A 144,179-nucleotide genomic window follows, 5' to 3' on the forward strand; every position below is an offset into this window, starting at 1 on the left:
AAAGAAGGATCTCAACATCATACAGCCATTGTAGGAAAGGGGTCAAATATGCAGAAGATGCTGGAAAACCAAAGAATGTGCAGGACCTGGAGGATTCTGCTGAAGAACAGTGGGCAGATTAACTGCTCAGGACAAACAAGGGACTCGTGAACAAATATCACAAAACATAAAAAATGTCGTTGATCATCCGGGTAACAACACACAGTAATAAGAGTCAAGTGTATGTACTTGTACAACTTTTGAACTGGTTCATTTGTGTAAATTCAGTTATTATTTTGTCTTGTGGACTATATTTAAACATCTGCTGTGTGAAATAGCTTATTCAGGGCAGTACTAAATAAAAAACAAAATATAATTTTTATGATCCCTCTTATTTTTTAAAATTATTAACATTACGCAGATTCCGCAAGGTGTATTCAAACTTACGACCCCAACTGTATGTTTCTATCAACAGGAAACAAAACAATACAGCAGTGAGTTGCAGTCAATCGCATGTCAAAGGAGTGTAGGAGGAGTGATTGATTTAATGCTCTCATTCAGGCAAGTAGAAATCTATACATAGATTTGCATGATATAATGTTGTTGTTATTTTTCCCTATTCTTCACTGCATAATGTAATATAAAATTGTGGCACAAATTGTGTCTGTCACAAATAATATCACAAATTGTGTCTGTCCATTTACAGGGTGATCTTACTCTTAGGATGAGCCAATACAGTGGACAGTTGAGGTCTAGGGAAGAGGAAAGATTGATGGGTTTCAACACTGGTGTCATCAAGGAGAAACAGTAGGCCTCCTGTTTTATGAGATGGCCATGCAAAAAATTGCAAGTTCAGGACATCAAAACATTTAAAAGCATTATAGATTAAAACATCTACACACTGAGCAGAACAAGGTATTGTACCTGTAGAATTGGCATTGTGTTTAGATATCTTGATAAAGAAAAAATATTTCTCTCTTGAAGAGCTCAACAAAATCAAACATTTCCCATATAAGTGGAAAGACAAAGAAGAGGAAAAGGCATGGCAGTTGTTGATGACACTCAAAGATGTTGAGCTGGTTATGTCAACTACTCACACAGATGAAAGCACTGGTCACCTAGGTAGCCTGATTGCTGAGCATAGGCATAGATTTAGCAGTGTTTTCCCAGAAGGGAAATTGATTCCAAAACACCATTTTGTAGCACACAACCAGTAGCTCGTTAAAGCATTTGGCCAACTAGTGTCCTTATAGACAATAAGGTTTGAAGCTAAGCACTTCAAGAAGATAGTGAGACAAACTAGCTGCTTCCATATTATTTTGAAGTGTATGGCAAAAAAACACCAGTCCATGATCACATACCATCTCCATGGTTCAAATGTCAAAAAACCTGCTGTCTCTGTCAAAGATATCAAGAGTTCTTATTTATTCCAGATTTAAACTTGGCTTCAAAAATATTTATTATATACTTTTTCTGATCTGTCTAGAGCATTCATTAATCATAGGCTTTTGTGGGGAAATATATTATTTGAACACTATAGAACAACTTTATTGTTAGACCAGCGTATTTCGGCTTGTGGCCTTTATCAGGGCCGTCATGAAACACATTACAACCAACATTTATATAGGGTAGGTGAATCAGAAAAATACATACATACATACATACATATATATTTATATATATATATATATATATATATATATATATATATATATATATATATATATATATATATTACCTTTTTGAATTTTTTTTCTGCTTCATACCTACCCTAATCAAATGTTGGTTGTAATGTGTTTAATGATGACCATGATGAAGGCCACAAGTCAAAAGCATTAGTCTAACAATAAAGTTGTTCTATGTACTACAAGTGTTGCTGGAGTTTTGACCTCTTTAGACTTTTTTCCCTTCTCCATGCACGTTGGATGTTGGTGAAGGTGTATCTGAAACCCCTACTCTGCTTCTGAAATATTATTTGCTCTTGTCTTATCGAATCATGTCTTTGTTTTTTGTTTTGCAGTTCTGCTTGCCCAAGGCTGTGATGATGTCTTCCCCCACTCAACTACGTGTTACTATTGAAGAGACTAAAGTTCATAAGTTAACACTACCAGATGGAATCACTAGCACTGTAGATGAACTTTTGGCAGCTGCACAGGATCATTTTCAACTCCAAGGGAGTTTACTTTTATATACATGGACAAACATTTTGATAACCAATTCTTCACTCTAACGTCAACAGATGTGGTTAAGACACAGTCAAATTAGTTAAAACAGAACCTTCTATTATTCTCACATGGACTCCCTTCAATGAGGCTGCTGCTTCCTCCCCTCCAGTGTCACTGGATCAGTCTTTCCAGGATGACAGTTCCTCAGTTAGTTCATCTGACACCATAAGTTTACCACAGCCCCAGAATATCGATCAGAACCTTGGCCAACTAATTTTGTGACACCCACCTTTTTATATAATGTCGAAATGCCCCTTCAAGAAGGAAATAAGGCTTATGAAAGTGATGGCTCACTACTTCAGAATCCAAGCATGAATTCTGACATACTTGAGAAACTTGCTGAAACAATATTCCACTACACTGCCTGTCCCACTGGTCTTCGAATACAAGCAGTTGTAGAAGCTCTGATAAAAAAAAAAAAACAATCAATGCCTAAGAGAGCCTGGAACCTCATTTTCAGACATGAATGGTTGGCAGCATTCCTCCACATCCAAGTGGAGAAACTAGCAACAGTCTGGAGATGGAGAGACAGGAGCTTCTTAACAAGGTAAAGGGGGCACTCGTGGCCTAATGGATAGAGAGTCGAACTTGCAACCCGAAGGTGAACCTGAAGGTTGGGGGTTCGAGTCTCGGGTCCGGCAGGGATTGTAGGTGGGGGGAGTGACTAGGAGGAGGGTTGTAGGAGGGTGGCGCTCTCTCCCACCCTCAATACCACGACTGAGGTGAGACCCTTGAGCAAGGCACCGAACCCCCAACTGCTGCCCGGGCGCCGCAGCAAAAAAGGCTGCCCACTGCTCCGTGTGTGCACTTAAATGCAGAGCACAAATTCCTAGTATGGGTCACCATACTTGGCCACAAGTCACTTCACTTCACTTAAAGAAGGAGAACAACATTAAGAAAAAATGGCCTAAGCATTCTCCTATTGAAGGCTTGAGGCTTGAGGTCATGAGTGGTAGTCTAACTGCTGATGACTTGAAAAAGAGATGGCCTGCTTTGTTTTGTGAAGCTGAGATGAATGAATCTATAAACCCTTAAAAACATTACCTGCTCCATTGGGCAGTAAGAATAAATTGATTTTACTAAACTTAATGGATATTTGAATAAATGGATATTTATTCAAATTAAGTGCAATCACAAAAATTAAATGTGCTCTGGGATTACAAAAACATAGGATTTCCTGGCACTGTAAAGGTGCATAGGCACACAATTTATGGCTGAGAGCAACATTCAAGCAGCATTCATTCGGAGGCTACAATCTGCTACAATCTCAACCATCTTGTGTCATGGTATACAAATGTTTTACTAATGCTGGCCTACTTTAAAATAAATTTGACTCAACCTGAACTATGTTTAATGATGGTCGTTTTTAGCATGTATGTGTACATTCTGCCCTGATAATGAAGTCACTTTGAATGATTCAAGCAATTCAATAGAATTGTCTTAATTTTTCTTGTAAATTTTATGCAGGAGGACAGCCGCAGTGATGTCACTCAACACATCCTCACAAGGGAATGTTGCCAGGATGTGGCAGTGCTGCTAAAGCTTGCATGCTGCTTATGGGGCTGATTTATGCCCTCAACCTTGTATACCTTCAAACAATACTCTACACTTTTGAGGTGTTTCAAAAACTTTTCCTAGAACTGGATGGGATTAAGCTGACCCCAAAACTACAAGCTTTAAATTTGATTTTGCTGTCTTAAATGCTATTGACATGGCAAGTACTGTACAGTCTTGGCTGCTGGTACAACCCACCTCAGTTTTCCATCTTGCAAATGACTGTAAAAACTTGCAAAAACCACTGGTCCCTCCGCTCACATACAGCAACCTGTCTTATATGGACATTCCACTGACCTGGATACAGACTTACAGTGGCCTTCTTCAGTTTTGTCTCTCCAAAAGACTGTGTTGGATGGGGTCAAATATAGCCAGGACTTGTTGACTTTGAAAACTATTTTGCGGTTTGTAAGATGGTTTAATGCAAAAATAATGCATAGAAGCAAACATAATCGCAATGGAATGATAATGTATTTTGTGCCAGTGTGAATATCAGTGTCCTTTTCATTATAAACACTTGGCCCTAACAGTATGTAAGGCACTTGACAAAAATAGTAATGCGGGGCTTTAGTGATGATGTCCTGCTCGCATGCTTGTGGTGAATTAGAACCTGGTTTTATTGTCATTGATGTATATTACGGATAAAAGGTAAAGAAAAGTTAACATTTTATTCTTTATCTAGAACTGTTAACACCTTTAGCTGTTGATCAAAATGTTTTAATGCATTAAAGTTTTAATAGCATACTTAAAGTGCACTAGTCCAGAGTGCTGGTTTGAATGTTGCAATTGTAACATTTCAGAGGGCTGTAAGGTTTTAATTGAATATTTGTATAAAGCACCTTTCCAGATCTGTGTTGGATGCGGTAAATTTCTCTTTTAAGACCAAGGTAATATTGACACAAACAAAACTTTGCAGTATTTACTGACAAATCAATGACTGTTTTAACTTTGATACAGTATAATACTTGGAGACAAGAACATTGGGAAGGGGTGGGAGTGGGTGGGTGAGGATACTGATATGGATTTGACCATGCAGTTAAGAGGCATTGGTTGTTAATGTTGCTAATTCTAAAAATATTTCTATTTAGAATTTTGGTTAAAACCTCATCTCCTGTTGTTTTTGTTATATGATATACCTTTCTATATTTTATGACTCCTGGGGTCAAAACAAAAACATTTTGAAATGCACTGTATACTGTAGGATCAAATAATTAGCAGTGATATGTTTATTTTACATTTTTGATAAATTCATTTTGGTGAATGGAAAATTGTTTTACAGAACAGCAGACACTTGAATGAGCATTCAGTCATACTTTACTTTTCCAATAGAGCAAAAATGACTATTCCATATTAGTGGGGGTATGTTTTGTTGATTAATGCCAGTCATACCACTGTTACATTTATGGCTGCTGAGATTTCACTTGTTTAAAATAAGGGCTCCAGTCCCCAGGGACACAACTGTCATTAAAAACGATCAGAGGTTACAACTTTAAAACTTGTTTCCAGACTTTACCAGGTCATGTGAAGCTGACTGATTCATTGTTGTTTAATGTTGACAAAATTATCTGTTTAATTGTAATGTATATTAGTTGTGTGGTTTGTGATACAAGTATATTGAATGCATAGAGAAAATGATAATATTTATTTGGTAACATTTATCAAAAGAAAATTAGCAACATTTATATAATTATTGTGAGTAATATAACTTCATACAACTAAGTAAGTGAAAATGTCAAACAGAAAAAAAATATAATAAACTCAACTTATTTACTTCATAACGGTAAATAGTAAATAATTAATATTTTGATGACAGTGACATTCCTGTTTATGAAAATTTTAAATTGATGTTACTTAATTACTTTAAATAAATATAACCTAAATATAATTAAGTAACATTTACTTAATACCTTATTGAATGTTAAGTTTAGTGGTAAGTAGATTTTCACTCAAACTCACCTTCAGTAGCTGCTTAATCCTGTCAGGGTTGTGTAGATCCAGAGTCTATCCCAGGGACAGTGGGTGACACAGACAGTACTCGAACCTGGGCCCCTGGAGTTGTGAGGTGACAACACTACCTGCTGCATCACTGCACCTCATTCTGACATCTGCAAATCAAAACACTGCAGATTTTTTTTAGCAAATCAACTATGTCGTAACTACTATTGGATGAAAACTGAGCAAACAGATTTATTTCTATCAAATGAAGGCTTCTTTTAGACCTGTGAATACTTTTTATGTGCAGTCTGATATAATTAGTTGGCTTTTGCAAAACAGAATTGCAGAAGGACTATGCCCACACTCATGCATGTGAACACTACCGTCTGTGTAATTATAGCTGAAAAGTTTACATTTGAGTACACTGGTGCAGGACATTGAACAAGCCGTTATACGATCAGTCTTCCCCTTTGTTGTTTCGAGGCTGTGTGCAAATCTTGTGAGAAACATGACTGAGCACTGCACTCTAGTGGACACTCTTACAGCAGAAATACTTGAAGTGTATAGTGTGTGATATCATCATCACATTTGCTGTTGTGGTGTCCTGCGATGCGTCCCATCCAGGGTGTGTATTCCTGCCTCGCACCCAGTGTTCCTGGGATAGGCTCTGGATCCAGTGCTATGACAAGACAAAGTGACATTACTGATGAATAAATGAATGAATGATTTGCTGCTGTGAATACCATTACAGTATGAAATAATGTAATATCTGATGGCAGATTTACACCAATTGAAAAAGCCACCAGAATAAGTATTTCAGAGCTAAATACTCTAATGCCTCATCTAGACCACAGTACAGGTCCAAAGATCATTTGGAAGAAAGAGGCTGCATTCCCACAGAAAAGGAAGCAGTCTTTTTCAGTGTCCTTGTCCAGTTATAGTCTTGTGTTTTTGCACATTAAAGCATATGAATCACACAACTGAGAAGCACTTTAATAATGTTTACTCATTTCCATACACATGAGCTGTCAAATGTGACTCATGAAAGAGAACAATGCACTTGATTACAATTTAAATAGTAGCATGATTCCTACGCTTTATTACAAGAGATTATTATTCATGACAAGAGACAGGGGACAAAATTGAATGATATGGGGGAAAGGTAGAATCATTATGCATATGTGGGAGGCAAATAATAAACAACCTGATATTCTAACCCTTAAAAAATCTCATGACTGACGTCAAGAACAACATTCAAATAAGTGAATGAATCAGTCTAGCAGCAGAAGCAGTTGACATTATTGGTTGAGTCACACCAGTTATCTGTGGTATATTCTAATTTCCCATAGACTTTTTAGTAGTTACATTACATTTACATTATTTACCTGACACCTTTATCCAGAGCAACTGTGAAGTAGATTTACTCTCCTTTTTTGCTTTGTAATTTAGCAGAAGTTGTCAGCTCCCATGCTGGGCTTCACAACCTGACACTGGGACCTGAACACAATCAAATCTGTTGAGACTTCTGCAATCGACCCACCCACCTTTGTCAATCAATGTGAGCACTGTTGTGTCTTTTAGATTATTATATTACTAATAATAGTTCCACTATTACAGACGTCTTCAAGTCTTCTGCAGAATGTTTGCTTCCTCGTTAAAAGAGGCACATCAGAGGGTTATCTCAATACATCTCAGCCAATACTGGTTCCATTACAGTCTGGTTCCCCTCGTCTTCTCCTAATTCAAACAAATCACTGCAATAAATGGCCCTGCTGAGCAAATTATTGGATATCTAATGATGCCATCAGTGAACTGTTCACTGCCAAAGCACGGCCACGTCTGAAAGGACCCAGGCTATGCTGGCAGCCACCTGCCTCATTTCCTCTCACCCCTATCCTAGTACTCTGCCATTTTGTAGACTCTCCACATGCCCTTCTTACTGCTCTCTGTATACTTCTCTATTCTCTAAAAATATAAATATAAATAAATATAAATACAAAATGACATGAAAATTATTTTATTTGGCTACTTTCTAACATTGCCTTGGCTTCCTGCCTGGAAAGATATAAGAAAATATGGAGCCAGTTTAACAAACACAGCAGTAAATGAAGTCAGTCTGCCAAAAGATGTCTAAAATCTTGCTAGCTAATTGAGCTTTTCTCACAGTTTGATCAAGTTGCCATAGCGGAATGGACATAAGCTTAAGAAACAGAACAGAAGCAGAACACAGACACAAGGGAAGAGGGTTAAACAGATTTTCTTGAAAGTTGGAGAGCATAGGGTTAGGGAAAGGAGCATGGCTCTGTGCATCTGTCAGGGGCCAGGATTTGAACTCAGGTCAGCAGCATGAGAGTTGACCAGTCAGTCGGTGAACCACAGGAAAGGCAGAGCAGAGCTGGGCACAGCAGACAAGCCTGCCTGCCTGCTTTCCACGGCAGTGAACCCCCATTGGAAGCCGGAATGATCTGGCAATGAGTGCCTGGAGAAGCTGGGTTTATGTACAGTCTGATGAGGAGTTGGGTATGCCCAGACACAGAGAGACAAACACTGGAAACATGAACAAGGGGGAAAAAGAGGGAACCCAGCGGGACGGGGAAACACAGGGGTAAATACTGAAACTGTATTTTGATAGTTGTGACATTGTACTGTTCTGTACTGCTGACATGTAAAGTTATGTACTGCTGACAAATTTTTATATTTGTATATGAACAATATGAACATCTGTATTGATGCTTGTATGTGCTACTGACAATTGTAATATATTTTGAAATATTCTCAATAAAATATATTTAAAAGTAAACACAGGAGTCTAGCCTGGGCCATAACACTGTGAAGTACATGCACTGTCAGTCATCAACAAAACAGAGCAGAATGCTTAGACACAGTGTACAGTGTGAACAGCAGACAGCAGAAGTTTTTAAAATGTTTAAATGGCCTTAAATAGACAAGAAATTTAGCAGAACAGAACAAAAAAAGGCCAAATTAATCTCCAGTTATTTCAGTACAGATCTATCATGAGTGAAGAAACAGCAACAAAGTTCATGTTAGTCATCACACCTCATAAGCGCAGACTGGGGTGATTTTTCATTTTGTGTTCATCAGTGTTTGTCCACTACCTTGTCTATTTGTTTGTGTGACTCATATGCAAACTTGTGGATCATCAGATCTTCTAATTCAGATAAACTCCATTTCATGTGACATCACTTTCATCACAGTCAACAATCTTGACAGACTGGAGAAGGTAATGGAGGAAGGAAGGCAGGGGAAAATAGACATCAGCATAAGCAGCACAAAAACTGCTGTGCCTTCTTTGAATACCCGCCTAATCATCATCTCATTCTCTTCATTTATTTTAATGAAAGTGAATTTGAATAAATGAGTAGGTGTTATTGGCAATTGCTGTCATTCTATTAGCAACTGTGATTGCAGTATCATTTATAACATACACATCCTCATTTATGGATCTACGGCATCACAATCTAAAGAAAACGCATTGCTGCACCTCAGCTTAATGTTAGCGTAACTTTGGCTGAAGTTTATGGTGATGGATTCATTTAATTTACGTTTTATGTGAATCAGGTGATTTGATTCAAAATATATGTTTTTTTAAATATGTCCATTAAAAAAATCCATCTTGATGACTGTGATTTACAATTACAATATTGTTACTCACCATCTCAAAAGCAATTACTTTGGTGTATTTCTGCTTAAAGGGCCCTTATCATGGAATGTTTCTTGTCCCTGCATATTTGATAAGGTTTTGAAGAGTTTGATGTGCAATGTAAAGCTTATACAGTTGTGCTTAAATAGCACATTTTGAATTCCTAATGGTTCTGATTTCACTACCATAAACAAATGTGCTCATAGGGACCAAAGCGGCTGAAGTGAGAAAACGGACTCCTGCTGTTTCTGTTAGGAACCAAATATTTCTGCATCTCCTGAAGTACCTAGTCATCAGAATGAAGTGGCTAAAGCTTGTTCTTTGAGCATTTCAGTCCAACTTTAACAGTTTGTTCAGTGCATTTCAGCCTGGACAGCTTATTGAACAAGGCACAATACAGTGCCAGCCGTGCCAAAAATTTAGTGCTGACAGACAAATCAATTCCAATTATACTGGTCTCAACAGCAAATCCACAACCCATAAACACTCAAACTTATTTTAATTTATTCCTCTTAATGACTATTCAAAATAAATATTATAAATATTAGCACAAAGATGCTTTATGTGGGCTATGGATGCTTAGATTGTATTGTGCTGATTCCCATTTTGCTAAAATATTTGTTAGTTTTACATTGTGCCAATCATGCAGAGTTTAAATCACAGAGGGGCTCATGAAAAATTAATATAAAAGTGACAAAATAAAGCTGATAAAATATATGTAAAATAAAAATGCAAATAATTTTACTAAAAGGCCTACTGTTTTCATACTCAGCAGATGATGTTTGGTGGATAATATGCATATAAGCGTGTTAAGAAGGTGTCAAGTTCAGTAAGTGACATTAGATAGCAATACACTCGTTATACAATATCATTGCAGATCATCAGTCCACATATTTGGGAGTGCACTATTGTGTGCAACATCAGTGGCTGGGGTAGGTTCCCTGGCCGGGAATCGAACCCAAGGCGCAGCTGTGAGGGCACTGTGGCCTAACCACTAGTCCTCCAGGGACCTAGATAGCAATACAGTTAAGATTGTCAAAAAGAAAAAATCCTGAAAAAGAAAATTAAACATTTAACTTCTGACATTCAATGTAATTTCATGATGTTAGAAGTCAAATTATCATTGATTTAACTTTGTGGTGCAGTGGGTAGTGTTGTGGTGAAATCCAAAGCCTTTGGTGGGAATACATCACAAAGCTAGAAGCACATAATTGTCTAGAACATCTTTGTATGCTGTAGAATTACAGTTTCCCTTCACTGGAACTAAGAGGCCCAAACCTGTTCCAGCATGACAATGCCCCTGTGCACAAAGCGAGCTCCATGAAGACATGGTGTGTTAAGGTTGGAGTGGAAGAACTCGAGTGTCCAGAGCCTGGAATGCTAACATTAGTGTGATCTCACTAATGCTCTTGTGGCTGAATGGACAAATGCCCTCAATCACACTCCAAAGAAAGCCTCCCCAGAAGAGGTTATTATAACAGCAAAGGGGAACTAAATCTGGAATGGGATGTTCAAAAAGCATATATGGGTGTGGTGTTCAGGTGTTCATTATAGATAGTTAGCCAAAGTTATTTTTAACCAGTTATTAATTAACCAATATAAAATAGTGTATGTTAGCATTCTTTGGTGCTATTTTTATATCGTGTATTAGCTATTAGGTATTGTTATTGTTCACCCAACCATCCCGGGTTCCTGAAAGGTTCCCAAGGGGATCAAATTGTTTAAAAGTTACAAGAAAATCTGCTCTCAAAATGTTTCAGGATCATCATCATCATCATCATAATAATAATAATAATTAAAGGGGGGGTACGGTGGCTTAGTGGTTAGCACGCCTGCCTTGGGTTGGGAGTTCGATTTCCACCTCTGCACTGTGTACACAGAGCTTGCATGCTCTCCCTGGGGGTTTCCTCTGGGTACTCTGGTTTCATCTCCCAGTCCAGAGACATGCATTGTAATTTGGCATTTCCAAATTATCTGTGTGTGTGTGTGTGTGTGTGTGTGTGTGTGTGTGCGTGTGTGTGTGTGCAGACACCCGTCCCCCACCTAGGCTCCAGGCTCCCCTCAACCCTGTGTAAGATAAACAGTACAGAAAATGGATGGAGGGATAATAATAATAATAATAATAATAATAATAATAATAATAATAATAATAATTGTGGAGAACAAACGTGACTGCTAGTCCATTTCTTAATATGTAGATACTGTGTGCAGTTAAAAGCTCAACCTCAACACACGAGTAAACAATAAATTAACCCAGGACAAGATTTACCAAAAAAAAAAAAAAAAAAAAAAAAAAAAACAGTTCACGCGAAGAAACGAGCACGCGCAAAATATTCAACCAATGGGCTTCCTTGGAGATGGTGACGCTCCGGAACAGGAAGACAGTCACTGGCTGCAGCATCAACTGTGCAGTGATACAGAGACCAAGCGGTCTCTTTTACACAGTTAGTTGTTTACAATTTAAAGAAGGCAGCAATATAAAGTCGAGGAAGAAAACCGCAATGTTTGTTTATGTGGATGAAGGCGGTCACTGCTCCGTTACCAAGCGACGGGAGATTAAATAGTGAGTGAGTAAACACTGGTTTGTGAGTGTTTTTTCCCTTCCCCACTACAGTAATTCATTATTCATACCAATAAATCCCGTCACACTACTACAGTCAACTAATTAAATATTGTTTATTTTATCTGTCATTGAATATGAACATGCAGTTCAGTCATATAATGCACTGAATTAATGAAATGTCTAATTAAACACTAATCCCCATTGCTATCATTAAGCTGAGGACTTAGCCAAAATAAACCCTCTGCTTGCGTGTCCAAGATCACGTCCTATTCACTATAATTTGAACTACTTACACATACCTTCGTGTCACGCATTCATTCATTCATTCATTCATCTTCAGTAACTACTTTATCCTTGTCAGGGTCACAGAGCCTATCCCGGGAATACTGGCCCCGGGGTGGAATTACACCCTGAATGGGAAGTCGGTCCATCACAGGTCAGCATGCCACACACATTCACACGTAGGGGTGATTTATTGTCACCTATACACCTACATGCATGTTACTAGGAGGTGCAAGAAAACCAGAGGACACCCACACAGGCAAGAAGAGAACATACGATGCTCCACACAGACGGTAACCAGAGCTCAGTCTCAACACAGGAACCCTGCAGCTATGTTTCCTGCCAGCTATGTTTCACAGACACCACTTTGGTCTCTAGACACCACTTTGAGAACCCTAGACAATGCAGAGCCCCTATAATGCACTTACTGTTTGAAGGGAAACAGCAGTAGGTGACCATTTCAGATACAGAGCTCACGCTTAAGTGGATGTCCACAAAAGCGCATAACAAGACAGAAATAAGTAAGAATATTCTTTGCCAGATGTTTAAATCTAAGGTGTTTTTTTTTTTAATTTACTATCTACAGGAGTAATGGAGTACATCTATTTTCTACGAAGGCGGAGATACAAGGAGCGTGTATATCGCCACTGGAGCTCCTTTCTTGGCTTGACTGACGAGGAATGCCAGGAAAAATTGCACCTCTCCAGTGGTGTGGTTTTAGAGATATGCCGGCTAGTCGCAGACGATGTGGCCAATCCGTCAGGCCCCAGTGCTCTACCTGTGGCTGTGAAAGTCACAGCAGCTCTTGCCTTCTTTGCTAATGGTTCATTCCAGAACACCTTGGGCTTGGTGACGGGTGTAAGCCAGTCAGCTGTCAGTTGTGCTATACATGTTGTTTCTTCCAGTTTAGTCCGTCATGCTGCGGATTATATAGTTTTCCCTACCTCACCCGAGAGCCAGTTCAGAACTAAGCAAGATTTCATGTCTAAATATGGATTACCTGGGGTTTTAGGTGCAATAGACTGCACACACGTGCAGATGCGTGCACCCTCTACTGAACCTCTCAGTTATGTTAATCGATTGGGAGTCTACTCCATTAACATCCAGGTCGTGTGTGATGCAAACTGCTTGATGACACATGTTTATGCCAATTTTCCAGGATCTTCACATGACTCCTTTATCCTGGCCAATTCTGTTATTCCTACAGTGTTTCAGAGGGGCAGCCTGGATGGGTGGTTGATAGGCGATGACGGCTATCCTTTGAAGCCGTGGCTGCTTACACCATACGTTACACCAACTACAAGAAAGCAGCATGTTTTCAACAGTGTTTTGAGCAGGACCAGGTCAGTGATTGAGCAAACTTTTGGAATGTTAAAAATGCGTTTCAGGTGTTTGGACCGCTCAGGTGGTACGTTACAGTACAGCCCCAAGAATGTCAGTGCGTTCTTTGTGGCATGCTGTGTACTTCACAACATTGCCACACGCCATGGATGTCATTTTGACCTCACTGAGGAGGCGTTACAGGAATTAAGAAGAAGAGAAGCAGAGCTTCATGAGCCGTATGAGGAGACTGGAGAGCAGCTAACTGAAGCATGGGAGGGACGGGACAACCTAGCTGCACAGCTGGTTCTACAATTAAATGAGACACCACAAGAGGATTAAACTAATTACAAATTGTAAGTATTACAATTTAGTAAGTAAGTATTAATGTTATGCCCTCATTGCTATTATAGTGGATGACCCGGAAGCAGAAGTACTTGTTTTGGTTATAACGCAGAAGTGTAAGTAGCCCATTTCCTTCATATGTAAGGTGTAGCATAGTACAGCTGTCTGTCCAGATATGGAACCTGCATTGCTATCAGGGAGACCAGCATTTATTAGCATTAGCCAGTCTCCGCAAGATGCCTCATTAAATGCCAGCAGCATTTCTAACGGCCCCCAGCTCACTCAGCAACAAGGCTGTGTGCTGACTCTTCTCTTGCCTTCTTCTCTGTTGAGCATGACCCTCTACACAGCCCATCTCCTCCCTGGCTGCTTCAGGATCAGGACTCTGTGCACCACCTGCTTATGAAGCTTACACCATTGTAATGAAAGGCATTTTTTGTGCTTAATAATTGCCTATTACTGCACGGTGTTACCACAGTTGAAATGTTTTAAAGGATAATTTGGTGGAACAATAGTAACAGTAGTTCACATAACATTTTTATGTATGTGAAGTTTAACTTGCAAACATTGTAGGGATTAAAAACAGTATAAAGATTTGTCAGATTGCTTACCAAATTTAAGCTCATTGTTCTTAGTCAGTCTTCATGTGCATTTTGGCATCTACTGGAGTTTGGTTAATAGATAAGCATGCTGGCTTAACTGTACATTTCCAGAATGCTGCTGGTTCATACTGTAACCATTTCAGAGTAATTGAGTAACTCTTTATTTATTGTAAGCTAACATGCCAAATTTATTGTAAGCTAACATGCCAAATATAACATTAAAACAGAGATTTAATTTTCAACAACTTCTGTATGTTACTTTCCTATTTACTCTCCTGTGTGGAAAGTTTGGTGATTTTCTCCCAAACCTGGTAATTAACTAGTGAGTTGAATTTTCTCTGACCAGTGAAATCAGCAAACTGTGCAGGAAAAAAAGCCTGTAATCAGGCTGTGCGAAATGGCGTTAGATATTGTAGATTGATAGAAATATGTCTATTGATAGATATTTTCCTATATTGTCTACACTCACCGAGCACTTTATTAGGAACACTGTACTAATACTGGGTAGGGCCTCCCTTTGCTCTCACAACAGCCCCAATTCTTCATGGCATGGATTCCACAAGATGTTGGAAACATTCCTTTGAGATTTTGGTCCATGTTGACATGATTGCATCACGCAGTTCCTGCAGATTTTTCAGATGCACTGTCATGCTGTGAATCTCCCGTTCTACCACATCCCAAAGGTGTTCTATTGGATTCAGATCCGGTGACTGGGAAGGTCACTGAAGAACACTGAACTCATTGTCATGTTCATGAAACCAGTTTGAGATGACTTTTGCTTTGTGGCATGGTGCATTATCATGCTGGAAGTAGCCATTAGAAGATGGGTAAATTGTGGCCATGAAGGGATGCACATGGTCAGCAACAATACTCAGAAAGGCAGTGGCATTCAAGCGATGATAGATTGGTATTAACGGGCCCAGTGGTTATCTGAGTTACTGGAGCCATTCTGTCAGCCTGAACCAGTCTGGCCATTCTCTGTTCACCTCTCCCATCAACAAGGTGTTTCCAGCTGCAGAACTACAACTCACTGGATGTTTTTTCTTCATTGCACCATTCTGTGCATGACAATCCCAGGAGACCAGCAGTTACAGAAATACTCAAACCAGCCTATCTGGCACCAACATCATGCCACGGTCAAAATCACTGAGATCACATTTTTTTCCCCATTCTCATGGTTGATGTGAACGTTACCTGATGCTGCTGACCCGTATCTGCATGATTTTATGCATTGCGCTGCTGCCACATGATTAGCTGATTAGATAATTGCATGAATGACTAGATGTACAGGTGTTCCTAATAAAGTGCTGAGTGAGTGTATATCACCAATGATGCAAAAGCCACTTTTGGCAGCCAAATTATGTCACTGAGTTAGGTGCTATGAGCTATTAGGAGTGTGCTGTAACAAAACCAAGCATGGAAGAGCATGATACAGAGCGAAACTCTGTGTCACAGAACACTCCGACACAGAACAGGCATCAGCCTATAAGATAAGGAACTTGTACCTATAAAAAGAGATGTACTTCTGCCTTTTGGATTCCTAAAACTTGAACTTGAATAGCATTTTAATATATACTTTTTATATTTTAGATTCATATTGTTCCCATTGTGACAGTGTTATGTTGTTTTTGTTGTGATAGTGGGTTCAAAGTCACTTCCAAATACAAGCAGAAAAGAAAAAGTGCCTTTCACTGGTGTTTAGTTTACAGAATTACCAAAAAGCAGTCATAAATGCATGCATTTATTTTATATGGATAATTTTTTTCAACAATTTTAGAGAAAATGTAATATATTGCGATATATATCGTTTCAAAATATGGAATTATACATACTGTGATATAAGATTTTGTCCATATCGTCCATATCTATAAGTTCTGACTTGCACAAAATTTAAATTCACCTCACATTAAGTGTTTCTCACCCTCTGGCAACACTGCTTCTAGGCATGATTATCTGGGATTGGATAATTAATCAGATTAAGCATTTGAATTTAATGTTCAGAGCAATAGTTCAATTGTAAAATTGACAAAATTTAATATGCCTTAATATTTACTGTGCAAGTATATGTAGATAAGGTTGATTTCAAGCAATGACAGGTTAATTTAATAGTGAACAACTGTGATTATAACAAATGGTAAATGTCCATGAAAAATATAATGCCATGACCATCATGTTAGTCCTCCTTCAAATCAGAGTTGTTGTCTTCACTGTGGTTTACATGCCAGCACACAATAGAAGTCTGTTGTGAACTCTAACTTAGTGTCAGGTGATGAGACGCCCATTTCCTCTAGAAGCCTGAAACAGAATGGAGGTTGAATGTGTTAATATTTGTATCTATAAACACAATGGATATAAAGTGTCTTTCATAAGAACAGATTTACTGTAGAGCACATCACATTTAACTTATGTATCTGCAATTGTGAACAAGATGATGATACAGTAAGTAAGGAATAAAATACATCAGCACATGCTGTTATAGGAAAATAATCAATAATAGGGTGGTGTGATGGTGTTGCCACTGCAAAGTTGTTTATTAGCCTATAACAGCACATCCCGAAGGTGTTTATTTCCTTTATACTATATGAATTTAATGATTACAATTTCTTTATTTAACACTGAACGACATTTTGTCCTTTTTGTCTGTTTATACTTACATCGTGAAACATCCTCAAGTCAAATTAGTTCATGTTATAGCAACTATACAATACTATATAATGTATTGAATTATTAGTAAACCGATTACCGTGTCCTCATTGACTCTAAAAGAGCAGCTGCAGCTTGGGGGTCTGTTTTAAAGTAGGTCTGACAATAAGAGAAAGACTCCAGAAAGCCAACTGCGGCTGCAACCGTCATCTCCATCTTCAGTGGAATTCTTTCAATCCTTCCCAAGAAGAGACAGGTTAAAGGTTAAGACAAAAATGGTATCAAACAAATGTTAGTAAGTTATTATTCTGATGTAGTGTAGTTTTTAAATCTAGACTACAGTGCTGTTGGCAAAATGCAATGTAAAATATGAACAAAACAATAATAGACCAATAAGCAATCACATCTGTAATCACCCTTGCCTGTGTGAACCGCAAATTATTCTGACTCCAACTATTCACTGACAGTAGCCTAAGTTTGTGTACTGGGCTAAAACTCCTAATAGTCTTTGTTTAGAAAGATTTTGCAGTGGTTGGTCTACTTTTTTGCTGCACAATTATTAAATCTCTTCCTTGAAATTGGTTAATAACACTGGTTTAAATGCACTACTGTTCCCCGATACTGAGCTGAGGGAAACTTTCCTCTGCACCTGAATGAAAAACCTACCCAACGTATCAGTTTTATTCAGATGTGGACTCTTGGAAAATTGATTAATAAGTGAGAAAGTGCCATGAAAGCCCTAAATGCTTGTGTAGAGAGCAGGGGTGTCCAATCCTTTCCACAAAGGATCAGTCTGGCTGCAAGTTTTTTAAAATTTTGATCAAGCAGGAGCAACACCTGATAGTCGAAAGAAGACCAAATTGAACTGATTAAACAGGAAGAATCATGTGTGGCTCCTGCTATGTTGAAATTAAAACTGCAGCCACACCTGCCCTTGGTGGACAAGGTTGAACACCCCTGGTATACGGCTATGCACTAAAGTTCCTGCATGGTACTACAAAAGACTAAACACCTACACAAAGCATTGGATTGATGTTACTGGATAAAATGTGTTTAGAAAAATAAATGACTGTGTTCACACAGGTTGTCATTTGAATGTACCTCTCTTTGTCAGGGAAGGGTATATCTTCAAATAAAACCCGCAGTCTATTGTCAGATGCCGCCAACTGAGGACTAGCATAACGTTTGCTAACCTTCTTCACCTGAAGAAACACAAACAAAAGATACAATTTTATCTTACAAATCAATTTACATTATTATAGAAATAAATACACAAAAAAAATCATCTAGGCTCTCAAATGGCATTAAAGTATATGAAAGTAATAGTACATATTCTTTATTGGTTCAGGTTTCATTTAGTCATATTTGCATAAGAATGCAATAACTGTAAACTAATTTTGTCTTTCAGTGACAAATGCATTAACACGATTCGTTTCTGCCATTTAACTTTGAATGAGATTAAGGTCTGTTTCCAGAAGAAAAGTGATTGTTTGAGAATGACCAGTCATAGCCAGAACATTTGTCTTATTCCTGCCCCCAAAACCTTAAAATTCAACTTGACTCATGAGCAGAGCTTTGCTTCAATGACCTAGTGAAAGCAAAGTGCTTCTTTGCATGCTTTATTCACTACATGTCACACCACCATTCCTATTCTGAATATTCTACTCTGGGAAGTCTGAGGGGATGTTACCTTCTCAAAAGGTGTCCCAGATTTTTTGACAGGCAGTGTCCTTCAGTTCTCACCTCTGCACAGATGTTGTTCAGTTTGTCACCACAGGAGCCGTAATATAGTCTGAACTCATCAGCATAGCCCAGAAGAGCAATACAGCCATGAGGCTTCAATACACGTGCTGCCTCCTTCAGGAAACGCTCAGTATCAAACCAGTGAGCTGCAGATGCTGCAGTCAGTAAATCCACAGAGCCATCAGGAAACGGCAGCTCCTCAGCTGGACCTGACCTGTGATCAGCACAATGGTAGTACCATCAACTCTCCATATCATTCATACTTTGTATTTCTTAATCTACTTGCTTGTGTGATAGCAACTTGAGTATGACATCTGTTCTAACCACTTTGTTAAAGTGTAGTGTAAGAAGCACAGGTCATATTGTCATGACAATTTTAAATGATTCCCAGTGAATAATGTATCATTTCATATTAAACTTTTCACATAAACCCAAGAACAGACAGCAGAAATGTCTTCATGGCAGACCTATAGGTGACATTGGCAAACCCTGGCACTGCCCTCGCTTCCTCCACTTGGCACTCACTGACATCAATGCCCACCACTTTCTGGAAGTGAGGGGCCAGCAGACGAGTGTTCTGTCCTGTCCCACAGCCCAGGTCCACAGCAAGCTCATGAGGAGGTCCTTTCTACCAAACAAACCACATTTATATTTACTCATTTTACAGATCAAATGTGACTTGCAATTGAGCTGAGCAGATGAAGGTTACGTGTCTTTGGTCAGTGGTGTGGCTGAGTAGCACACTGATGCTGCCAGGATATTAAGCCACCATAACTGAATTGCATTAGAGGAGGAAATGTGTGTGAATTAGATCATGTGTAAAGTATTTTAGCAATAAACAATATAGTTCAAATAATTCTGGCAGATTCCTGACGCATAAAAAGAAAGACTATAGACTGTTTAAAGACTAAAGACTGTTGGGTCACAGCTAACCATCCCTGGAATTCAGTTATCTTCAGTAATCAGTTTAGGATCAAACGCTGGAGCTGGGAGGTGGCAGCACCTCCCACTGTGCCACCATGCTGCATCCCTGGAAAAGTTTTATTTGAAATTTTTAAATAAAAATGAATAAATACATAATTTACATGACACTGAATGTGAGAGGTATCCACTCTAAAATATTAATTTAAGGTATTAAAATAAAATCTATAGTATAATATGAATATATGATAGAAAGTTGGAAAGTATATGCTTTGACTTGATTGAGGGTCAAAACCTAAAAAGCACAAGATTGTAAGGAAAAAGAAAAAACGTCTTGCATTTTACATTAAGAAAACAGTCTTAATGTTATTGTTGCATGAAGTTTGGATTTTCTTGGTGGTTTTTATTTTAATTTCTAACCATTCTTGCACTGTTGCAACATGTGTAGTTACAGACATATTAACAGATATTTCCATGAGGTTAGTCTTTGTTTAACTGTCAACATTATGTGAGCAACATTTTAAGCACTTTGTTATAATTACACAATGTTTGCACATGTTTGTAAACAGGAATGTTTGTAGCATTAGAGCATAAACTTCTTATAACCAGTAGAAAATATTCAGTGTTTTGATAATGTTCTCTGTTAGCTGTTGTTTTTTTTTTGTTGTTGTTGTTTGTTTGTTTTTTTGTCGTCCATCAGCCCTGATTCATCTAAAGTACAGTTTGATAAGCTGGGCTGAATGAGGTGTGTTAATGCAGGAAGGAGCCCAAATCCTACAGTGCTGAAAGGGAGATTGGCACATAAAGAATGATCTAGGGCTATACATGAAAGCCATGGTTAGTAGTATAGAAATTAATGACAAATTAATGAACATCTGCCTACTTTAGATATTAAGTAATACCTACCTTTTTGTCAAGGTACTCCAGAATGAGCCTTGTAACTCTATCAGGTGGAATTATGCGATACTTTTGGTAAATTGATGCATGGTATTTCTCCTCAAACAGCCGGTGAGCCATGGCAGTCTCCTCTCACTTGAGTTTCTTCTCAAGTGTGACTCAACAGATATTCAGCTCTTATACTGCTCACTCTCTAGTCAATCATTACTTCACCGTTACTACCCATTTTCCTGGGTAATAAACAAGCTTCTTTACTGATTTCTTCAGACAATCATAGAATAGGATAATAGTTATTGATATTGGAATAGTCCAGGGGTGGCAAACCTGTTCAGCATGATGAGCCAAAAAAAAAACCCGTATCACTGCAAAAAGCCACACAACAGAAATGCAAACAACAGTGTCTTACAAAAACTTATAGGCCTAATTACATAACACATAATAGTTTTCATGGATTTGAACTTTTGTATCTTCCAAAACTCCATGGTTCCTTCCCTCAGAACACAGTTAAGTCCATCATTCATAGTTCAATCATTTCCTTGAGCTCTGGAAAGGCACCATATAAATTAAACATATTATTATTATTATTATTATTAATAATATTATTATTATTTCCAGCTGAGATGCTGCTTCATCTTCCAATAAAGGGCTTTTAAACAGTCTGAGTCAGCAGTGAAAGGGTTGATGAGAAATGTAATCTGTGGCCTTTTTTGCTGAAGGTTGCAGAATCTGTCCTCAACACTCTGCTGGAGATTTTCAAGCAGTGTTGCATACCATGCAGTACTCCGTTTAACAGCCTCTGCTGCTTGTCCACTTGCCTTCGACAAGGACTGAAAACGTCTGAGCTCTATCTTTTGTAGATGTGTCTTTAACAGCTTGAGTTTGTTGACAAATGTGAAAATACTCTGCACCAGGTCAGTCAGCATCTTTAACTTCCCTTGCAGATCCATGTGTAGTCCGTTCAGATAATGCAGCATTTCGACCAAAAAACACCAGATCCAAAATCCACTGGGGGTCATATAGCTCAGGATAGTCCTTATGTTTCTCTGTGAGCAACGGCTTCACTGGATTCTAATGCTTCAAAAAAAAAAAAAAAAATCGGAAAGCATATCTCTTGAAAGCTATCTCACAGTACAGTGAAGAAGCAGATCAGTTGGAAGATCTTCATTAAGTTCAGCTATGAGATTTCTGAACTGTCTGTGATTGAGAGCATATGTACATATAAAACTGACAAATTCCAGCACAGGTTTCATGATGTGGTACAAGATCAGGTTTTTAGACACCAAGTGCCCTTGATGGATAATACAGTGAAATGTCTAAAAATCTGGAAAACTACAGGGCCAGTCACAGATCCCAACATGGCTGGCGCTCTGTCCGTGGCTACTGCTGTTAGTTTTGATAATAGAAAATTGGCTTTCTCAACAACAGTCATCACTGTCTCTTTCAGATCGATGCCACGGGTCCTATCTTTCAATGGTACAATGTCAAGCAGCTCTTCCTTAATTGTGCAGTCTTCTGACAAAGACCAGACAAATACTGCCAACTGTGGCTTATCTTATATGTCGCAAGACTCATCCAAAGCAATGCTGAAATACTGGCACTTCTCAAGATCTAAATATAAATGTGTTTCATTTGAGCTGTTAACGTCCGATATTCTCTGGGGTGCTGTGACAGTTGAAGATCTGTTACTGAAGGTCTCAAATTTTTGTTTTCGGGACAAAGGATAGCAACAACATCACTGAGGCACTTTTTAACAAATTCTCCTTCACTGTATGGCTTTTTAGCATGAGCAATGTTGCATGCCAGCTGATTTGATGCTAATGTGATTGTCTTTGAATGCTTGATAAGTTTTCAAAAAAAGCTGAGTTTGCTTCTCTGACTGACGTTTCAGTGCCTTTGGGAGATTCCCGGCCCACATTAAGATGGAGTGAGGTGAAATGGCCTTAAAATGCGACATTGAAGTCTGGCATATCAAGCAGAATGGTTTTCCATTCCTTTGAACAAAAAATATACTGTAAATCCTCCCAGTCAGACAAAAATGTTCTGTGCTCATCTTCATATTTGTGCTTAGCTGTATCCTTCCCTGACTCTGCCATGATGATTCACACTAACGAACTTCAACCAGGTAGGTTGAACCACAGGTTCGCTACCTCTGGAATAGTCCTTTCAGTCCTGTTTATTTATCATCACACGAATCGAACTGTGTGAGACACACAGTGTGTATTGTATACTACATATCGACTGGTGATTTGTGCTGTTTTTCAAAATAAAGGGTGCTTGTCCTTCAGCTTTTAGCTTGAATGTTGGGGACACATTGTTTGGAGCTTTATTTAAAGTAGTTGTGTCTCTGTAATAGCCACTGGAGGAAATATGGCACAAGAGCCTTAATCTTGCATTACAAATTTAGACATCCCAGACATCGCCCAGCAAAGAGATACTGCATTTGTAATTTAATTTTGGCCACAGGTCATTCCTTGGGCACAGTGGCATTATGTAGTGACTGCAATAATTATTTATAAAGCATTACTGTAATGAAATTTAAAGACCACTTGAATAGTGTACATTGTAGAGATATACACTGAAAAGTGAACTAAACACAACCTAGGATTGGATCAAAGTTCTAGCTACAAAAGCTAAGTAATAAGCATTTATAATTGGCCACAAATGGTTAGCAAATTACAAGTGGGTCAGTCCATCTCAAGTGGTCCAATAATCGTAAAGTTGGTTGTTTGACCGTTTTTAATTTTAATTTTTTTTTTTGAGCGATTACCTCTATGTACTGGGATTGCAAAACCACCATTTTTTTTCACTTGGTTTAATAATGACGGCCATCTTTGTGTCATGGCACACAACAAATTTTGTTTATATAGCTGTTTATGGAAACCTCAATATCTCAGCTCATGATAGTCTTAGCTCCCTGGAACAAAAACTGACACATTTTTGCACATTCTTGCTCCTTACACTTTGAACTGAAGACCTAATGTAATGCTCAAGATTGCTCACAGTTCCACAATTAGGGTCAATTTACAATGAAAAAGGTTCGAGTCTCAGTCTTAATTTTTTAGGGGGCACCTAAGTAAGTACAGTGGGTTTAAGCCAATCAGCTGTCAGTTGTGCTATACATGTTGCTTCTTCAAGTCTAGTCCGTCATGCTGCAGATTATACAGTATCTGAGACACTATAATGTTATGTTATATACACTCGCCGAACACTTAATTTGCTCTCAAAACAGCCTCAATTCTTCATGGCATGGATTCCGCAAGATGTTAGAAATATTCCTTTGAGATTCTGGCCCATGTTGACATGATGCATCACGCAATTCCTGCAGATTTTTCAGGTGCACTTTCATGCTGTGAATCTCCCATAATACCATATCCCAAAGATCCGGTGACCGGGAAGGTCACTGAAGAACATTGAACTCATTGTCATGTTCATGAAACCAGTTCGAGACGACTTTTGTTTTGTGTTCTGGTGCATTATCATGCTGGAAGTAGCCATTAGACCAGTAGCCTGAACTGTTGACACAAGGCAAGTTGGGTCCATGGATTCATGCTGTTGACACCAAATTCTGACCCTACCATCTGTGTGCCTCAGCAGAAATCGAGATTCATCAGACCAGGCTATGTTTTTCCAGTCTTCAACTGTCCAGTTTTGGTGAGCATGTGTCCACTGCAGCCTCAGCTTTCTGTTCTTGGCTGACAGAAGTGGAACCCGACATGGTCTTCTGCTGTTGTAGCCCATCTGCTTCAAGGTTCGACATGTTGCGCATTCTGAGATGCTTTTCTGCTAACCAAGATTGTACAAAGTGGTTATCTGAGCTACTGTAGCCTTTCTGTCAGATACAACCAGTCTGGCCATTCTCTGTTGACCTCTCTCATCAACAAGGCATTTCCATCTACAGAACTGCCACTCACTGGATGTTTTTTCTTCACTGCACCATTCAATAAGTGAACACTAGAGACTGTGGTGCATGAAAATCCCAGGAGATCAGTAGTTACAGAAATACTCAAAGTAGCCCATTGGGCACCAACAATCATGCCATGGGCAAACTTACTGAGTTTACTTAGTAAGTGTATGTCAAGCCTAATTTGCAAACAATCTTTGCTCATTTTCTTGGTCAGTCTTCATGTGCTTCTTGGCATCTAGTGTTCTTTGGTTAATAGATAAGCATGTTGGCTTAATTGTACATTTCCAGAATGCTCCCTGCCCACACCTTAACCTTAACTTTAAAATACTGACATAATACAATGTAAGACTGCATGCTAAATATATCAAAAAAGCCAGACTCTTCATTCTCAACTTCTTCCATGTTTTAGTTTCCTAATTATACTCCTGTGTGGAAAGTTCTGGTAACTAACTTGTGAGTTGAATTGTCTCTGAGCAGTGAAATCAACAAACTGTGTTGGACATTGGCCTTCCGGGACTTGGGAACTGCCTGAAAAAAGTTCTGACTGGCATATAAATTTAAATTCACCACACACCAAGTGTTTCTCACACTCTGGCAACACTGCTTTTATGCATGATTATCTTGGACTAGATAATGTTAAAATGTAAACATTTGTTTGTAATGTTCCTGTTCAGAATGTAATGTTCACAGCAAAAGTACGAAAATTCAAAGAAACTGTTCCAAGTCACAAATGTAAAATTAACGTTTTATTAGCTTTTATAGTTTGACTATACTTCTAGACACAGTTTACTATGTCTTAACATAGTTATTAACATAGTCTACTAATGGCAGATTAATTTAATAGTGCACAAATGTGATAACAAATGGCAAATATGCATGAAATATATAATGCCATGACCGTCATGCAAGTCCTCCTTCAAATCAGAGTGGTTCTCTTCATTGTGGTTTACATGCCAGCACACAGTAGAAGTCTGTTGTGAACTCTAACTTAGTGTCAGGTGATGAGACACCCATTTCCTCTAGAAGCCTGAAACAGAATGGAGGTTGAATGTTAAAATTTGTATCTATAAACACAATGCATACAAAAATGTCTTTCATAAGAATAGATTTACAAACACACCAGGACACGCTGTTATAGGGAAATAATCAACAATGAGGTGGTGTGATGGTTTTTGGTTTATGATCCTAAAACAGCACATACCGAGGTGTTTTATTCCCCTTATATCAAGTTTTTTTTATTATTTAATAAAGAACTATACCTTTTATCTGTTTATACTTACATGTAATGCAGTGAAATGTCCTCAAGAAAAGCTAGTTCCTGTTATCAAATTATAGCAATTATATAATACTACACAATATATTGAATTATTAGTAAACTGATTACCGTGTCATCATTGACTGTAAAAGAGCAGCTGCAGCTTGGGGATCTGTCTTAAAGTAGGTCTGACAATAAGAGAAAGACTCCACAAAGCCTACTGCGCCTGCAACCGTCATCTCCATCTTCAGTGGAATTCTTTCAATCCTTCCCAAGAAGAGACAGGTTGAAGGTTAAGACAAAAATGGTATCACACAAATGTTAGTTATGACTCTGGTGTAATGTAGATTTTAATATACATTACATTATTGTTGACAACATGCAATGTAAAATCTATAATTCGTCAATAGCTGCACCCTAGTCAATCACTTACTGATATTATTAAAATAACTATGCAATCACATCTGTAATCACTCTTGCTCGTGGGAAAGTGACACACCAGTTGTGTGAACCGCAACTTATTCTGACTGCTACTATTAACTGACAGTAGCCTAACTTTGTGTCCTGGGCTTATTACTGTTGCTAATTATTATTGTAATTACATATGCTTGTGGGCAAGTGACATACCAGTTGTGTGAACTGCCTTTGTTTTGTGTCCCAGGCTGAATCTCCAAATAGTTTTTGTTAATAAAAATCAACATCTTCAAGGGTTGTTTTAATCTGCAGCTTAGAATACAGCATGAACTGTGTTACTGCTGAACCTTAATACAGCATCACACAATGTGAACTGTACCTCGTGGATGAATTATGCCTATACAGAGCTCCTTTGTTGCTGCGTAATTTTTAAATATCTATCCTAAAACTGGGTATTAACACAGGCCTAAATGCACTACTGTGCCCTATTACTTCTAGCTCAGAGACAACCCTCCCCACCTGAATGATAAACCCACAATTTAAATCTTATATGTTGTTTGGTGGGAATTAATGCTTCAATAAACTGCACTGATCAAAATTGGTTTTTGGCTCAGACACTGAATAATGGCCACAGTGTCGAACAAGAATGTAAAAGCTTCATGGTTTGGGGAAGTGTTGGTGCAACAGGGAAAGATCAACTCTCACTATAGACATAAACTCTACCCAGTATTACAGACTTTCACATCAGACATGTATGATATGACATCCTTAAGATGTTATCTGGATGTTATGCAATTAGAGATACATGTGCATGTCAGTACTGGTGTAAGAGGCGGCACTACCAGCAGAGGGCAGCAGCAGCACACAGTGAGAGCGGCCATCCGGGAGAACTCAGTTGCCCTGAATCCTCCAGGCTGATTAACCTGAATTGCCTGCACTTACTTAAAGCCAGCCTATGACCTATCCCTTCCTTGCACCTTTGCAGAGGAGTGACCTGTATGGTATGCCAGGCCTATGCCTGAGGTAAGAAGGGGGAAAAAAAGGAAAATAAGAATTGAAAACGGATAAAGAAGAAACTGAAGAAAGAAAGAAAGAAACAAAGAAAGAAAGAACGGATAAAAGAATATTAAAGCACAACCAAGAAAAAGAAAGAATCTTTTTACTGTGTGTGTGTGTGTGTGTCTATATATATATATGTATATATATGTATATATATATATATATATATATATATATATATATATATATATATATATATATACATATACATACACATACACACACACACACATGGTACTGTGCAAAAGGCACATGCAAAGAAATGCAGTAGAGCAAAGATGCCTTTAAAAAAAATGAAATGTTTCTACATTAAAAAAAATACTATCAAGAGCCGTAAACGGTAATAAATAAAACAAAGTCAATATTTGGTGTGACGACCCTTTGCTTTAAAAAAAATTAGTAGTCTCAGGTACAATTTGGTCCGTTTTATAGGGAAATTAGCTGCTAAGTTTTACTGATGATCTAGCAGAACCAGCTGGAGTTCTTCTTGAGACTTTGACTGTTGCATGTGCTTCTTATTTTGCAGCAAATCCAAGCAGGCTTCATTATGTTTTTTTGTCTGAAACATGGTCTCTACATAATATGCTGCTTTCTTTACTGACATAGAAGCATTAAATTTTGTGCTGGAAAACTACTGTTTGAAAATCTAAAATGTTTTTTTACTGACTTGATAATGTATAAGTTATAAAAGAAAAAGCAAAGCATCTCCAAAACGTCAGGTCTTGTGGGGGTGTTCCAGGTATGCAGTGTTTAGTACTTACCAAAAGTGGTCCTAGGAAGGACAATCAGTGAACCAAGCCTTGGGAGCCCATGTCCCTGTCGCCGGGTCACTGATTGTCCTTCCTCGGACATGGGCTCCCAAGACCCATTGGTGCGCAGGGCGAGCAGGTGCACGGGTGCACATTGCATTTTAGTTCAGAAATGGTTTGAGGAACATGACAAAGAGTGCATGGTGTTGACTTGGCCTCCAAATTCCCCAGATCTCAATCTGATCAAGCAAGGATGTGCTGAACAAACAAGTCCAATCCATTGAAATTACAGGACTTAAAGGATCTGCTGCCAACATCTTTGTGCCAGATACCACAGCACACCTTCACAGGTCTTGTTGAGTCCATGCCTTGATGGGTCAGAGCTGTTTTGGTGGCACAAGGGGGACCAACACAATATTAGGCAGGTGGTTTTAATGTTACGGCTGAATGGTGTAGCTCCTTGCATTTAAGCTGGCCCTTGAGGAATGGAGGCATTGGCTGGAGGGGGTTAAGCACCCATTTGTGGACCGATCACAAGAACCTGGCCTATATCCATCAGGTCAGGCACCTTAACCGCCATCTAGAGAGATGGGCTTTGTTTTTTGGTAGGTTTGACTTCATCCTGTCATATAGGCCAGGTTCGAATAACAGTAAGCCTGATGCTCTTTCCCACCAATGGGCTCCCTCAGGTCCAGATTGCGAGCCTGAGCATATTACACTGGCCCTTCAATTTGTGGCTCCTCTCTGCTGGGTTCTCGAGATGGCCCACAGCACGCCAGCAGGTCTAGGAGTGGGGGCATGCCTCCCAGGAGTGACCAGGACCCTTGAATTTCTTAGGTGGTAGGCGAGTATGGAGAAGGAAGTCCATGACTTTATTACGGCATGCCAGTTGTGTGCTCGCAATAAGGGCCCCCCCACTAAACCTGGGGGCCTTCTTCATCCCCTCCCTATCCCCAACCTCCCATGGTCCCACGTGTCTCTGGACTTTGTCATGGGTCTTCCCGCATCCAGGGGAAACACGGTGATCCTGGTTATAGTTGACTGATTCTCCAAGGCCTGCAAATTTGTTGCCCTACCCAAGCTCTCTACCCAGTTCTCAATAAGTAGAGACAACCAGCTCGCTAGCCATTATTGGAAGGCCTTCTGCCAGCTCATGGGGGCCTTTGTAAGCCTTTCCTCTGGCTTCCATCCCCAATCGAATGGCCAGACTGAGAGGGTCAATACTCTGTGCTGCCTTGCCTCCAGCAATCCATTCTCATGGGTGGAGCACTTGCCATATGCAGAATATGCCCATAATACCCTACCTGGCATTCCCTATTTGAGTGCTAGTTCGGGTTCCCTCCACCCATGTGTCCAGAGCAGGAGTGCAAAGTTGAGGTCCCAGCAGCTGAGCAATTTGTTTGGTTTTGCTAGAGAGCATGGCAGAAGGCCTGTACTGAAAAAGATGGGGAAATCACACCTTCTGCCAAGGTCAGCGGGTCTGGTTGTCCACCAAAGACCTCCCACTCAACATGGAATCATGCAAACTCACTCCATGTTACATGGGGCCTTTTAAGAACGTTTGCATAAACCCGGTCACCTATCAGCTGCGCTTGCCTCCATGCGCATCCACCACACATTCCATGTGCTGTGCCTTAAACCGTTTATGTGGTCAGACAGCACCTAATGATGATCACCCGCTCCATATCTTATAGATGGAGCCCCAGCCTATGCAGTCTGGTGACTCCACGACTTCCTCCAGGTCAGAGGCAGGACCCAGCACCTCATGGACTGGGAGGGTTACAGCCAAGAGGAGTGGTCATGGGTTCCAGCTCGCCATATTTTGGATCCATAGCTCATTAGAGAGTTCTGGCGCAAATGTGCTGCTGGCCTAGGGACTTCAGGGGCTGTCCCTAGAAGGGGAGTTACTGTAAGAGGCCGTGCTACGCTGCCGGCAGCCAGCAGAGAGCTGCTGCAGCACTCAGTGAGAGCAGCCATTCGGGAGAACTCATTTGCCCAGAATCCTCCAAGTTGATTAACCTGGATTGCCAGTTACAATGGTGCTTAAAAAAGCAGAATTATATTACTAAATGATCATACTACAGTTATATATTTAGCAATATAACAACACAGTCAAGGCCCAAACATAAACCACAGTGAAAGTTTGTTGCTGAAGCTGAATGCTTGACGTGCAATATTTAGCCTGTTTTATCGAACCCTGAGGTGGTCTCAGTCTGTTCCTGAACCCTAACGTCAAGTCTAACATTGGCCCTCATTTATCAATCTTTTAGTAAAGTTGGGTGTAAATATTTGCGTAAGCAAAACTGAACTAAAATTTTAGGAAACACTGATTTTCTTCGCACTTGTGGGCGTATGTTGATCATCAAGTGCAATGGGTATTCCCATCAAGGCTCTTTTGCATGACACCCACAAAACTCCAAAAGTTCAAGAGCACAGAACTTAAGAGTGACAATAAAGTTAAAGGTTGAAAGGCAAAAATGGAAGTTATTCTGACTAATTTCTATGCCAATAAAAATATTTAATACACACTATATGGCCAAAAGTTTGTGGACACCTGACCGTCACACTCCTATGTGCTTTTTGAACATCCCATTCCAGATGTTCTGGGAAGGCATTCCACTCGATTTTGGAGTGTGGCTGTGGGGATTTGCTCATTCACCCACAAGAGCATTAGTAAGGTCAGACTGATGTTGGGTGAGCTGGCCTTGGCGCAGTCAGCGTTTCAGTTCATCCTAAAGGCGTTCAGTGGGGTTCAGGTCAGGGCTCTGTGCAGACCACTCGAGTTATTCTAGTCCAACAAGCGCTAAATCTTTTGTCAGCTAAGGCAAATGGCTTATGGCTATGCACAGACAGACTGTCCCATCCTTCCTTTATACCCGGCATTTCTTTTGTCATAATTGAATGATTAGTTTTATTTGCCTTAATTTATGGGTTTGTGTTGGCATGCTTTCTTTTATTTTTCTATTATTTTTCACAAAATTTTCTCAGTGGTACTCTTAGTCCTGGTGAACTAGCATGAGTATGTATTTTTGATAGAGATCCCAAAACACTTCTACAAGTGTCTCAATAAGGACTTCTGCCAAATGCTTTAAACGTTATAACAATTTAATGTGCAGTATTTCATGCATATTCTATGATTTGAAGTCAATCGAGGTTTATGCTACTTAGGCTTCTTATGCCTAAATTTGCACTCAGGAGCACTAAGTAGGATACAAACATTTGTCTGAAATTACAGGGTTTCTGTGAGTACTAAATTTCTTGTGTAAACACTTGTATAGGTGATTTACAAATAAATCCTTTTGTATTTAGCTTAATAAATGAGGCTTGTTGTCTCTATTTAGTGAGAACATGATTTTTGATTCTACCCATCTGCTGTATTATGGCTTCTTAACAGTAGTTTTGAGATGCAGACTGATGCACAGAACAGAATTAAATTGTTTCTGCAGTTCATTACTGTAACGAGGAGTCAACAGAATGGGGATCCATTAGCAGCGTTTTAATAAAAGGCAGACACAGTCGTACAGGCGTGGTCGGGCTACAGCGAAACAGGGTAAACAGAGGCAAAACAAAGGCAGAGTGATCAAACAGGCAGAAGGTCAGGGCAGGCAGCAAAGAATCAGAAACGAGAAGGAACAGTCCGAGGTCAGGGCAGGCAGCAAAGAATCAGGAACGCGAAGAAACAGTCCAAGGTCAAACACAGTAATACAACAGAGAAGATATAAACGCTCAGAAATGTTAGCCGGGGCAAAACAAGACTTCGCAATGAGTGAGCGAGAGGCGGAGGCTTAAGTAGTCCCGGTAATAGGCTGCAGGTGAGCTCGTAATCAGTGCTGGGTGCGGGGTGATGGGAAATGTAGTTTCGAGGGGAAAGTCAATACTCGGGTGATGGTGACCTCTGGTGACGATCAGGGGGAACCACAGAGGCCGGATTCGTTACAGAGCCCCCCTCCTGCGAGCGGCTCCTGACGTGAGAAGGCAGACGACGCCGGGGTCTTCCGCGAGGACGAGGGGCCGGTTTATCCGGATGGGTCCTGTGGAAGTCAGTAGTAAGAGACGGGTCAAGAATGTCCTTGGCATCGACCCAGGACCTCTCTTCCGGTCCGTACCCCTCCCAGTCCACGAGATATTGCAGGACTCCTCCCCGGCGCCGAGAGTTTAAGATTTCCTGCACCTGATACGCCTCCTCACCGTCGATGATGAGGGGAGGGGGTCCCTGGTTCCGGGCCTCATCTAGGTCGTCCGCCCTTCTCGGAGCACCAGCGGCCTTGAGCAGGGAGACATGAAAAGTGGGTGAGATACGATATTGTGGAGGTAAAGCCAAACGATAAGAAACAGGGGTTATTTGTTTAATGACTTTGAAAGGACCCACGTACCTGGGACTGAGTTTGCGGCAGGGTAGTCGGAGCCGGAGGTCTCTAGTGGAGAGCCAGACCCATGATCCCGGGACATACTCAGGGTTGGGACGTCGGTGGTGATCTGCCTGTTCCTTCTGTCTCCTGATGGCGCGTTGGAGATGGGTATGGGCCTCGTTCCAGGTGGTTTCACTCCTCCTGAACCAGTCATTAACTGCAGGTAATTCTGTGGGCTCCCCGGACCAGGGAAAGAGAGGTGGTTGGAACCCCAGCACGCATTGGAAGGGTGTAAGCCCGGTGGATTGTTTGCGCAGGGAATTTTGCGCGTATTCTGCCCAAAACAGATATCGGCTCCAATCAGCTTGGTTGCGGTGACAGTAGGATCTTAGGAAGCGGGTGATCTCTTGGTTGAGCCGCTCGGTTTGCCCATTGGATTCAGGATGGTAGCCCGAGGTAAGGCTTATGTTAATGTTGAGACGTTTGAAGAAGGCTGTCCATACGCGAGAAGTGAACTGAGGGCCTCTGTCCGAGACGATATCTTCAGGGAGTCCGTAGAAGCGGAACACATAACTGCACAGAGCCTCTGCTGTTTCTAGGGCTGTGGGTAGTTTGGGTAAGGGTATTAGGCGACAGGACTTAGAGAAGCGGTCAACCACAGTAAGAATGGTGGTATTGCCTCTGGAGTTGGGGAGGTCGGTGACGAAGTCGATGGCGATGTGGGACCAGGGTCTCTGAGGGATGGGTAGAGGCTGGAGCAAACCTGCCGGTAACTGTTTGGAGGATTTGGTGGCGTTGCAAGTTACACAGTTCTTAATGTATGCAATGGTGTCAGTACGGAGTGAGGGCCACCAGAATTTGTTGGTGAGGAGTTGGATGGAAGCCGTTATTCCGGGGTGTCCGGAGCCGGGGAGGTCATGAGCCAGTTGAATAGCTCTGTTCCTCAGGGAAAGAGGTACAAAGGTCCTATTAGGAGGACATGCAGCCGGTATGGGATCGGTGCCCTGTGTCTCCGCAATTTTGGTCATGATGTCCCACTGCACTGGTGCCACGATGAGAGTGGTAGGTAAGATGGGATCGGGAGAAAGGGGTTCGTAAGCGGACTCAAACTGGCGAGAAAGCGCATCTGCTTTGGTGTTCTTGGAACCTGGACGATAAGTTACTGTGAACTGGAAACGTGTGAAGAACAACGCCCACCTAGCCTGTCGGTGATTGAGTCTTTTTGCAGAGCGGAGATATTCCAGATTGCGATGGTCGGTGAGAACTGAGAAGGGAAATTTGGCTCCCTCAAGCCAATGTCGCCACTCCTCCAGCGCCGCCTTCATAGCCAATAGTTCGCGGTTCCCCACATCATAATTCTGTTCCGCTTGGTTAAGCTTGCGAGAGAAGTAGGCACAGGGGAAGAGTTTTTGGTGGACTGCCATGACGCTGCGAAAGAATGGCCCCGACGCCTGTGCTGGAGGCATCTACCTCCACTATGAATTCGCGTTCAGGATCAGGGTGATGGAGTATAGGTGCAGTAGAGAACCGTTCCTTGAGGTGATTAAAGGCTCTGTCGGCTACGGGCGACCAGGTTAAGCGTCCTCCTCTCCTCTTGGTCATTGAAGTCAGGGGGCCTGCGATGGAGCTGAAGTCTCTGATGAATCGTCTGTAGAAGTTGGCGAATCCAAGGAATCTCTGCATCTCCTTAACAGTCGTAGGTTGGGGCCAGTTCAGGACGGCCTGCACTTTACGATCGTCCATCGCCACTCCCTCAGGACTGACCACATATCCCAGGAACGTGGTGGAAGTCTGGTGAAATTCACACTTCTCTGCTTTAGCATATAACTGGTGGGAGATCAAACGTTGTAGTACGGCTCTGACATGGTGAATGTGTGTTTCAAGAGAGGCGGAGTAGATGAGAATGTCATCCATGTAGACGATGACCCATCTATTCAGCATGTCACGGAATACATCGTTTATGAATGCCTGGAAGACTGAGGGACTGTTGACGAGGCCGAACGGCATGACCCGGTACTCATAGTGCCCAGAAGTGGTGGAGAAGGCGGTCTTCCACTCGTCCCCCTCCTTTATGCGAATCAGATTGTAGGCATTGCGCAGATCGAGCTTGGTGAAGTATTTGGCGGAGCGAAGCTGCTCTAGAGCCGGTGGAACTAGAGGTAAGGGATACCGGAACTTGACAGTTACTTCGTTTAAACCTCTATAATCAATACAGGGCCGAAGACCCCCATCTCTCTTTTTGACAAAGAAGAATCCGGCGGAAGCAGGAGACGTAGATGGAACGATGAAGCCCTTAGCCAGTTCTTCCTCAATGTAGGCTTTCATGGCTTCAGTCTCTGGTTGCGAAAGAGGGAAGATTCTACCTCTGGGTGGTGTAGAACCAGGGAGCAGCTCGATGGCGCAGTCGCTAGACCGGTGTGGCGGTAATTGGGCAGCGTTGGACTTGCTGAATGCCTCAGCTAGATCAGCATACTCCGAAGGAAGGTTGGCTGAGGGCGGAGGGTCCTTCTTAACGATGACTGCTTTAAGTGACGTTGGTTCCAGGGTCTGAAGACACTGTACAAAACACTTGGCCGACCAGTGAATGATTTGACCCTCAGTCCATGAGATCTGTGGTTCGTGGAGCTGAAGCCAGGGCAGTCCAAGAATAACTGGGTTATTGGGAGCTTGTATGATGAAGAAACGAATGGTTTCTGAGTGCATGGCGCCAGTAGTCAGGCAGATGTCATTGGTGGTGTGTAGGACCTGACCGGCGCCCAGAGGTCTTCCGTCTAACGCTGCCACTGCCAAAGGAGATTTACAAGGTATGAGAGGGAGGTCATGAGCTTTGGCGAAACCCGCATCAATAAAATTTCCTGCTGCTCCAGAATCGATTAGAGCCATTGTCTCTACCATCCCATTACTAAAGGCTAATTTAACAGGTACCTTAATACACTTTGAAATATGAGATGATTGACTCACCGCAGAGGGAGCGTGTTGCTTGGGTCTTGTGGGGCAGGAAGCTTTCACATGACCGGCTTGGCCGCAGTAGAGGCAGAGGTTTCTACGATAACGGCGCTCTCTTTCCTCAGGGGAGATACGAGCGTGCCCCACCTGCATCGCCTCTTGCTCAGGCATTAGCGGAGGGCTCGGTGAACGAAGCGCCGAACCCCTGCTGGGTCTCCTAGAGCGAATTAGATTGTCAATGCGAATGGCAAGATTAATCAGCTGATCTAAGGTCTTGCCCTCATCTCGACAGGCGAGCTCAGCCTGTAGCTCCAGGTTTAGACCCTTGCGGAAAAGCAGCTTTAAGGGGTCATCAGACCATCCGGTTTGTGCAGCCAGTGTGCGAAATGATAGGGCAAAATCCGCCGCCGTTTTTTCCCCCTGACGCAGCTTGAGAATTTGTTCACCGGCTCCGTCTCCTCCTTCGGGCAGATCAAACACCTCTCGGAATCGCTGCAAAAACGCCTTGAACGAGGAAAAGGCTGGTCGAGTGAAATTCCACACGGCGGTGGCCCAGTCTAACGCCTTGCCAGACAGGAGAGAGCAGACAAAAGCGATGCGACTCTCTTCCGTGGGATATAGCGCTGGCTGCTGCGAGACAAACAAGGAGCATTGGAGCAGAAAGCCCTTACACTTCGCCGGTGTGCCGTCGAACTTTTCCGGGTAAGCTAAGCGAGGGCTAGCCGTAGCATGACTCGGGGGAGGTGCTTGGGGTGCTGGCTCTAACGACGGTGAGGCAGATTCGGAAAGAGGTAGCCGTATCGTGAGACGTGCTAGCTGTTGTTGATGGGCGGCTAGCACGTTAGCCTGGGCAGAGACTTCGGTAGAGAGTCTGTAGACCGCTGCTGGATCGAGAGGAGGCGAAGTCTTCTGTAACGAGGAGTCAACAGAATGGGGATCCATTAGCAGCGTTTTAATAAAAGGCAGACACAGTCGTACAGGCGTGGTCGGGCTACAGCGAAACAGGGTAAACAGAGGCAAAACAAAGGCAGAGTGATCAAACAGGCAGAAGGTCAGGGCAGGCAGCAAAGAATCAGAAACGAGAAGGAACAGTCCGAGGTCAGGGCAGGCAGCAAAGAATCAGGAACGCGAAGAAACAGTCCAAGGTCAAACACAGTAATACAACAGAGAAGATATAAACGCTCAGAAATGTTAGCCGGGGCAAAACAAGACTTCGCAATGAGTGAGCGAGAGGCGGAGGCTTAAGTAGTCCCGGTAATAGGCTGCAGGTGAGCTCGTAATCAGTGCTGGGTGCGGGGTGATGGGAAATGTAGTTTCGAGGGGAAAGTCAATACTCGGGTGATGGTGACCTCTGGTGACGATCAGGGGGAACCACAGAGGCCGGATTCGTTACAATTACATTCTGCATAATTTAATAACTTATTAAATTATAAAATTAATTAGTATCAGCTTTTTCTTGTCCACGCTCAGTTAATTTCCATTATTTATGTGCAGGTTTGCAAAAGGTTTGATTTCACTTGACATATTCCTGAACAATGAATTTTAAAAAAGTTGTACATTTTCAGCCTTGACCCATCCTGTCCCAGATGACCAACATGCATGTTTTGCATTGTTTAATTTTGTGCAGTGTGAAACAAAATCAAACGTATATAGTTAATTCAGAAAATTGAATAATAAGCAAGCAAATGCCCTTAAAGCTGTAAAAGATTTCTATAGAGCAGGGGTATCCAATCCTATCAACAAAGGGTCAGTGTGGCTGTAGGTTTTCATTCTGGCCAAACTACACAAAGCATTGGATTGATGCTACTGCATAAAATATGTGTTAAAAAAATAAGAGACTGTGGTCCACAGGTTGTCATTTGCATGTACCTTTCTTTGTCAGTGAAGGGTATAGCTTCAAATAAAGCCTGCAGTCTACTGTTGGCTACCACCACCGGAGGACTAGCATAAGGTTTGATAACCTTCTTCACCTGAAGAAACACAAACAGAAGATACCCTTGTATCTGATTATTATAGTAATAAATGTACCAAAAAAGTCATCTAGGATTGTGAGTGGCACAAAAGTATCAATACATTTTCTTTTATGGTTAAGGTTTCATTTGTTTATATTTGCATTCAGTTACAAATACATGAACCCATTTTGTCTCTGCCATTTTGATAATTTACATCTGAATGCGATCAACGTCTGTTTCCAGAAGAAAAGGGATTGGTTGAGAGTGACCAATCACAGCCGCTGGAACATAACAATATATGGCCAAAAGTATGTGGACACCTGACCATCACACCCATGTCCTTGCTGAACATTCCATTTCAGATTTAGTCCCACTTTGCTGCTATAATAAGCTCCACTCTTCTGGGAAAGCTTTCCACTAGACTTTGGAGCATGACTGTGGGGATTTGTGTTCATTCAGCCACAAGAACAATAATGAGGTTAGACACTGATGTTGGGTGATGAGACCTGGGGTCAGCATTTCAATTCATCCCAAAAGTGTTCAGTGGGGATGAGGTCAGGGCTCTCTGTGCAGGCCACAGCAGCTGCTCCACTCCAACTTTGGCAGATCACGTCTTCATGGATCTCGCTTTGTGCACAGGGGCATTGTCATGCTGGAACAGGTTTGGGCCTCTTAGTTCCAGTAAAGGGAAATCTTAAAGCTACAGCATACAAAAACGATCTAGACAACTGTGTGCTTTCAACTTTGTGGCAACAGTTTGGGGAAGGAACACATATGGGTGTGATGGTCAGGTGTCCACATACTTTTGGCCATATATTGTACATCTTATTTCTCACCCCTATTTTCATACTATTTTCTTGACTCGTGAGCAGAACTTTGCTTCTATGAGTGAGTGAAAGAGAAGTGAAGCTTCTCTCATGACATCTCATACCAGCAAACTGGAATTGACCATCCTATTCTGGGGATGTCTGAGGGGACGTTACCTTTCCAAAAGGTGTCCCTTCAGTTCTCACCTCTGCACAGATGTTGTTCAGTTTGTCACCACAGGAGCTGTAATGTAGACTGAACTCATCAGTGTAGCCCAGAAGAGCAATACAGCCATGAGGCTTCAATACACGTGCTGCCTCCTTCAGGAAACGCTTAGTATCAAACCAGTGAGCTGCAGATGCTGCAGTCAGTAAATCCACAGAGCCATCAGGAAACGGCAGCTCCTCAGCTGGACCTGACCTGTGATCAGCACAATGGTAGTACCATCAACTCTCCATATCATTCATACTTTGTATTTCTTAATCTACTTGCTTGTGTGATAGCAACTTGAGTATGACATCTGTTCTAACCACTTTGTTAAAGTGTAGTGTAAGAAGCACAGGTCATATTGTCATGACAATTTTAAATGATTCCCAGTGAATAATGTATCATTTCATATTAAACTTTTCACATAAACCCAAGAACAGACAGCAGAAATGTCTTCATGGCAGACCTATAGGTGACATTGGCAAACCCTGGCACTGCCCTCGCTTCCTCCACTTGGCACTCACTGACATCAATGCCCACCACTTTCTGGAAGTGAGGGGCCAGCAGACGAGTGTTCTGTCCTGTCCCACAGCCCAGGTCCACAGCAAGCTCATGAGGAGGTCCTTTCTACCAAACAAACCACATTTATATTTACTCATTTTGCAGACACTGTTATCAAATGTGACTTACAAATGAGCTGAGCAGATGAAGGTTACATGTCTTGCTCAATGGTGTGGATCAGCAGCATACTGATGGTGCCAGGATATGAACTCAAAACCAGGTTTATGGCATAGCCATAATCCGTAAACAAATAGCTCAGTTAACGAAAGATTAAGGTCACCCTTATGAGGGAAAGGAAGATCGGGAGAATTTTTTAAAGACCAGTTTGATTTATTCAGAGGACGAAAGCTGGCTTAAAAATTGCTGCAACACTTCTAGCTGATCGCCTGTACATGATCACCTGTAGATTTTTTCTACTCTGTTTTCATGTCATACCATTTTCTTGTCACCTCACTAAATTCACATCTAGTTCACCTTTTGTCCTTTTCAGGTGCTGTTACACTGCTACATATTTTTATTGGCACAGAAGTGAGACAACGTAACTTCTGCCTTTGTGCCTTTTCCCTCACTGTTCATTTCATGTTCCCAGCCCTCTGTGCACTTGACCTTTTGTGGAGATTTGTGGGCACCAATACATGCAAATGAGCTGTGATAGGAACGCGTTTTGCACTTCATGGGTGATCAAAATATGCACAGAAGTATGAAGAAAATCAAATACTTTTTTTTTTCAAAAACCTTTGTAAATCCAGTGTTAACTTTTAGTTCGGTTTGGCTTATGCAAACATTTGTAACATTAGAGCATAACCTTTTTATAACCTTTTGAAAGTACTCCTAAATGTTTTGATAATGTTCTGTATTAGTAAGGTTTTAGCTAGTGTTTTTCTTCCAACATAAGCTGATGACCTGAGTCAAGTGTGCTGGTGCAAGAAGGAGGCCACACCCTGCATTGCTGGAAGGGAGACTGAGACATATGATGTAAGGCTATATTTTAAAGCCATGGTTAGTAGTATAGAAAATAATGACAGCATGAATGAATATCTATCCTACCTTTTTGTTCAGGTACTCCAGAATGAGCTCTGTAACCCTCTCAGGTGGAATTATGCGATACTTTTGGTAAATTGACGCATGGTGTTTCTCCTCAAACAGCCTGTGAGCCATGGCAGTCTCCTCTCACTCGAGTTTCTTCCCAAGAGTGACTCAGCAGGTGTTTAAGCTCATGTACTGCTCACACTCTGGCTAATCATTACTTCAAAAAAGAGGACAGAGAAAGATTATCTACTGGAAAATCACTTGGGTAAACAGTATGTGTTGAACGTTATCATATATCCTTAATAACAGTGGAGACTGGTGTAACTAGTATTTTCCTGTGTAATAAATAAGTTTCTTTACCGAATTATCACACATTATCACACATGCTTAGAGTAGGTCAGTATTAATTCATACTGGAATAGTCATTTCAGTTCTGTTTGTTTATCAGCAGATACACTCACCAACCACTTTATTAGGAACACCTGTATACCTGCACATTCATGCAGTTATCTAATCAGCCCCCCCCCCCCCCCCCCCCAAAAAAAAAAAAAAAAAAAAAAAAAAAAAGGAAATATGGCAAGAGGCCCATGAATTATAATTTTAGACATATCTCCCAGCAAAGAGAAACTGCATTTGCAGTTTACTTTTGGCCACAGGTAATTTCTTGGGCAATGTTTCTAAGTGGCATTATGCAGTGGCTGCAATAATTATTTATAAAGCATTATTGTGATTATTATTGTTCTAGCTGCAAAAGCTAAATAACTTAGTGGAAAAGGAGTAGCATGGAGGAGCATAGAGTTGGATGTTCTCATCCTAACACCAGGCAGGGACATTGACTGGGACGTTGCGCTTCCACTGACTGGCCACAAATGACTGATTACGAGTCAAATTGATTCTCACATCAAAACACAATGTAATTGTAAATTGTTTACAATGTAATGTAAACGTAAAACGTTCTCATACTTTGGAGGACTGCATTGTACCATCTTTCAATATTTTCCATCAAATGTGTTTTTAATCTAAATGAATTCATGTAGTGCTACAGCATGCTTTATAATAATCAATCGATAATTAAATTCTTTGGCAACTGTTTTTATCAAATTCTATCTACTTAATCGATTAGTTGTTGCACCCGTAGTGTCAATTAATGACCACCAAAGTTTGGCATCTATAATTACCATAGGCTACAGCTTAAAAAAAAAAAAAAAAAAAAGAACATGGAATTATACACCGATCAGCCATAACATTATGACCACTGACAGGTGAAGTGAATAATATTGATTATCTTGTTACAACAGCACCTGTCAAGGGTTGAGATATATTAGGCAGCAAGTGACCAGTCGGTTCTCGAAGTTGATGTGTTGGAAACTTTTACAAGGGCCAAATTGTGATGGCTAGATGACTGGGTCAGAGCATCTTTAAAACGGCAGGCCTTGTGGGGTGTTCCCAGTATGCAGTGGTTAGTACCTACCCAAAGTGGTCCAAGGAAGGACGACCGGTGAACTAGCGACAGGGTCATGGGCGCCCAAGGCTCACTGATGCGCATGGGGAGTGAAGGCTCGTCCGTCTGGTCTGATCCCACAGAAGAGCTATTGTAGCACAAATTGCTGAAAAGTTAAAGCTGGCTATGACAGAAAGGTGTCAGAACACACAGTGCATCACAGCTTGCTGCGTATCGGGCTGTGTAGCCACAGACCTGTCAGAGTGCCCATGCTGACCCCTGTCCACTGCCAAAAGTGCCTACAATGGACAGGTGAGCATCAGAACTGGACCACGGAGCAATGGAAGAAGGTGGCAAGCTGGCGGAGGCAGTGTGATGCTCTGGGCAATGTTCTGCTGGGAAACTTTGTGTCCTGGCATTCATGTGGATGCTATTTTGACACATACCACCTACCTAAACATTGTTGCAGACCAGGTACACCCCTTCATGGCAACGGTATTCCCTATTGGAAGTGACCTCTTTCGGCAGGATAATGAGCCCTGCCACACTGTAAAAATTGTTCAGGAATGGTTCGAGGAACATGACAAAGAGTTCAATGTGTTGACTTGGCCTCCAAATTCCCCAGATCTCAATCCAATCAAACATCTGTGGGGTGTCCTGGCCATCAAGTCCGATCCATGGAGGGCCCACCTCACAACTTACAGGACTTTAAGGATCTGCTGTTAACGTCTTTGTGCCAGATACCACAGCACACCTTCAGGGATCTAGTGGAGTCCATGCCTCAGCGGGTCAGCGCTGCTGGGGGCGGGGTTAATCTATACGCATCTCTACCTTATTGATTTCCTAATTAAGTGTAATACTATAAATACACACTTACAGTCGACAGTCGCCCCTAACGCTTTTAAACAAAATAAACTCACCATCGGCGCGTTGCCAACTGTGTCACGTGATGTAAACTGACAGAAGGACGCTAGAGACTTTTATTTATAGTTAAATTATCATTCACTGAAACTCCTCTTGATAAGAGTTTCGTGCACGCCAAAATGTCTTTCCAAATGGCGCTCTCTGTCTGTGCATGTGTGTGTGTTTGTGTGTGTGTTCAAATCGAGTTGTAACCTCCCACAACGGAAATGTGAAAGCCAAAAGAAAACGACACGCAGCCAATTCTCACGCCCTCTTGCAGTTTTTCTCGCGAGATTTTTCTCATAACCATCTTAAAGAGAACGCGTTTTGCTGCAGACCTCCCTTTTCATTCTACTGTATATTCATTACATGATATTTTGTGATAAAAACGAACTCATAGGTCGTATTTACGAAATAAAAGGTCTAGTTACTTCAGCTGGTTATTAACAGATAACATGCAGTTTTTTTTAACATCATGCTTTAAAATGAAAAATAAAATAAATAAAATAAAAATGTATGTAGGTATGGTAAAAACATTGTGAGACCACACCAGGTACATTTTATGTAGCAATTTCTCCTTAAATGAAACAGATACAATATATATCATTATATTTTACTAGATGACACATTAATAATTTTTCACATCACTAATCCATACAAGGAATGAAGTGCAAACCGGGATAATGTTAGTCAAGCACACCACTTATAAAATTTATTCTCTTGATCAATAGTCATGCTGATTTACAAAGGCCAGTAGTGATATTAAACGTGGCATATTTATTAAGAGTTATGTCGTTTCTACTCAATTTCAGTGACAGTTTCAGACTCAAAACCCTTACAAGAGAATTTTTTCCAGATCTTTGGTGGTTTTGGAGAAATTCCACACAAATATCAACTTTACCATGGAAAAACAAAGTTGTGAGCACAGGGACAAAACTACCATTATAATATTCACTCATGTCTTTCACGCATATATTACTCTATTTATCTTCTCTGGTCGAATTATAGAAAAAGTTGCATTGTTTTTTTTTTATTGTTTATTGTTTATAAGTCATATATATGGTGTACTGGTTCAGACACATCCTTGACACAAAAATGGCACATCCATAATGCCAGTTTGTTCTTTATGATGCATTCCGAAAACAAGAAATATTTTTAAATCTATATTGTTTGTGTTTATTCAGGTCTCTTTCATGTTATACATATGCAGTGTGCAATCTCCCACAAAAGTTCACATAATCACATGCTGATTACTATGTATTGCTGTGTATTAAATTACTATGTATTTGAAGCATATAAATCAGTGCATGAGTTTTTGTGATTTGTCGGTATTGCCCTTGAGAGATTAAATGACAAACAAATGCAAACTGACTCATTAATCCAAAGTTTGCCTTTGCTGTGAGGCATTTTAATGTGAGTGCAAATATCACATGCATAACACTAGAATTGCCCTTTGGGATTTGGATTGGGAATTTTTTTTTATAGACATCCCTTGTTAAGAAAGAAAGAAAGAAAGAAAGAAAGTATGGTCATGGCTTATGATCTCGTGCCCACACATTACTGCATTTTATTTATTTTTTTATTAATGAGTGATATGATTGAAGACCTGCTCTATTGCATAAGCTTTTAAAGCTATCCTCAATCTTGAAAGAGATATGAGCTTATACCACAATGTTTCCTTGCAAGTACAATAAATAGTGTTGGAGCCATTCCTGTGGCATTATTATTATTGGCCTCTGAGTGGCAGCAGACTCAAGGGGAAAAATTAAGAACCTGCCAGACGATTGGGAATGGGGAGAGGCATGCAGTTTTTTGATCGTGTTGTGAGCATGTTCGTGTGGGACTGTGTATTTAAAAAATAAAATAAAAAACTCTGAAAAAAAAGCTTGACCAGTTCTGATGCAAGATTAACTTGTACCAGAATGATGGGAAGAGAAAAGTATGGAGAAGGAAAGGAAGAGCTCATGATCCAAAGCATACCACATCATCTGTCAAACATGGTGTAGGCAGTGTTATGGCATGGGCATATATGGCAGCTTCAGTGAGCCTGTGTCCATGATAGACTCAGATTCCTATTCTTGGCTGACAGGAGTGGAACCCAATGTGCATTTCTGCTGTTGTAGCCCATCCACCTGAATGCTCAATGTTTTGTGCATGCTGAGATGCTTTTCTGCTCATCAGGGTTGTAAAGAGTGATTATATGAGTTACTATATCCTTTCTGGCAGCTTCAACTAATCTGGCCTTTTTCCTAAAAATCCCAGGAGATCAGCAGTTGATGAAATACTCAAACCAGCCCTTCTGGTACCAACATCCATGCCACGGTTAAAGTCACAGAGATCACACTTTTTCCCCATTCTGATGTTTGATGTGAACATTAACTGAAGCTCTTGACCTGTATCTGCATGAGGTAACAGGCTTAACTGCATAAATGAGCAGGTGTACAGGTGAGTGGAAGGTAAGTGTATATCTATGTTCACATTAACTAGATTTCCAATCAGCCTCACCTGCTCACGATCACACACACACACAATCTCATTAATAATCCAGATTTTCACTCACTCATTGTGAAATCTCACTACTGGGGCCTCATTTATAAAGTGTTTACGCACAAAAATGGGTCTAGAAGGTGAAACCGGGATTTTATAAAGAAATACTTGGTGGGAAAGTGGGTGTATATCTCCAGAAGCTCTGACTCATGTGTAGAGCCATCTGCAACATTTTAGAGACAGAGGGAATGCACTGGGGCTCTGTAGGGAATTACAGCTAAATGCATAAATCACCGCTCTCACACTTTACACTCATATCAAATTATGCAACTCCATAATAACATATAGGCTGCTTGGTTATGAGAAGCATTAAAATCTGACAGTATTTTCTAATAGAGTTTATTTGTTTATTTGTGTCTGATCACTTGTCTATGTATTGGCACTTATTGCTCCAAATGTCTATATACAGCCTATAAGTTGTTTCAGTAGTAACTTGGTTGGTATTAATTGTGGCTAATTACATTTGCAGCAATCAGATCAGATCACATCTGTACATGTTCAACTTCTGAAGTCTACACTGATACTGAGGCCTATTTGGGCCTTCAAGAAGTCATCCACATTTCAATAATGTTTTTAGTGTACTGTTGCTGACTTCCCCTCAGCATGTACCTTTGATGGAATCATCATCGCTATCTAAAGTATAATGTGATGTAATAGTACTATAATGTGCATAATGTCTCTTAATGTTGTAATATTCATAATATTAACATTTTTAAATTTTAATATTAATATTATTAATAATTATCAATATAAATATTAAATAAGGGGGTTTCACAAATATTTTTGCCTTTCACTGTTTAAATGCTGTTAAAATTATTATTATTATTATTATTATTATTATTATTATTGGTGGTGGTATTTTAATCACATCCAAACCTCCAGCAATTCCTTCACAACCCACAGTATGATTAAACCTCAGGTTTGAGGATAAGGTGCAATATTTTTGCTGTTTATAAGATTACAATCTTCTGACTGAGATCCAGTTCATCCCACTGGGAATTAGAGCATTCTGTGTCTTGTGTCCTAAACTGGAAGAATTTAATTCTTAAATTAAATAATTATTCTCAGTCCAGAAGAGTGAAATTCATCACTGGATTAATTTGTACCATAAGTAAGTGATATCTGTTGTTTCTTATGTAAATGATGACTGTAACAGGTCATAAAGTGTCTCTCTAACCTCCTCCAATTAAGGAAGTGCTGAGTCTGAGACGAATGCAGTCCTTCCTAAACAGCCTGCAGTGTTTTGCTCTGGTGAGTTTAGTTTTATTCTCCGTTTATGGGTCTAATTGAGTCAAATTGTCAGCACTGTGAAAGGAAGTGATTACTAACTGGAGCTACAAAGTCATCTGTTTAACTTTAAAGAAACCTGAAATCAGGTGTGATTACTTTTTATCAAAGTGAAAGTGAAACTCTGAGCATTCAGACTGAAGAGAAAAACAGCAGCAAAATAAAATGGCTTCTAAGTTTTCAGAGGAGGATTTCTCCTGTGCTGTGTGCTGTGAAATCTTCAAGGATCCTGTTGTTCTGTGCTGCAGTCACAGTGTGTGTAAAGTGTGTTCTGGGAGAACAAAGGATCCAGAGAATGTCCGGTTTGTAGGAGGAAGTCGTCTATGGAGAAACCTCCCATAAACCTGGCCTTAAAGAACCTGTGTGAGACTTTCTTACAGGAGAGAAGTCAGAGATCTTCATCAGCATCTGAAACAGTCTGCAGTCTGCACAGTGAGAAACTCAAACTCTTCTGTCTGGACGATCAAGAGCTGGTGTGTGTGGTGTGTCAGACTTCAAGAAAACACACCAACCACAAATTCTGCCCCATTGTCGAAGCATTAACAGACTGTAAGGTAAATAAAATGTACCTGTGAGGTCATGTGGCACATGTGAGCAAATGCTGTTGTTCATAATTATTAAAATTACTTTGTAATCAATTTAGTTAATCTGAGTTAAAATAATATCTAAAACACAGAGTCTGCATACAGTGTGTTAATTTGTTTCAGGAGGAGCTGAAAACTGCACTGAAGCCCCTACAGGAGAAACTGAATATCTTTAAAGACTGTAAACTGAACTGGAGTCAGACTGCAGAACATATAAAGGTTAGAATCAATAACATGGGTTTGATATTATGATCATATTTTACATCATTGCATAATCAGTGATATTTCATTTAATTTCCTCTTCACTGCAGATTCAGGCCCAACACACAGAGCGGCAGATTAAGGAGGAGTTTGAGAAGCTTCACCAGTTTTTACGAGATGAAGAGGCAGCCAGGATCGCTGCACTGAGAGAGGAAGAGGAGCAGAAGAGTCAGATGATGAAGGAGAAGATTGAGAAGCTGAGCAGAGACATATCATCGCTTTCAGACACAATCAGAGCCATACGAGAGGAGATGAGAGCTGAAGAAGTCTCGTTCTTACAAGTGAGGATCATTTAGTCAGTATTTATACTGTGAGAAAGTATATCAGGTTTCAGTCTTGTAAAAATGTAAATCATATCCACTGATATTTACTTTGTTGTTTTACAGAACTACAAGGCCACAGTTAAAAGGTGAGTGATGTGGTTCCTGTCTCTCTCGTTCTCTGTGTTTCTGAATCCAAACCCACAGCAACACTGACTCCTGAATGTTTTTCCATGTGGCAAAACATCTGTCCAACCTGAAGTTCAGAGTCTGGGAGAAGATGCAGGATGCTGTCCAATACAGTAAGACAATACAATGGATAGACCACTACAATGGATTTGAAATGAAACAATCAAGATATGATTGAAGTGTAGACTTTCTGCTTTAATTCAAGGGGTTTAACAAAAATATTGCGTTAAGACATTCTGACCAAATTTCATCCATTAACTGGTGTGATCATTGAGAGAAACTGGGTGATGTGGAGATACTGGAGCATCTTGATGTTCGGTCAAAATAGATGCTAAGAGTGACAGTTAAACACAAGTGAGAATTATTGTTATAGTCTGATTGTGTATTAGCCATTTTTATATTTAGGCTAATTGTAGAGATTTATGTTTATTTTGTTCTTGTTCTTAAAGAAAACAATATTCCTTTTGAATCAGGTTTAATCTAGTTTTAAGTTCTTATTCCCATTATTATATCTATCAGTAGCCTCATTATGGTCTCATATATAACAGGACTAGTCACACTGGGAGAATATTAAAGGACTTAAACATGGAAATAAAATGCAACAAATATTTTGGCATGCTGGTCATTTTTGCAGTTGAATCTACAGTTCTAAAGAAACAACTTTTCCCCTCAACTTATTGTAATTTCATGTGCAGTGACAATAACCCTATAAAGTGTTATCAAGCGACAAAGTGCTCAGTAAGTGAACAGTGATATCTGCCATTTGGCTCTGTGTTGAGGTTTCCATCATAGATATGAATGCAAGCAAGGCAGTCCACCTACTGGCATGTTTTTGGGATGTAGGAAGAAACCTGAGAACTCGGAGGAAACCCACACAGACATGGGGAGAACATGCACAGAAACTCTGTACAGACATGAACCCGAGCTCAGGAGTCTGCAGTGGGAGGATGTGAGTTAAGAGAAGAGTCAAATGGGAGATGGTTAATGCAGCACACTGTATTTTACATCTGATGCCTTATTTATGTTATATCTCTCAGTAAATGCTGAAGTTGAGCAGCATAAGTGGTAACCAACCTGAAGAACTGCACTTTTGTTTATTTAAGTTTTACGTTACTGCCCACTCTGTTCCAGGGGGCACGAGCACCCATGAATAAAATCTCACAAAACACTGTCATTCTTAAAAGTGGGACACACTCACAAAAAGGTTAAGAACCGCTGATTTAGTGTTAGTTAGTGCTTTGAAATTCCCTGGTTTGCATGATCACAGTTGTGGGTAAGGTTGCCAGCTGTGCTGAATTAGCTGGGAGTGTCCTGTATTTTGATAGAAATGAACACAACTCCCCCCACCATCCACCCCACTCCATCCACCTTGGTACACGGGATTCCTACTGTCAAAGCCAGTAAGGGGAACTCCTACCAAACCCCCCAGGGTTGATCAGTGATATGAAGAAAGATCACAGCCTTGATCAACATGTATTTTGAAACGGACATGCCTAATATACATGTAGATGGTGTAGACTTTTTTTAATGCTGTGTATTGTTGATGATATTGACATTTTTTTCTTGTATTTGTTAACATTAGTTGTAATAATTTGAATGTATAAGAAAAAAATGGACAAAGAATGTACAAAGAACTGGATTTTTTTGCTGAATCAAACTTTTAAACAAATAACGTGTTTAGTAAAGACATACTGTATAACAAAGCTTCTAAGATCATGCAAAATAATTAAAATTAATAATATTTTCGATCAAATTTTCAATTCATCACTGCCCTTGCAGATATGTGCTCCACTGCCACTTCTCATTTCCATCATAACTTCAGTTGTAACTCTAAAGTTGTTCTCTGAAATGCTTTTGTGATGTTGCTGATGTTGTTCATATTGCTTTTCTGTTGACTTTTTACATATTTACATATATGACCTGGAAGTAATCCAAAAGTAATCAAGTTACATTACTTTCATATTGTGATACTTGGATTACGTTACTGATTACATTATTTATGAAGTAATTTGTAATTGTAACACAATACATTTTTAAAGTAATCCTCCCAACCCTGTGTATTACCATTGCACTATTCTAGATCATTTTATTATTGCTTTCAAATACAGTATATTGTCACTCCACATGTGCTTTGTTCAGTAGGATGCTCCCTACCCAGCAAAATGATCATTGTTGAATTTACAGTGTTCCCTACCCTAGAGTTGTGTGGTGTTAATTGGTTAATTGCAGTGGTCATTTATAAAATTTCAACACTTACAGTGTCAAAAACTTCCAGAAGAGGGTGATGTTTTCCACTGTTCCAATTACGAACTTTCCTGGAGAGTTAAATTTGTTTTGTGCCCCGCCCCCAATCGCCCCCAATCGCCCCCTGGAGTATGGAGGTAGTTGTAAGAATATTTCAGTGGTGATGAATATATTACGATAATAGAATATACTCTGTATACATTTGTAATATCCAAGCATTTAAATTGTCAGTTTGCTGTTGGTTACCTAACCGAACTGCCGTTAATCAGCCAACCAAAATCAGTTAGCAGGGGCGGACTAAGTGAAAGGAATGAAAGCAAAGGTAGGCAACCGCTTTGGGCCCCCAGAAGCCAAGGGCCGTCTAAAAATGTAAATTATATATATTTTAAATTATTAACGCTAAATAACATATGCTGAAAATTTAAATATTAATGATAATGGAATATCGAGGGAAATGTATGCAATTGAATAGGGCCCCCAAAACACTAAAACTGTCCTTGTCAGTTAGATAGCTGTTAGCTCATGATGTTGCAATTTTAACATTTAACATTTTTTTGAGTGTAAAAGTGACTTGAACGCACTGGATGTTGTAATTATGACTTCCCAACTCAGAAATACAAACTTCACAGGAGGACCTGAATGCACTGTAAACCCTGAAGGTTTTCAGTAAAGTCCCATTACCTTGACTCATTTTCATGCGCAGTAAAATAAAATCCACTAGAACAGCAGATCTGCTTTCTGCAATCAAACAATGTCTAGCCACATTGTCATTCACTCCTAACAAGAACCGCCCACTGAGTCTAGAAGTAATGACCGACATGTAAACTGGCCATCGATAAGAAATTACATACGATCCAGCCAATGTGGCTTTTGGATTTAATTAGCTCAGTTGCTTCAGACAGATTGTTCGTAGATGTGAAGAGAATCGAAATATTTGAAATGCACATTTAAAATTTTTAAAGAAAAAAAAAAATAAAACAGCATCAGCCACGTTCAACACTTGAATAGAAAGATGTGGCTCCTTCAGGTATCTGTAACCTACAGTTGAACTAACTGATTGTATTGTAATTCGGCTGTAACATCCGATCCCCCCATCTGTTAAATAAGGCTAAATATTTGTTGCTGTCACCATTAAGCCACAAAAAGAGATTTTATCATTATATTATTATTTTTTTTTTTTTTGTATCATTTTTAAATTATGTCTCTGATTTGCATATGTGTGAGTGGAAGAAAAGCTAGCAGTGAAAGTGTCCGACTAGCCATCTCAGAGCCACAGGACAGACAGCTGCAGTGGCTGTATTTTTTATATTAAATTATTAATAAAATATTAATTTTCGGTAAATATTAACACATAATGCACATTGATTTCCTGGGGAGTGATGGAGAAACAGCATTAATCAGTTTTTCTGGGTTTAATTTTGGAGGGAAGGGGGATTTCTCCCATAACATAGAATACATTTACAGGTTGTATGCATTAATATCTTTCTCGTGCTTCCAGGGTCATAATTACTCACTCATTAATGTTATTTTCTGTTAAGACATTCGCATTAGCATGCACAACAAGTGAATATCAATGAATGCAAACTATTGCTCAATTAACCCAAGAAAGAAGTTTGGTCAATAGTGCCAAATAAACAAGGCAACCAACTGCATTCAACAAAACATTTTATTATGTAATATATCCAGGGAGAGGGTAGAAAAGATTTTCCTTGAATGGGTCTTCATAGAAACTCACTTGACCTCCTACAGTGGGAGAAAGATGGCAGAAAAGTACTATATGGTATATAGATAAATAGAGTCTGGTCTTGTACTAAGTGTTGCTAACTTTAACAACAAATCTAATCACTGAAGATAAACTTTGTATGTTAACATACAGATGCCAATAACTGCAATTAATTTGAGGTAAATGTAGGCCAACTGACATCTGGTTATGGTAGCTAGTGAAGTGTTGCTCATTGCAATTAGAATGTAAGAATCTAGCTATTATCTAACGATAAACATTAACTAAAGCTGGCTACATAAAATACCACTATTGACTAGATTAATGAAAGGTCAGCTAATGCGTTAAAATGTTAAAAATGCAGTGATTTCATCAACTTACCAGTGAGTGTGTTTGGGAAACACTGAAATGAATTGGGTTCAGTGCTGGAACTATTCAGTGTTTATAACTATCTGTTGCCCCACGACATGCGTCACTTCCGCATTCTCCAATTACAACCGAAGTCTATGGCAGTGTTGCAACTCTCTATTTCAATGGAGCTGGGTAAAATTAGGTCTCTAACAGTTGGTGAATTCGATATTTGAATGATTCTGCCCATGTTTCTAGAAGCTCCGCCCCCAGGACCTGGAGTAGAGTGTTTATAAAATGACTGACAGGAGGTGCATCCAAACACAAACAAGTATTTCAGACTGGAAGTCAGTTTTCCAAACAGGTTTCTCAGCAAATTAATACGTTTGTGCAAAGGCCATGGCTTAATCTGTTGTTGTTGTTTTTTTTTTAAATCATGTTCTAGATATCTTCCAGGTTATTTGTACAAAAAAGGAATAAAAAATTTGACTGTTGCACCTTTAAGTAAGCATTATCTGCTGTTTCTGATGTAAATGATGACTGTAACAGGTCATAATGTGTCTCTCTAAAACTCCTCCTATTAAGGAAGTGCTGAGTCTGAGACGCCTGCAGTCCTTCATAAACAGCCTGCAGTGTTCTGCTCTGGGGAGTTTAGTTTTATTCTCGGTTTATGGAGAAATCTGAGTCTCATTTTCAGCACCGTGAAAGGAAGTGATTACTAACAAAGTCATCTGTTTAACTTTAAAGAAACCTGAAATCAGGGTGTGATTACTTTTTATCAAAGTGAAAGTGAAACTCTGAGTGTTCAGACTGGAGAGAAAAACAACAGCAGCAAAATAAAATGACTTCTAGGTTTTCAGAGGAGGATTTGTCCTGTCCTGTGTGCTGTGAAATCTTCAAGGATCCTGTTGTTCTGCTCTGCAGTCACAGTGTGTGTAAAGTGTGTTTGCAGCAGTTCTGGGAGACCAAAGGATCCAGAGAATGTCCTGTTTGTAGGAGAAAGTCGTCTCTAGATCTCCCTCCCACAAACCTGGCCTTAAAGAACCTGTGTGAGACTTTCTTACAGGAGAGAAGTCAGAGCTCTTCATCAGCGTCTGAAACAGTCTGCAGTCTGCACAGTGAGAAACTCAAACTCTTCTGTCTGGATGATCAACAGCCGGTGTGTTTGGTGTGTCGGGATTCAAGAAAACACACCAACCACAAATTCTGCCCCATTGACGAGGCAGCAACAGACTGTAAGGTAAATAAAATGTACCTGTGAGATCATGCGTCACTTAAAAAAAAAGAAGTTTATTCTAACTAACAATATTTATAGGTTCAATATTACATTTGCTTTTTGATCAGTTTATTCATATAACTATTAAATGTGAGTCTGCCATTCCATCATATTCGGATTTTCACAATCTGAAGTGTCACTTACATGAACAGGAACAGATCCTATGAGTTTAATCTTTTCATTATTTTCTTCTGCACTTGGTGCATTTTAAAAGCTCTTCTGAATGTTTGTAAAATAGAATATAGCGATTACTGTCTCATGTTCTTAAAAAAAACACATTGAACATTGTACAGTTAAATCCTCTCAGTGAGCAGTGATCTGAGTTAACGATGTGTAAAGTAAGAGCTGAAACACAGAGTCTCCATGCAGTGTGTTGATTTGTTTCAGGAGGAGCTGAAAACTGCACTGAAGCCCCTACAGGAGAAACTGAAGATCTTTAAAGACTGTAAACTGAACTGGAGTCAGACTGCAGAACATATAAAGGTTAGAATCAATGACATGGCTTTAATATTATAATTTTAAATTTTATCATTGCATAATCAGTTATATTTCATTTAATTTCGTCTTCACTGCAGATTCAGGCCCAACACTCAGAGCGGCAGATTAAAGAGGTTTTTGAGAAGCTTCACCAGTTTCTACGAGATGAAGAGGCAGCCAGGATCGCTGCACTGAGAGAGGAAGAGGAGCAGAAGAGTCAGATGATGAAGGAGAAGATTGAGAAGCTGAGCAGAGACATATCATCTCTTTCAGACACAATCAGAGCCATAGAAGAGGAGATGAGAGCTGAAGACGTCTCGTTCTTACAAGTGAGGATCATTTAGTCAGTATTTATACTGTGAGAAAGTAAAACTTCTTGACATCATCAGAAATGTCATGTATCAGTCGTGTAAAAATGTAAATCATATCCACTGATATTTACTTTGTTGTTTTACAGAACTACAAGGACACAGTGAAAAGGTGAGTGATGTGGTTCCTGTCTCTCTCGTTCTCTGTGTTTCTGAATCCAAACCCACAGCAACACTGACTCCTGAATGTTTTTGCAGAGCTCAGTGCACACTGCAGCATCCAGAGGAGCTTTCAGGAGCACTGATCCATGTGGCAAAACATCTGTCCAACCTGAAGTTCAGAGTCTGGGAGAAGATGCAGGATGCTGTGCAATACAGTAAGACTCTTTCTTTCTTTCTTTCTTTCTTTCTTTCTTTGAGTAAGTAAAACATAAAAAACCTTTGTTCTTCTTTCCCCACTGTTTTTCTATTTTATTAATTACACTAAAGTGGTCTTTATAAAGATATGTTTCAGATATGTTGTGTAATGTAAAAACATTTTTATTATTATTATTATTTATTTATTATTATGATTATTTAGAATTATTATTCTATTATTATTATTATTATTATTATTATTATTATTATTATTATTATATTTACACACATGTGTTTACCTTCCATTTGAAACTCATGTAATGTTATGGATCTTTTATTTTGAAATCATTTTTTTTTTCATTTTGAAGCAGTGTGACCTAACAGAACTTTTATTTTGAAATCCTTTTTCATTTTGAAGTAGTGTAACGTAACACAACTTTTAATTTGAAAGGCTTCTCTTGCCGTCACATTGTTCAGAGTTTGAAGCTTTGAGCAGAGGGACTGAGTGAAAACATGGACCGAAAAAAAAAAGAAAACATGGAGTTACAGTTGTTATAAAGATTGTTTACATTTGTAATTTAAACACACCCCGAAAAGGGCACACAGCACGTTATATATGTTTATTAATTAATTTTGTAAATATAGTTTTCATTTCTTTGGTTTAGACAAATGTTAGCTAGTTCCATGCTAATGTAATGTTTAAGTTAGCTTAGCTCCATTGAAACAAAATGTAAAAAGGGAAGCTAATGAAATGGAAAAGCATGTACAGTGACACTGTGTGTGTGTGTGTTTTCAGCACCTGTAACTCTGGACCCCAACACTGTTCATCCTGAACTCATTGTATCTGATGATTTGACCAGTGTGAGACGCAGTGATGAGGAACAGAAACTTCCTGATAATCCAGAGAGATTTGATAAATATTGCTGCATCCTGGGCTCTGAGGGCTTTAACTCAGGGACACACTGCTGGGATGTTGAAGTTGGAGACTGTACACACTGGATTGTGGGTGTGATGACAGAGTCTGCTAAGAGGAAGGGAGAGATATTCTCCAGAAGTGGAATCTGGTATGTGGGGAATTATTGTGGTAAATATAGAGCACGTTCTACACCACAGACTTTCACTCTCCTCTCAGTAGCACAGAAACTCCAGAGGATCAGAGTGCAGCTGGACTGGGACAGAGGAAAGCTGTCATTCTCCGACCCTCTCACTAACACACACATACACACTTTCACACACACATTTACTGACAAATTACTGCCATTCCTATATGTTTATGGTGAAGAATCTCCTCTAAAGATCCTCCCACTTCAGTGCTCTGTAAGAGTGAATCAGATCAGTTAGAGCTGATATTGTTTTATTCCAGTTCATGAATGAAATATTGCAGATTAAAACATTTATATTCTTTGTGAAAGTTTGTGTTTACAGAATCACTGCACAGTTTATTGTGAAATGTTTTTTGAAGAGATATGACATTATTTCGACTCGTCAGTTAAATTAATATAATGTCAAAACTGGAAATATTGATAGAATATCTTATTCTGAGTACTAAAAAATATAATATCTCAAAATACTGATACATCTTGAAATTCCTGTTTATTAAATGACGAACTCCATCTTTTTCCCACAACTTTCAGTTCAGGGCTTCCACAAACAAATAAACCACAGGATGAAATTAAAATTATAAACGTGTGTTTAAATGTAGAATTTGAAATCTGAAATAGATTTAATTTTAAAGATGTATTTTAAATCATTTTTAATAAACTGAGACTTTGAAAGCTCGTGTCTTTACTGTATTTGTGCTTGTTAGTGCTGTGCTGTTAATCCTGGGTGAAATGTTTAGCTGGCTGTGTGTGTTGTGTGTGAAACTGTGCAGTGGAGGAGAATTCAAGCTCTAAGTTTCCCTCCACCAGCAGTTTGTGGTTTTGCAAAGATCAGATGGATTTATTCTTTGCAAATTTCCAAAACATAAGATGGCAGTAATAGGCTCATTAATATTCATGAGCGTATCTCCCTTAGCTACCGAGCTTGTTCATCCATTAACTGGTGTGATCACTGAGAGAAACTGGGTGATGTGGAGATACTGGAGCATCTTGATGTTCGGTCGAAATAGATGCTAAGAGTGACAGTTAAACACGTGAGAATTATTGTTATAGTCTGACTGTGTATTAGCCATTTTTATATTTAGGCTAATTGTAGAGATTTATGTTTATTTTGTTCTCGTTCTTAAACAATATTCACCAAGATTGTGTGTTATTGTCTCCTTCTGAGTCAGGTTTAAGCTAGTTTTAAGCTCTTATTCCCACTATTATATCTATCAGTAGCCTCATTATGGTCTCATATATAACAGGACTAGTCACACTGGGAGAATATTAAAGGACTTAAACATGGAAATAAAACACAACAAATATTTTGGCATGCTGGTCATTTTTGCAGGAGAATCCACTGGAGAAATAAACAACTTTTGTTAACACTTTCTATGAAGCCCATGCTCATAATGAATTATAGCTCATGTATAATCATTTATAAGCAAGTATTACTGTTCTATAATACATTTATAAAGACACATCAAGCCCTATACTTCATTATAATAAGTTATAGTTACATTTATATTATTGTTATAATTACTTATAAGTGATACAATTGCTTTTTCAATGCCCATACTCATAATGCATTATACACTGATTTAGACGTATTAATTAGTCAGTCTTATGGTTCCATGAATGTATTTATAAAGATACAGGCTGCATTATTATAATGTTATTCTATTATAGTTATGTTGCAGGTCCCACCTCCGGAGACCCGTGGACAGATTACTGTAAATACAGGAAACAAAGAAGAGAAACGGGAATCGCGTCTGCTCTCTGCCAGCTCCTCTGTTTGTGTTAGGAGTTGCTATGGAGACGGTACCTATACACGATCTTCCCGTTTTAAAATAAGAGTCTCTGCTCGGATTGTTCATAGAAAAAGGTCTTTTTATAAAATCGTGTACACACTTTCTGTGGGTACCACACTTATAATGATTTATTAGTAATGCAGATTTATTTCAATACCCAATAAGTGAATTATTTTATACTGTTGTTGATAGATGTGTTGTGCTGCCTTAGAAATATTTATTCTGAGTGGTAATACAATTACTGACCTTCATAAATGTGTCACTGATGGCTTTAAGTAAAGTGAAAGCATAGGATACAATTTCCATAATGCAAATGTTAAGAACTCATGAAGATGTGCTCATTATGTGTTATAATCGCCTTTAAAATAGTCTAATGAGACAAGCACTGTTTTAAGTGCCCACATTATACATTACAGCAGTCAACCTGGCATTTTAACGTAGTATCCCAAAGTGGATTCTGGGCCTCCCTGACAGATCTGTGATTAAGCCTGTGCTCTCTGTATATGTGAGACTATAATGTCCTAGCTTTTTGTATGTATGTGGGCAATCAGGCACGCCACAATTAGGAACATTTCTGCACAATTTCATGTGCTGTGCACAATCCAAGATTGTACTGCTCTTGTGCCAACAGACTTTACATACAAACATTTTAGAGCTCTGAGCAGCACATTAGTTTATAAGCAAAAAACACATTCTAAGCTTTGAAGACCTACAATGATTTGAGCAACTTTTATTTCTCATACACACATAAAGTAAAATGTTTTTTAATGAAAAATTGCAAATATCTTGCACATATGTTCACTATGTGCACAAAAGGGCTATCCGCGAATTAGCTAGCTAAAAATCATCTAAGTGGCAGTGTTTCACAAATTAGTTGTTGTTAAATGTCTTTAAGAAAATGTCATTAAACTGTTGGAATTGCTAAAGGAAAATAAATTATATTAAAGCTATCAAGTGCACTAACTGATTTGAAGCCACAACATGCAATAAGATATGATATCTATAGCTTTATCAGTCGCTTAAAAATAAATAGAGAGATTCATACAATCAGTTAAACAGAGCACAACTATAGTGTAAGCAGTTGACAACTTTTTCTGGTGATAACATTACTGTGTTTCTGCAGAGGTTTTAAAATTCAATGCTGTTAAATAATCTCTCTTTTTTTTTTTTAGACCAAAACAGCAGAACAAAACCAAATAAATCCAGGTGTGTGTATATGCCTGCAAAGCCCTGGTCATCATTCACATCAGCCTCTGTGTTTGAAGGGGCTTCACTGGACTGATTTCTGTCTGCACTCACATCAGTGGAGAAATAATCCCTGATTCATTCACAGGTCTGTTGGCTACATCTCTTTTAACCTGATCGTTAAAATCGTGACCTAATCACACCTAGAGAGGATTTAGATGTCTTTACACAGACTGACTGCTTTTACTGCTGCAGTTATTAAGCTGGCTCTTTACCTGATGTGATCGTTGCAGACTCACGCTAATATGTAGTTAGAGAATAACTTTAAAAAATTTGGGGCTGTTTTTTCCAGAATTAAGCTCTAGTGACTCTCGGGACCGAGTCACATACAGATGTGGCCATTGAGAATGTGCGTGAAAGGAAAAGGGATCCTGCGATTTCATGCGGTATCACGCAGGATCACGCGCATGCTGCGGGCGCAGGAAAGACAAGACCAGTAAGGGGCAGTCATGTTTCATTTGAACAAACACGGCTTGCTAGTAGACACAGTAGTTCTGCTAGGACATTTATACTGTATACAGCATATGCTCTTTTTTCCAAACAAACTGTTTCTTGTCCTGAAGCCCATGATCTGCTTGTGCTTGGCCAGCGGATCTCTGAACCTCTCTGAACCGTTTCACAACAAGCAGCACACTGAACAAATGGACTGTGTGGTCGGTAGATTTAAGAAAAAATATTAGGTATGGTTTACATAAAAGTTTTACGTTTCTCATCATTAACGTGATTTCATTACTTATACTAAACCTAATTTAAACAAATTTCTATTTACAAGATTAAATTATGTAACGTGAGCGTGATCAAGTCACACAGTACAGGTACTATAACTATAGGATTTAAATGAACAGAGCTGAAACGTGTGTGGTAGAATATCACAGCGGTGATGTGGGTGAAGAGACTTTATTAAACTATTCTATTATTAAGCTATTATAAAGACGAAGAAACTAATCTAACACAAACACATGCACACACACGTGTAAATATCAATGTCCTCACTAGTAGCGTTGAATGAACTCCATTTTCTCCTTTCTTTCCAATGGAAACTTTTATTTTTTTTCTTAAGTTTAAAGTTTCACGATTGAAAAAACTTAACTGGTTTAAAGCAGTGTTAATTTCTTTGACGAAATATTTTCGTTATAATTTTCGTCAACGACAAGTTTTCACTGACGAAAACGAGACGATAACTAAATAAAAATTAAGTGATGATGACGAAAACTGTGATTAAAATATATTAAAATATATTAACATTTTCGTTAACTCATAAAAACGAGACGAAAATGTGAGTGAGGGACGTTTTTGGGAAAGATCCAGTCAGAATTAATCTTGGTGCGTGGTGCGGTAAGACTCACACGCACATCTGAAAAGTAACGTAGTGATCCACCTGGCGACGCGGGATGCGAGTACAGATATCATCTTGCATACATTGGGTGTCTGTCGGATTTAAACTATAATGAAATGGCAACAGCTGGGAGAAAAAGAAGAGAAGATGTATGGGTCAATTTCACGTTTGATGTCAAGACAAACAAGACCTTGTGTAAACCGTGTGGAGCGGAAATCGCTGGTGAAAACACAACAAATCTAAAGCGACATCTGGGAGGGAATCATCCTGAAATTCACGCAAAGGTAAGCACGACATTTTTGCTAATGCTATTTTGTCCGCTTATCTGAGTCGGTGTGCTTCTGCATAACTGAAACAGTACAGCCTCTCACTGACCTGTACTAACTAGAGAAGTGACTCCGTTAGATCGTACATTAAAAGTGACTGACATGCTAAAGATAATAAATGGTATTTGTTGCTGTCCTCAAACTGAATCGGTTGTGCAACAAAATGAAGAGTGCACGTTTGAAAAAAATGTTCATTTTTATTTAATGTAAGATAGTGATGTTACGTTTGTGAACGAATCTGCCTTTTTAAGTTTTAGGTAGACCTAAACGATCTCGTTCACTTAATGCAATGACTCATATTTGTCGTTCACTGATCTCCCTCTTTGGCATGACAGTACAGCGCCGTATGTGCGCAGGCGCAGCTCTGTCAGTTCGTGGCACGTTCGTAAATCGATCTTGTTTAACAAGGCAATACAAAGAATGCAGCCCCACATTTAACATAATCCCAGATTTATGTGTGTTATTTCTAAATGCAAAAGCTGTGCTCAGTGTTTTTAGGCATAATTTATTATTATTAACCAGCGTTTTGCTTGGCTCTTGGATCCAATTAATGAAAAGTTTTCACCACTTGCAGCAGCTGCCTGTTTTGTCAACCCTACTGTCTGTGAAACTCTAGTTGATGTGGCTGATGACAATATTGAGGAACTTCTTAAACATGCAGAGGAGTATGTGATAAAAAAAATCCACTCTGCTACACACACAAGATGAGGATCAGTCTGAAGATGTTGCAGAAGAGGAAAATCCTGAGGAACCAGATGTACCCTCATCAAAGCTGCCAGTCTTTCGGTTTCTTTCAAAATGCCGCAGAAGTCCTAGACAGAAGACCTCAATGACCAGCATGAGGGAGCAGATCAGAAAGTATAAGGAAGAGCTTTCACAGCAACCCATCACTGAAGAAACAAGAATAGACTTTTGGTTGGCAAAAAGTGACACTTTTTATCACAGGTTGAATCCTTTTGCTTTAGACCTGTTGGCTATGCCAGCAGGGTTTTCAGTGTCACAGGTGACCTCACTAGAGGTTGGCGCAATAAAGCAAGAGTCACATTGGCATGAAGTGCTTTCCTTAAAACTGTAGTATTGACTGCCACTGATAGCACTTCTTATAGCAACAATATGCGCATTCTCATTGTATGTTTATAGGTCTGTTAGTTTAATTTGATATTGACCTCTACTGTCAATGCTGAAAATAAGATGAGTTGGTTTTTAGTTCCATGCATTATTGGCATTGTAGCCTAGCAGTTTTTATTTTAATGTTGAATTAGCACCAAAATAATATTTTGTTCTGTTTTGTTGAGGTGTAAGAAGGAAGGGGCTGTTTCAGTACATTTGCTGTTTAACATATTCCTTATGATATAAATAAACTGTTTATTATTAACAGAGAAGTGTTGATTCAGGTAATTTTTTCAGGTCATACAGTATTTGCAATGGAATTACTGCCAAATACAGTTTTTCGTTTTATTATTTTGGAGTTGCACTTTTGCTATAAAGAATGAAGAATGTCATATGCAAGTTATGAACAATGCATATCTAATTTTTGGTCTTTTATGGAAAGGCTATATTCCATATATTTAATGAGACTTGGTTTTCTTTAATTTTAAATTAGAATATTTTTTATATTACAATAGTTTAACTAAATTGCACTTAAATTAAACCCAAAATATTTTAGTCAACGAAATCTACAGTAGATTTAGTCGACTAAAATCTTATGCTATTTAGTTGACTAAAACTAGACTAAAACTAAAACGAAGCAGATGACTAAAATATTACTAAAACTAAAATTGCATTTTGGTCAACAGACTATGACTAAAACTAAATTACAATCTGCTGTCAAAATTAACACTGCTATTAGGAAATTACACAAAGATCACACACATACCAAACATCACATACATGCAGTTATTGATACACTCATTAACATTATGATACCTGTTAAATGATCAAAAGCATCATAATGACCTGGTGGCTATAGGCATGATACATATAAGGAACAACATTAAAAAAGGTGACAAGTTTTCAAACTATGGTGCATCATCTTAAAAGTCATTGCCCTTTTAGGAGATAAATTAATCTTATGCAGTCTGTTAAAGCTGGGTTCTGTGGAATGTGTGACTTAGCTACCCCCCCTTTTCTTGTCTGTTGGACCCACATGTTTCTTGGTTTGGTTTCAATGGGCCTAGTTGAGGGTCAGCTCGTTGCATCCTTGGCTGGGACAAGAGCTTGTCCATGATCTCATGGGAGTTGGTCCAGTGAGGCAGTTCTGGCATGTCCTCCTGTTCTGTGGAGGATTCATTTCTTTCGAGGAACTCCTTCAGTAGCTGGATCAGTTCTTGTGAGTTAGCTGAGGGTGGAGTGTCTTGCTCTCACGCATACCCAGTGCTGCATCTGTCTGAGTAGTGCCGAGATGGGTTTCTTGAGAAATGACATCTTCCAGAGTTTTGTTCGGTTCTTGGGTTTGGCACTGACATGGGGGTACCATTCTTTATGGAGAAATCTGGTACTGTCATGGCAATGGGTGTCTTCCAGTGCCAGGCTTGGATCTTTGGTAATGGAGACTGTAGATGTTTTGTCACCTTTTCTTGAGGCCATCTTCTCTTTGTTATAGGCCTTCTTGGTTAGGTCCCATAGCTGTTGGATCGTCATCTTGTGAGGGCAGGCCATGACATCTAGGTGATGGCTTACTCCGGGATGCAGATTTCTTAGGAAGAGGGTTTTGAAGTTCATGTCCTCTTCAAGTTCGGGTTCGTTATGTGCCCCAAAGTAGGCTCGTCTGAGCCGGTTGTAGTAGGCTTGGGGATTCTCCTACCGACCCTATTTGGTTTCCAGGGTGGTGGACCATGTTCAGACTATGGGTCTGCAAACTCTTTAATCAGCGCGTGACGGAGTAGCTGATAGTTAGATTTTGTGTTAATGGGCTGTTGGTCTAAGAAGCTTCGCACCTCTGGACTGGATGTTGTACTCAGTAGAAAGAGCCGGTCTCGGTTGGTCACCTGAGGCCTCATTTCCAAGTGGAAGTCAATGTCTTGCAAGGCCTGTACGTCATAGCCTCCGGCAGCATACGGGGTGAACTTGGTTATGTTTCTGGCCAGACGGTCAAGGTCTTTCAGGGACAGGCCATGTAAAGCTTCAACGTCTGCATCGATGGGTCCGTTTCTTCTGTTGGCAGGGACAAGTTCTTCTGTGAGGGCCAGTGAGGCTCTGGGTTGTTCCCTCTCACTTCTTATTTCTTGTGTCGGGATATAAATGGGGGACCCTGCTCTGCTGGGCAGTGGTGATGCTAGCAGGTGTCTTACCCTTCTTGGCTCTGGTTGCAGCTCGTATGCATGCTTCAGCTCTTCTCTGACTGTGTTGACCTCTTCTCTGGTGTGGTCGAGCTGCTGGGACAGAATTTTAAGAATTTCTGTCTTGGATCATGTGTCAGGAGTCTTCTTAGAAGTACAATTATTAGTCGTAATAATAATAATTCAAAGGGTTTGGCTGTGAGGCAGTTCGTCACAATGCTCAGCCAAGCCTCTACGTCTTCCCATTGAGCGATGGGGTCTGTGGTCTGAGGCATGTTGGCGCACTGTGGGAGAGAGAGACTGACACAGATCTTTACAGTGTATTGGGGCCTAGGTGTAGTGGGACAGCTAAGTGTTGTTTCAGTGATTGTGATTGTGAACCTCTAGTGTAGTGGAGTGTGTTGATGACTTGTGGTCTGACTGAGGGAGAATGACCTGTGGGGTGGAGTCTTTCGTTCTTATCAAAGTGGAACTTGCCAAGCAAGGACACAAGGGTTTCAAAATGCTTTAAAGGTTAAACAATTATTGTGTGACTTTAACTTGATGGGGAAGTGTCTACACTCCCATGTGTGTTCAGTTAAATTTAATAGCTTGATTAAATTAAAATTTTACACAATAAGTAGTTGTGGGTAAGTATTTTCCTTCTAGTGGAACAAGGGGGGAAATTAACGTTGCCCAAAACACTAACTGTATTCAATTGCTGCAAGCCACTACATGCTAATCGCTAACCGCTAACCTTTGAGGCTAAGGGTTTTTAGCATAGACCTCAATTTAAACACTACTGCTTCGGGTTAGCTTAGCTACACCTGAGAGTTTGTTTACAATATGGCATTGGCAGACTGCAAATGTTCAGAGTTGAACCGGAAGAGTATCCTAGGACTTCCAGGTCTGATCGTTGCTGTGACAACCAACACAGACAGTAGTGCGCTAGCGCACTGCTTGAAGCACACAGTTTAAGCACTTTTATAAGAAATGTCGGTGTATTCCAACGCTACGCAAATAAACACCACTTGTAGTCCGCTTTAAGGCATGGCGCTTAAAACTCAGTTTGTTAAGTGAGATAAAACTTTAAGAGGCAGGTTCACTGCAACTAATACGCTAACAATAATGCGATCTCGGCGGAGCTGAAATTTCCGTGCCAGCTTCTCTAGACACACAAACACAGCACTGACTGAGATCCAGTTCATCCCACTGGGAATTAGAGCATTCTGGGTCTTGTGTCTTAAACTGTGACTTTAACAGATTCCAGGAATTAAATCATTATTCTCAGTACAGAAGAATGAAATTCATCACTGGATAAATTTGTACCAAAATTACATTTAGTTAATTTATAGTCAGTGCTTAAACATAAGTAAGTGATATCTGCGGTTTCTGCATATAAATGATGACTGTAACAGGTCATAAAGTGTCTCTGTAAAACTCCTCCTACTAAGGAAGTGCTGAGTCTGAGATGACTGCAGTCCTTCATAAACAGCCTGCAGTCTTCTGCTCTGGGGAGTTTAGTTTTATTCTTGGTTTATGGAGAAATCTGACTCTCATTTTCAGCACTGTGAAAGGAGGTGATTACTAACTGGAACTACAAAGTCATCTGTTTAACTTGAAAGAAACCTGAAATCAGGGTGTGATTAGTTTTTATCAGAGTGAAAGTGAACTCTGAACTCTTGGACTAGAGAGAAAAACAACAACAGCAAAATAAAATGGCATCTAAGTTTTCAGAGGAGGATTTCTCCTGTCCTGTGTGCTGTGAAATCTTCAAGGACCCTGTTCTTCTGCGCTGCAGTCACAGTGTGTGTAAAGTGTGTTTGCAGCAGTTCTGGGAGACCAAAGGATCCAGAGAATGTCCTGTTTGTAGGAGGAAGTCGTCTATGGATGAACCTCCCATAAACCTGGCCTTAAAGAACCTGTGTGAGACTTTCTTACAGGAGAGAAGTCAGAGATCTTCATCAGTGTCTGAAACAGTCTGCAGTCTGCACAGTGAGGAACTCAAACTCTTCTGTCTGGACGATCAACAGCCGGTGTGTGTGGTGTGTCAAACTTCAAGAAAACACACCAACCACAAATTCTGTCCCATTGACGAGGCAGTAACAGACTGTAAGGTAAATAAAATGTATCTGTGAGGTCATGTGTCACTTTAAAAAAATAAATAAATAAAAGAAGTTTATTCTACCTAACGGTATCTATAGGTTCAATATTAAATTTGCTTTGTGATCAGTTTATTCATATAACTACTAAATGTAAGTCTGCCATTCCTTCGTATTTGGATTTTCACCAAGTGTCACTTACATAAACAAGAACAGATCTTCCATGTTAGACTAAAGCAGTGTACACCAATAAACCCAGATCCTATAAGTCTAATCTTTTCATTATTTTCTTCTGCACTTGGTCTATTTTAAAAGCTCTTCTGAATGTTTGTGAAAGAGGATTTAGCTATTACTGTCTTGTGTTCTTTAAAAACACATATTGAACATTCTACAGTTAAATCCTCTTAGTGAACAGTGATCTGAGTTAATGGTGTGTAAAGTAAGAGCTGAAACACAGAGTCTCCATGCAGTGTGTTGATCTGTTTCAGGAGGAGCTGAAAACTGCACTGAAGCCCCTACAGGAGAAACTGAAGATCTTTAAAGACTGTAAACTGAACTGGAGTCAGACTGCAGAACATATAAAGGTTAGAATCAATAACATGGGTTTGACATTATAATCATATTTTACATCATTGCATAATCAGGTATATTTCATTTAATTTCGTCTTCACTGCAGATTCAGGCCCAACACACAGAGCGGCAGATTAAGGAGGTGTTTGAGAAGCTTCACCAGTTTCTACGAGATGAAGAGGCAGCCAGGATCGCTGCACTGAGAGAGGAAGAGGAGCAGAAGAGTCAGATGATGAAGGAGAAGATTGAGAAGCTGAGCAGAGACATATCATCTCTTTCAGTCTCAATCAGAGCCATAGAAGAGGAGATGAGAGCTGAAGACGTCTTGTTCTTACAAGTGAGGATCATTTAGTCACTATTTATACTGTGAGAAAGTAAAACTTCTTTCCATCATCAGAAACATCACATTTCAGTCGTGTAAAAATGTAAATCATATCCACTGATATTTTATTTGTTGTTTTACAGAACTACAAGGCCACAGTTAAAAGGTGAGTGATGTGGTTCCTGTCTCTCTCGTTCTCTGTGTTTCTGAATCCAAACCCACAGCAACACTGACTCCTGAATGTTTTTGCAGAGCCCAGTGCACACTGCAGCATCCAGAGGAGCTTTCAGGAGCACTGATCAATGTGGCAAAACATCTGTCCAACCTGAAGTTCAGAGTCTGGGAGAAGATGCAGGACGCTGTCCAATACAGTAAGACTCTTTCTTTCTTTCTTTCTTTCTTTCTTTCCTTCTTTAAGTGTGTGTTTGTGTGTGTTTATTAAACATAAAAAAAACTTATGTTCTTTTTTCCTACTGTTTTTCTATCTTTGTTAATTACACTAAAGTGGTCTTTATAGTGATATGTTTCATTTGTGTAATGTTTTTGAATTATTATTACTATTACTATTATTATTATTATTATTATTATTATTATAGGTGTGTTCACCTTCCATTTGAAACTCATGTAATGTTATGAATCTTCTATTTTGAAATAATTTTTTATTTTGAAGTCATGTAATATAACAGAACTTTTATTTTGAAAGGCTTCTCTTGCCATCAGACTGTTCAGAGTTTGAAGCTTTGAGGGACTGAGTGAAAACTGGATTCACTTTTTTCCAGGGGTATCAGAACAGCGTAATCGAATCAGGCAGGCGTGGCCTATATCTGAGAATCTGCATAGGTCACAGATCATGCGCAGTTTGGGAAAAGCCACTTACTTCAAATACCTCTTCTGATCGCAGGGGTTTCGTGTCAAATTCATTTATATACACAGTAACGTCAGATACCTGTCCTGATCGCAGGGGTTTTATGTCAGATTACATTCATACTGTTATAACTTCAGATACCTGTCCTGATCGCAGGGGTTTCATGTCAGATTACATTCATACTGTTATAACTTCAGATACCTGTCCTGATCATTCCATGTTCACAATATACTATTCAGTTATGGAATACCTATTTCACTTTAATAAGCTTACTGACTTCACATCAATTCTATCATGTGTCCTATCACACAAGTCAAATCTGCAGTTAGACCAGTTTTTTATTAATCTCAGTATATTTTCCACAGCTCTTGTCTGTAAAAAAAACAACCTTATAATTATCCATAATTCCATACTAAATTGAATTTACACAGAAAGAACATGACATGAAGATGTTTGAAGAACTGTTTTATTCAAGGCTTACAGGATCTTCTCATGTATAATCTCCCAAACCATCACTTTCCTGAACAGTGGAATGTCACACTACAGAGAAACAGAGATGACTCAGAGATGAAGAGCATAATAAAATGTTTGAGAATTAATGGTGTTAACATAAATACTGTTGCTTGATCATGTACCTGTCTGAAAGTGAGTGGCTTTCCTTGAGAAAGGAAGTCTGCATATTTACAGGTTTTTGTTGTTGTTGTTGTTGAAAAATCATGGTTAATTTTCGTAAGGAGACTGGCTACAACTTACAGAAAAACGTAATTACGCTATTGAAGGTTACTGCGCATTTCTTCTGGTTGTTTGTTTTTGAAAATCATTTAAATGTAAGATTATAAAACATAAATAACCTGTATGACTGTTTTGTCCTTTATCCATCGCAGGTATGCTTTTCTCCTTCATTATCCATCTGAGCTGATCCTGGGATTGGAAATGCCCACGCAAAAAAACAGTATTCTGCGCATGATCTGTGACCTCGTATTTATTTATTTTTTTTGGAAAGGGGGCGTTTACCCAACACCGACAGAAACGCCCATTTTATGTCGTGGTAATGAAACCACTGGAATTTAGTGAATGCCGAGTGAAAACATGGAGTGTTGGAGCAGCTTACAAAAGTTTTAGAGTTACAATTGTTAAAGATAAAGACTGTTTACATTTCTAATTTAAACACACCCCGAAAAGGGCATACGGCATGTTAAATATGTTTATTAATTAATTTTGTAATTACAGTTATCATTTCTTTGGTTTAGGCAAATGTTAGCTAGTTCCATGCTAATGTAATGTTTAAGTTAGCTTAGCTCCATTGAAATGAAATGTAAAAAGGGAAGCTAATGAAATGGAAAAGCATGTACAGTGACACTGTGCGTGTGTGTGTTTTCAGCACCTGTAACTCTGGACCCCAACACTGTTCCTCCTGAACTCATTGTATCTGATGATCTGACCAGTGTGAGATTCAGTGATGAGGAACAGAAACTTCCTGATAATCCAGAGAGATTTGATGAATATTGGTGCATCCTGGGCTCTGAGGGCTTTAACTCAGGGACACACTGCTGGGATGTTGAAGTTGGAGACTGTACAGTCTGGGATGTGGGTGTGATGACAGAATCTGCTCAGAGGAAGGGAAATGTATTCTCCAGAAGTGGAATCTGGTGTGTGGTGAATTATTGTGGTAAATATAGAGCAGGTTCTACACCACAGCCAGAGACTCTCCTCTCAGTAGCACAGAAACTCCAGAGGATCAGAGTGCAGCTGGACTGGGACAGAGGAAAGCTGTCATTCTCCGACCCTCTCACTAACACACACATACACACTTTCACACACACATTTACTGACAAATTACTGCCATATCTACGTGTTATTGGTAAAGAATCTCCTCTAAAGATCCTCCCACTTCAGTGCTCTGTAAGAGTGAATCAGATCAGTTAGAGCTGATATTGTTTTATTCCAGTTCATTAATGAAATATTGCAGATTAAAAGATTTATATTCTTTGTGAAAGTTTGTTTTTACAGAAGCACTGAACAGTTCATTGTAAAATGATTTTTGAAGAGCTATGACGTTATTTCGACTCGTCAGTTAAATCAATATAATGTGAAAACTGGAAATATTGATAGAATATCTTATTCTGAGTACTAAAAAATATAATATCTCAAAATACTGATACATCTTGAAATTCCTGTTTATTAAATGACTAACTCCATCTTTTTCCCACAACTTTCAGTTCAGGGCTTCTACAAACAAACAAACCACAGGATGAAATTAAAATCATAAACGTGTGTTTAAATGTAGAATTTGAAATCTGAAATAGATTTAATTTTAAAGATGTATTTTAAATCATTTTTAATAAACTGAGACTTTGAAAGCTCGTGTCGTTACTGTATTTGTACTTGTTAGTGCTGTGCTGTTAATCCTGGGTGAAATGTTTAGCTGGCTGTGTGTGTTGTGTGTGAAACTGTGCAGTGGAGGAGAATTCAAGCTCTAAGTTTCCCTCCACCAGCAGTTTGTGGTTTTGCAAAGATCAGATGGATTTATTCTTTACAAATTTCCAAAACATAAGATGGCAGTAATAGGCTCATTAATATTCATGAGCGTATCTCCCTTAGCTACCGAGCTTGTTCATCCATTAACTGGTGTGATCACTGAGAGAAACTGGGTGATGTGGAGATACTGGAGCATCTTGATGTTCGGTCGAAATAGATGCTAAGAGTGACAGTTAAACACAAGTGAGAATTATTGTTATAGTCTGACTGTGTATTAGCCATTTTTATATTTAGGCCAATTGTAGAGATTTATGTTTATTTTGTTCTCGTTCTTAAACAATATTCACCAAGATTGTGTGTTATTGTCTCCTTCTGAGTCAGGTTTAAGCTAGTTTTAAGCTCTTATTCCCACTATTATATCTATCAGTAGCCTCATTATGGTCTCATATATAACAGGACTAGTCACACTGGGAGAATATTAAAGAACTTAAACATGGAAATAAAACACAACAAATATTTTGGCATGCTGGTCATTTTTGCAGGAGAATCCACTGGAGAAATAAACAACTTTTGTTAACACTTTCTATGGAGCCCATGCTCATAATGAATTATAGCCCATGTATAATCATTTATAAGCAAGTATTACTGTTCTATAACTACATTTATAAAGACACATCAAGCCCTATACTTCATTATAATAAGTTATAGTTACATTTATATTATTGTTATAATTACTTAAGTGATACACTTTCTTTTTCAATGCCCATACTCATAATGCATTATACACTGATTTAGACGTATTAATTAGTCAGTCTTATGGTTCCATGAATGTATTTATAAAGATGCAGGCTGCATTATTATAATGTTATTCTATTATAGTTATGTTGCAGGTCCCACCTCCGGAGACCCGTGGACAGATTACTGTAAATACAGGAAACAAAGAAGAGAAACGGGAATCGCGTCTGCTCTCTGCCAGCTCCTCTGTTTGTGTTAGGAGTTGCTATGGAGACGGCCCCTATACACGATCTTCCCATTTTAAAATATGTTTTAAAATCGTGTACACACTTTCTGTGGGTACCACACTCATAATGATTTATTAGTAATGCAGATTTATTTCAATACCCAATAAGTGAATTATTTTATACTGTTGTTGATAGATGTGTTGTGCTGCCTTAGAAATATTTATTCTGAGTGGTAATACAATTACTGACCTTCATAAATGTGTCACTGATGGCTTTAAGTAAAGTGAAAGCATAGGATGTAATTTCCATAATGCAAATGTTAAGAACTCATGAAGATGTGCTCATTATGTGTTATAATCGCCTTTAAAATAGTCTAATGAGACAAGCACTGTTTTAAGTGCCCACATTATACATGACAGCAGTCAACCTGGCATTTTAATGTAGTATCCCAAAGTGGATTCTGGGCCTCCCTGACAGATCTGTGATTAAGCCTGTGCTCTCTGTATATGTGAGACTATAATGTCCTAGCTTTTTGTATGTATGTGGGCAATCAGGCACGCCACAATTAGGAACATTTCCGCACAATTTCATGTGCTGTGCACAATCCAAGATTGTACTGCTCTTGTGCCAACAGACTTTACATACAAACATTTTAGAGCTCTGAGCAGCACATTAGTTTATAAGCAAAAAACACATTCTAAGCTTTGAAGACCTACAATGATTTGAGCAACTTTTATTTCTCATACACACATAAAGTAAAATGTTTTTCAATGAAAAATTGCAAATATCTTGCGATTATGTTCACTATGTGCACAAAAGGGCTATCCGCGAATTAGCTAGCTAAAAATCATCTAAGTGGCAGTGTTTCACAAATTAGTTGTTGTTAAATGTCTTTAAGAAAATGTCATTAAACTGTTGGAATTGCTAAAGGAAAATAAATTATATTAAAGCTATCAAGTGCACTAACTGATTTGAAGCCACAACATGCAATAAGATATGATATCTATAGCTTTATCAGTCGCTTAAAAATAAATAGAGAGATTCATACAATCAGTAAAACAGAGCACAACTATAGTGTAAGCAGTTGACAACTTTTTCTGGTGATAACATTACTGTGTTTCTGCAGAGGTTTTAAAATTCAATGCTGTTAAATAATCTCTCTTTTTTTTTTTTAGACCAAAACAGCAGAACAAAACCAAATAAATCCAGGTGTGTGTATATGCCTGCAAAGCCCTGGTCATCATTCACATCAGCCTCTGTGTTTGAAGGGGCTTCACTGGACTGATTTCTGTCTGCACTCACATCAGTGGAGAAATAATCCCTGATTCATTCACAGGTCTGTTGGCTACATCTCTTTTAACCTGATCGTTAAAATCGTGACCTAATCACACCTAGAGAGGATTTAGATATCTTTACACAGACTGACTGCTTTTACTGCTGCAGTTATTAAGCTGGCTCTTTACCTGATGTGATCGTTGCAGACTCACGCTAATATGTAGTTAGAGAATAACTTTAAAAGGTTTGGGGCTGTTTTTTCCAGAATTAAGCTCTAGTGACTCTCGGGACCGAGTCACATACAGATGTGGCCATTGAGAATGTGCGTGAAAGGAAAAGGGATCCTGCGATTTCATGCGGTATCACGCAGGATCACGCGCATGCTGCGGGCGCAGGAAAGACAAGACCAGTAAGGGGCAGTCATGTTTCATTTGAACAAACACGGCTTGCTAGTAGACACAGTAGTTCTGCTAGGACATTTATACTGTATACAGCATATGCTCTTTTTTCCAAACAAACTGTTTCTTGTCCTGAAGCCCATGATCTGCTTGTGCTTGGCCAGCGGATCTCTGAACCTCTCTGAACCGTTTCACAACAAGCAGCACACTGAACAAATGGACTGTGTGGTCGGTAGATTTAAGAAAAAATATTAGACATAGTTTACATAAAAGTTTTACGTTTCTCATCATAAACGTGATTTCATTACTTATACTAAACCTAATTTAAACAAATTTCTATTTACAAGATTAAATTATGTAACGTGAGCGTGATCAAGTCACACAGTACAGGTACTATAACTATAGGATTTAAATGAACAGAGCTGAAACGTGTGTGGTAGAATATCACAGCGGTGATGTGGGTGAAGAGACTTTATTAAACTATTCTATTATTAAGCTATTATAAAGACAAAGAAACTAATCTAACACAAACACATGCACACACACGTGTAAATATCAATGTCCTCACTAGTAGCGTTGAATGAACTCCATTTTCTCCTTTCTTTCCAATGGAAACTTTTATTTTTTTTCTTAAGTTTAAAGTTTCACGATTGAAAAAACTTAACTGGTTTAAAGCAGTGTTAATTTCTTTGACGAAATATTTTCGTTATAATTTTCGTCAACGACAAGTTTTCACTGACGAAAACGAGACGATAACTAAATAAAAATTAAGTGATGATGACGAAAACTGTGATTAAAATATATTAAAATATATTAACATTTTCGTTAACTCATAAAAACGAGACGAAAATGTGAGTGAGGGACGTTTTTGGGAAAGATCCAGTCAGAATTAATCTTGGTGCGTGGTGCGGTAAGACTCACACGCACATCTGAAAAGTAACGTAGTGATCCACCTGGCGACGCGGGATGCGAGTACAGATATCATCTTGCATACATTGGGTGTCTGTCGGATTTAAACTATAATGAAATGGCAACAGCTGGGAGAAAAAGAAGAGAAGATGTATGGGTCAATTTCACGTTTGATGTCAAGACAAACACGACCTTGTGTAAACCGTGTGGAGCGGAAATCGCTGGTGAAAACACAACAAATCTAAAGCGACATCTGGGAGGGAATCATCCTGAAATTCACGCAAAGGTAAGCATGACATTTTTGCTAATGCTATTTTGTCCGCTTATCTGAGTCGGTGTGCTTCTGCATAACTGAAACAGTACAGCCTCTCACTGACCTGTACTAACTAGAGAAGTGACTCCGTTAGATCGTACATTAAAAGTGACTGACATGCTAAAGATAATAAATGGTATTTGTTGCTGTCCCCAAACTGAATCGGTTGTGTAACAAAATGAAGAGTGCACGTTTGAAAAAAATGTTCATTTTTATTTAATGTAAGATAGTGATGTTACGTTTGTGAACGAATCTGCCTTTTTAAGTTTTAGGTAGACCTAAACGATCTCGTTCACTTAATGCAATGACTCATATTTGTCGTTCACTGATCTCCCTCTTTGGCATGACAGTACAGCGCCGTATGTGCGCAGGCGCAGCTCTGTCAGTTCGTGGCACGTTCGTAAATCAATCTTGTTTAACAAGGCAATACAAAGATCATTGAATGCAGCCCCACATTTAACATAATCCCAGATTTATGTGTGTTATTTCTAAATGCAAAAGCTGTGCTCAGTGTTTTTAGGCATAATTTATTATTATTAACCAGCGTTTTGCTTGGCTCTTGGATCCAATTAATGAAAAGTTTTCACCACTTGCAGCAGCTGCCTGTTTTGTCAACCCTACTGTCTGTGAAACTCTAGTTGATGTGGCTGATGACAATATTGAGGAACTTCTTAAACATGCAGAGGAGTATGTGATAAAAAAAATCCACTCTGCTACACACACAAGATGAGGATCAGTCTGAAGATGTTGCAGAAGAGGAAAATCCTGAGGAACCAGAAGATGTACCCTCATCAAAGCTGCCAGTCTTTCGGTTTCTTTCAAAATGCCGTAGAAGGCCTAGACAGAAGACCTCAATGACCAGCATGAGGGAGCAGATCAGAAAGTATAAGAAAGAGCCTTCACAGCAACCCATCACTGAAGAAACAGGAATAGACTTTTGGTTGGCAAAAAGTGACACTTTTTATCACAGGTTGAATCCTTTTGCTTTAGACCTGTTGGCTATGCCAGCAGGGTTTTCAGTGTCACAGGTGACCTCACTTGAGGTCAGCGCAATAAAGCAAGGGTCACATTGGCATGAAGTGCTTTCCTTAAAATGAATCGAACCAAATAGAACTGTTGTATTGACTGTCGCTGATAGCACTTCTTATAGCAACAATATGCACATTCTCATTGTATGTTTATAGGTCTGTTAGTTTAATTTGATATTGACCTGTACTGTCAATGCTGAAAATAAGATGAGTTGGTTTTTAGTTCCATGCATTATTGGCATTGTAGCCTAGCAGTTTTTATTTTAATATTGAATTAGCACCAAAATAATATTTTGTTCTGTTTTGTTGAGGTGTAAGAAGGAAGGGGCTGTTTCAGTACATTTGCTGTTTAACATATTCCTTATGATATAAAACTCTCGATGATAACAATGGGGTTTCCCTATAATGATGTGAATGTACTTCTCTACACTAGTGTATGTTGTGTAGGATCTGAAGCGAACAGGCAAGGAACCCTCATGGAATGAGACCTTTGTTCTCCCCAGAAACACAAAGTTTACCACCCTTCACACATTCCACAGAACCCAGCCGTAACAGACTGCATAAGACTATTTTACATCTCTTGTAAGGACAATGACTTTTAAGATGATGCACCATAGTTTGGAAACTTGTTGCCTCTTTTAATGTCATTCCGTATGTGTGTCATGCTTACAGCCACCAGGTCATTATGATGCTTTTTGATCATTTAACAGGGATCATAGTGTTCGTGTGTGTATCAATAACACCAGGTATGTCATGTTTGGTATGTGTGTGATCACTATTGAATTTCCTAAGGGTTGGTATAACGTGAAGTTGAGTACAATGTATTACGTGCATGTTACCAAATTCCTTACCAAAGTTCTAACCTAACCTTGTGCAAAGTTTGCAAAGCACATAACTCAGAGACCAGAATGTTAATTAGTGTCAGAGAAGGAAAATACAGTTTACACCCTGCCCGAAGATCCTGCTGATTGGAGCAAACACTTTGGGGTCAGCCCAACTGCAAAGGGTTAAAACCCCCTGACACAAAGGAAACTCTGAGTCTCATCCACCACACCTCTGCAAGAGTCTCATCCAACACATCAAGAGTCCATCAACATCTTCAAGGAGTTCTCTTCAACTAACAGCTCAAGAGAGTCTCCATCCACATCTGAAGGAAGTCTCATCAACCAAGCGCTTTAGAAGTTCATCACGAGGAGATCACGCTTGCTCTGAGACTCCGCATCTAGACTGGTTCTTGCAAAGCCTCCAACTCTTGCCTTCGCACCGCTGTGAACCATTCATGAAAGGTTTGCAACCCGCCTATGAGACTCCGCCGGGTTCGCGCTTCACTCTGTTTATCTTCCTCATTGGTCTTTCAAGAGGCTACATAAGGCCAACCAGACCGCCGACCAATCAACATCGCCGGAAACTCCTTTCAAACAACAGCGCAACGAGGGAATCCCTGGGAACACAAACGCAAGTATAGTACCTCCAGATTCTCGCTGAACTGGTGCATTTAACACAAGTTTAAAGCCCTTCTAAACGAAGCGAATGTTAAATTAAACTGATAAGTTGATGGTTCGTTCAGGTCATGGTCTGAGAAACTGCTAGAAACTTGAAATTTCATTCACTCTCTTTTCAAAGCCATTTCACCCCTGTTTACATGTGTGCGTGAGTGCATGTGTGCGTGTGTTTGTGTTAGATTAGTTTCTGTGATTTAGAATAGTAATAAAGTCTCGTCTGTTTTTTAAAGGCCAGTGTCTTGTGTCTCTGTGCTTCAAATTTACTGTCTTAAACTGCCGATCTTGTTACTGTGGTCTTAATATAGTGTTTCACTATATTTAGGATATTATTGCCGGTGGCCACGGAGGTAATATCCCATGCACAATTAATAAATACACTCATTTCAACTTATCGCTGGATAAATAGTTGATCAGCTATTAAAATATTAAGTTTACAAATTTCCCCTTCTGAGCTGATCTGCTAATCTCCTACATTTTTTGGTGGAGAATACATCAGCTTAACCTAAACAGCTAATTTCCTTACAGTTGATTTAAGTGTGTCTAGGTTTATCTGATGTGGGATGCTCTACCTATCAGGAAGACAGTTAAATGTTTCCTATGGTGGTTGGTTTAGCTGTATGTTAGTGTGGTGTAGTGTACAGACAGTCTGAGCCATGTCAGTCTGTTTTAGCTAACCCCCCCCCCCTTTTCTTGTCTGTTGGACCCACATGTTTCTTGGTTTGGTTTCAATGGGCCTAGTTGAGGGTCAGCTCGTTGTATCCTTGGCTGGGACAAGAGCTTGTCCATGATCTCATGGGAGTTGGTCCAGTGAGGCAATTCTGGCATGTCCTCCTGTTCTGTGGAGGATTCATTTCTTTCAAGGAACTCCTTCAGTAGCTGGATCAGTTCTTGTGAGTCAGCTGGAGTGTCTTGCTCTCACGCATACTCAGTGTTGCATCTGTCTGAGTAGTGCCGAGATGGGTTTCTTGAGAAATGACTTCTTCCAGCGTTTTGTTCAGTTCTTGGGTTTGGCACTGACATGGCGGTACCATTCTTTATGGAGAAATCTGGTACTGTCATGGCAATGGGTGTCTTCCAGTGCCAGGCTTGGATCTTTGGTAATGGAGACTGTAGATGTTTTGTCACCTTTTCTTGAGGCCATATTCTCTTTGTTATAGGCCTTCTTGGTTAGGTCCCATAGCTGTTGTATCGTCATCGCGCAAGGGCAGGCAATGACACCTAGGTGATGGCATACTCTGGGATGCAGATTTCTTAGGAAGAGGGTTTTGAAGTTCATGTCCTCTTCAAGTTCGGCTTTGTTATGTGCCCCAAAGTAGGCTCGTTGGAGCCGGTTGTAGTAGGCTTGGGGATTCTCCTGCCGACCCTGTTTGGTTTCCAGGGTGGTGGACCATGTTCAGATTATGGGTCTGCAAACTCTATAATCAGGGCGTGATGGAGTAGGTGATAGTTAGATTTTGTGTGAACGGGCTGTTGGTCTAGGAAGCTTTGCACCTCTGGACTGGATGTTGTTCTCAGTAGAAAAAGCCTGTCTCGGTTGGTCACCTGAGGCCTCATTTCCAAGTGGAAGTCAATATCTTGCAAGTAGCCTGTACATCATAGCCTCTGCCAGCATACGGGGTGAACTTGTTAATGTTTCTGGCCAGATGGTCAAGGTCTTTCAGGGACAGGCCATGTACAGCTTAAACGTCTGCATGGATGGTCCCTTTCTTCTGTCGGCAGGGGCAAGTTCTTCTGTGAGGGTCAGTGAGGTTCTGGGTTGTGCCCCCTCACTTCTTATTTCTTGTGTCAGGCCATAAATGGGGGACCCTGCTCTGCTGGGCAGTGGTGATGCTAGCAGGTGTCTTACCCTTCTTGGCTCTGGTTGCAGCTTGTATGCATGCTTGAGGTCTTCTTTGACTGTGTCAACCTCTTCTCTGGTGTGGTCGAGCTGCTGGGACAGAATTTCAAGAATTTCTGTCTCGGATCGTGTGTCAGGAGTCTTCTTAGAAGTACAATTATTATTAGTAATAATAATAATTCAAAGGTTTTGGCTGTGAGGCAGTTCGTCACAATGCTCAGCCATGCCTCTAAGTCTTCCCAGTGAGCGATGGGGTCTGTGGTCTGAGGCATGCTGGGGCACTGTGGGGAGAGAGAGACTGACACAGATCTTTACAGTGTATTGGGGCCTAGGTGTAGTGGGACAGCTAAGTGTTGTTTCAGTGATTGTGATTGTGAACCTCTAGTGGAGTGGATGACTTGTGGTCTGACTGAGGGAGAATGACCTGTGGGGTGGAGTCTTTCATTCCTATCAAAGTGGAACTTGCCAAGCAAGGACACAAGGGTTTCAAAATGCTTTAAAGGTGAAATAATTATTGTGTGACTTTAACTTGATGGGGAAGTGTCTACACTCCAGTGTTTTCAGTTCAATTTAAAAGCTTGATTAAATTACAATTTTACACAATAAGTAAAATTGTAAATGGGAGAAGAGTAAATGGAACAGAAAAGTGAGAAATAAGTGTGAGGGTTAATCACTTTAACGTTGCCCAAAACACTAACTGTATCCAACTGTATGCTGCAAGCCACTACATGCTACTCGCTAACCGCTAACCTTCAAGGCTAATGGTTTTAGCATAGACGTCAATATAAACACTACTGCTTCGGGTTAGCTTAGCTACACCCGAGAGTTTGTTTACAATATGGCGTTGGCAGACTGCGCATGTTCAGAGTTGAACCGGAAGAGTCTCCTAAGACTTCCGGGTCCGATCGTTGCTATGACAACCAACACAGACAGTAGCTCGCTAGCGCACTGCTTGAGGCACACAGTTTAAGCACTTTTATAAGAAATGTCAGCGCATTCCAACGCTACGCAAATAAACACCAGTTGTAGCCCACTTTAAGGCGTGGCGCTTAAAACTCAGTTTGTTAAGTGAGATAAAACTTTAAGAGGCAGATTCACTGCAACCAACACACTAACAATAATGCGATCACGGCGGATCTGACATTTCCGTGCCAGCTTCTCTAGACACACAAACACAGCAGGGCTTCTTCTCTGCTGGTGACACAAATTTAAAGATCCTACATCTGACTGAGAGCATTCTGGGTCTTGTGTCCTAAACTGTGGCTTTAACAGATTCCAGGAATTAAATCATTATTCTCAGTTCAGAAGAATGAAATTCATCACTGGATAAATTTGTACCAAAATTACATTTAATTAATCTGTAGTCAGTGCTTAAACATAAGTAAGCATTATCTGCTCTTTCTGATGTAAATGATGACTGTAACAGGTCATAATGTGTCTCTTTAAAACTCCTCCTAGTGAGGAAGTGCTGAGTCTGAGACGAATGCAGTCCTTCATAAACAGCCTGCAGTGTTCTGCTCTGGGGAGTTTAGTTTTATTCTCGGTTTATGGAGGAATCTGACTATCATTTTCAACACTGTGAAAGGAGGTGATTACTAACTGGACCTACAAAGTTATTTGTTTAACCTGAAAGAAACCTGAAATCAGGGTGTGATTACTTTTTATCAAAGTGAAAGTGAAACTCTGAGCATTCAGACTGGAGAGAACAACAACAGCAGCAAAATAAAATGGCTTGTAAGTTTTCAGAGGAGGATTTCTCCTGTCCTGTGTGCTGTGAAATCTTCAAGGATCCTGTTGTTCTGCGCTGCAGTCACAGTGTGTGTAAAGTGTGTTTGCAGCAGTTCTGGGAGACCAAAGGATCCAGAGAATGTCCTGTTTGTAGGAGGAAGTCATCTCTAGAAAACCCTCCCATAAACCTGGCCTTAAAGAACCTGTGTGAGACTTTCTTACAGGAGAGAAGTCAGAGATCTTCATCAGTGTCTGAAACAGTCTGCAGTCTGCACAGTGAGAAACTCAAACTCTTCTGTCTGGAGGATCAACAGCCGGTGTGTGTGGTGTGTCGGGATTCAAGAAAACACACCAACCACAAATTCTGCCCCATTGACGAGAGAGCAACAGACTGTAAGGTAAATAAAATGTACCTCTGAGATCATGTGTCACTTAAAAAAAAAAAGAAAGAGAAGATTATTCTACTTGACAATATCTATAGGTTCAATATTACATTAGGTTTTTGATCAGTTAATTCATATAATTACTAAATGTGAGCCTGCCATTCCATCATATTCGGATTTTCTCCATCTGAAGTGTCACTTACATAAACAGGAGCAGATCTTCCATGTTAGACTAAAGCAGTGTACACCAATAAACCCACATCCTGTTATTCTAATCTTTTCATTATTTTCTTCTACACGTAGTGGATTTTAAAACCTCTTCTGAATGCTTGTAAAAGAGAATATAGCTATTACTGTCTCATGTTGTTTAAAAACAAATATTGAACATTCTACAGTTAAATCCTCTCAGTTAGCAGTGATCTGAGTTAATGATGTGTAAAGTAAGAGCTGAAACACAGAGTCTCCATGCAGTGTGTTGATTTGTTTCAGGAGGAGCTGAAAACTGCACTGAAGCCCCTACAGGAGAAACTGAAGATCTTTAAAGACTGTAAACTGAACTGGAGTCAGACTGCAGAACATATAAAGGTTAGAATCAATAACATGGGTTTGATATTATAATTTTATATTTTATCATTGAATAATCAGTTATATTTAATTTAATTTCCTCTTCACTGCAGATTCAGGCCCAACACACAGAGTGGCAGATTAAGGAGGTGTTTGAGAAGCTTCACCAGTTTCTACGAGATGAAGAGGCAGCCAGGATCTCTGCACTGAGAGAGGAAGAGGAGCAGAAGAGTCAGATGGTGGAGGAGAAGATTGAGAAGCTGAGCAGAGACATATCATCTCTTTCAGACACAATCAGAGCCATACGAGAGGAGATGAGAGCTGAAGATGTCTCGTTCTTAGAAGTGAGGATCATTTAGTCACTATTTATACTGTGAGAAAGTAAAACTTCTTTCCATCATCAGAAACATCACATTTCAGTCGTGTAAAAATGTAAATCATATCCACTGATATTTGCTTTGTTGTTTTACAGAACTACAAGGCCACAGTGAAAAGGTGAGTGATGTGGTTCCTGTCTCTCTCGTTCTCTGTGTTTCTGAATCCAAACCCACAGCAACACTGACTCCTGAATGTTTTTGCAGAGCTCAGTGCACACTGCAGCATCCAGAGGAGCTTTCAGGAGCACTGATCCATGTGGCAAAACATCTGTCCAACCTGAAGTTCAGAGTCTGGGAGAAGATGCAGGACGCTGTCCAATACAGTAAGACTCTTTCTTTCTTTCTTTCTTTCTTCCTTTGAGTAAGTTTTTGTCTCTGTGTGTGTATGTGTGTGTGTGTGTGTGTGTGTGTTAAACATAAAAAAAAAATTCTGTTCTTTTTTCCCACTGTTTTTCTATGTTTGGTAATTACACTAAAGTGGTCTTTATAGTGATATGTTTCATTTGTGTAATGTTTTTAAATTATTACTACTACTACTACTACTAATAATAATAATAATAATAATAACAATAATAATTACATACGTGTGTTGACCTTCCATTTGGAACTCATGTAAAGTTTTATTTTGAAATCATTTTTCATTTTGAAGCAGTGTGACGTAACAGAACTTTTATTTTGAAAGGCTTCTATTGGCGTCAGACTGTTCAGAGTTTGAAATTTTGAGCAGAGGGACTGAGTGAAAACATGGAGCGATGCAGCAGCTTACAAAAGTTTTAGAGTTACAATTGTTATAAAGATTGTTTACATTTGTAATTTAAACACACCCCGAAAAGGGCACACGGCATGTTATATATGTTTATTAATTCATTTTGTAATTACAGTTATCATTTCTTTGGTTTAGACAAATGTTAGCTAGTTCCATGCTAATGTAATGTTTAAGTTAGCTTAGCTCCATCGAAACGAAATGTAAAAAGGGAAGCTAATGAAATGGAAAAGCATGTACAGTGACTGTGTGTGTGTGTGTGTTTTCAGCACCTGTAACTCTGGACCCCAACACTGTTCATCCTAAACTCATTGTATCTGATGATCTGACCAGTGTGAGACTCAGTGATGAGAAACAGAAAATACCTGATAATCCAGAGAAATTTGATGATTGTTTGTGCATCCTGGGCTCTGAGGGCTTTAACTCAGGGACACACTGCTGGGATGTTGAAGTTGGAGACTGTACAGTCTGGTTTGTGGGTGTGATGACAGAATCTGCTCAGAAGAAGGGAGACGTATTCTCCAGAAGTGGAATCTGGTGTGTGAGGTATTATAAGGATAAATATAGAGCAGATTCTACACCACAGCCAGAGACTCTCCTCTCAGTAGCACAGAAACTCCAGAGGATCAGAGTGCAGCTGGACTGGGACAGAGGAAAGCTGTCATTCTCCGACCCTCTCACTAACACACACATACACACTTTCACACACACATTTACTGACAAATTACTGCCATTCCTATGTGTTTATGGTAAAGAATCTCCTCTAAAGATCCTCCCACTTCAGTGCTCTGTAAGAGTGAATCAGATCAGTTAGAGCTGATATTATTTATTCCAGTTCATTAATGAAATATTGCAGATTAAAACATTTATATTCTTTGTGAAAGTTTGTTTTTACAGAATCACTGAACAGTTCATTGTGAAATGTTTTTTGAAGACCTATGACGTTATTTCGACTCGTCAGTTAAATCAATATAATGTGAAAACTGGAAATATTGATAGAATATCTTATTCTGAGTACTAAAAAATATAATATCTTAAAATACTGACACATCTTGAAATTCCTATTTATTAAATGACTAACTCCATCTTTTTCGCACAACTTTCAGTTCAGGGCTTCCACAAACAAACAAACCGCAGGATGAAATTAAAATAATAAACTTGTATTTAAATGTAGAATTTGAAATCTGAAATAGATTTAATTTTATTGATGTATTTTAAATCACTTTAAATAAACTGAGACTTTGAAAACTCATGTCTTTACTGTATTTGTACTTGTTAGCGCTGTGCTGTTAATCCTGGGTGAAATGTTTAGCTGGCTGTGTGTGTTGTGTGTGAAACTGTGCAGTGGAGGAGAATTCAAACTCTAAGTTTCCCTTCACCAGCAGTTTGTGGTTTTGCAAAGATCAGATGGATTTATTCTTTGCAAATTTCCAAATGGCAGGAGGCTCATTAATATTCATGAGCGTATCTCCCTTAGCTACTGATGCCTTATTTATGTTTTATCTCTCAGTAAATGCCAGCAGTTATTTGTTATCTTGCTGCAATTTTACAGCAATCAAATATTATTTTACTGTGATGTGACTGTGATTTTGCAATATTAATATTTATTTAGTATTGGAAAATTACTGTATATAGTAAGTGCAGTAAATATTTTACAGAACAGTGCTGTATATTTACAATACTTTACTGGCAACTAAAATTAACAGTAACTTATTGTGCATTTTACAGTAAACAGCTTCAGTATAAACATACAGTATACTCCTGTGTATCTATAGCAATACTGGACATGTTTAACAGCTATGCAGGTATGCAGGAACCATAAAACTACTGAAAAAAAAAATAGTGTTTATGCACTATTGATGCACAATTTAACTTATAACAAATTACAGTAACTGGTGTTAAGATCAGTTTATTTGGCAAAACTGTTAAAAAAAACTGTATGCTGTACATTTACTATTCATTTATGGGAACAGCCTATTGAAAGTTGTACATCTACAACAAAATCTAGAAAATAATTAGTGGGCCACATATATAGTAACCTGCTAACAAAAGCTATTTGTCATAATACATTTACTGTATTAACAAAGTAAGACTTTTTTAAGACAGCGCACAACACTTGAAGGAAAAATCCATCCATCATACATATTAATATTTAATTATTAATAATTAACATGTGATCTTCAACAGCGTCCAAGATTTATTTTGTAACAAATTCTCAGTTTCAATGTCTGACAACAAATGTATGTCTGTAACTCTAGAACTCCAAACCACAAATTTAAAAAAGGCATTGTGTCTGTAGCTGGTAGCAAATAGCACAGTTTGTCTAAACAGAAAGGCACTCAAAGTCTATAAGTTTCCTAAGCAGAGTGCAGACTGGCAGAGTGGAGTTATTCCTGATTTCTTTCTCTCCTGTGTTCCAACCTTTGACCCTGTTTCTGGATTAATATCCATGATGCCTCTGAAATAAAATCAAAATATTTCAGTATGTCTTATCTCCTTAAAATGAAGATACCTCATTTACAATGCAACTGATGACACCTATCTATGTAGCCGTTCTACATTTCATAGGCTCCTTCATTATCCTATCAGAACCTACTGATTTTGATAGTTATTCCATTGTTCTTACAGAGACTTGCATTGACTGCTGAGGTAATGATTGCCATCTCCCCTGATCCTTTACCTGACATGCAACACCAAATCATAAATGAGTAGGGAAATTTGATTGGTTTCTTCAGGCAGTCATCTTTATATGTTTCATTAGAATGGCACCAGACAAAACTTCCAGCATCTTCTCCTTGGCCCATACAGAGTCATGATTCATCACTGAATATCACTTTCATCCAATCATCCACACTCCATGATTGTGTAAGGAATTTAGCTGTTTAGGTTAAGCTGATGTATTCTCCACCAGTATATGTAGGAGATTAGCAGATCAGCTCAGAAGGGGAAATTTGTAAACATAATATTTTAATAGCTGATCAACTATTCGTCCAGCGATAAGTTGAAATTAGTGTATTTATTAATTGTGTATGGGATATTACCTCCGTGGCCACCGGCAATAATATCCTAAATATAGTGAAACACTATATTAAAAGCACAGTAACAAGATCGGGCACCTTAGTAACTTAGATGGTGAGCAGAGAAACACAGCACAACATCACCTTGAACATAGACGAGACCTTATTACACTAAGCTACTATACACATATACTAAACTACTACACACATATCCTAAACTACTACACACAACCAACACACCCATAGACATACACATGCATACATATAAGAATATGGCATGAGAAGAACCAGTGATAATAATCAGAGGGTTGAGTTCTTAGACATAAACATGAAAAATCATTAGACCCTGACCTGGGTGAACCATCAGTATCAGCATTAATTGATGAAAAGAGTTTTAGGTTTACTGCACCAGCTTAATGAAGTTGGGAGGTATCAATACTTGCTTTGCCTAGGTGGTGAATGGAAGTAGTTGGTGTTGGTCAGCAGGTTCTAGTTGGACCGGAGTTGGAGGATGTTAGAGAAGTTATTGATCATCGCCGGAGAGGGAGGATGGAGTCTGGACGGCTGGGCGAAGGGTCGAGTCAAGCAATGTTCGGTGATGCAAGTCTTGGAATCTTCTGGTGCAGGTTCTCTTCCTGTTCCAGCTCTGTTCTGGATCCAGCTTCAGCTCCAGCTCCAGCTCTGGCTCTGTTCTGTTTTTTTTTTTGTTTGTTTACTTGCTTGGGCATGAGGTTCTCATGCTAGTTTGGATGAGCCGGCCTCCTAAGGTCTTCAACCAACCGCAGGTCGGCTTGGAGATGATTGGAGAGCGACTTGTCTGGCCCTCCAGCTAATTTGCACGTGACCCCTCCCGGGTCGCATCCTTCTCAATGTCCATTGTAACGTGGCCTTATTTACCTTTAATACTCATAATAACTGTGTGATATGAGATACTGAGAACTGCACATCATCAACAGCTTCAGCACATGGAAACAAACATGCAGATACCAAACACGACATACATACGTGTGACCATTAGCTTCTGGATATAATGGGGTGTTTACAGAGTGACACAGGTCTAATATTATATAATTTCATTAATAGTTGGGTTGCATTATAATGTTGGTTTGAATACATAATTTCGGAGGTAGCGCCCGGCTTCCCACCATGTGAGAAGTTGCCGTAACTGAGTTGTAAGTTAACCTTAGACTCTTGCCCTCTTGTTTGATACAGCATGTGTGAGGGCAAGTTCCCCATACAGACTTAATACACAACCCAGCGACTACACTGAAATAAGATAAGACAGACACGAAGAAAGAAAAGAACATTCTTAAAAGTGGAGGAGTCTTAGGCATAGAGTCCTTTTGCTGATTCAGTTAAGTACAAAAGGTCATTCCAACCTCAGCAGGATGTAGCGTGGTGTGGAGTGTGATAAATCTCAGCCAGTTCCCTAATCCAAACAAAAGGCCCCTGTTAAGGATGGTCAGCTCCACGGAGGGGTAATTTACACCCTTTTTTGGGGGGTTCCTGGGGGGAATTGGGGCACTGTTCAGCAGGCTGACTGCAGCAGGGAAGAAGCTGTTCTTGTGGCGTGAGGTCCTGGTCCTGATGGACCGGAGCTTCTTGCAAGAGGGGAGGGGCTAGAAGAGTACATGTCCGGGGTGAGAGGGGTCGGCTGCAATCCTGGCTGCACGTCTCCGGGTCCTGGAGACGTACAAGTCCTGGAGTGATGGGAGGCTGCAGCCGATCACCTTCTCAGCGGTGAAGGTTGGATGGGACGCGCTGCAGCTTGGCCTTGTCCCTGGCCGTGGCAGCAGCAAACCAGACTGTGATGGAGGAAATGAGAATCGATTCGATGATGGCAGTGTAGAAGTTGACCATCATCTACACAGGGAGGTGGAACTTCTTCAGCTGCTGCAAGAAGTACAGCCTCTGCTGAGCCTTCTTGGTGAGGGAGCTGATGCTCTGCTCCCACTTAAGCTCCTGGGTGATGGTGGTTCCCAGGAAGCGGAAGGACTCAACAGAGGTCACCGGAGTGTCACAGAGGATGACGGGTGGGTGGGGGGCTGGGTCCTTCCTGAAATCCACTATCATCTCCGCTGTCTTGAGAGCGTTGAGCTCCAGGTTGTTCATGCTCCACCATGACACCAGACGGTCCATCTCACTTCTGTAGGCCGACTCATCTCCATCAGAGATGAGGCCGATGAGAGTGGTGTCATCTGCGAACTTCAGGAGTTTGACAGACTGGTGTCCAGATGTGCAGCTGTTGGTATACAGGGAGAATAACAGAGGAGAGAGGACACAGCCTTGGGGGGATCCAGTGCTGATGATCCGAGAGTCCGATACATACTTCCCCAGCCTCACAAACTGCCGTCTGTCTTTCAGGAAGTCTGTGATCCACCTGCACAATGAGTCCAGCACGTTCAGCTGGGAGAGCTTGTCTCGGAGCAGAGATGGGACGATAGTGTTGAAGGCAGAGCTGAAGTCCACAAACAGTATCCTGGCATAGGATCCTGGGGAGTCCAGATGCTGGAGGATGAAATGGAGGGCCATGTTTACAGTGTCGTCTACAGATCTGTTGGCTCTGTAGGCAAACTGCATGGGATCCAGAAGAGGGTCTGTAATGTCCTTGAGGTGGGACAAGACGAGGCACTCAAAAGACTTCATGACCACAGAAGTCAGGGGAACGGGTCTGTAATCATTAAGTCCTGTGATCCTCGCCTTTTTAGGGACTGGAATAATCTCTGAAGTTTTAAAGCAGGCTGGCACATGGCAGGTCTCCAGTGAGGTGTTAAAAATGTTAGTGAACACCAGAGACAGCTGGTTGGCACAGTGCTTCAGGATGGAGGGGGGGACAGCGTCCGGGCCCGCGGCTTTGTGGGGGTTCAGTCATTTAAACAGTCTATTCACATCTCCCTCTTTGATGGAGAGAGGTGTGAGGGGCTGTGGAGAGGGTGACACTGAGGTGTGAGGCTGTGTTGGTGATCCAGGTGTAGCATCGGAGGGGGGGCTGCTGCAGATCAATGACTGGTTGCGGCGGGGGGGGGATATCAGGTATGTCCCATTGTCTTTCAAAGCAGCAGTAAAATTCGTTCAGGCTGTTGGCCAAGCACAGGTTGTTCCCAGATTGGTGGGCTCTAGGCTTGAAGTTGGTGATTGCCTTAAGCCCTTTCCAGACAGAGGCAGAGTCGTTGGCTGAGAGTTTCTGTTCCATTCTCTCACCATGCTCTGATTTAGCTCTTCTCACCTCCTTGCTAAATCTGTACTTGGCCTCTTTGTATTTGTCTTTGTCCCCACTTCTGAATGAAGCCTCTTTCTCTGACCTCAGCTGTCTGAGTTTAGCTGTGAACCAGGGTTTATCATTGTTGTAACTCACCCTGGTGCATGATGGAATGACGCTGTCCTCACAAAAGTTAATGTAGGACATCACAGTGTCCGTGTACTCGTCCAGACTATTGGTGGCAGACCTGAAAACTTCCCAGTTTGTACAGTCCAGACACTCCTGCAGTTCCCCCACAGCCTCAGTGGTCCACTTCTTTGATGTCCTCACAGTAGGTTTGCAGAGTTTTAGTTTCTGCCTGTATGCTGGAATCAAGTGCATGATGTGGTGTGACTGACCCAATGCAGCGCGAGGGACAGCACGATAAGTACCGCTGATGGTGGTGTAGCAGTAGTCCAGTACATTCCCCTCTCTGGTCGGGCACTTAATGAACTGTTTGTATTTGGGGAGTTCGTGGGAGAGATTACCTTTGTTAAAATCTCCTAGGACAATAACCAAGGCATCCGGGTTTGTCCGTTCCACACACAGTATCACGTCAGCCAGTGCACGCTGCGCCCCACGCGCATCACCGTGCGGTGGGATGTAAACACAGACGAGAATGAATGAGGAGAACTCACGGGGCGAGTAGAAAGGTTTGCAGTTAATGATGCAGGCCTCCAGGTCTGGGGAACAGTGCCGAGACAGTACAGCAACATCGTTGCACCAGCCGCTGTTGATATAAAAACAGATTCCACCTCCTTTTGTTTTGCCGGAAAGCTCCGTGTGTCTGTCTGCTCTGTAGAGTTGAAATCCACTCAGCTGGAGCGCAGAGTCCGGTATAAGATCACACAGCCACGATTCCGTGAAGCACAAAACACAGGACGTGGAAAAGTCTCTATTTTCATTCAGCAGCAGTGTCATCTCGTCTATTTTGTTGCAAAGTGAGCGCACGTTAGAGAGGAATATCCCCAGAAGCACGGTGCGTAATCCGCGCCGGCGGAGACGCACAAGCGCACCTGAGCGTTTACCTCTTCTGCGGAACCTCACTTTGTTACGAGCGTCCTTGATCAAAATAGCCAGTAAATCAACTGTAGAAGCCAGAAAAGTCGGAAAAAGGTCCACAAGGGTAGTAGCTCTGATGTTCATGAGCTCTTCCCTGGAGTAGGAGCCACCAGAGCAGTGGCAGAAAACTAAATTAAAACACAAAAAGAGACAGAGTAGAGCGCACCAGAACATGGAGGCAGCCATCCGCAGCGCCATCTTGATAGTTTGATGATCTCGATTCCTACAATTGCTTCCCTTTAGCCCACTGTAACCTTGTTTTCTTCTGCTCAGGTGTTAGTGCTGGTTTTCATTTGGATTTTCTATATGTAAATCCCATTTCATTCAGCCGATTTCTTAAGGTTGTGTCACAAACATATGACTCCTGTTTCCACTCTTTAGTTTTTCATTTGTTTTGTTGTGCATTTTCTATTTTCAAGACATATTGCTTTGAGTTTTCTATCTTGATGGTTTGACGTCTTCCTTGGTCTACAGAAACTGTATGTTTTCCTTTTAGACCTTTATTTGTATTTTTACATGTTTGGCATGTGAATTTGATTTACATTAATTTAATTTACATTTGATCATTAATGCATAAATACGTGCATTACTGTAGCACTTGGTTTTTTTTTGCTTTTGACAGTTTTAGTCATAATTTTTGTCTTTTATTTTAGTCAATATTTCGTCATGCCATATTCATTAATTTTTGTCAATTTTACTCTAACTAAAATGGCATCTAATTTTAGTCGAAAATAACATTTTAGTTGACAAGAAAGGCAAAATTGAACCAAATATTCAAACATTTTAAATATTAAATATGTGACAACATGTACCAAAAGTGTTGTTACAGAAAGAGCATATTCACAACGTGATTTACACATCCTGACTGTCACGTAAACCCATCAAACACAGAACGTTCCCCTGACGTTAGCATATGGTTCCCGTTTGTTTTTTTTGTTTTTTTGGGAACCAAATAATAACCTTCTCTGTAGTTTCTTTTTTTTTTTGGTAACTACCTAAAGAAAACCTATACAAAACAAACGTTCTCTAGTGGTTATTTTTAGGTTTTATTTTTATAGCCATTAGGGAGTTTTTGATGCAGGAATTCAGCATGAACAGTACAATGTATGCAATTTGAGGTCAAAATGCACTGACAGATGCACAGTAAAAATCCAACCATTCACAGCTGCAAATAAACCAAATTATATGATTTTGATGTACACACACATGTACAGTCCTCAACAGAAATCAAGTGTTTGCACAATTTAAAGATTCATATTGTCTTAAATTTAATTCACCTGAACTGTGTTCAGTTAGTTTCACAAGCCTGAGAAAATATTACATTACCATTATCAGGCAGTATAGGACGCTCATGCACGTTGTTAATGTTTCCTTACCATTTTCCTGGAAGGCCCCAACACCGCATTGAGGATGTCTACTGTATCTTAAACACCCATTTCAGGTCTTGAAGCATATTACTAGTCAACTGATGAGTTGAATCAGGTCTGTTAGATGAGGGAAAGTGAAGTGTTGGATCCAACCGCTTTCACTTTCAAATGGCATTCACAAGTGTGTTTAAGCACATCAAGATCACACACATATATCACCTGACAAATGTTTGTTAACCACACGTGCTGAATCATGTTGTGCTTAATCAGTATTTATTTACAATTGACAATTTTATATATTTTGTCATCTCATTATTGTAACATGAGCGGGATCAGTTGTAAGACTATACCTTTACTACCAAATATTACCCTGTCTCTGAAAGGAACAGTGGGGACCAAAACACTGCATAATATCTATTTGTAAAATATGCTATAGGGGCACGGACAGTGATAAGACACTATGAAAATCTGGACGACATAAGGCCAAACTGTTACATCTCATGAATGGAGTGGCAAAACACTCCTGTACTCGGCTCACTGGAAAAGATGACAGGCAGTCAGGTAAGACACTATATAAATATGCAATGATAAACAACGAAAAATTTTCATAAGCATTGTTGGGCCATAATCCTTTGGGAAACAGAAAACATAACACTACTTGAATTATACAACTGGGCAAAGAGTTTTATTAAAACAGGAACAAATGGAATAACTAACAGGAAAAACTCTTTTATTAAAGGAAAGGAATAAGTGGGCAAATATTTTTTTTATTAAAATAGGAACAATAAAAGGAAAAAAACACTGAGGAACACAGTTGGAGTACAATGGAGTAAGAAGGGAGAACTGCAGTTTGGAGCCTGAGTGTGAAAATGAAATAGTTCCAGCTTCACGCACACAGTGTTTCGGCATGAGTTGGCAACAAAGTTTCGGCATGAGTTGGGGGGGATAAAAAAAAAAAAGGACACCCAGAGCTCCCCATCAACAGCAAGAACATTGCTGAAGACTCCAATATTCAAAACAGAGGTAGTCAGAGATGGAGTCAGGGATGTCAGTGATGGAACGTGTCCATTTTAAATGAAGAGAACCTTGGTGAGCAGCTGTAGCACTATCCAGTGGAGATAAAGAATTAGCTGCATATTGGAAACATTTAAATGCTGATTTCACTTGGCTGCTATTTAGATATTAAAAGTAATGGCTAAGATGTAAAAACCCGAAAATATAAAACCAGTGTTTCCCAACAGTTTTCCTTGTAAACAGTAAAATAATTCTCTCTTCTGACTGACGTAATCCATCTCTCTATATTTTCTCCCTCTTTTGGAAAGTCATGGAAACACCATAGTGGATTTTTTCTTTTGGACCATTTTACAGTCTCCCTCAGCAGCTATATTAGAAAACACATCTCAGGAGAGTTTACTAGTTTTTTTTAATGCCAGGTTAATATAACACAAAGTAGTAGGGCTGCACAGTATATCGAAATTATCGAAATATGGCAAATGTACATATCGCGATATGTATATCACAAGGGCTTGCAATAACTGAATGATTTTAATACTTCAAAATGTTACGAAAAGTCAACGTTTTAGTGCGACAAATAGCAGAGAATGCTTTCTTTTCCCCAAAAAGAACATGAAACATGTATGTTGGTTATGTCATTTTCAGTGTTTTTATATATATATATATATATAAATACATATAAATATAATTTAAATTGATTTTACACACTTATAGCATTATCGTACTGCATATCGCATTACTTATCACATATCACACTTTTCTTCAATATCGTGCAGCCCTATAAAGTAGTGTTATAAATATACATTAAATCTTTTAAAAATGTAAATTAAAAAAACCTTTGCCAGATTTATAATGTTAATTATTGTGGAAATGTGTCATCACAGTCTGTGAAAAAGGTCCATTACTACAAAACACACAGAACTGACCACAAGCCAAACTCTCTCCCTCTGAGCTGATTGTCTCCAGATGTTTTGTTGGATCCGTTACTGAATGAAAACAGCTGACTGGATCTCTATTGTGTATTATCTGATTATAATAGTCTGGATTTTAGTATTTAGTGTGTAGTTCGATTAGTAGTTCAGTAATTAACGTTAATTTGTCAATATTTGTGATACTTAAGTGTTAGGGTTGTATTTGTATATTAGTTGAGGCAAACTGACCATCATTGACCATTAGCTATCACCTGTGAAAAATCTAAGGTACGTCGGGTGATGTTTAAGTTTCCATTATCTAAATCACACCTGAACCTCTGTAAGTGTTTGATGTAATTAAACTGACCTTTCACTAGGTTTCACAAGTAAGGCTACTTTCTCACATAGAGAGATTTTATTGCTGCAAGTCGATAGTAGCCATTTCCTACTACTGGTTGCCATAGTAACAGGGGTGGTGTAACTAGTCTTCCAGTTTTGACAACAAATCAGTTTTCTTGCCACTAAAATTAAACCTTCTGGAGGGAGAGCATTTGTATATAAAATTCACCCGTGTATATATGCAACATATCCTACCAGATGAAGGAGAAGCAGTGGGTGCTCTTTGCCATTAAGGCCTCAGATCCTCGCTCTTTCTGCTAGTGCCAGACATTAGGTAGAAAAACGGATCAAAAATTTGTAAGCGTTCACTCTTCACTCACAATCCCTCAAATGACTATTATACTATGATAAAACTGACCACAGGAAAACGTTTAAGCATTCTCAGTATACACTAAACCGTATTAATAAAATAAATGCTTATCTCTCCACCATTTCCACATCAAAAACACCAGATGCTGCAACATGTGTCATCGTCCAGAGTAAATAAACCAGATGCGCATGTCGCATGGTGGGCTGGAGTCTTTCTCCCTTCTTTTGGTTTATTGGCAAATCGCACACTAAATGCATTTCGCCACTTGCTGGGTTGTAGTGATGGGAACATCGGATCATTTTACTGACTTGGATCTTTCAGTCTCGTTCAGCAAAATGAACCAATCTTTATTCAAGTCTTTTTGTTCATTTGAATTAAAAAAGTTAAATTTTCAATAGCCAGATTCCCCTAACACGTCTACTTGCGCAAACTCTAACCATATATTCCTAATGAGGAAAAATGATAATGTAGCCAAGGACACATTCTGAGAAACAGAAGTGATTAGTTCACCACTCAGCTGGGTTTCTGCTCCGAGTCGTTCATTCTTCTGTCACGTAACAGCCGCATACGCTATGAACAGGACACAGGAATGATTAGTTCACCACACGCCTGCTTCCACATACACATTATAAAACACACTTAGAATAGAGTAGTGGTTTATGTTATCTGTACAATAGCATCATGAGACATCTCCATGTCTGCTGCTAACAGATGAAATGTGTCAACAACTCTACCCTCAGAAACATATATTTAAGTACAAAGGACTAGGAACAAATGTTTCTTATATAACCTTGTTATATACTAGTAAAATAACAACCTTACTAAATGTGAAACAGCTATTTTTGGGTAATACCAGTCTTATTGCTTTGAATACAGCACAATAGTAAACACATATAGGTGATTGAACAGCACATGCAGTCATGGGGTAATGATACCAATTCCCTTTTAATTAAAAAAAAAAATACTCAACTCATCAGTAGAGGGTCCATGACCTTTATTATATGTTCATCACGCATGTGTATACATATTTTTGGCTATATAGTGTATTGTCTTTACGTTCAATATTGCAAAATATTTGCAAACAACATTTTTCAAGAAATCCAATATTTTGTAATTAGAATGGATTCATAATCCAGGAGGCAACGCTACACAAGGCAGTGGACATGTGCCCAGAGGTCACTGGCTGAAAGGATTATTGGAGAGCAGTCAAAACATCACCCAATAACACCTCAACAAGGTCAAGGTCATGTCATCATGGATGGAAAAAATTACGATGAAAAAGACATCCGGAGTGCTTTTGAGAGTTTAGAGGCTGTAGTCAGTGTGGAGAAATGCAGTTCAGGACATGAGAGTGTGAATAATGGGGTCAGTGAGGAAAACTGTAGTTCAGGGCCTGAAGATGTGGATGAAATGCCTGCAACCTCACTTACAATGTTTTTGCAGGAGTGGGCTACAAAACACCTCTTTACACATAATGCCAATGATGACCTCCTGAGGGGGCTTAAAAAATGGACATCCAGAACTGCCTTCAACAGCAAGAACCTTGCTGCATACTCCAAGAGATATCAAAACAGTGACAAAGTCAGGGATGGAGTGCCTTCATTTTAACATAAGAGAGAGAGCCTTAGCAAGCAGCTGCAGCACTACCAGAGGGAGATAACAGAAAGAATAACAACACTGGAGATATCATTTAATATAGATGGACTGCCAGTTTTCAAAAGCAGCAGGGCACATCTTTGGCCCATCCTCTGTGCCATTCATCTAACACCCATCAGAGTCTTTCCTGTGACACTGACACTTGGTCCTTCCAAACCAACAAATTTGGAAGCCATAAAAGACATTCAGGATCTCCTCGACAATGGTTTGGAGGAAAAACAAATAAAAATTAGATTTATTGTCTGTGACGTTTCGACAAAAGCAATGGTAAAAAAAGATGAAGCAGTACTTAGGATATTATGGGTGCGATAAATGCACTCAGAGGGGCATGTGGGTTTCTAGGTGAGTTACTTATCCAGGGGTGGATAACCTCACTCTATGCACAAATGATACATACCGTGCTGAAATGGCAAGAAGGCAGGATGATGAGGCCATTTCAATGTCTCCAATTTTGAGGCTCCCATTGGACATGATTAACCAATTTCCACCAATTTTTTAATTTTACCAGACCAGAATGTGCGAATGTCTGCTGGACAAATCAATGAAGTGACCCAAAGGCTGCTGTCTCTCAGGAAGACCATTCCATGCTGTTTTGCAAAAAAACCAAGGTGTCTAGAAGACATAAATAGGTGGAAGGCAACTGAACTGCGGCAGTTTGCTGTGTACACTGGCAAGATTGTACTAAAGGGAATTCTGGCCAACCAGTTGTATGACCATTTCATGGCATTCAGTGCTGCCTTGGGCCTTCTTCTTTCACCCAACTTGGCAGTGGACCACAACAGCTACAGCACTTAGCTGATGACTTACTTCGTTACAAAAACAAATGGTGTACAACATCCATTCAATAGTACATCTACCAGCAGAGGCAATGAATTTTGGCAGTCTTGATGCTTGCAGTGCATTCCCATTTGGCAACTTTCTTGCAAAGCTCAAGCAACTCATAAGGTCAGGAAAGCAGCCACTTGTTCAAGTGACCAAATGGTTCATGGAGATTTCAAATTCTCCAATGACTCAATCTGTGGTGGTCAGAAATTTCAAAACAACAAGACTGAACAATGCCTTCATTCTTGGGGAAGGACAATGTTCTGAGGCCATCGAAGAGAGAGATGAGTTGAATGAGTCAGGTTCCCCAATGCTATTGTGCAAGGTTTTTGAAAAATCTGAACCACTTTTCAGAGACCCATGTGACTCACGAATGATTGGCTTTTTCAAAGTGCAGTCAAGACATTCCATGATGAAACTCATGCCAGAGCAGCTGCTAACAAGAACTGGTATAATTGTGGAAAAAAACCAGGAGATCATTTTTTTGGCCATCCTGCATTAACTCTCTCTCTCTAACTTCCTCTCACTTTCTCTCTCTCTCTCTTGCTCTATCTCTCTCTCTCTCTCTCTCTCACACACACACACACATACATACACACAGCCAAAACAAGACAAACCTACCATAGTCCACAATTTAATATAACAAAACTCTGACAAAGAAGAACTTACGTCATTGTGACAATCTCATGAATTGTCTTGTCTAACAATTCCCTTCTAATGACACGGAATCCCTAATGGCAAACAGGTAGGCCAAAAAGGACAGTAATCAAAAACTGTTATCATAAGAAATAACAAGCTGTTGAATGAAAGTAACTGCACAGAGCTGATTATGTAACCATTATAATTAATTAATTAATTAATTAATTGATCAATCAATCAATGAATTAATTAATTTTGTTATCTTTCAACAGATGGAGACGAAAACCTTTGCAGTAGTGGAATTTGCAGATGATATTTATCATATCAGATGATGATTATCCACTTGGTTGGAGGAAACCACTGAAGTATGCTTTTAAAAACTTACAATTTTAATATCCAACTGATAACACAAAAAATATTTTTGCCAATTTTTACGGGGAATGTTCTGTTACTGGACATTTTCAAAAATAAGGCAGCTGGTAAATAACAATGTAATGAATGACAAACAAAAGTGGAGGCGCTTCCGGGTAAAGAAGATTTGGCTAAGAACAGGTAATAGTGATAGTACTTCAGGTCTATGTGTGAAGGCGATATTGTTAATACTTTTTCTGGTTATTGCTAAAATTACTTTATGAAAGTTAATATTTTACAATAAGACATATTTTCCAGACTATACCAAAGCCTCCTAGAAATGCCGGCTTGTCGATGAGACATCAAATATTGAGAAAGTGAGGACACAAATAAAAAAAGGGCACTTTTTTAACATTTACAGTGTTTTAATCGCTAAGCATTACTTACTCATAGATCGTAGAAACCTGGCACCTACTGTCTCTACCATCACCCGCAGCTCAGGATATACTGTATATAAAAGTGTGTGTGTTTCTCTGCATGAAAGAACAACAAGACTGCAAGAGAAAGAATCTAATTACCTTATGGTCTTACAATAGCAGCTTTATGACCTCATCTGTAAAAGGTCAATTTATTCATAATGTAAGAGCTGTTGGAAATTCTTTTTAAGAAAACCAGTCTGCAGGACTGCAGTGTACAGCAGAAGAAAAGTAATGACCTTTTATAAGTATTAAGTGATGATACTTTTTAACACAGTTGGAACAGTATACTTTACATCATTAATGGCATACTCCACTGTACTTAGAAAACAATAAAAAGGAAACTGTCAGAAAATCTAGGGACAGTTTTCTCTGATCCCACGTTTTAATTACACATTAGATAGATATTACACTTTATGTATTGGTGAGGTAAGGTTAAGTCTATTTATAATGTGACAACATTACAGATATTTTCAGTCAGTATCTCTAGGAGCATTTTGAAACTTGGGCATTCTTTCTTGTTTTGTCATGATTGCTATTAAATTAATTGATTGCTAAAATCCACTAATAAATTGAAAGAAGATTATTCTTTTTTTGTGATTAAACCAAAATTTTCATTATGTGGTTACAATTATTTTACACAATAATAAAGCATAGTACCAGGTTTGGAAAGAATGACCGGCTTTGTTACAGATGTTCAGTTTTGAGATTTGCGCTTAAAAAAAAAAAAAAAAAAAATCACTTGCGAAATTATACCAAAGTGTTTAATAAAAAAGTAAACAAAATTCCAATTAAAGACCAAGCCCTTGAAGAGCACAATTGTTGATTACAGTATGTTTATACATACAACTTGTATTTTGCTATTTAATTTCATCTTTCATAATTCTATGAACTATGGACTTTAAATTTTGAATTCTGTTTGTAAACTCCGTCTTTTAGTTTAACATGCTAAAATGTTTTTATTTCGGATGATGGCAGAGTTATCCCAGTTAAGAAAGTAAAGGTGTCAAAACCTGTTCCACCCAAACGTAAGTTGTTACATGATTCACACAGCCTACATTTTATTTGCTCACCTGCTTTATTTTGTTTTCTTTATAATGCATCATCATAAAGGCTTTAAAATGCAAAGCAACCTACCAGATGTCTGTATTATTTCTGTTGTACTTTTAGATCAGCATCTACCCAAAGTATATCCTCAAGACAAGTGTTAGTAGAATATAAATCTAGATATTTAATATATAAATATAAAAAATATGTATATATTTTTTATATTTATATATTAAATATCTAGATTTAATATATAAATATAAAAAATATATAAATATAAAAAATATGTATTTATGTATCAAATTACAAGATATCATTAAAAATGGATTTAAAGCAAAATACGTTTGACACAAACATGCATACGCATTTAAGGAACTAATTCCGTATTGAACTTTTCTCCATAGACTATCGCACAAAAGTTTTGCAGAAATTACAAGACCTCATTGAGACCCAGCAAGATATCCTCTGCATGCAGCACAGAATACTGGCTGCTGTGGCTGTGCCAGGTGGAGAGGTAGAGGAGGAAATCCTTGAAAATGGGCCATGTCAAACTGTGGAAGAGCTCTTCCTTTTTAAAAAAGGTAAAGCTTTTATTATTGCTTATTAACATAAAAAAATGACCTGAGATGAATTGAAAACCTTTCACATCTACTACCTGTTTTATTCCACCACTATAGACATTTATCTAAAAGTCATCCTTAATACTGCTCACTGCTAATATAATTTGTAATCCAACTCATTGAACTCATGTGTAAACCAACAAATCCAGAGCCATGACCCCAAGCTGTTATTGCTTGTCTAGCTGATTCATCTGTGACACGGAAAGATGGCAACCTTAGCTCCATCATTATATTAATAAATAAATAATGTTCACTTCACGACATGAATTTTTGTGAGAATAAATACATAAATGAAATGTTTTTGCATGTTTTTGTTTTTCAGCATGTTTATACACACACACACACACACACACATATATATATATATATATATATGTGTGTGTGTGTGTGTGTGTGTGTGTGTATAAACATGCTGCTGATGAAAGTTAGTGCTCCAGAAAATTCATCAAACTTCAGGATGGATTTACTTTTGCAGTTTTTATTAGTAAAGGTGATTTTTCACTTAGTTTATTTACATTTGTTTGCTGCTTCTCTTACATAAAATGCTGTCCGTGTTTAGTCCAGAGTAGGTTTGGCCTACCACCTAGGACAAGTCTATGCATTTATGATGACACTGAAACTGAGATTGAGGAGGACTTTTTACAAGATGTGCTCAAGGCAAGACCTGATGTGTTGCTCACAGCTAGAAGACAAAACGAAGGTACAGTATGATATTGCCTTCCTGTTGTGTTACACAAACTTTGTGTTCCCCTTCAGGAACTCGAGCTGCGTCACGAAACGCTATGGGAACGCCCCCGCGTGACCGCGCTCTGAATCATGTGTCTAATCCGTCCAATGGATGGGCGAGACGTCACGGGCGGGGTGACGTAGCGACCCGGAAGCATAAAAGCCCGAGCGGCGAGCCCCGCGTTAGCTTCCTGTTTTCAGCAAGCGCTCTGTGTTTATTGTCTGTCTATTTTCTGTCTGGTTGGTGTTTTATCGTTGGCATGCCTAAAGCCAAGGATAAGACGAAGGGCGAGAGCGGGCAGCGCTTCAGGCCGTGTGTTCCTCCCTGTCCGCGATTTATTACGGGCGGGGATACACACAGTCTGTGCGTTGCCTGTTTGGGAGCGGAGCATGTTCAGTCGGCTCTCGAGGGAGCCGGCTGCGCACATTGCGAGCGTTTACCGCTGCGCACTCTCCGCTCCCGCTGGGCTCTCTTTGAGGAGGGAGCCCTCACTAGCGTGCCTCGCGGTGCCGGCCCCGCTTCTGCCGAGGCAGAGCGGCGGTTGCGCTCGTGGGGCCCGTCCCTTTCTCCTTCCTCACCCTCCAGGTCCTCTGTCCCCTCCCTGGGCTCGGAAGCACGCTCTGCGGTTTCTTCCCCCCGGGGAGCGGACTCTGCGCTCCACCTATCGTCCTCCGAGGAGGTCGATGTGGAGAGCGTCGACCCTGAGCCACAGTCTCCTCAATACGGGGAGCTGCTCGAGGTGGTTGCGCGGGCAGTCGCTAAGCTTAGCATTGACTGGCCCGCTGAGTCACGGCCTGAGCCTCAGGGCTCTAGACTGGAGGAGCGTACGTCTGAGCAGGTAGCTGAGCTCAGACGGGCCGCTGATCTGTCCCTCCGCGCCACCAAGGAGACCGCCCGTGCTATCGGTCAGTCTATGGCAGTCCTGGTGGCGGCGGAGAGGCATCTCTGGCTGACCCTGTCCGATATGAAAGAGAAGGACAGGGTCGTGCTCATGGACGCCCCGCTTACTCCCTTGGGCCTGTTTGGCGATGCGGTAGACTCCGTCGTCAAGAGATACCAGCAGGCCCGTGCTCAGGCGGCGGCGTTCGAGCGGTTCCTCCCCCGTCGCTCTCTAGCTCGTGGGGCTGCCGGGCGGGGGCAGCCCCCTCCGTGTACGGCCCCCTCCTACAGGGAGGCCCAAAAGCAGAGCGTCGCCTCCCGTGCTCCCCCGAGGCGGGAGCAGGAGTCGCGACGACGCTCTGGGCCCGGCCCTTCGGGCACTAAGGCGGATCTGAGGACCGTCCTCATGTCCAGAAGGGCCGCGGCTAAGAAGCCCTGATGGTTTTGGCCCAGGGCTTTCGAGGGCGGGCCCCTCTGGGGCGACGCGGCGTACACCTCATCTTACGGTGCCCGGGTCCCCCCAGTGCCCTCAGGAGGTCGATCTGCCAACCCTGCCACCTATGGTGCTTCAGGGCGCAGCGGTCTCCGGCGAGCGCCTCTCCCAGTTCTCGCCCGGCAACGTAGCGGGTCTGGGAGGCTCGCGGCCTCTCCTGAGGCCTTTGCAGCGGTTAGCTCATTTCCCCCATGTCGGTTCGCCGCCTCAGGGCACCCAGCTAACCGCTTCTATTACACCAGAGGTCAGTCTCGAGAGACTGATTCCCTTAGTGAGCTTTCTGGCAGCGTAGAAACTTCTGCCGAATGTGTCTCATTGGGTCCTGCGTACTGTAGAAAGAGGCTACCGAATTCAGTTCGGCTCGCCTCCACCTCGTTTTTCTGGGGTTCTTCCCACTGTGGTGGGTCCCGAGCAGGCTCTGGTATTGGAGCAGGAAGTACGTACTCTCCTGAGGAAGGAGGCCATCGAGGTGGTCCCTCCTCACGACAGAGAGTCAGGGTTCTACAGCCGGTACTTCATTGTTCCCGAGAAGGGGGGAGGGCTGCGTCCCATTTTGGACTTGCGGCAATTGAACCTCTCAGTCGCTCGACTGAAGTTCAGGATGCTTACGGTCACTCAGGTCGTGTCTCAGATCAGGTCCGAGGACTGGTTCGTCACGATCGACCTAAAAGATGCGTATTTCCACATCTCCATCCTTCCCCCACACAGGAAGTTCCTGAGGTTCGCTTTCGGGGGCGAAGCTTACCAGTATCGGGTTCTTCCCTTCGGCCTAGCACTCTCACCCCGCACCTTCACGAAGTGCGTGGATGCTGCCCTGGCTCCTATGCGACTACAGGGCATCCGCATACTGAACTATATCGACGACTGGTTGATTTTAGCTCATTCAGAGCAGATGGCGGCTCGGCATCGAGATGCCGTTCTCGCCCATATGAAGGAACTGGGGTTAAGACTAAACGCCGAGAAAAGCGTGTTTTCTCCAGCTCAGAGAACCGCTTATCTAGGCGTCGTGTGCGATTCGACCACGATGCAGGCACGTTTGTCTCCTGCTCGGATCGAGTCGGTCCTCACAGCGGTCGCGAGAGCGAAAGTAGGCCGGTCACTCACTGTAAAGCAGTTTCAGAGACTGCTGGGCCTATTGGCAGCTGCGTCCAATGTGATACCGTTTGGCCTGCTGCACATGAGACCCCTACAGTGGTGGCTCAAGACCAGGGGGTTTTTCCGAAACAGAGGAAACCCGCTCCGCATGATCAAGGTCACGCGGCGATGCCGCCGTGCCTTGGCTGTGTGGAGAGAACCTGGGTTCTTGTCTCAGGGCCCGGTCCTGGGAGCTCCTGGTCGCCGTGTAGTGCTAGCGACGGATGCGTCCCTCACCGGATGGGGAGCGGTCATGAGTGGCCATCATGCCCGTGGTCTGTGGAGCGGCCACCATCTCACTTGGCACATCAACCGCCTGGAGATGCTGGCCGTGTTTCTAGCTCTGAAACACTTTCTCCCAGACCTAAGAGGCCGCCACGTGTTGGTGCGCACTGACAACACGACGGTCGTCTCTTACATCAACCACCAGGGAGGTCTGCGTTCGCGCCCCCTTTACAGGCTGGCACTCCAGATCCTTGTGTGGTCCCAAGGGAACCTCCTCTCATTGAGAGCGGCCTACATCCCTGGTCATCTCAACGTGGGAGCGGACGCCCTGTCGAGGCAGGGGCCGGTGCCCGGGGAATGGAGACTCCACCCCGAGGTGGTGGAGCTCATATGGCGTATGTTCGGCAGAGCCCAGGTGGATCTGTTTGCGACGCAGGAGACGTCGCACTGTCCCCTTTGGTTCTCTCTGATTCATCCAGCTCCTCTTGGACTGGATGCCATGGTACAGCCGTGGCCGAGGCTGTGTCTGTACGCCTTTCCTCCGGTCGATCTGCTCCCGGGAGTTCTGGAGAGAGTGCGCCGGGACGGAATTCGTCTACTGTTAGTAGCCCCGTTCTGGCCGGGCCGAGTATGGTTCTCAGACCTGATTTCCCTCCTAGACGGCTCCCCATGGGAGATCCGATCAGGAGGGATCTCCTCTCACAGGCGGGGGGCCATCTTCACCCCCGCCCGGAGCTGTGGAAGCTGTGGGTGTGGCCTCTGAGGGGGCACAACTCCGCGCGTCCGGTCTCTCAACCGAGGTTGTGGAGACCATCCTCCAGTCCAGAGCTCCCTCTACGAGGAAACTGTACACCCTGAAGTGGAAACTTTTCACTTCCTGGTGCGGAGACGGCCAGCTTGACCCTGTTCACTGCCCAGTTGGTACAGTGCTGGAGTTCTTGCAGGCCCGCCTCTCCGCGGGACTGACCCACTCCACCCTGAAGGTGTACGTGGCGGCTATTGCGGCCTGCCACGCCCCTCTCGATGGCCAGTCAGTGGGCAGGCACCCCTGGGTGACACGTTTCCTCCGTGGTGCGCTGAGGATCAGACCTCCAGCTCGATCTCAGGTCCCCTCGTGGGACCTGGCCGTGGTTTTAGAGGCTCTCTGCAAACCCCCCTTCGAGCCCATAGAGGAGATTTCGGACCGTCTTCTGATGTTGAAAACTGCCTTTCTCTTGGCAATTTCCTCTCTTAGGAGAGTGGGGGATCTTCAGGCCCTCTCGGTGGCCCCTTCCTATTTAGACTTTGCGCCTGGTTTGGCCAAAGCATTCTTGTACCCCCGAGCGGGGTACGTACCGAAAGTCCCCTCCTCGGCACCACGGCCGGTCGTGCTGCAGGCTTTCTGTCCTCCTCCCTTCAGGGAGCCCGACCATCGGAAGCTCAATTGTACGTGTCCAGTGCGAGCACTGGATGCGTACGTCCACAGAACTGCCCTGTGGAGAAAGGCGGACCAGTTGCTTGTTTGCTTTGGTCCCCCTAAGAGGGGTTTTCCTGCTTCTAAGCAGACCCTCAGCCGGTGGATTGTAGAATCCATTTCTCTGGCTTTCGAGTCCTCTGGTCTCCCCAGTCCCCTGGGGGTCAAGGCTCACTCTACCCGAGCGGTGGCGGCCTCTAAGGCCTTTCTGGCAGGTGTGTCCTTACAGGACATCTGCAACGCGGCGGGATGGTCCACGCCCCTGACCTTTGCCAGGTTTTATGATCTAGATACCCGAGCCACTCCCGGCTCCTCTGTCCTTGTGCCTTAGGGTTGCCTCCTCCTGGAGGCAGGGACTTGTAAGTCTGGCGGCGTGGGTATACTCGTTCCCATAGCGTTTCGTGACGCAGCTCGAGTTCCTGAAGGGGAACGTCTCCAGATTACGTATGTAACCATGGTTCCCCGAGGGAACGAGACGCTACGTCTCGGTGCCACACTTCCGGCGTCCCTGCGGCGCTTGCTTCATTTTCCAGTAAGCTAACGCGGGGCTCGCCGCTCGGGCTTTTATGCTTCCGGGTCGCTACGTCACCCCGCCCGTGACGTCTCGCCCATCCATTGGACGGATTAGACACGTGATTCAGAGTGCGGTCACGCGGGGGTGTTCCCATAGCGTTTCGTGACGCAGCGTCTTGTTCCCTCAGGGAACCATGGTTACATACGTAACCTGGAGACGTTCTGTTGTAATAGGCTCTTGTGTTTCAGAATTTTTGTTAGATGCAACAAGCAGCTCCTTCACTGACACTTTGCCACTAAATCATTCATCATGTGAACTTGACCAAATACCAGAACGTCTTTCCAAGAAATCTAAGACGTCAGATGACTCAGATGCTGAGGCAAAAGAGGTTATTTGTACATTTGAATGAGTTTTTCTATGCTTGTTCATTTGTGGACATTTTTTTTGTGTTTAAATGATAAAACTTTTAAAAATTTTTTGTAATAATTTCTAGTATTTGGAAGATGGTCCTTTGTCCCCTAAAGCAGAAACGTGGAGGAGAGCCTGTCCTTGCTGAATACAGTTCCAAAAAAACACTTTCAAGTGAAATGAAACAAGTCCTAGTCAACATTTTGGTTGGACATATGGTAGAGATGCATAGGAAAAAACACTTTTCATTTTTCCAACAAGTTTAGTCTTAAAGTCATTCTCTCTATACTGCTTGTAATGAACTCTGATTTTATTACCAAAAATTATATTTGCCATTGTTTCTTATGTTGGTATCAGGGCATTTTTTTCATATGAATTGACAGTAATTATTCAAAGTCTTCAGTTTTCTCAGACATCGGCTATATATTTGTCAAATTGCAACACACGTAGTGTCATGTGTTGTACATGTGAGTATTGTCTTTGTGCTTATGTATAGTTTCTGTCTTTGCTGTTCAAGAAAGATTCCCACAAGAAACCAGAGAGAGCAGTATGCTCTAGTTGTTGTGACACTTTTCCCATCGCTGAGGGATCCGTTTTCAAAAAGGCTATGCGAGTATCCTTAACTTGCATATGGTGTGACATGATAGCTCTGGCTAGATTATCCCTGTGAATAATGAACCTTCCAGCTGCCAGAGGAACATTGTTATGACGCAAACAGTGGGCCTTGATATATATTGCAACTGAAGACTGCACAGAGGAACGCACCCCATTGTACCAGTAAGAAAAATAATCTCAGCTCTTCCAAGAGAAGTGACATTGACCTCTGCGGACTGCATGAACCCGGAGGGTTTGGTGTTTTCATATTTGTACTTCTGGACATAGGTCAAAAGTAGTATTTTATAATCAATGCAAAATTTGATTGGGAGCCAATGCAGTGTGGATAAGATAGGGGTGATGTGGTCATATCTTCTGGTTCTAGTAAGGACTCTCGCTGCTGCATTCTGGGTTAACTGGAGCTTGTTTATGCAACTACTGGAATATCCAGACAGCAAGGCATTACAATAATTCAACCTAGAGGTAACAAAAGCAACTAATTTTTCTGGATCATGTACAGTAGTGACACTATATTTCTTATTTTAGCAATGTTTCTGAGATGAAAGAATGATATCTTAGCAATATTACCTACATGAGCATCAAATGAAAGACTGGAGTCAATAATCACACCAAGGTCTTTTACTGCTGCACATGATGAAACAGAAAGGCCGTCCAGATTTATTATGTAATCAGAAAGCTTACTTCTAGCTGCATGTGTCCTAGTACAAGTACTTCTGTCTTGTCAGAATTAAGTAAAAGGAAGTTAATAAGCATCCAGTGTCTAATGTCTGTTACACATTCCTCAACTTTATTAAGCTGGTGTCTGTCATCTGGCTTTGCTGAAACATACAACTGTGTGTCATCAGCATAACAGTGGAAGCTAATACCATGTTTATGAATAATTTTGCGCAGAGATAGCATATATAAAGAAAGGAGCAATGGGCCTAAAACAGAACCTTGCGGAACACCAAACTTTACTTTATTATGCATAGAGGAGTCACCATTTACATCAACAAACTGATAACGATCAGTCAAATAAGACCTGAGCCAAGGAGAGGGCCGTTCCCTTAACTCCTACAACTTTTTCTAGTCTATCAAGGAGAATAGCATGATCAGTGGTATCAAAAACTGCACTAAGGTCAAGCAACACAAGCAAGGAGACACAACCCTGATCAGAGGCCAGTAGTAGGTCATTCATCACTTTAACCAGATAATTTTTCCTAAGATCTTGGAGATAAAGGGGAGGTTTGATATTGGCCTATAGTTGGACAGTTGACAGGTGTCGAGTTCATTTTTTTAATCAGGGGTACTTTAAATGATTTGGGTACATAGCCAGTGCTAAGTGAAGAATTCATTATTTTTAGAAGATGTTTGATTGTTTCTGGAATTATCTGTTTAAAGAAACATATAAGGGATCTAGTATACAAGTTGATGATTCTGATGAGGAAATTAATGAACTTATTTCGGTGTCTCGAAGGGGAGTAAACCATTCTAATCATTGGTCTGATATTGTTATATTATTATCTATGGGGTTGTTATAAAATTGTCTGGTTTTAATTTAATAGTCTGAATTTTTTATCTGATATTTTCAATTTTGCCACTGAAAAAATTCATGAAGTCATCGCTGCAATATAATGATTGTGTGCAAGTTTCTGTTGTAGTCTTATTCCTGGTTAATTTTGTTACAGTATTAAATAAGAATCTAAGATTGTTTTGTTATCTTCAATTAAGGTGGAGAGATACATTGATCTAGCAGCACTAAGAGCTTTTCTATAGCTCAGGAGGCTCTCGTTCCATGCTGTTTGAAATGCTACCAATTTAGTTTGACTCCATTTACATTCTAATCTTCGAGTGGTCTGTTTTAAGGTGCGTGTGTGGTCATAATACCAGAGTCCTACAAAACGTGGATTTGTAGGGAATTATAGTGTAAATCACCGCTCGCACACATTACACTTCATATCAAATTATGCAGCTCCATAATAACTGCATATAAGATACTTGGTCATGAAAAGCATTAAATTCTAACAGTATTTTTATATTGAGTTTATTTATTTAATTGTGACTTATCAAATATGCTGCTATTTAGTGATATATATTGCTCCAAATAACTATTTGCAGCCTTTAATTTATTTAATCCTCTCCCAGAATTCAAAAGGAACTTGGTTGGTATTAATTGTGACTAATTGCAGGTTGCAAGCAGCTGTGAAGCAATTTAGTGGCTAGCACTGTTGTCTTGCAGCTCCGGGGATGGGGTTCGCATCCCGCCTCTGCTCTGGGTGTATGGAGTTTGCATGTTCTCCCTGTGCTTCAGGGGTTTCCTCCCCAGTCCAAAGTCATGCGCTGACTGGCATTTCCAAATTGTAGTCTGTGAGTATGTGTCGTCCAGGGTGTCCCCTGCCTTGTGCCCCGAGTCCCCTGGGATAGGCTCCAAGCTACACAGTTACCCTGTGTAGAATAAGTGGTACAGAAAATAGATGGATGGATGGATGAATGCATTATTAGAAGTGGTGAGTTGGCCCCATGTTTAAACCGTGCAATACCAGTCCACTTAAAGGTCTTATCATCACTTGGACTCCTGGCAAATGATTGTTTCCAGTGAAAGTTAGCTGATGGATATCCCAGGGATATCCCAGCCATCATATTAGCAATATTGTTTGGTATAATTAAATTGACAAGTCGGTAAGCCACATTTCTTTACACGGTAGGTGAACAAGCCAACATGAATTGAGATGCAATGACTTCTGGGCATGACAAGCTTCAGTAGTCTACACTGACTCAGTCATTTGGACCTTCAAGAAGTCATCGTCATTTCAATAATTTTTTTATGAGACTCTTGCTGACTTCAGCTCAGCATTTACCTTTGATGGAATCACCATCTAAAATACAATTTGATGTAATAGTGCTCTAATCTGCATAAAGTCTGTTAATGTCTTATAATATTCAATACAAAGTATGAAGGATTAAACTGCATTAGCCACTGAATACTCACTTTAAGAGGTATTCAAACTTTTCCTTATGAGCCCCACTTTGAGAACCCTTCCTCAAACTCCACCCCACAGGCCAAAAACCCTCATATTATTTCCTGTTACTAACTGGAAAATAAAATTAAATAAAACAAAACCACAGTCTTATAATGCAGCAGAAGGGGAGAGGGTGGTAAACCCAGTGAACAGTAAGCAACAGAACACAATACATTTTCAATATATAATCCTTTTACAAATCACTTGTCTAATGGTCTAATGTCCCTCCTGAGAACTGACTGGTTTCTGACTGTCACTGGAGATCAAAGCAAACAAAGTGTTTTAAATCAATGTCCAATTATAATTATCAACAACATTATTTGTAATGTGTTAGATTTTACACTTCATTGTGGGTCTATTTAATGTTTTTTATTCCTAGTCAAAATTTCAGCCTTTTTTCCTTTTGTAATTTCTTTGACAACCACAGTTTGAAAGACTACCTCTGGGTTTAAGGATAAGGTGCAGAATTTTCTCTTTTCATAAGATGGCACTCTTCAGACTGAGATCCAGTTCATCCCATTGGGAATTAGAGCATTCTGGGTCTTGTGTCCTAAACTGTGACTTTAACAGATTCCAGGAATTAAATCATTATTCTCAGTTCAGAAGAATGAAATTCATCACTGGATAAATTTGTACCAAAATTACATTTAATTATTCTGTAGTCAGTGCTTAAACATAAGTAAGCATTATCTGCTGTTTCTGATGTAAACAATGACTGTAACAGGTGTGACATAAAGTGTCTCTCTAAAACTCCTCCTATTAAGGAAGTGCTGAGTCTGAGATGACTGCAGTCCTTCATAAACAGCCTGCATTGTTGTAAGTGTTCTTTCAGTTTTGTTCTGAGTTTATGGAGAAATCTGAGTCTCATTTTCAGCACTGTGAAAGGAAGCGATTACTAACTGGATCTACAAAGTCATCTGTTTAACTTTAAAGAAACCTGAAATAAGGGGGTGATTACTTTTTATGAAAGTGAAAGTGAAACTCATTTCAGGCTGAAGAGAAAAACAACAGCAGCAAAATAAAATGTCTTCTAAGTTTTCAGAGGAGGATTTGTCCTGTCCTGTGTGCTGTGAAATCTTCAAGGATCCTGTTGTTCTGCACTGCAGTCACAGTGTGTGTAAAGTGTGTTTGCAGCAGTTCTGGGAGACCAAAGGATCCAGAGAATGTCCTGTTTGTAGGAGGAAGTCGTCTCTAGAAAACCCTCCCATAAACCTGGCCTTAAAGAACCTGTGTGAGACTTTCTTACAGGAGAGAAGTCAGAGATCTTCATCAGCGTCTGAAACAGTCTGCAGTCTGCACAGTGAAAAACTCAAACTCTTCTGTCTGGATGATCAACAGCCGGTGTGTGTGGTGTGTCGGGATTCAAGAAAACACACCAACCACAAATTCTGCCCCATTGACGAAAGAGCAACAGACTGTAAGGTAAATAAAATGTACCTGTGAGGTCATGTGTCACTTTAAAGAAAAAAAGAAAAAAAGAAAGTTTATTCTAAATAACAATATCTATAGGTTCAATATTACATTTGCTTTTTGATCATTTTATTCATATAACTATTAAATGTGAGTCTGCCATTCCATCATATTTAGATTTTCTCCATCTGAAGTGTCACTTACATAAACAGGAACAGATCTTCCATGTTAGACTAAAGAAGTGTACACCAATAAACCCAGATCCTATGAGTCTAATCTTTTCATTATTTTCTTCTGCACTTGGTGCATTTTAAAACTCTTCTGAATGCTTGTAAAAGAGAATATAGCTATTACTGTCTCATGTTCTTTAAAAACACATATTGAATATTGTACAGTTAAATCCTCTCAGTGAGCAGTGATCTGAGTTAACGATGTGTAAAGTAAGAGCTGAAACACAGAGTCTCCATGCAGTGTGTTGATTTGTTTCAGGAGGAGCTGAAAACTGCACTGAAGCCCCTACAGGAGAAACTGAAGATCTTTAAAGACTGTAAACTGAACTGGAGTCAGACTGCAGAACATATAAAGGTTAGAATCAATAACATGAGTTTGATATTATAATTTTATATTAAATCATTGAATAATCAGTTATATTTCCTTTAATTTCCTCTTCACTGCAGATTCAGGCCCAACACACAGAGTGGCAGATTAAAGAGGCGTTTGAGAAGCTTCACCAGTTTCTACGAGATGAAGAGGCAGCCAGGATCGCTGCACTGAGAGAGGAAGAGGAGCAGAAGAGTCAGATGATGAAGGAGAAGATTGAGAAGCTGAGCAGAGACATATCATCTCTTTCAGACACAATCGGAGCCATAGAAGAGGAGATGAGAGCTGAAGACATCTCGTTCTTACAAGTGAGGATCGTTTAGTCAGTATTTATACTGTGAGAAAGTAAAACTTCTTTCCATCATCAGAAACATCACAGTTCATTTGTGTAAAAATGTAAATCATATCCACTGATATTTGATTTGTTGTTTTACAGAACTACAAGGACACAGTGAAAAGGTGAGTGATGTGGTTCCTGTCTCTCTCGTTCTCTGTGTTTCTGAATCCAAACCCACAGCAACACTGACTCCTGAATGTTTTTGCAGAGCTCAGTGCACACTGCAGCATCCAGAGGAGCTTTCAGGAGCACTGATCCATGTGGCAAAACATCTGTCCAACCTGAAGTTCAGAGTCTGGGAGAAGATGCAGGATGCTGTCCAATACAGTAAGACTCTTTCTTTCTTTGTGTGTATATGTGTGTGTGTGTGTGTGTGTTTATTAAACATGAAAAAAAAGAATTCTGATCTTTTTTCCCACTGTTTTTCTATCTTTGTTAATTACACTAAAGTGGTCTTTATAGTGACATGTTTCATTTGTGTAATGTTTTCGAATTATTATTATTATTATTATTATTATTATTATTTACATATGTGTTCACCTTTCATTTGAAACTCATGTAATGTTATGGAATCTTTTAGAAATCATTTTTCATTTTGAAGTAGTGTAAAGTAACAGAACCTTTATTTTGAAAGGCTTCTCTTGCCATCAAACTGTTAAGAGTTTGAAACTTTGAGCAGACGGACTGAGTGAAAACATGGAGCGATGCAGCAGCTTACAAAAGTTTTAGAGTTACAATTGTTATAAAGGTTGTTTACATTTGTAATTTAAACACACCCTGAAAAGGGCACACGGCATGTTATATATGTTTATTAATTAATTTTGTATTTACAGTTATCATTTCTTTGGTTTAGGCAAATGTTAGCTAGTTCCATGCTAATGTAATGTTTAAGTTAGCTTAGCTCCATCGAAACGAAATGTAAAAAGGGAAGCTAATGAAATGGAAAAGCATGTACAGTGACTGTGTGTGTGTTTTCAGCACCTGTAACTCTGGACCCCAACACTGTTCATCCTGAACTCATTGTATCTGATGATTTGACCAGTGTGAGACTCAGTGATGAGAAACAGAAACTTCCTGATAATCCAGAGAGATTTGATAAATATCTGCGCATCTTGGGCTCTCAGGGCTTTAACTCAGGGACACACTGCTGGGATGTTGAAGTTGGAGACTGTACACACTGGATTGTGGGTGTGATGACAGAATCTGCTCAGAGGAAGGGGAATGTATTCTCAAGAAGTGGAATCTGGTATGTGTGGTATTTTTGTGGTAAATATGGAGCACGTTCTACACCACAGACTTTCACTCTCCTCTCAGTAGCACAGAAACTCCAGAGGATCAGAGTGCAGCTGGACTGGGACAGAGGAAAGCTGTCATTCTCCGACCCTCTCACTAACACACACATACACACTTTCACACACACATTTACTGACAAATTAATGCCATTCCTAAGTGTTATTGGTAAAGAATCTCCTCTAAAGATCCTCCCACTTCAGTGCTCTGTAAGAGTGAATCAGATCAGTTAGAGCTGATATTGTTTTATTCCAGGTCATTAATGAAATATTGCAGATTAAAAGATTTATATTCTTTGTGAAAGCACTGCACAGTTCATTGTGTAATGTTTTTTGAAGAGCTATGACGTTATTTCAACTCGTCAGTTAAATCAATATAATGTGAAAACTGGAAATATTGATAGAATATCTTATTCTGAGTACTAAAAAATATAATATCTCAAAATACTGATACATCTTGAAATTCCTGTTTATTAAATGACTAACTCCATCTTTTTCCCACAACTTTCAGTTCAGGATGAAATTAAAATCATAAACATTTGTTTAAATGTAGAATTTGAAATCTGAAATAGATTTAATGTTATTAATGTATTTTAAATAAACTGAGAATGTCTTTGTCTTTACTGTATTTGTACTTATTAGCGCTGTGCTGTTAATCCTGGGTGAAATGTTTAGCTGGCTGTGTGTGTTGTGTGTGAAACTGTGCAGTGGAGGAGAATTCAAGCTCTAAGTTTCCCTCCACCAGCAGTTTGTGGTTTTGCAAAGATCAGATGGATTTATTCTTTACAAATTTCCAAAACATAGGATGGCAGGAGGAGGCTCATTAATATTCATGAGCGTATCTCCCTTAGCTACCGAGCTGGTGTGATCACTGAGAGAAACTGGGTGATGTGGAGATACTGGAGCATCTTGATGTTCGGTCGAAATAGATGCTAAGAGTGACAGTTAAACACAAGTGAGAATTATTGTTATAGTCTGACTGTGTATTAGCCATTTTTATATTTAGGCTAATTGTAGAGATTTATGTTTATTTTGTTCTCGGTCTTAAACAATATTCACCAAGATTGTGTTTTACGTCTCCTTCTGAGTCAGGTTTAAGCTAGTTTTAAGTTCTTATTCCCATTATTATATCTATTGTTGTAATTACTTATAAGTGATGCACTTGCTTTTTGCTCATAATACACCATGAATATATTTATAAAGATGCAGGCCACATTGTTATAATGTTATTATATTATAGTTTTAATGATTTATTAGTAATGCAGATTTATTTCAATACCCAATAAGTGAATTATTTTATACTGTTGTTGATAGATGTGTTGTGCTGCCTTAGAAATATTTATTTTGAGTGGTAATACAATTACTGACCTTTATAAATGTGTCACTGATGGCTTTAAGTAAAGTGAAAGCATAGGATGCAATTTCCATAATGCAAATGTTAAGAACTCATGAAGATGTGCTCATTATAAATGCCTTTAAAATTGTTTATTTGTAAATGTAACTACTGAACAATAATAGTTTTAATAAAATAGTGAAAAAAAAAACAGAAATCAAGCAGTTGTAAGATTTTTTTTAATGTTACATACTAGCAAAACATTGTAACATTATTTTTTAAGTATAATGTCAAATCGTAATATGCATTATCATGCATATGGCTGAGGAGCTATAGCTTTTAACAAGTCAAAAATGACCTTTTATGACCTCTAATGCAAACATTAGCCATTAAAGACATAATTGGTAACTAAATGCCATAACTGTATGGTACAGCAAACAAGTTTCTCTGGAACAATTTTTATAGTTGATTTTTTATAGACAGAAAAGGTAGAGCAAAATAGTCAATTAAATTCATGTGCATTGAAATTCCTGATATCATGAATGAGGCGACTAAGAATACCATATCTGTGATTTCTTGCCATTCAGTGACTCTAAGGTGTTCTTTTAAACAGATTTGTGATACGATTCCCTCAATACCGCCAAACATCTGTTTTAAAAGTCTGGTCTTCTTGTTGTTCCAGGATACCAAGAACCTATTTCTTGCTTCTCTGCCAGGCTAGTCCAATTCTTCCACGTTGGTACTGTAAAATGGTACAGTATACTTGATTCTCTCAGTTAAACATTTGTAAATGTTAATTATGAAATGTCCATTAGCTTTAAACTAGGAAGATACTACCTTTCTTTTATGTGAAAATTTGTTTTCATCAAGCACTACAATGGAATGACGACAACCCACACGCTTCTTTCCACGGCTGCAAAGTTTGTTACAGCAGCAGACCTTCAAGTGTAAGTAAGATCAGAACACGTTTATTTCATTTTTTATTTTATTATTCTTTTATATTCAGGAGTAATCAATTAATGCTTTGATTGTCATTGCGAATCATGTAAACTTTTGGCATCGGTTGATGTTGGGTGATTTGGTGCATAGACCTGTATATAAAAATCTCCTAAATTGCAAGGTAGAACAATTGCAGTAAGATTTTGATACCTTTCTCATGACTGAATCTATTTTTGACAATGTCTTACTGCTTGCTGCAACACCATCTTCCATGAGGTCAATCTGTCTCATTCGCAATCCTTGTGAAAACCTGGTTTAACAAAGAGCACATTCTTTAATTAATGCAAGATAAAAATGTGTGTGCATGCATAACTAATTAATCACACAGTTATCTGTGATTACATTACAATTTCATAAATAAGCTATATATAAGCTATATTTACACATTGGATGCACTGCATCAGGGGTGCTGCTAGGGTTTCTTGGCCCTCTGGCTAATTTGTACTCCAGGCCCCAAGGCCCCAAGGCCCCATCCCCCAATTATCTTATCTTCTTGCCACATGTAGCAACAATCAATATCAATAAGCATTAGAACTATTGCATATTCAATGAGACAAAATGAACTACTTTTGGACAGTTTATTAAATTAACTGAAATTATGCATTTATAACTATATACAAATAACTATATACTGTAAACAGTACAAGTAATTAACACCATTGTACTGTCTCTCTCATACAGAGACACTAATGAAACACTTTCTTAATGTCTTATAATTATTCCCCAAGTGCCAAACGGCGTGCTTTTCTCACAGCAAAATCTTTGATTAGATCTTTGAAATCAAGCCGTCTTACTAAATCATGTTCAATAGAGAGCATGGCTAGACCATTTAGTCTTTCCTGAGACATTGTTGATCTGAGGTAGTTCTTTATAAGATTAAGCTTACTGAAGGCTCTCTCTCCACTTGCAACACTCACAGGCAAAGTGCAAAATATGCGCAAGGCAATGCACACTTCACTGAAAATACTCTGGAGCTGCATCTTGTAGATTTGATTCAAAAGCTCAAGTGGGGACAACTCTAAAGGCAAAGTAGCTGCATATACAGCATTGAGATGTCTCATCTCATTAACCAACTCATTTGTAAGATCACTGTGGTATTTTTGTATTAGTGGATGGCACACAACTGAGACAGTATCCTCACTCATATGCCCTATTTGCAGGACACTTGCAAAGTCCTTGACTATAGCTGCTGTAGTAAGGAATCGTGTATTCATGTCACTGATCAGGCTGTCCATGGCAGTATAAAAAACTGAATTTCTGAATACTACATCAGCTTTCTTCTGAGCTTCTTCTGCTCAATCAGCTTCATCATGGAATCTCTTTCTTTTACGGTGGCGTCCATGTTCTTTGGAAAATGTAGGTTCAATCTCCATCTGATATGCCACCAGTGAAGCTTCAGAAAGCAGGATGTCCCACTTCTTTCTAATAGCCAGCATCTCTTCCTTTAGAGCCTCAATGTTTTTTGCCTGCACATCCAGTGAAATCTTTCCAGATTGGAAGACTAAGTTACGGTCTTCAATGTGTTGCAGTACTTTGCACCAAACTGTAAGAAGTACAATGGCTTCAAAAGACATCAAGTACTTTTTAAGACCACTGGCTTGTGATTTAGCCTCACTGGTGAAATTGCAACTTAAAAGTATGCTCTCAAGGGCCTCTATTACAGATGGCAGATGTTCTGCAATTGGTCCGACAGCATCTATCCGTGCACTCCAACGGGTATCTGACAGCCTATGCAAGGAGCAACCAGTCTTCTCTCTCAAAATGGCCCAACGTTCAGGGCTAGCACTGAAAAGGCAGTAAAGGCAGTTTATGTTTCCAAAAAATGTGGCTACTTCTGGACTGGATTCTGCTGCATGCACGCCTACAAGGTTCAGTGTATGGGCTGCGCAAGGCGAGTATGTGCCCAGTGGATTTTTTTTCATTATGTGAGCCTGTACTCCTGACATATTTGCACCATTGTCATAACCCTGGCCCCTGCAATCTGCTATATCTATGCCATGATTTTGCAGAACATTCTCAATCATATCTGCAATTTCTTTCCCTGTCTTTCTGCAGAAGTCCTTAAACTGAATAAACCGTTCGGTTATTTCCCAGTCATTGTTTACAGCATCATGCTTGACGTACCTCAGAAGTAACACATTCTGCTCTGTGTGGGAAAGGTCTGGAGTTGCATCACAGATAATTGAGAAATATATTGCATCTTCCCTTTCCTTCAGGATTGTCTTTAAAACTCTCTTCCCACAAACATCAATGAATTCATTTTGAATATCAGAACTCAGGTAATGTGTCAGCCTTGTTCCTGTCTTTTTATTCCTAATTTTGTCCAAGTGTTCTTTAAGGAGTGGATCATAATGTGACAAAAGTTCAACTGTGCCAAGGAAATTTTCATTATGCACATCATCCAGGTTTTTAGTTTTACCACGAAAAGGCAGGTTTCGAGATGCCAAATGTAGTGTCACATCTAGAATTCGTTCTAGAAGAGCACTGTTTTTCTCAATTTCTGTTTGTAATTGTTGGTCCATCTGCTTGTCGATACCACTTCCTGTCATTACTGAGTGCTGTAGATTTTTCCATTTAAAATAGCAAGTTCTGTGGACTTTGTTGCTTTCATGATTTGGAAGTTTGTCATACATCCTGTGCCATGATACTTCAGACATCTTGTATCCTTCTCTATTGCTTAGAGCACTCTGGGAACCTCTTTTCAGTTCATTTGAGAAAAGCAAGCATAGAATACAGTATAAAGCATTTGTGCTTTTGCTGTAAGCAAGCCAATCCCTTCTGAGCTTTTCTCTTCCATTGGCAGCTTTTTGTGAACTGCAAATATTCTGGAAATTGTTTCCCTTGTGAATCTACTGGCATCTCCTTCAACATATATGCAACCTTTGTTGCTAACTTTCTGACGATTATCTCCCTTTCAATGTCTGTTAATTTGTCTGGCCATTTGTCTGACCTGGGTCATCGGTTAGGTAATCTGTGTTCTCATCTCCCTCATCACCAAACTCTCTACACTGCCTCTTTTCTTCAGCTAGACTTTTGTTGTCTTGACTGCACTGCCTATTTCCATCTTCAGTGTCACTGCTTCTGTCCTTGACCTGATCTTCCTGCCCTGCACTTTTCTCCAATGTGAAACCGTGAGAAGGCCCTGGGTCTGGACAAGGCAATATGTTTCAACATACTAATAAAATAAGTCTGTCAATCATAGACTGTAAATTAAGAGAACTACACCATATACATTACATTAGCAACTTACAAATCTTTTCTGCACACATATCTCATGAGCTGTTAAACATTGATACCATTTACATGATAAACTAAAATTTAATAAATGTAAACAACAACAATAAAGCATGTTTTCTAAAGCTCACCTTCTTCTTCAAATATCTCAGTCACCTCCTCCTCTCCCTATCTCAGATCTTCTTCACTCGAGGCATGAGTGGTTACAGTGTTTGTTTCTGACACAGAAGAGAGAGTTTATAGGTAAAGGAATAGCTTATACAAGAACAAGGAAATGTATTATTATCATTATTATTATTATTATTATTATTCACCGATTGAATTATAAGTTTCACACACCAGCACACACAAACAGCGACAGGATCATTGAACTCGAGAAAAATCAGTTCTATTCGTGAATAAATCATTCAGACTAGTTTTATCAATGGGTTTCTCCAATGCATTGAAACGAACCAACTCAAACGATTCACTCACGAATCGGACGTTATTACAACACTTATTTCATAAACTCACCCCCGTGATAATTAAAGCAGATTTACATGACTACAGCGTAAATTTCGATTGATTACTCACAGAAAACTGTTCCAATGCTGCAGAAACCTTGAATAAACATCACTAGAGCAGTTTTATTGTTGCTTGGTGATTTTTCGTCTCGCTCTCTCCTCTTTTTCGTGCTTTTCTTTCCTCTTTTGGTATCCTGATCTCGAGTTTGGCTGCGCCATCTACCTGAATGATGCGCGAAGTTCAGAACCGGTCTGTGAAGTGCCGCGTTTCTGAATAACCCGCGAACGTCTTAAGGGGACATACACGCTCTTGGCACAGAGGGGTGCTTTCATTATAGCGTGCGTCCTAATAGATAATTGTGCGAAGAGGCAATTTAAATACCAATATCATACGCCTAAGTATGGGGTTCTGCTGGGCCCCCTGTGTGACCAGGGCCCTAGGAATCGTCCTAATCCTCCCCCCCATTACGGCGCCCCTGCACTGCATATATGTAACTCTGACAGTTATCCAAAAATTGGATGGAGCGATGACCCCTGCCACATTATGGCTACCCAGCTGTTTGACTTTTTTTACAAAGAATAGTCCTGCCTTGATAACAACAGAGCAACACTCGGTTTAATTAATGTTTGGTTTTATCTATGAAATGTATTGAACATAAATAGTTGACCAGTGATATGAAGTTACTAATTTATCAATTATATTAAATTATAACTGACTGTAAGAGGTTTATATTACCATTGGTCCCCATCATGGCGAGACACCTTTACCAGTCGCATCTAATTATTGCATCTGCATATCATGTGTCGTCCAAGAGACCTCTTGCTTGCATCCACAATACAATTTTGCATTTGTTTTTAAATGTACATTCTGTCCTAAGCAATCTGATGAACTCCTGTCTTATTTGTGTCATGTTTAACCCTCTATGGATTTTTGGTGCAAAGACAAATTTAACAGCCTACTTCCAGTAACTTGCTTGCAGGATTCTAGGCCAATAGGATATCAGCTCCAGGGGGCGGGGTGGCCTTGAGTGCCATTCACCTGTGGAAAATTTGAGACACTTCAAAGTGTTAGTAGTAGTAGTAGTAGTAGTTGTTGTGCTGGGTGTCATGAGTCCTTGGAGGACTAGTGGCTAGGCCACAGTGCTCTCATCGCTGCAGCCCGGGTGTGATTCCCAGCCAGGGAACCAATCCCAGCCACTGGGGTTGTGTTCAACAGTGAGCTCTCAGTGCTGGTCCCAAGCCTGGATAAAACTGGGGAGGGTTGCGTCAGGAAGGGCATCCAGCGTGATGCCAAATCAAATACGTGGACCAATGACCTGCTGTGGCGACCCTAATGGGAGCAGCCAAGAAAGAAGCAACATTATTATTATTCAAACAAGTGAAAAATCTAGCTATATTACCTAAGCATTTAGCTGTTCTTCTGTATGCATTATCTAATTTTGTGGCTAGTACACCGACTACACTGTAATTGAAAAGATGGCTGCTAATTAGGTATTAACATTAGCAATGCTTGCTTTTCCAAACTGACCATCTTCACTTTTCACAGCACTGACTAAGTGAACAACAAAGGGAGCAAAATGTCATTGAAAGTGCAGTGTCCTATTCTTATCACATCAAAACCAATGGAAGAACATGCATTAGTTGGAGTTCTGAATGAAAGTTCAGGAGTGTACAGGCTTGCGTACCTCTCCAGCGACAAATCTTCCTGTATTCCTCTTCCCCCCTCCCACCTTTATTTTACATATTCTTAGCATACATTCACTTCCATGAATCTATTAACATGTATTGTCTCATTTCCGGTAGTCCAGGGGGAACTTTGCACTCGAGATCCTCCATTACAAACAGCAAGCCAAAACAGGTTAATCATTTACGTCAAGATTACATGAACAGCTGAACTCTTCAATGTCAAGTAAATGCAGTTATATGTACTAAAACCTGTTTCTCTAACTCTACACCTCTGTTGCCATTATATCGCACTTATACCATATCATGTGATCAGTATAGCACTGCTTTAAATCTACTTACATTTTTATCACATATAACAATTAAAATGTCCGAAATCTTATTGTCTGTTGATATGAAGATATTTTTTTGCTTTACGAATAGAAGTCTGTTTTTGTCAGTTTTATTTAGCATTAAAGAGAGTGATATTTTTATAGCTGAATGGGTAGTATTTAGCATTAAACAGGGTTGAGTTTTCCATGAATGCACATAAAGTATGTATTTGGATGTATATTAAAACAGCAAACTTGCAGCCTACCAGGACTTTCAGTGATATTTTGAGACACGGCCTTAACTGCTTCCTTTGTTGTTGGGGTGAAGTTTTAGACTTCATATGATGTTAATGTAATAATCAGTATCTTGTGGCCTTCTTAGGTTAAAAATCTTTGTTGTACCCAACAGACATGAATCGAACTCACAAAAATGAAAGAAAACCCAGCCACTTGAAAGGTCTAATGAATCAGATGATGACTCTTCTGTACTGTCTGATTCTTCTGTTGAACTGCCAAAGAAGCCCACTACTCACGTGTGAGAGGTAATGAAATATCTGCTACGAAGAGTATGAATTATAAGGGATGCACCCTTATGCACAAGGGATGCAAGTTCAGCAACTGAAAAATCACTGTCAGTTGTATGGAACTAAAGTATTTCATGGTGTGAATGACCTCAGATTATCAAAGTGTAATCACTGAGCATGTCTACATGCACATTCTTACACCGAATATGCTTAATCAGCTGACAACGTGTGTGGTCATGTAAACACATTAAAACAGCTTTCCTTTATCTGTGTAAGATCTTATGAAACTATGGTTACATTTAGGTTAAAGATTTTGGTTAGGGAGGTAGATTTTGTTAATTTAATTCGATAAAGCATTAACCAGTGGCATAACTTTGACCCTATGTTCCCCCCTTGGACATTTGCACCTTTTTACTCTGTCTTAGTCCCCCTTATTGGACATTTCACTTCAAAACTGCAGCAATACTTATAGTAAACCACATAATTTTAGTTTGCAGAAATGTTGCTCCAGCCACAAAGTACTTGTCATGAGATCAGGCTACTTCATGCTCACATGGTGCAGTCTTGATTTTTAGATTTTGGTGAATAATTTAAATTTCAGTGAATTGCTAATTATTAAAGGGCATGTTCTGTTGTTGAATTAGTCATCCTTCTCTGCATGTAAATTCCAACATTCAAAAGTTCCATGTCGCTTTCTGAAATATTAAGGTACTTACAGTGTGTGTCTCTATTTCTCTGTTTCCTTTCTTTAGTGAAGAACACCAAAAGCATTGTGGCAAGGTACACTGGCACTAAAGCCTGCCTTTCAGACCGTGGGACTGGACGGAGCTACCGTTGCCCATACAGCAATAGTAGCTGAATTGAAATTAGCTCCTGAGGTCTTTGACACCATCACTCCAAGAATGAGCATTTGGAGAAGTTCTCTTCATTTATTGATAGATGTCGTGCTGCAATCAGCAGTGACATCCAAGAGATGATTTACCGGGTGAAAACTGATGGAGAACATTTGCCAATAGCCAGCATCTTCTGTGACAGATAATGTGTCAGCCACTTGTTCTTAATGCACTTGTTCATCTCAGGCATTTCTGGAATGTCAGGAATTTGTTAAAATCTATAGCACCTCAGCCATATGCATGGCAATGCATATTACGATTTGACAGTATACTTTAGAAAATAATATTACAATGTTTTGCTAGTATGTAACATTAAAAAAAAAAAAAAGATCAAATTTTCAATCAAATTTTCAGTTGGTCACTGCCCTTACAGATGTGCTCCACTGTCACTTCCCATTTTCATCATAACTTCAGCTGAAACTCTAAAGTTGTTCTCTGAAATGCTTTTGTGATGTTGCTGATGTTGTTCATATTGCTTTTCTGTTGACTTTATTTACATATGCGACCTGGAAGTAATCCAAAAGTAATCAGATTACATATTGTGATACTTGGATTACGTTACTGATTACATTTTTTATGAAGCAATTTGTAACTGTAACGGAATACATTTTTAAAGTAGCCCTCCCAACCCTGTGTATTACCATTGCACTATTCTAGATCATTTTATTATTGCTTTCAAAAATACCATCACTCCACTTCCAGTAGGAAGCTCCCTACACATTCAGACAGAGAGCTGACAGGCTGAGTGAGCAGTGAACCTGGACAGGAGGAGAGAACCCAGAGTGAGCACAGAATAACGTGATGGGAAAAACACTAGGCAATAACATGTAAAGAAACCGCGAGGAAAGCCGGCAACAAGCCGGAACAATCTGGTGTTGAGCAGACGAAGAACCGGGGTTTATATACACTTCAGTTAGGGGGAGTAGATGAGGAACAGGTGTTATTGCATATACTGCAATCAGCTGAGGCATGAAATGGAGTGCTATGCCCAGACACACATACACATGCAGAAACAAGAGGGAGAGAAAATACTGGAAACACAAGGAAGGGGAAACACGGGGAAATACACAGGAGCTCCGGCAACGACTGTGACAATTTTAAATTATTAATGCTAACTAACATATGCAAATTTAAATATTGATGTTAATGGAATATCAAGTATGCAATTGAATAGGGCCCCATTCCTATATTTTGCCTAGGGCCCCCAAATCACTACATCTGCCCCTGTCACAGTATGTATCACAGTTGCACTGTGGGACGAGGCACTAAGGAAAAACATTTCACTACATTAATATATCACATGTATGTAATGTATGTGACAAAAATAAAGAACCTTGAACCTTGTCAGTTAGATAGCTGCCACCTCATGGAGGTGCAATTTTAACGTTTTAAGTGTAGCGGATTTCACTCAGCACCACAAATGAACCACCGACTTCAGGCTCTTTGGTGGACTATGTTTGCAGTTTATTAAAATACAGGACAAGGGACACTCTCACACACACCCTCTGATCAACGGTCTGTCAGCTGACTCTCTCTAGTCACATGCCGAACTCATTTTTGTGTCTCATTTAACATATTTCACAAAGATGCATTTATACACATCAACATTAAACTTAACAGAAATAAAATAATACAATCCAGCCAATATGTCTCAGTTATGTGATCATATAGTGGTTTTTGTTAACATACCTGCAGTTTATTAAAACACAGGACAAGGGACAAATTATATATAACATTACAAAATTAATTCCAGCGAACCCTTACAAAATGAAATACAACTAAAGTTAGCTGGAATCGCCATAAAAAACTCACAACACTACATAAGTTTACATTTTCGAGTGTAACTGTTTGATTTTTGAGTGATTTTGGAAAACTGTCATGAGGTTTATGATGAGAATAGTGACTTTATACGTTCATAAATGTGGTAATGCAGACTTTTCCAAATGGCGATTCATTAATCATAATTTAACCATCATTTACTGAATTTTAAAAACATTAACTAACCAATAATTCTGAGTGTTTTCCGAAAAAACAACACCCAAAAAGGTACCGTTTAAGCTTTTCCTGTCAATCTTTGTTTTAACCACCTTCAAAATGGCGGCTTCAGATTGGGGTTTGTGTGTCTCTCTGAGCGCACATGTTATGTGAGTGTGAGAGAAAGATAGTGCGTTCAAGTCCTCCTGGGAATTCGTTTACGAGCTCGGAAATAGTAATTGTGAGGTAGATTCAAGTGTTTTTGGTTAGAAAAATGTGTTTTGCAATTTCATATTTCTTTTTATCATTCAAGTACTGAATAAGACAAAGATATTTTTAGGGCTTCCAGGGCTTAATGGTGCATTGAATTCATGTCAGAAAGATCGTATTCACGAGTTGAACGCACATGAACGCCACCACAAAGTCGTAATTACGAGTGGGAATCTCGGGATTATCTCTGAGCTCCGAGTTTCCGAGTTGGGGTGTTACTGTCAGTAAGAAAACATGGTGGAATCACTGGATGCAGTGTCTGTAGTTGAGAGCAAATTTGTTGAACTTTAATGGGTATTTAGCAGTAACATGTCTTTATCAGGCTTTTTTATTTACAATAAAAGAAGCTAATTGCCTGCACAGAATACAACAGCATTTTACAATTAAGATATAATATATAACAAAGTTTACAGTGGCTTCATAAATTTATTACAAACATAAATCAGCAAAACATACCTGATGCGCATTCTTTGTTGTTCGTTTTCTAGAAGCAGAGTTAAAATACCTTGTGTAGTATTAGGTGAAATATCCAGGTAGGAACCTTGTATTAGTGTTGTGTTGCTGGGGGAATAAATAATAAAAAATGGAGACGAGCGAGTACGACACGGTCAAAGCAAAGCTGGATGCTCACTTTGTGGCCCGTAGAAACATTATCTTTGAGAGAGCAAAGTTTAATCAGCGGCAACAAGAGATGGGAGAGACAGTTGACAGCTTTCATACAGCACTGCAGTGCCTCGCGGAGTACTGCGGATACGGTGCCCTGCACGATGAAATGGTGAGAGACAGATTTGTTGTGGGGTTGAGAGATAAACGCTTATCAGAGCAATTACAAATGGATCCTGAACTGACGCTAGAGAAAGCAGTTAACAGAGCTAGACAAAGCGAGCAAGTTAAGAGGCAACAAGAAATGCTAAAGAGTAACTTTAAAGCAGACATCGCCAACACGCAGCTCGACAGCGTGCACGCGCGTCAACACGGCGGCGCGCAGCCGAAACAAACCACGTTACAATGCAGACAAAAAGTCAAGAAAGTACCGCAGGACAGACTGATACAAGGCAAAAGATGTGGAGACACAAAAGGACACAGGCTGCAGCAATGTCCAGCAAGAGAAGCAGTGTGTAATAAGTGCAAAAAAAGGGACATTATGCAAGAGTGTGCAGAACAAAGAAAGTTCATGAAATGAATGTTGCCACAGTGACTGAGGACTCTGAGGATGAAGTTGCCTTCCTGGGCTCATTGTTAGCTAAAGAAGTAACCAGTCCATGGATGGCAGAAATAAATGTGGACACTGTTCAAAATCGACACGGGTGCTGATGTGACCGCGGTCTCAGAAACACTCTATGCCCAGGGTCAGTTCAGCAGGCTAGAGAAGCCCACAAAAGTTCTACGAGGGCCAGGAGGGACACGTTTAAAAGTCAAAGGCATGTTCACAGCCACTCTCAGTAAGAACAGTAAGCACACTACGGAGGACATTTACGTAGTGAAAGGGCTGAGTATGCCACTGCTCAGCGGAACGGCGGCCATAGCACTACAGCTGGTTGCCAGGGTGGAAAACATCAGCCTGGACTCCACAGAGACTGTAAAAAAGGAGTTCCCAAAGCTTTTTAGAGGACTCCCTCCCACTCCTACCAAGGGTCAAAGAGGAGCTGAATCGCATGGAGCAGCAAGGAGTCATCTCTAAGGTAGAGGAGCCGACAGAGTGGTGTACACCTATGGTGGTGGTGCCCAAGCGTACGGGCAGGGTGAGAATATGTACTGACCTCACGGAGCTGAACAAATCAGTGATGAGAGAGAAACACCCACTCCCCTCAGTCGAACACACCTTAGGACAGCTGTCTGGAGCCAAAGTGTTTTCAAAGTTAGACGCCAATGCTGGATTCTGGCAGATTCCGCTGTCAAAAGAGTCTTCACTGTTGACCACCTTCATAACTCCGTTTGGGCGGTATTGCTACAACCTTAGCAGCACCGAACAGCGGTATGCCCAGATTGAGAAGGAGGCACTCGCCTCAACGTGGGCCTGCGAGAGATTCTCAGAATTTCTTATTGGGAAAACCTTTCACATCGAGACTGACCACAAGCCATTAGTACCACTGCTGGGTTCAAAGAGTCTGGATCAACTCCCTCCATGCATACAACGACTACGCATGAGGCTAATGAGGTTCTCTTTCACTATCTCTCATGTGGCCGGCAAAGACATAGCAACGGCAGATGTTCTGTCCAGAGCCCCTGTCAGCGACGTGGTAGAAGGATGGCAGGAAGAGGAAATCAACCTGTACGTTGATTCTGTCATGACAAACTTACCAGCTACTGAAAAGAGGCTCAGGGAAATCCAAACACACCAGGACAGTGACACCATCCTCCAGCAGCTGAAAAAGTTCTGCGCAGAAGGATGGCCAGATAAGTTCTCCATTGAAAGGGCGTTTCAGCCCTACCTGCCATTCTCAGGCGAGCTCACAGTTCAAAATGGCCTGCTGCTATATGGTAGTCGAATAGTGATTCCAGCATCACTCAGAGCAGACATAATTTCCAAGCTGCATGAGGGCCACCTGAGGTTAATGAAATGCAGGGAGAGAGCTAAGCAGTCAGTCTGGTGGCCAGGCCTCAGCAGAGAGCTCACGAAAATCATAGAGAATTGCGATACCTGTGCTCGGGAGAGAACAAATTTCAGAGAAACACTGCTACCCACTGTATTCCCTTCAAGGCCATGATCCACTGTAGGAGCAGATCTGTTCCAGATAGAGAACAAACAATATCTGATCATCGTGGACTATTTTTCAAGATATTTTGAAGTGGCCAAGCTGACATCTACGACGTCAGAAGCGGTGATTGAGCATTTCAAATCTATCTTTGCACGTCATGGGATTCCGGAGGAAATGCGCTCGGACAACAGACCACAGTTTATTTCCGAGTCTTTCAGAAAGTTTACACAGGATTGGAGCTTCAGTCATGTAACCTCCAGTCCCCATTTTCCACAGAGCAATGGAGCAGCAGAGCGAGCTGTGAGGACAGTTAAGAGTCTTCTCAAGAAATCCACAGACCCTGACCTCGCTCTTATGGCCTACCGTGCTGCTCCCCTAGTGAACGGATACAGTCCCACAGAACTTCTCATGGGGAGGAGAATCAGAACGACTGTTCCTGTCATTCCATCTCAGCTCAATCCGAGAGGTGCAGACATAGAGAAGCTGAAAACAATAGAACAGAAATACAGACAAAAACTGCAACAAAACTACAACCGCAGACACCGAGCACATAACATGCCACAACTGCAACCTGGAGATCACGTGTGGGTCAAGGACGTGCTTGAGAGAGGCACAGTTGTGTCGACGGCAGGCACACCAAGATCGTACATCATCGAGACGCCCAGGGGCACCCTGCGAAGAAACAGGTACCACCTTTCGCCGACCCTTGAGGCACCCGAAAAACCTACCGACCTACCAGAGACTACACAGGAAAATACTGAGTCAGGAACTGAGTGAGTAACGGGGCAGAATAATCCCCACACTCAGGCGGAGGGTTTGGGCAGTCTACCCCATCCCCCATAGATAGGAGGTGAACAGAAGAGTATATTGCTGAAGAAATCTTGTGAAAGACACAAAAAGAAATCTTGTGAAAGTTTCATTGTTTCGAACTGTTGATGGATTAAGGAGGATTCACTGAAAATGTTCCATTTCGTTAAAAAGCATTATGGTGAAAGAGTTAAAATGTTTACATCAGTACATGCTAAAAGTAATGTATGTTCACATAAAAAGTGTTCTGTGTTTACATAAGAAACATTTGGCAACTAAGTAACATGCTCAGTGTTAGGATGCTATAAACTAAGTTATAAGTTTTGATATTGATCTTGACAACACTTGAGTTGATGTATTGTTACACCTGTGATCAAAATACAGGGACCTATGGTTATAGTTTCCAGAATGTTTATACCTCTACCCATGCATCCCCGAGGGAAATACTTCAATTAGAAAGGGGGATGTAGTATTAGGTGAAATATCCAGGTAGGAATCTTGTATTAGTGTTGTGTTGCTGGGGGAATAAATAATAAAAAATGGAGACCACTGAGTATCCTCACCTGAAGAGTCTGTCCTGTGTGAAAAGCCTCCATAGAACAATTCCGTGCGTGTATAACAAACACAACACCTTGCTGTATTTTTTGTAGTTAATTAAGAGAAGGTACACCGCCTTTGTTCTCCGAACAAAGTGACTTGAACGCACCTGATGTTGCAATTACGACTTCCCAACTCATAAATACAAACTTCCCAGGAGGACTTGAATGCACTGTAAACCCTGAATGTTTTCAGTAAAGCCCCATTACCTTGACTTGTACTCATCACTGAGTTCTCATGCACAGTAAACTAATATCCATTACAACAGCAGATCTGATCTCTGCACATCAAACAATGTCTAGCCACATTGTCATTCACTCCTAACAAGAACCGCCCACTGAGTCTAGAAGTAATGACCGACATGTAAACTGGCCAACCATCGATAAGAAATTACATACGACCCAGCCAGTGAGGCTTTTGGATTTAATTTCAGTTGCTTCAGACAGATGTTTCGTAGGTGTGGATGAAGAGAATCGAAATATTTGAAATGCACATTTCAAAATTTTAAAGAAAAAACAAACAGCATCAGCCAGGTTCAACACTTGAATGGAAAGATGGTGGCTCCTTCAGGTATCTGTAACCTACAGCTGAACTTACTGGTTGTACTGTAATTCGGCTGTAACAGACGATCCCCCATCTGTTAGCCCAAATAAGGCTAAATATTTGTTGCTGTCACCGTTAAGCTACAAAAAGAGATTTTATCATTATATTATTTTATTGTGTCATTTTTAAATTATGTCTCTGATTTGCATATGTGTGAGTGGAAGAAAAGCTAGCAGTTAAAATGTCTGACTGTCCATCGCAGAGCCGCGAGACAGACAGCAGCAGCAGCGACTATATTTTTGGGTAAATATTAATATTAAATTATTAATAAAATATTAATTTTCGTCAAATATTATCGCATAATGTGCGCACTGATTTCTTGAGAAGTGATGGAGAAACAGCATTAAAAAGTTTTTCTGGGTTTAATTTTGGAGGGAAGGGGGATTGCTCCCATAACGTAGAATACATTTACAGGCTGTATGCATTAATATTTTTCTCGTGCTTCCAGGGTCATAATTACTCACATCTTAATGTTATATTCTGTTAAGACATTCGCATTAGCACGCACAACAAGTGAATTTCAATGAATGCAAGCTATTGCTCAGTTAACCCAAGAAAGAAGTTTGGTCAATAGTGCCAAATAAACAAGGCAACCAACTGCATTCAACAAAACATTTTATTATATAATATATCCAGGGAGAGGGTAGAAAAGTTTTTCCTTGAATGGATCTTCATAGAAACTCACTCGACCTCCTACAGGGAGAGAAAGATGGCAGAAAGGTACTGTACAGTATATAGATAAATATGGTACGGTGTTGAAGCCATTTTTTGTTGTAGTTATATAATTGTCCATTGGGTGGCACTCTGGTGTAGAATACCCATGGTACATCAGGGCAATTGGATAATGAGACAGCAGATGTGTGTATTGGTAGTGGGGAAGCACACAGTTTTTGACCGTTTTAGGTCGTGCTTCATTATGTTAAACAGGCTTTTTGGATTATGTGTTGGACCGTGTTGAACAGTATGCTGTATCTACAAGGTATGGAGTTTGTGTGGACTTTTTGTGAACTAAACAAAATGACACCACAGGAAGCTAATTGAAGCAATGTTTATTCATTGAAGCACAATAAAGAAAGAGACTATTTGCATCTTACATCTGTTTGCATAGACTCTAATTTTCTACGCGTCAACTACTTGCTTACTCCTATTACCAATACCAGCAGTTTAATGGAAAGTTGCTACATACGGTCTTGTACTAAGTGTTGCTAACTTAAACAAAAATTCTAATCACTGAAGATAAACTTTGTGTGTTAACGAATGCCAATAACTGCAATTAATTTGAGGTAAGTGTAGGCCAACTGACATCTGGTTATGGTAGCTAGTAAAGTGTTGCTCATTGCAATTAGAATGTAAGAATCTAGCTATTATCTAATGATAAACATTAACTAAAGCTGGCTACATAAAACACCACTATTGATTAGATTAATGAGAGGTGAGCTAATGCGTTAAAATGTTAAAAAATGCAGTGATTTCATTATCTTAACAGTGAGTGAAATGAATGGGGTTCACTGCTGAAACTAGTCAGTGTTTATAACTATCTGTTGCCCCACGACATGCGTCACTTCCGCATTCCCCGATTACAGCAGAAGTCTATGGCAGTATCGCAACTCTCTATGGCAGTATCGCAACTCTCTATTTCAATGGAGCTGGGTAAAATTAGGTCTCTAACAGTTGGTGGATTCGACATTTGAATGATTCCGCACATGTTTCTAGAAGCTCCGCCCCCAGGACCTGGAGTAGAGTGTCTATAAAATAACTGACAGGAGGCGCATCCAAACACAAACAAGTATTCCAGACCGGAAGTCAGTTTTGTAAACAGGTTTTCTCAGAAAATTAATAAATTTATGATAAGGCCATGCCTTAATCTTTTTTTATAAATAATGTTGTAGATATCTTCCAGGTTATTTGTACAAGTAAAGATTAAAAATTCGACTGTTGCACCTTTAAGTAAGTGATATCTGCTGTTTCTGATGTAAAAGATGACTGTAAATGAGGTCATAACGTGTCTCCCTAAAACTCCTCCTATTAAGGAAGTGCTGAGTCTGAGACGACGGCAGTCCTTCATAAACAGCCTGCAGTGTTCTGCTCTGGGGAGTTTAGTTTTATTCTCACTTTGTGAAGAAATCTAAATCTCATTTTCGGCACTGTGAAAGGAAGTGATTACTAACTGGACCTACAAAGTTATTTGTTTAACCTGAAAGAAACCTGAATTCAGGGTGTGAATGCTTTGCACCAAAGTGAAAGTGAAATTCTAAGCATTTGGATTGGAGAGAACAACAACAGCAGTAAAATAAAATGGCTTATAAGTTTTCAGAGGAGGATTTCTCCTGTCCTGTGTGCTGTGAAATCTTCAAGGATCCTGTTTTTATACACTGCAGTCACAGTGTGTGTAAAGTGTGTTTGCAGCAGTTCTGGGAGACCAAAGGATCCAGAGAATGTCCTGTTTGTAGGAGGAAGTCATCTATGTCTGATCTTCCCACAAACCTGGCCTTAAAGAACCTGTGTGAGACTTTCTTACAGGAGAGAAGTCAGAGCTCTTCATCAGCATCTGAAACAGTCTGCAGTCTGCACAGTGAGAAACTCAAACTCTTCTGTCTGGACGATCAACAGCCGGTGTGTGTGGTGTGTCAGACTTCAAGAAAACACACCAACCACAAATTCTGCCCCATTGAAGAGGCAGTAACAGACTGTAAGGTAAATAAAATGTACCTGTGAGGTCATGTGTCACTTTAAAGAAAAAAAAGAAAAAAAAGTTCATTCTAACTAACAATGTCTATGGGTTCAATATTCCATTTGATTTTTGACCAGTTAATTCATATAATTACTAAATGTGAGTCTGCCATTCCATCATATTCGGATTTTCACCATCTGAAGTGTCACTTACATGAACAGGAACAGATCTTCCATGTTAGACTAAAGCAGTGTACACCAATAAACCCAGATCCTATGAGTCTAATCTTTTCATTATTTTCTTCTGCACTTGGTGCATTTTAAAAGCTCTTCTGAATGCTTGTAAAAGAGAGTATAGCTATTACTGTCTCATGTTCTTTAAAAACACATACTGAACATTATACAGTTAAATCCTCTCAGTGAGCAGTGATCTGAGTTAACGATGTGTAAAGTAAGAGCTGAAACACAGAGTCTCCATGCAGTGTGTTGATTTGTTTCAGGAGGAGGTCAAAACTGCACTGAAGCCCCTACAGGAGAAACTGAAGATCTTTAAAGACTGTAAACTGAACTGGAGTCAGACTGCAGAACATATAAAGGTTAGAATCAATAACATGGGTTTGATATTATGATCATATTTTGCATCATTGCATAGTCAGTTATATTTCATTTAATTTCCTCTTCATTGCAGATTCAGGCCCAACACACAGAGCGGCAGATTAAAGAGGTGTTTGAGAAGCTTCACCAGTTTCTACGAAATGAAGAGGCAGCCAGGATCGCTGCACTGAGAGAGGAAGAGGAGCAGAAGAGTCAGATGATGAAGGAGAAGATTGAGAAGCTGAGCAGAGACATATCATCTCTTTCAGACACAATCAGAGACATAGAAGAGGAGATAAGTGCTGAAGACATCTCGTTCTTACAAGTGAGGATCGTTTAGTCAGTATTTAGAAAGTAAAACTTCTTGCCATCATCAGAAACATCACATTTCAGTCGTGTAAAAATGTAAATCATATCCACTGATATTTACTTTGTTGTTTTACAGAACTACAAGGACACAGTGAAAAGGTGAGTGATGTGGTTCCTGTCTCTCTCGTTCTCTGTGTTTCTGAATCCAAACCCACAGCAACACTGACTCCTGAATGTTTTTGCAGAGCCCAGTGCACACTGCAGCATCCAGAGGAGCTTTCAGGAGCACTGATCCATGTGGCAAAACATCTGTCCAACCTGAAGTTCAGAATCTGGGAGAAGATGCAGGATGCCGTCCAATACAGTAAGACTCTTCCTTTCTTTCTTTCTTTCTTTCTTTCTTTGAGTAAGTTTGTGTGTGTGTGTTTGTGTTAAACGAAAAAAAAAACTCTGTTCTTCTTTCCCCACTGTTTTTCTATTTTATTAATTATACTAAAGTGGTCTTTATAAAGATATGTTTCATTTGTGTAATGTAAAAACATTATTATTATTATTATTTAGAATTATTATTATTATTATTATTATTATTTACATACATGTGTTTGCCTTCCATTTGAAACTCATGTAACGTTATGGATCTTTTATTTTGAAATCTTTTTTTTTTTTTCATTATGAAACAGTGTGACGTAATAGAACTTTTATTTTGAAATCCTTTTTCATTTTGAAGCAGTGTAACGTAACAGAACTTTTATTTTGAAAGGCTTCTATTCCGACTGCACAGAGTTTGAAGCTTTGAGCAGAGGGACTGAAAACGTGGAGCGATGCAGCAGCTTACAAAAGTTTTAGAGTTACAATTGTTATAAAGATTGTTTACATTTGTAATTTAAACACACCCCGAAAAGGGCACACGGCATGTTGTATATGTTTATTAATTAATTTTGTAATTACAGTTATAGTTTCTTTGGTTTAGGCAAATGTTAGCTAGTTCCATGCTAATGTAATGTTTAAGTTAGCTTAGCTCCATCGAAACGAAATGTAAAAAGGGAAGCTAATGAAATGGAAAAGCATGTACAGTGACACTGTGTGTGTGTGTGTGTGTGTGTGTGTTTTCAGCACCTGTAACTCTGGACCCCAACACTGTTCATCCTAAACTCATTGTATCTGATGATCTGACCAGTGTGAGACTCAGTGATGAGGAACAGAAACTTCCTGATAATCCAGAGAGATTTGATGAATATTGCTGCATCCTGGGCTCTGAGGGCTTTAACTCAGGGACACACTGCTGGGATGTTGAAGTTGGAGACTGTACACACTGGATTGTGGGTGTGATGACAGAATCTACTCAGAGGAAGGGGAATGTATTCTCCAGAAGTGGAATCTGGTGTGTGGAGTATTATCATTGTGAATATGTAGCAGGTTTTACACCACAGCCTTTCACTCTCCTCTCAGTAGCACAGAAACTCCAGAGGATCAGAGTGCAGCTGGACTGGGACAGAGGAAAGCTGTCATTCTCCGACCCTCTCACTAACACACACATACACACTTTCACACACACATTTACTGACAAATTACTGCCATTCCTATATGTTTATGGTAAAGAATCTCCTCTAAAGATCCTCCCACTTCAGTGCTCTGTAAGAGTGAATCAGATCAGTTAGAGCTGATATTGTTTTATTCCGGTTCATTAATGAAATATTGCAGATTAAAACATTTATGTTCTTTGTGAAAGTTTGTTTTTACAGAAGCACTGAACAGTTTATTGTGAAATGTTTTTTCAAGAGCTATGACGTTATTTCGACTCGTCAGTTAAATTAATATAATGTCAAAACTGGAAATATTGATAGAATATCTTATTCTGAGTACTAAAAAATATAATATCTCAAAATACTGATACATCTTGAAATTCCTGTTTATTAAATGACTAAATCTTTTTCCCAAAACTTTCAGTTCAGTGCTTCCACAAACAAACAAACCACAGGATGAAATTAAAATTATAAACGTGTGTTTAAATGTAGAATTTGAAATCTGAAATAGATTTAATTTTAAAGATGTATTTTAAATCATTTTAAATAAACTGAGACTTTGAAAGCTCGTGTCTTTACTGTATTTGTAAATTTTAGGCTAATTGTAGAGATTTATGTTTATTTTGTTCTCGTTCTTAAACAATATTCACCAAGATTGTGTGTTATTGTCTCCTTCTGAGTCAGGTTTAAGCTAGTTTTAAGTTCTTATTCCCACTATTATATCTATCAGTAGCCTCATTATGGTCTCATATATAACAGGACTAGTCACACTGGGAGAATATTAAAGGACTTAAACATGGAAATAAAACACAACAAATATTTTGGCATGCTGGTCATTTTTGCAGGAGAATCCACTGGAGAAATAAACAACTTTTGTTAACACTTTCTATGAAGCGCATGCTCATAATGAATTATAGCCCATGTATAATCATTTATAAGCAAGTATTACTGTTCTATAATACATTTATAAAGACACATCAAGCCCTATACTTCATTATAATAAGTTATAGTTACATTTATATTATTGTTATAATTACTTATAAGTGATACACTTGCTTTTTCAATGTCCATACTCATAATGCATTATACACTGATTTAGACGTATTAATTAGTCAGTCTTATGGTTCCATGAATGTATTTATAAAGATACAGGCTGCATTATTATAATGTTATTCTATTATAGTTATGTTGCAGGTCCTACCTCCGGAGACCCGTGGACAGATTACTGTGAATACAGGAAACAAAGAAGAGAAACGGGAATCGCGTCTGCTCTCTGCCAGCTCCTCTGTTTGTGTTTTTATTGTTACATCAATATGCAGCATTTAACAAACAATTGTTGTTTGAACATAAGATTTTAAATGCTTTATTTTTTATTTCATTGTGCCTCCTTCTTAAGTTGCTTTACACTGTCTCTTTCTCATTAAGTCTATTCAAGCATAAATCTTCCACACCGTATGACAGTTGTGATGATGCACAGTAAGTACTCTTATTCACTGCTCTTGACTACGCCACTCCGATTTTATTTGGTGGGAGATCCCAGGCCATGTAAAGGGTTTTCCCACATGGCTATTCAAATCAATCAATATCCTTACAGCTAAATTACTATAAACACAATTTCAATTTCTTTAATCTCAAGTAGCTTCACTTAAAAGTGGGATCAATTTACTTATACAAAATGGAAACAAATAACCACGGAGGATATCACAAAAAAAGAAATTAACACGAAAAAAGATAGATTAATACAATACACCCAAAAAAAAAAAAAAAACTTCCATTTTCACACACAACACCTCAAAGCATAAAATAAACCAAACCACTTTACACATGTGAATGAGAGTGAATATGCTTCCTCCCTATATAGTTACAATAAGTAAAGCTGCCAGTAATAGCCTAGTTGACATACAGCAGTCATGGGCCAACAACAACAACAACAAAAAAAAAAAGAAACAAAATAGGACAATTCACAAAAAAACAACAAAACACAAAAACAAAATCAAGGCAGGGAAACAGTGATCAACTGAGCTAGACAGCAACAACTCTATTAAAAAAAAAAAAAAAAAAAAAAAGAGAAAACATTAAGCAACAAAACACAATTTGTCAACCCATGTTATACAATCCCACATTCTCAGTCAGGACAACTAATTTAATTACAATCAATATTAAAATGCTAGGTATCCTAGCCTCAGAATAAAAATTAAAATAAATACCTTTGAAGCTTTTAGCTGATCACACGCCATTAAACGGCTACAATCATCACCATAGACGTAGTGCAGTATGCTGTACCATTCGTTCAGCATCTGCCACTCATCCAGCCCAAGATAACCAGCATGAGAGAATTTAAGACATCTACAATCAACTAAAAGCAATCACATAATTAAAAATTACTTCTTGACAAAAGAAAGTACTACAAAAAAATGATTCACTTTAACAGTCGATCAATCGTCAACACTCACATGCAATACGCAGTGTCGATATTTCAGTATACACCAATTATTCAATTCAGAATAACCAGCATGAAAATGTCTGAGGCACACATCCAAAAGTCAACTAAAAAAACAATTGCATGATTACACACCATAACATCATCCCATACAGTTTACCTGATCATAAGTCAATGGCTTTTAACCAGCGACGCGTAGGCCAGCACTAATTTAAATACCTCACAGATCTAATCATACAAATGACTGACGAATGAAATACTAACGCTCTCTTCGAAAAGAAGAACATTCATAAAACGACCTACCCAAAATTGTTCTTCCAGCGACAGACAACCACCTGCACGCCAAACAATTGAAACGCAGTTTATATATTAAAGCTGTTTTACACTGTAATGCATTCGTGTAATTTATATTCCACATACAGTATTTCAATATTAATGAAACCAAACAGTAACAGCTGCACAGGCTGCCGTTAACCGTCACTAATCACGTGACCAGAAGGTGCACAAAGCGCAAGTTCAGAGTGAGCTTTCTATTCAGCATTTAAGTATTTTTAACATAACTAATAAACACTTTTATCTCGGATTACATAAATAACAACAGATTTGGTTAAAAATATAAAGTTTACAGAATTATATACATCACTTGTATCGTCTCTGTGCCCTGCATGACACTTTTCACAAATAACATGTCAGATTTCCAAAATGTCTCTCAACTATAGCACAATATACACTTCGCTTCGACTCATGTTATGTTATTTGTACAAACACTTCAATAATTTTACCTGTAAATACAGGAAATAAAGAAGAGAAACAGAGAAACAGATGGCCTCTATACGCGATCTTCCCGTTTTAAAATAAAAGTCTCTGCTCGGATTGTTCATAGAAAAAGGTCTTTTTATAAAATCGTGTACACACTTTCTGTGGGTACCACACTCATAATGATTTATTAGTAATGCAGATTTATTTCAATACCCAGTAAGTGAATTATTTTATACTGTTGTTGATAGATGTGTTGTGCTGCCTTAGAAATATTTATTCTGAGTGGTAATACAATTACTGACCTTTGTAAATGTGTCATTGATGGCTTTAAGTAAAGTGAAATCATAGGATGTAATTTCCATAATGCAAATGTTGTCATGAAGTCATGAAGATGTGCTCATTATGTGTTATAATTGCCTTTAAAATAGTCTTTTAAGTTTAATGGATGGGAAATCTACATCAAGAGGAGACATACTCTTAGAAATTCTTCAGACTCCATACAGGTTACATCAACAAGGAATAATAATTATTTTTTTATGGGTACCAGCTCATGTAGGGGTGGAACGTAACGAAGAAGCAGATGATATGACCAAAAAAGCTTTAAAGCATCCGGAAATAGATATATTATTAAGCAAATCAGAAATTAAAGGGTTAATTAAAGGAGCAGTAAAGGGAATGTGGCAAGAGATGTGGGATAAGGAGGATAAGGGAAGACATCTGTATAGGACCCAAAGGGTAGCAGGGAACGAGAGAGCGGTTTGTGGCAATAGAAGTGATGATACTGTTATTTCACTTCTCCGAATAGGGCACACTGCACTAAATCAGACACTAAATATCATTGGTAAACATGATATGGGCTTGTGTAACACATGTGGACTTCCAGAGATGGTGGAGCATGTGCTTGTACAGTGGATTGGATATAATAGTGAAAGAGCCTGGCTTGCAAAACAAGTCCTTAGGTTTAAGTGGCTTAAGTACCATATTCATTAATTTTTGTTAGTTTTACTCTAACTAAAATGGCATCTAGTTTTAGTGGAAAATAACATTTTAGTTGAAATGCAAAATTAAAACAAATGTTCAAACACTTTAATTTATTATTTTAAACATGTGGCAACATTTACCAGATGTGTTGTTACAGAAAGAGCATATTCACAACGTGATTTACACATCCTGACTATCATGTATAGTTGTGCATTCGTGGCATTTTGTGCAGATGCAGGTTGTAATATTGCGTTACATATTGTAATGATGCCTTATTTATGTTTTCTCTCTCAGTAATTGCTGAAGCTGAGCAGGATAAGATTAATTTCTAATTAAAATTACAGTTTATTAAGGTGGAATTTTATGAATGATTATTTAACAGTGCAGCACCTTTACTGCTGCCACTGTGTGAGTGATTTTCACCAACATTTATTTACTATGATAAAGACCCAGGCCATTTTTGCTACATTTTTCCCTTGCAATATTTATCTTCGGCTGTGATTTTACCACACACTTGCTGTAACTGTACAGTTATTTTGATGGTAATTTAATGTAATTTTACCAGCAGTTATTTCTAATCTTGCTGGAATTTTGCAGCAATCAAATATTTGTTTACTGTGATTCGACTGTGATTTTGCAATATTAATATTTATTTACTATTGGAAAATTACTGTATACAGTAAGTGCAGTAAATATTTTAAAGAAAAGTGCTGTATATTTATAATACTGGCAACTAAAATTACCTGTAACTTATTGTGCATTTTACAGTACACAGCTTCAGTGTAAACATGCAGTATGCTGCTGTGTATCTATAGCAATACCTGACATGTTTTACAGCTATGCAGTATTCAGGAACCGTAAAATTACAGAAAAAAATACTGTTTATGCACAATTGATTAGTAACAAATTAGAGTAAGAGGTGTTAATATCAGTTTATTTAGCAAAACTGTAAAAAAGAAAAAACTGTATGCTGTATATTGACTATTCATTTATGGGAGCAGCCTATTGAAAGTTGTACATCTACAACTAAATCTAGAAAATAATTAGTGGGCCACATGTAAAGTAACCAGCGAACAAAAACTATTTTGTCGTAATACATTTACTGTATTAACAAAGTAAGACTTTTTTAAGTTCATCCATCCTGCATATTAACATTTATAATTAACATGTGATCTTCAACAGCGTCCAAGGTTTATTCTATAACAAATTCTGAGTTTCTATGTCTGACAACAAATTAGCACCAGAATCACTAAACACATCACAAATATGTAAATACTAACATATTTAATGCGTTTCAGGCTGTAGCTTTCTTTTAAAGTGAGACGTGACAATTCCAACTGACTTGACGTCTTTTACACCTTTTCAGTGAGCACAGTGTGTGAATTGGACAGAGAGGTGCTTACGTTATACCTATACTAAACAGATGTCTTGCTCATGTGTCTGCTGTACATTTTAGATTATTACCTAAGAATCAATAAACTTCAAACAAATGCTAACTTATATAGAAGTGGTACAGGTTTTTAATCAGGAGCAAATAATTTAAAAAAAAAATTAAAAAAAAGACAGGAAGCTGGACACACTGCCAGGCTCCAGGTATTCTTTATATTCTCTGAGTCTTAAGTCAATTCATTTAGGTGCAAAGGAGCTTCAGAAGGGTACCATACCATGTCAGAAGGGGTCTGGTATGATTGTGAGCAGGTGTTTGTCCCTGATGGATCTCCCACCTTTAAAACAATGTAAGGGCTTTAAAATTCTGTACTATTTTAACAGTGTAATGTTTATTACTTAAATTTCACAATTATGCTCATTGCATTTTAAATTGTTAGATGGATAGTTAATAGAAACATGTAGTTGCCTCAGAAGCAGCCTTCTTCTCAAGCCTTTGCCTGGTTTTGACTGGTATCCTGGACACACTGCCAGGCTCCAGGTATTCTTTATATTTTCGTTTCGGCATCTATACAGAAAAATTTAACTGAATAGCCTGGAACAAGTATTATAAGTATAAGTTTTATCAATGTAAAGATTGAGGAAGTTGTTAGTGTTAACATCTAAAAATTATCAGCAGGACATTTTGTATCTTGTTCGCTGGGAAAACTCATATTATAAAGCTCAGGTACTTTTGATAAAAGGTAAGGTTAAGTTTTAGATAAAGTAAATTGGCTTCGAGTAACATAAATTCAGCTGCCTACCTGAGCTGACTAGAAAGCTAGAAATCTACTTACATTAACTGTGGCTTGGTTTATCACCTCCAGAGACCCGTGAAGAGATGGAAGAGGAATTAGCCAGCCCCTCCAAACAGATACGAATAGCAAAAATCCTTAGTCAGGATGATGACAAGGACGAAACAGCAACTGCAAAAGAAAAAGGAGCACTGAAGTAGAAAAGCGTATGTGTTAATTAAGAACTTACTTTGGTTTTCAAAACCTGTGAAAATGACTTACCCATTTATTGAGATGTACGTTTTCTCGTCGTCTAGTGACATACTGTTCTCAAATGAATCACCCTTTGGGATCGTTTTTTAATGAATCTTTCTGAATCCAACTCACTTGGCAGTTCATCCGATTCGCTTCAGTTTATAGTCTGACTCCAAAATGAATCAAAACTCATTATCGAGATTATCGAAATGATCCCAACAGCACGTTGCAGCGTTATGATGAGGTGAGATTCATAGTCGCGAATCGGTTCATTTAAACTCTTCAGTGAATTGGGCTGTTTCAGCACGACAAGGTTTAACTATTATTAGCCGAATAATATACATACACATCAGAGTTTGTTTTTAATTTATTATTGTTTTTTATGCTAATATATATTCATAATTATTTATAATGCACGTTATAGTTGTAAACACTCGTACATTATAAAACTTACCTATCTGTTATAACTTTATAGAATATAATGTATTAAAACATATTATCATCACCCAATTTGATGTCTTATGTCTTGTCATGACACCATGAATAACATGTGGCAATATAATGCATTATAACTGCGGTTACAAGTATTAATGAGAATATATAATGCATTGTGTATTATAAGACATTAGGAAGACCTTTATAATGGATGTAATGGATTATACAGGTGTCAAGAAAAGTCTTAAAGGGATAGCTCACAGAAAAATGAAATTCACTGTCTTGTTGTTCCAAACCTGTATGACTTTATTTCTTCAGTGGAACATTAAAGATAATGTTGAGCAGAATGTTAGTGGCTGACAGCCTCAGTCACCATCTTTTTTTCTTTTCTTTTTTTCCCCCCATACAATGAAAGCGAATAGTGACTAAAGCCATCGGTCTCTAACATTCAAACATAACAGAATTCAACCTTTGCAGGAGCCTGGATTGGCCATTCATTACCATTTTGTACAAGGTCTTTGTTACATTTCTGTTGATAATAATGATGATGCTTTACGGAAAACCCTAAAGACAGTTGAGGCATCTGAAAAAAGAAAAAGCCTTTTGCAAATCCTTGAAGAGAGAAAGTCAAGGAAGAGAAAGGCCCCACTATTACAGACAGACCCAAAGAAAAGGAAAGAGGAGTTTTCTGACAGTGAAGATGGTGATGACGGAGCAGTTCAAAAAATATATGAGAACTTACAAATAAAATACTGCTCCATAAAGAAACAAAAACAAGACTTACAAGAAGAGCTGTCAGAGTGCAAACAAAAGTAAGAGTTTCTGAATAATAAAAGTTTTCCATTTGTTTCAAACACAAGTAGCCTATAATAAGAGATTCTAAATAATGAAAGTTTAGCAGTAATTTTCAGAATATTAGTAGTTTATATCAGAAACCGATAAGCAAAACTTAAATTTCTTCTCTGTTTCTTATTCTGTACAACATTAAAGATGTGCTGAATTAGAAAAGGAAAAGGAGGAGCTTGTTGCAGAGCTGGCTACATACAGAAGTCTCAACGTTACACTGCAGCAGAATATAAATGAAGTGCTGCAAAGAGCCTTCTTAAAAACAAGTATTGTTCCAAAACATTTACATTACATTCAGAAAGTATTCAGACCCCTTCATTTTCTCCACATTTTGCTATGTTGCAGTCTTATGATAAAATGCTTTAAATAATTTTTTTCACATAATCCTATACTCCATCAGGTTGGATGGGGACCGTCAGTGGACAGCCATTTTCAGGTCTCTCCTCTCAGGACTGATTGGGCTCAAGTCCGGGCTCTGGCTGGGCCACACAGGGACATTCGCAGAGTTGTCCCTAAGCCACTCTTGTGTTGTTTTGGCTGTGTGCTTACCATAAATTCTGGTTTTTGCTTTGGCATTACGGGGTATGGATTGTAGATAAAAAAAACTTAAGGCATTTTAGCATACGGCTGCAACATAACAAAATGTGAAATACTGAAGGGATCTGAATACTTTCTGAATCCACTGTGTATATAGAGGCCTAAATACATTTATCCCCATCATTGTCTGTTTGGTTGCAGGTCCATCTTTTCTTAAAGACAATGGAACCTCCACACCTGATGAGATCACACCTGATAAATGTACATGTGAGGAGAGAACACCTGATGAGCTGCTTAATACTAGTTCAGAGGGCAACAACCCACCTCTGAATCAAGAATCAAAAAGCCTTTATGAAGTAACAGATGGCAAGGTACATTAGTTCAATTGTCACACCTTTTTTACACCACTTCTTCTAAACTTCAGTCCATTTTTTTCAATACATGAATACATCAAAAAAGTTCACTTTCCCCCCAATAATGTCAATTTTAGTCCCTTATTCAAATCTATATTATGTCGTATGTTTTACATGACCATTTTCCACCCTCTTTCTCTGACCCTCAGAATTAAAGAGACATTTTTGTTACTGCTCATTTAAAGAGATAGTTAAAATAAAAATGAAAATTCTGTCATATTCTGTTCAAGTTTAGGTGTTTTGTTTTGTTTTTTTTTTGAGCAGGGTTGTGGTCTGACTGAGGGAGAATGACCTGTGGGGTGGAGTCTTTCGTTCCTATTAAAGTGGAACTTGCCAAGCAAGGACACAAGGGTTTCAAAATGCTTTAAAAGTTAAACAATTATTGTGTGACTTTAACTTGATGGGGAAGTGTCTACACTCCAGTGTTTTCTGTTAAATTTAATAGCTTGATTAAATTTAAATTTTACACAATAAGTAGTTGTGGGTAAGTATTTTCCTTCTAGTGGAACGAGGGGGGGAAATAGCAAGAAGGGAGAAGAGTAAATGGAAAAGAAAAGTGAAAAATAAGTATGAGGGACGTCAATATAAACACTACTGCTTCGGGTTAGCTTAGCTACACCTGAGAGTTTGTTTACAATATGGCACTGGCAGAGTGCGCATGTTCAGAGTTGAACCGGAAGAGTCTCCCAGGACTTCAGGGTCTGATCGTTGCTGTGACAACCAACACAGACAGTAGTTCGCTAGCGCACTGCTTGAGGCACACAGTTTAAGCACTTTTATAAGAAATGTCGGTGCATTCCGACGTTACGCAAATAAACACCACTTGTAGCCCGCTTTAAGGCGTGGCGCTTAAAACTCAGTTTGTTAAGTGAAATAAAAATTTAAGAGGCAGGTTCACTGCAACTAATACACTAACAATAATGCGATCTCGGCGGATCTGACATTTCCGTGCCAGCTTCTCTAGACACACAAACACAGCAGGGCTTCTTCTCTGCTGGTGACACAAATTTAAAGATCCTACATCTGACTGAGATCCAGTTCATCCCACTGGGAATTAGAGCATTCTGGGTCTTGTGTCCTAAACTGTGACTTTAACAGATTCCAGGAATTAAATCATTATTCTCAGTTCAGAAGAATGAAATTCATCACTGGATAAATTTGTACGAAAATTACATTTAATTAATCTGTAGTCAGTGCTTAAACATAAGTAAGCATTATCTGCTGTTTCTGATGTAAATGATGACTGTAACAGGTCATAATGTGTCTCTCTAAAACTCCTCCTATTAAGGAAGTGCTGAGTCTGAGACAACTGCAGTCCTTCATAAACAGCCTGCAGTGTTCTGCTCTGGGGAGTTTAGTTTTATTCTCGGTTTAGGGAGAAATCTGAGTCTCATTTTCAGCACCGTGAAAGGAAGCGATTACTAACCGGAGCTACAAAGTTATTTGTTTAACCTGAAAGAAACCTGAAATCAGGGTGTGATTACTTTTTATCAGAGTGAAAGTGAAACTCTGAACTCTCGGACTAGAGAGAAAAACAACAGCAGTTAAATGGCTTGTAAGTTTTCAGAGGAGGATTTGTCCTGTCCTGTGTGCTGTGAAATCTTCAAGGATCCTGTTGTTCTGCTCTGCAGTCACAGTGTGTGTAAAGTGTGTTTGCAGCAGTTCTGGGAGACCAAAGGATCCAGAGAATGTCCTGTTTGTAGGAGGAAGTCGTCTCTAGAAACCCCTCCCATAAACCTGGCCTTAAAGAACCTGTGTGAGACTTTCTTACAGGAGAGAAGTCAGAGATCTTCATCAGCGTCTGAAACAGTCTGCAGTCTGCACAGTGAGAAACTCAAACTCTTCTGTCTGGATGATCAACAGCCGGTGTGTGTTTTGTGTGTCAGACTTCAAGAAAACACACCAATCACAAATTCTGCCCCATTGACGAGGCAGCAACAGACTGTAAGGTAAATAAAATGTACCTGTGAGGTCATGTGTCACTTAAAAAAAAAAGAAAAAGAAGTTTATTCTAACTAACAATATCTATAGATTCAATATTACATTAGGTTTTTGATCAGTTAATTCATATAACTACTAAATGTGAGTCTGCCATTCCATCATATTCGGATTTTCACCATCTGAAGTGTCACTTACATAAACAGGAACAGATCTTCCATGCTAGACTAAAGCAGTGTACACCAATAAACCCAGATCCTATGAGTTTAATCTTTTCATTATTTTCTTCTGCACTTTGTGCATTTTAAAAGCTCTTCTGAATGCTTGTAAAAGAGAATATA

The 144,179-nt window shown here is 39.7% G+C and overlaps 8 protein-coding genes, 1 long non-coding RNA gene and 2 pseudogenes across 11 annotated transcripts; 9 read left to right on the forward strand and 2 right to left on the reverse strand.

Annotated features, from left to right (window-relative positions):
* The first annotated feature begins 618 nt into the window (after positions 1–618).
* On the forward strand, positions 619–4,557 carry LOC128318415 (uncharacterized). The gene is made up of 3 exons (XR_008301808.1): positions 619–786; positions 2,000–2,751; positions 3,672–4,557. It is a non-coding gene; the product is annotated as an uncharacterized LOC128318415 (long non-coding RNA).
* Positions 4,558–11,738: 7,181 nt separating this feature from the next.
* On the forward strand, positions 11,739–49,687 carry LOC113534872 (E3 ubiquitin-protein ligase TRIM35-like; annotated as a pseudogene).
* On the forward strand, positions 12,791–13,861 carry LOC113535003 (putative nuclease HARBI1). The gene has a single exon (XM_053234522.1). The coding sequence runs from the start codon at positions 12,791–12,793 to the stop codon at positions 13,859–13,861; it is 1,071 nt and encodes a 356-aa protein (XP_053090497.1).
* LOC113535005 (putative methyltransferase DDB_G0268948) lies at positions 16,195–20,837 on the reverse strand. The gene is made up of 6 exons (XM_026928054.3): positions 20,680–20,837; positions 19,320–19,480; positions 18,853–19,066; positions 18,211–18,311; positions 17,210–17,347; positions 16,195–16,761 (listed from the first exon to the last, which is right to left on the reverse strand). Exons 1-6 carry the CDS (start codon positions 20,788–20,790, stop codon positions 16,671–16,673), a joined length of 816 nt encoding a protein of 271 aa, XP_026783855.3. The 5' UTR covers positions 20,791–20,837; the 3' UTR covers positions 16,195–16,670.
* LOC113535006 (uncharacterized protein YafE) lies at positions 25,308–42,466 on the reverse strand. 2 transcript variants are annotated; one of them, XM_053234349.1, is made up of 8 exons: positions 42,264–42,466; positions 41,374–41,491; positions 39,921–40,119; positions 38,779–38,939; positions 38,312–38,525; positions 37,216–37,316; positions 25,959–26,096; positions 25,308–25,601 (listed from the first exon to the last, which is right to left on the reverse strand). In XM_053234349.1, exons 3-8 carry the CDS (start codon positions 40,029–40,031, stop codon positions 25,511–25,513), a joined length of 816 nt encoding a protein of 271 aa, XP_053090324.1. In that variant the 5' UTR covers positions 40,032–40,119; positions 41,374–41,491; positions 42,264–42,466; the 3' UTR covers positions 25,308–25,510. The 2 variants fall into 2 exon arrangements, with proteins under 2 accessions (XP_053090324.1, XP_026783856.2); XM_026928055.3 differs by lacking the exon at positions 41,374–41,491.
* A 2,118-nt stretch (positions 49,688–51,805) lies between the features above and the next one.
* Positions 51,806–58,597, forward strand: LOC113535283 (E3 ubiquitin-protein ligase TRIM35-like). 2 transcript variants are annotated; one of them, XM_034304500.2, is made up of 8 exons: positions 51,806–52,926; positions 53,350–53,445; positions 53,538–53,768; positions 53,897–53,919; positions 54,006–54,124; positions 54,901–57,007; positions 58,170–58,330; positions 58,535–58,597. In XM_034304500.2, the coding sequence occupies exons 1-6, from the start codon at positions 52,528–52,530 to the stop codon at positions 55,443–55,445; spliced, it is 1,413 nt and encodes a 470-aa protein (XP_034160391.1). In that variant the 5' UTR covers positions 51,806–52,527; the 3' UTR covers positions 55,446–57,007; positions 58,170–58,330; positions 58,535–58,597. The 2 variants fall into 2 exon arrangements, with proteins under 2 accessions (XP_034160391.1, XP_053090319.1); XM_053234344.1 differs by having other exon boundaries at positions 54,901–55,168.
* Positions 58,598–64,642: 6,045 nt separating this feature from the next.
* Positions 64,643–72,063, forward strand: LOC128318407 (E3 ubiquitin-protein ligase TRIM35-like). The gene is made up of 7 exons (XM_053234348.1): positions 64,643–65,278; positions 65,752–65,847; positions 65,940–66,170; positions 66,299–66,321; positions 66,408–66,526; positions 68,402–71,796; positions 72,001–72,063. Exons 1-6 carry the CDS (start codon positions 64,880–64,882, stop codon positions 68,944–68,946), a joined length of 1,413 nt encoding a protein of 470 aa, XP_053090323.1. The 5' UTR covers positions 64,643–64,879; the 3' UTR covers positions 68,947–71,796; positions 72,001–72,063.
* Positions 72,064–78,478: 6,415 nt separating this feature from the next.
* On the forward strand, positions 78,479–82,785 carry LOC117597372 (zinc-binding protein A33-like). Its single transcript, XM_053234347.1, has 6 exons — positions 78,479–79,848; positions 80,323–80,418; positions 80,511–80,741; positions 80,870–80,892; positions 80,979–81,097; positions 81,807–82,785. The coding sequence occupies exons 1-6, from the start codon at positions 79,450–79,452 to the stop codon at positions 82,349–82,351; spliced, it is 1,413 nt and encodes a 470-aa protein (XP_053090322.1). The 5' UTR covers positions 78,479–79,449; the 3' UTR covers positions 82,352–82,785.
* A 25,919-nt stretch (positions 82,786–108,704) lies between these two features.
* LOC113534869 (zinc-binding protein A33-like) lies at positions 108,705–112,962 on the forward strand. Its single transcript, XM_026927838.3, has 6 exons — positions 108,705–109,335; positions 109,813–109,908; positions 110,001–110,231; positions 110,360–110,382; positions 110,469–110,587; positions 111,239–112,962. Exons 1-6 carry the CDS (start codon positions 108,937–108,939, stop codon positions 111,781–111,783), a joined length of 1,413 nt encoding a protein of 470 aa, XP_026783639.3. The 5' UTR covers positions 108,705–108,936; the 3' UTR covers positions 111,784–112,962.
* Positions 112,963–130,025: 17,063 nt separating this feature from the next.
* Positions 130,026–135,013, forward strand: LOC113534870 (E3 ubiquitin-protein ligase TRIM35-like). Its single transcript, XM_026927839.3, has 6 exons — positions 130,026–130,673; positions 131,150–131,245; positions 131,338–131,568; positions 131,689–131,711; positions 131,798–131,916; positions 132,666–135,013. Exons 1-6 carry the CDS (start codon positions 130,275–130,277, stop codon positions 133,208–133,210), a joined length of 1,413 nt encoding a protein of 470 aa, XP_026783640.3. The 5' UTR covers positions 130,026–130,274; the 3' UTR covers positions 133,211–135,013.
* Positions 135,014–139,342: 4,329 nt separating this feature from the next.
* Positions 139,343–144,179, forward strand: part of LOC113547058 (E3 ubiquitin-protein ligase TRIM35-like) — an 8,891-nt pseudogene continuing 4,054 nt past the window's right edge.

This window comes from Pangasianodon hypophthalmus, chromosome 5 (assembly GCF_027358585.1).
Source record: "Pangasianodon hypophthalmus isolate fPanHyp1 chromosome 5, fPanHyp1.pri, whole genome shotgun sequence".
In the NCBI taxonomy this organism is placed as follows: domain Eukaryota; kingdom Metazoa; phylum Chordata; class Actinopteri; order Siluriformes; family Pangasiidae; genus Pangasianodon; species Pangasianodon hypophthalmus.

What these genes read in the sequence shown, in the direction of transcription:
- LOC113535003 (XM_053234522.1), top strand. Translation starts at nt 12,791, where the DNA reads ATGGAGTACATCTATTTTCTACGAAGGCGGAGATACAAGGAGCGTGTA.
- LOC113535005 (XM_026928054.3), bottom strand. Translation starts at nt 20,790, where the DNA reads ATGGCTCACCGGCTGTTTGAGGAGAAATACCATGCATCAATTTACCAA. An exon ending in TGGAGTACCTTGACAAAAAG is followed by an intron (nt 19,481 to 20,679) that starts GTAGGTATTACT and finishes TTTGTTTGGTAG; the next exon opens with AAAGGACCTCCTCATGAGCT. An exon ending in TTTGCCAATGTCACCTATAG is followed by an intron (nt 19,067 to 19,319) that starts GTCTGCCATGAA and finishes TGCTGATCACAG; the next exon opens with GTCAGGTCCAGCTGAGGAGC.
- LOC113535006 (XM_026928055.3), bottom strand. Translation starts at nt 40,031, where the DNA reads ATGGCTCACAGGCTGTTTGAGGAGAAACACCATGCGTCAATTTACCAA. An exon ending in CCCTTCACTGACAAAGAAAG is followed by an intron (nt 26,097 to 37,215) that starts GTACATGCAAAT and finishes CTTCTTGGGAAG; the next exon opens with GATTGAAAGAATTCCACTGA. An exon ending in TTACAGTCAATGATGACACG is followed by an intron (nt 25,602 to 25,958) that starts GTAATCAGTTTA and finishes ATTCTGTTTCAG; the next exon opens with GCTTCTAGAGGAAATGGGTG.
- LOC113535283 (XM_034304500.2), top strand. Translation starts at nt 52,528, where the DNA reads ATGACTTCTAGGTTTTCAGAGGAGGATTTGTCCTGTCCTGTGTGCTGT. An exon ending in AGACTGCAGAACATATAAAG is followed by an intron (nt 53,446 to 53,537) that starts GTTAGAATCAAT and finishes TCTTCACTGCAG; the next exon opens with ATTCAGGCCCAACACTCAGA. An exon ending in GCAGGATGCTGTGCAATACA is followed by an intron (nt 54,125 to 54,900) that starts GTAAGACTCTTT and finishes GTGTGTTTTCAG; the next exon opens with CACCTGTAACTCTGGACCCC.
- LOC128318407 (XM_053234348.1), top strand. Translation starts at nt 64,880, where the DNA reads ATGGCATCTAAGTTTTCAGAGGAGGATTTCTCCTGTCCTGTGTGCTGT. An exon ending in AGGCAGTAACAGACTGTAAG is followed by an intron (nt 65,279 to 65,751) that starts GTAAATAAAATG and finishes GATCTGTTTCAG; the next exon opens with GAGGAGCTGAAAACTGCACT. An exon ending in AAGACGTCTTGTTCTTACAA is followed by an intron (nt 66,171 to 66,298) that starts GTGAGGATCATT and finishes GTTGTTTTACAG; the next exon opens with AACTACAAGGCCACAGTTAA.
- LOC117597372 (XM_053234347.1), top strand. Translation starts at nt 79,450, where the DNA reads ATGGCTTGTAAGTTTTCAGAGGAGGATTTCTCCTGTCCTGTGTGCTGT. An exon ending in AGACTGCAGAACATATAAAG is followed by an intron (nt 80,419 to 80,510) that starts GTTAGAATCAAT and finishes TCTTCACTGCAG; the next exon opens with ATTCAGGCCCAACACACAGA. An exon ending in TACAAGGCCACAGTGAAAAG is followed by an intron (nt 80,893 to 80,978) that starts GTGAGTGATGTG and finishes ATGTTTTTGCAG; the next exon opens with AGCTCAGTGCACACTGCAGC.
- LOC113534869 (XM_026927838.3), top strand. Translation starts at nt 108,937, where the DNA reads ATGTCTTCTAAGTTTTCAGAGGAGGATTTGTCCTGTCCTGTGTGCTGT. An exon ending in AGACTGCAGAACATATAAAG is followed by an intron (nt 109,909 to 110,000) that starts GTTAGAATCAAT and finishes TCTTCACTGCAG; the next exon opens with ATTCAGGCCCAACACACAGA. An exon ending in TACAAGGACACAGTGAAAAG is followed by an intron (nt 110,383 to 110,468) that starts GTGAGTGATGTG and finishes ATGTTTTTGCAG; the next exon opens with AGCTCAGTGCACACTGCAGC.
- LOC113534870 (XM_026927839.3), top strand. Translation starts at nt 130,275, where the DNA reads ATGGCTTATAAGTTTTCAGAGGAGGATTTCTCCTGTCCTGTGTGCTGT. An exon ending in AGGCAGTAACAGACTGTAAG is followed by an intron (nt 130,674 to 131,149) that starts GTAAATAAAATG and finishes GATTTGTTTCAG; the next exon opens with GAGGAGGTCAAAACTGCACT. An exon ending in TACAAGGACACAGTGAAAAG is followed by an intron (nt 131,712 to 131,797) that starts GTGAGTGATGTG and finishes ATGTTTTTGCAG; the next exon opens with AGCCCAGTGCACACTGCAGC.